Here is a 109907-nt window from a genome sequence, read left to right on the forward strand (position 1 = left end):
AAGGTATTCTTTGTAAGTCTTCTCGTCTTTATAAGTCAGTCATTTATAAACAGGAACTTGTGGCAAAAAAGACACAGAACTCCTTTTGGGTTGTCATCTTTTAGCCACCAGGTTAGAGTGGATGTGTATTCTTTTTTATCTAAGAATTTCAATTCCATTTTTAATTCAATTCAATTTTATTTATATAGTGCCAAATCGCAACAGCTAAAACCAAGGTCTTTTTTTAATATGGTGTTCAACACAACATGATTAAGGTCTGGTCTTCCTGTAATACTACTGTATCGTTGCCACATTATTTATTTGGATACTTATTGGTGACATTAAGACTAACGCGTCTTCGGCGTTGATAGTAGTTGAACACATTAGTTTAGTTGACTGTAGGTCATGATTTTTGACTGACTATTTTGTTGATGTTTAAAATAAATACGGCACCTTTTCTACGAGTTACATTGCGTATTTGTCTTATTTTGTACAAACAGTGTTTATTTGTGAACTGCATCCAGTGGTATCACAAGACGTGACCTGACATGAGTTTGTGGACAATGTCCTGGACGATGTCAGAAAATGTAATACCTTAAAAAGCTAATGTGACCATCTCCAATTCTAACTAATGGCACACCCATAGACAAGACACAAGTTGGTATGTCACTAGTCTACTTTAATTACCTTGTTATTGTGATGTGTTTGTGTCTGAGTCAGTTTCTGGTTCCAATGAAATCCACGGAAGTGCGTGACGCAGCAAAAAGGACAGTTCTGTGTAAAAGATTTATTTTTCTTGAAAAGTTTGGTCGGGCTTTAAGGCGTTCAGGGGTGGAGGTTCCACTCTAAAGCAGCAGCTGATATGAATTTCTATGTACTCGTGCTGTACTGACATATATCTAAGTCACACTTTGCGGTGTTACGTTACCCTTTGAGGGAACCTACACATGCGTGTTCGTACTACTGAATTCTCTGGATTCTGAAAGAACACGATTGAGCAAGGCTTCAAAATACTGTACTTATGCCACGAAACAAAGCATTAACACACAACTACAAGTTATATTTAAAGTGGTTGCTTTTGGTCGTGATGTGTGGATCGATACTGAAATATTGATACTTCAACACACACAATCACTGCACTAAGGAGCTCCATTAGTGACCGGATGATACATCCAAAGTGTGTCAGCCTCCATAACAAAAACTGCTCCAAAAATCCTGTACAATGACCGTGCAATAACTGTGCAATAAACCATGCAATAACATGTACACAGCTTCAAATAGTGCATATAACTTCTTTATTTGTATTACCTTGATTTTGCACTTTCTCTGTGCTTTTGTACTCTGCTCTTGTGTGCTGTTGTACTTTTGCGGCTGCAAACCTGAAATTCCCCCTTGTGGAACTAATAAATGATTTGCAGGCATGTGGGAGCTAACATTGCACGCAATGGGACACACCTACCCTAAAAAAAACCCTCCAAACAACGCTAACAATGTTCTATTTGCATTTACAGTTTGTCACGCTGAAATGTTTCAGATCATCAAACAAATGTAAATATTAGTCAATGACAACACAACTCAACACAAAATGCACTTTTTAAATGAAACTTTTTATTATTACGGGAGAAAAATGATCCGAAGCTACATGGTCCTGTGTGAAAAAGTGTTTCCCCCCTAAAGCTAATAAGTGGTTGGCTCCCCTTAGCAGCAACAACTGCAATCAAGCGTTTGTGATAACTTGCAATGAGTCTCTTCCAGCGCTGGGGAGGAATTTTACACAATTGTTGTCATTCAGCCACATTGGAGGCTTTTCCAGCATGAAGCGCCTTTTTAAGGTCATGCCACAGCATCTCAATAGGATTCAGGTCAGGACTTGGACTAGACCACTCCAAAGTCTTCATTTTGTTTTTCTTCATCCATTCAGAGGTGGACTTGCTGGTGTGTTTTGGATCATTGTCCTGCTGCACAACCCAAGTTGCTTTCAGTTTGAGGCCGGACATTCTCCTTCCGGATTTTTTGGTAGGCAACAGAATTCATGCTTCCATTTATCACAGCGAGTCTTCCAGGTCCTGAAACAGCCCCAGACCATCACACTACCACCACCATATTTTACTGTTGCTATGATGTTCTTTTTACTTTTACGCCAGATGTAATGGTACAAACACCTTCCAAGAAATTCAACTTTTGTCTCGTCAGACCACAGAGTATTTTCCCAAAGGTCTTGGGGATCATCAAGATGTTTTCTGGCAAAATTGAGACGAGCCTTAATGTTGTTTTTGTTCAGCAGTGGTTTTGGTCTTGGAACTCTGCCATGCAGGCCGTTTTTGCCCAGTGTCTTTCTTATGGTGGAGTCATGAACACTGACCTTAACTGAGGCAAGTGAGGCCTGCAGTTCTTTGGATGTTGTTGTGGGGTCTTTTGTGACCTCTTGGATGAGTCGTCGCTGCGCTCTTTGCGTAATTTGGGTTGGGAAGGTTCACCACTGTTTTCGCTCACTGTGGTTCGCTGGAGTCCCAAAGCTTTAGAAATGGCTTTATAACCTTTTCCAGACTGATAGAGTTCAATTACTTTCTTTCTGGGGGCGGCAACTGGTAGGGCCCCTATATACAGCTAGGGCCATGTAGCTTTGGATGTTTTTTCTCCCTTAATAATAAAAAGTTTCATTTAAAATTTGCATTTTGTGTTCAGTTGTGTTGTAATTGACTAATGCAGCCAAACCTGTCTACAGCGGCCACTGAAGGGAAACGGCAAAAGTGGCCGCTATAGACAGGTTGGCGGCCATTTTGAATTTGTGCGCACACATATTAACATGTATTTACAAAAAGACTGGAGCAAAACCAAGAGACATAGTTTGTCTGTTTGTCACGCTATGCAGGACAGGAGCGTGCACTTCCTGTTCTGCGCCATTATTCTGGCAAGCGGTGCTTCTGGTGTGGTGGAAGGGACTGCCGCCCCACGCCTGGTAGCCGCGCTGCAGCTGTCAATATTCTTTAGTGACAGTTAAAAGACCAGCGCCGTCGAATGCGCGACGCTGGTTCATTGTTCATTGTCGTGTTCATTGTTGACAGGTTGATGAACCTCGTTGCCTTACCAGTGCTGTCACCTAGACTTACCTGTTGATATTACTTTTTGTGGCATTTTTGCCACAGAGCCTTCTCTCTGTTAGTTTTTGGTTTTGTGTGCAATAAAGACACGTTTGAATGCACTTCGCCGCCTTCTCTGCATTCTGGGGGTCAGGCCGTCGACAGCTCCAGCCGCCACGTGACTCTGTTGACACATAAACAGGTAGGTAAATCTAGGTAACAGCTCCGGTGAGGAAACTAGTAATATCAATAATAACAACAAACCAGCACCGCACATTCGACGGCGCTGGCCTTTTATCCGCCACAAATGTTATTTGACCGCAGCTGCGCGGCCACCAGGCATGAAGCGGCTGCCTCTTCCTCCCCGGAGAAGGCACAGCCCGCCAAATAAGAGCGCAGGACAGGGGACGCTCGCTCCTGTCCTGCAGAACGTCACAAAAAAATCTTTGATTTTTTTTAAAACACGATTTTAAAAGCAAGACATAAAAATGTTAGTGAACGAGAGTGAGGATATATGTACAGGATACGCGTGAAGCAGTCATGAATGGGTGTGTGCGTGAACAATTGAGTGCGGAGGAGGTACGAAGATCGTCGTAAACTAACAATACCATCGCTCCTTTTGAATGGTCTTCTAATCTCTAATTAGTTGGCAATTAAGTGATATTTTACATGTTTTATTCAGGTGTTTTGGCTATTTTAGAATCTATTCACAGCATTGCAAAGTGGTAAGATTACCGTTTTGGCCGCCACTGAATCTTTTCAGGGCGGCATTGCAAAGTAAGAAGACGGCTTTTTTATGTCGAACTAGGACTCAGTAATTAAAGTCTACACACGACGGCTTCATTGCTTAAAAAACGAAACTTTTTCGTGCATGAAGCTTCTGCTTGAGTCGGCATTTTGGCCGCTATATGCGGTCAGATATTGACCAAGGGATACAAAATGGGTGGCCGCTGGCCGCGTTAGACAGGTGACCGCTATACACAGCGTCTATAACACGTACATTTTCTGCGGGGGATTTTTCAGCGGCCGCTATAGGCAGGTGGCCGTTCTATACAGGTGGCCGCTAAGACAGGTTTGACTGTATTTAAATTTGTTTGATGATGTGAAACATTGACAAACATGCAAAAAAAAAAGAAATCAGGAAGGGGGCAAACACTTTTTCACACCACTGTAAATAGATGAGCAATGTCGTCCTCACCATAGAATGGTCTGTATAAAATGCACAGAAAAGGGAAAGATGTGCGCTTGTGTTCCACATAAGGATTGTGGATGATGAATTTTCCTTTAATGTCTTGCAACAGACCAGACTTTTATGTGTATTGTGCTTACTGAATACTTGAGCACACAGTTGGAGAATTACAGTAGATGAAGCAGTCTGAGGAAATGACAAATCTGCAGATATGAACAAAAAGATGAGTTGAACCGAAACACAAGCGGAACCACCACAACCTCCTGCTCAGTTTCTCCTACTCAGAGAGAATAGACCTGTTCACTTCCCTTCACGCTTCACATTCCCAGCACAGCAGTCAGAGGTCAGGGCGGGTCTAGAAAGCCCAAAATGACAATAATGGCATTGATCTGACTACATCATTCTCATAATTCTGAAAAAACGTGATTGAGCAAGATTTCTAAACACGAAACAAAAGAACACACAAGTACTTACAGTTTTTTTTTTGGACAAGGTTGGGTGCGTAGAGGATAACACACAAAGACACATTTTGATGCAGACAGGTTCATTTATTTAGTGGAGAGATGATCGACGTACAGTGTAAAAGAATAAGAACAGAAGTCTTGATAATAAACCCAGAGATACAAAGACATCACTAAGGTTTGATGTTGTCTCAGGCTCATCGTGATTGGTGAAGATATTGTTGAAGAAGATATGACGGTGAGAGGGATGATTAGTGTCTGTAACAGAAGGCATCTGCGACGCAAACGTATGGCTCCTCACTGTCGCACGACTCACCAACCCATTCACCTGGAAAAGAAACCAAAAGTTCTCAGAACAACATTATGTAGAATCTCAAGTGAATTGGAGTTGTTGATGATACTTGTACCTCCGTCGGCTTCAATCACCACACACATATCGCCACCAGGCTCTCCATTTGCAAAGTTCTCAAATTCAAATTTTGTGCCATCAAGCCACATAAAGTCTTCTTCCTGGAAGACAAAGTCACATTCACTTGAGTCACCCCTAAAAATAATTCCATCTATTGCTCGTTTGTCACAATATTTAACACCTTGATTGTGTTTAAATGATCAGCATCACACGATATCATCATGAAACACTCAACTTGATATCTCCTTCCTTTATGTTCTGGATGACATTCATATTCATTTCTACCAAAACTTTTCCTGATGCTAGACAGCTTTGGTACTGGTAAATGTTTCACCTCAATGTTATCATGGAGTCCAATCCAGGCTTGATTTGCATCTGCCTCCTCAACCAGGTGATAAACGACTGCATTTTCCAGCTCGTCGCTGATTGAAGCCAGATTCCCACCAAGCAAGTTGCAGATTCTCTGATGGGAAAAGCAGAGTGAAAACATAGATTTCATTCATTTAGTTCCATCAGATGGTTGGTAAGATATTGACTTTTGACAGAGTGTTCAATGAACAAACAAATGGATCACTGATTCGAACTGGTTTAGAGCTACACCACAACCACCAACTGACATTTTTCCATACCTCTGCATCGGTAAAAGTCCTGGCTTCATCTTGGAAGATGTAACAGCGATCATTAAACTGATCCCAGCCCTTAGGACAGCAAAGAGCTGCAAAACAATGGTCAAAAATAAATAGAAACTAAATCATTGTTCATTTGGAAAAATGTCATGAAGACACAGCTACCAACCTCTGTTCTTGCTTGGCTTGGCCCACTATGAAGAAGAAAAGACAATTATGAAGACCACAATAATTGAAAGACAATGTCAAATATATGTTTGTTGAGGTCAGCAGATGAGATTTGGACTTACAGCTCCAGTCAGCAGTCCACTGATCCCACAAAGGAGGACGAACACGCGAGGAGAAAATGCCATCTGTGCAACGATAGAAAAATCCTGTTATGTTAAATCTGTCACATGAATCGGAGTTAGAAAAGTAGGATGTACATTTGTGTGTGGTTACCTTTGTAGCGGTGATGCTTGATGCTGAGGACAACAAAGAGCCATCCTTTTATATATACTGGCATTACTCAGCCTTGGAATGTTCAAGTCAATTATGAGACATGTATGCAACGAGGAAATATGGAATTAAAAGATGCCAGTTAACAATAATTGCTCTTGGCTGAACTACAAAATAACATGGGCTCAGTTTCACACCCATACAATTATTGCTTTCATTGTCTAAGCCTCGCTTGGCAGCTTGTGTGCCGCAGTCAATGTGACAGGACAACCCTACATAAAGTAAAGGCAGTAACATCTGTATAAGGTCAGTATTGCCGATACCCATACTGATACTTTTTTCGGGGTCATTGAATGACTTTGTTTGGCTTGCCTTTAATTTGTTGCTTGTGATTACGAACACAATAAAACACCCAACTCTCCGTTGGGCATTTCTGTGGGGAGTTTACATGTTCTCCCCGTGTGTGTGGGGGTTTTCTCCGGATACTCCGGCTTCCTCCCACATTCCAAAAACATGCATGTCAGGTTCATTCACTGCTTCTCAAATAGTGCAGTGAACTGTCAGGGGGGGCGTGAGAGGAGGGAGAACTGTCAATATTAGTGCAAACCTGCCAGCATGTAAGAATTTGCCGTACTCAGCCTTCACGATTCGAGGTGATCACGATTCAGAGGCCTGCGACGCGATGATAAAACGATCATCGATGCATCTCGATGCATCTTTTTTTGTGATCGATAGTTTCAGTTTTTTCACACATAATTTTTTTCTATATATATAATTTCTTTTTGCTCACCGTGTACTTCTAAAACAAAAGCATATTTTGTACCGATCCACAATTAAAATAAACATGAAACGGATGAATTTACTTCCATTATCTTTTAATAATTGGAAGATTACATTGACCAGCATATTTCCCGTTGCACAGAACCAGCAGGAAAAGTAACGTGCACCGGGAGCAGCTTGTATAAAATGAACAAACTTCAGCATATGCTGAGTAACCAACGTAAAAAATCTGCCATTATTCACAAATAAATAATAGACTTCTGAATTCAAACTAAAATCCTGAGCGTAGAATCTCTGACAAAATAATATTTTTGCTGTATAGCAAAGTCAAAAACAGCTTTCATACAAATATACATTTTTGTACCAGTGACTCTCATACAAGAATAATGCTTGCACACGTCAGTATATATATACCTGTATATATTTTGTCTTTTTTTCCAGTATGTTATGAATAACCAAAAAAACTAGGCTGCCCTTATTCACAGTTGCAGTGTCAGTGAAATAACGTTGCGATGGGACGTTGTATCTGGGTGCACGACAAAGCCCGAAAGCCCTGCTTCTCAACAATCTAATACGGCCACAAATTCTTCGCAACAAAAGTTGCGACTGTCTTTGTGATTCGCTTCCCCTTTTCCGAGTTGGGTGGAAAATTTGTTATCACCTGCTCGATGGTGCTCTGGTTGGCAGCAACTTCGGCTGGCTGTTTTTCCTCCTGGTTCGGGTGAAAACGTTCTATGTGGTTTCTCATCGTCGTGTTCCCAAAATATATTAACAGCCAAAATGCTTCCAGATGTTCACTTTAAATCCAGTGTGTGCAGGTCGGCGTTTACGCTCAGTCATTTTGGTAGCGTCTGTTGCTGCGCAATCCATCCTGGAAAGGCAATCGGTTCTAGGCACGCGCGGGACCTACGTCACTTCCTCCTTTCGCAAATTTTTACGACAGCGCTCCTGCGACGTCACATGGTGTTATAATTTTTAAATGTTTTTTTTATTATTTTTTAAATGAATGAACATAAATGGTCAAAAACCATACTTCGTATATGTAATAATGGGGGGTTGTTTTATTAGTGATTATTATTAAAAGAGTTTGTTAGCATGCGGATGTTTCCATCATCTTATGACCTCCACCAAGCCGGAGCTAGGTAAAAAGCAATTCATGTAGCGCAGACGTAAATGTCATATGCGGTTAAGTAAAACAAACGTAAATAAACAGAATAAAACACATAAAATGCAGTTATATTTGATTGTAAACAACCAAAAGCAGAGTGCAATGATGGATTCATGTAGAGGATTCAGCTACAATTTTTTTCTAAATGGAGAAATACCATCCATCCAAACATATCTTCCTAGCAAATGCTTTTGTCTGGATCTTTTCAGTGGCAAAAGAAACGTAATATGGAACCAGGAAAAGAGGTCTTATAAATTATCCGTGTGAGTCTGTTATCTTATGATAATGATCTCTATGATCTTATAATATGTCTTATTTTCTCTGATTATGTATACTATATTTCACGTCCTGAGGGCTTTAATGTTTTTTAAGGTCGCAAATAGGGTTTCTATGCTATAACTACGAAAATATTCCATTTATTCATGTTGAATCCCACTTCGCGGATAAATGATAGATTATACATTTCGATGTCGTTTTAAGCATGTGAACTCAGACTAACAGTAATATGTACTTTAAATTTAAATAAAAACTCAATAATCAGTTTATATGAGATTTTTGCGGGCCCCTGAAAATCTCGGGGCGCCAAGCAATTGCCTGTGTTTGCCTAACGGTAAATCCGCTCCTGATTAAAGGGACAGTATGCAATGGGTTGCCCCGACTGCCTCGAGGGTGCCAACGGATGTTTGAATGTTATGCAAGCATTTTGTCCTGTTCTCTTTCTGCCCCGCGTAACACACGCATGCACATTAGTTATGTTTGTTGTCAGCTAATGATAGCGGTTTGGCAAAATTATTTTATTTTAGCCGAATGAAAATTTATGACAATTTCTATGCAGTTTAACTTGTGATTATGAAAAATATAAACATACCTTTGTTCTTTAAAACCCCTATTGGTAACAAATGCTAGCCAGTAGTGGTGTTTTTATATTTTTTGGTTGAAAAGAAATGTAATCTTGAACCAGTTGCATACAGTTCTTTTACTTTCCCCGTTAGTGATTGTCATATCCATTCCATGGGATCGATATATCGATACTTGTGTTAGTATCGATTGCTCACAGAGTGTCGATACAAATTAATAACTGAAGAAAGTGCATGTTCCACTTCCAAATCTTTGAGGGTAACCTGCTATATACAGACTTTTGTGCTGCAACGTCTGGGACAAAGTGGAGACGTGTGGTCAGGGGAGACAGGTGAGGCAGAGCATGATGAAAATAATAAAAAAAAACCACTTGTGAGGTTGAGGAAAAGAGGTTTCCGCTCTGTTGGAGAGTAAATTCTGTGCACCCTAATAAGGCCACAAGGACCACTTTCATTTACAAATTTTGTTACAAATTTTACCTCCCCTTACGTGTGTGTTCCTCGCCAATTATGAGAAGGAAAGAAGACTCACTCCAAATGATGAGGTACAAAATTGACTGAAAATAATTCAGACAGAATAATTTCACATTCCTGGGATATCCGGGCTAACTGTATCTCCTCATGTCCTCCTGTGGCTTCCTGACCAGAAGGAAAGAGTCGGCCTTGACTGCTCGTCCCCTCTGCCTTTTTATAATTGTTTTCCTCAGACTATGGGTGCCAAAATATCATATCCCTTACATTCTTTGGTGGTATGTGTGTAATGACAACAGCTGAGAATTGTCTTAGCTGACGTGGTCGGACTCTCATCAGCACCTTTTTCTGTACAAAATAGCACATGCCCTCGTAGCATAGTACATCCTACCTGACTGCTGAAGCCAGCAGGTCCCTTTCACCTTCTTAAACTAGTGTTCATCTATTCAGCTAACAGTTTAATAAAGCATTACTTCTATAAACTACTTGTAATAACTTAATAGATTAATAAATAAAACTGTTATTTCTATATTGTACTTATATTAAGGGACTTAGTTAATAAATCAATCAATAAAAGAGTTTCTCTAAAATGTACTTGTATTAAATATTTACTCACTCAGCTAACAAGTTAGTAAAACAATATTACCCTACAATACCCCCTTTGGACTACAGCTAACATACGGTCCACCCCCTTAGGCATTACAAAGTTACAAAGGGATATCTTAAACCACAGATGTTGTTTCCTCCGTGTTTGGCGCCACCGCACATTGCCCAATGTGGATTTGTGGATAGGGGAAGGATGTGTGTGAATTATCACTGCCCAGAGGATTATTGTGCCTCTGTATAAAAGGTGTTGGCCGTCTTCAGTCACTTTCTTCGAGCAGCACAATGTCATCTCGAGGGACTCTTTTGATGAGGCTTTTCCCATGGAGATGAACTGATGACTTGGCACAGTTGGTGATCTGGCATGTCACAGGCAGGAAGTAGATGGTTGTCCAATCTCTTCCCCGCCTGTGGTCACCAAGATGCACTGGAACTGGCTTCTTCCTCGAATGCGGCCCGGCGCTGGCATCATCTCAGCTGGCCTGGTCCCCTCCCATAGCTAACAGTATGCCTGATGCTAAGCCGATTTGCTGCACTATTTAACTATTGAGGTGCAATATGTATTTACAAAATAAGACTCCCAACTCCCACGGTCTTTCCACCACAAAGTCCTGTTCTCTTGGTGCCACTGATCCGTGTGGGTCTATGTTGGTTTGATTTTTTTTTTTAGCACACTCTTCCCCCTTTGGCACGCGGGTACCACCATGTGTCATGACGTGTTCAAATAAACCTTTCCTGATCAATTTACTGTTAGGCAAACAGTAGAAACACCACACTCAACTGTGTACAGTAAAGTTAGCACTGGTGCTAGTGTTAACACTCTGCATATTTTGTTTATTTTCTGTTTAGGAAATTCAACCCAAATCAAAATTTTAAACGTCTTTACTACCATTCAGGGCAGTTGAAAATATTTGTATTCACTCAGCCAAGGTGACAAGATGCAAAAAAAAGGACAAAAAAAAAAAACATTTCTATTGCTGTGCCCTGGTGGGGACATCAAAGATTATTAAGACCCCTTAAAAAAACACTTCAGTGACCTCCATGAATGCAAGCTAATGTTGTCTGTGCATAAGTCAGTCAGTTTTGCACATGGTTTTACGAAAGAGCCCAATCGTTACATTGTTCACAATTTGGAGTTGCTATGGCGACACGAGATTTAGCAATTTGGAATTTTGTACAATTCCTCTTGAGCTGAAGACAGATTTACTCCAAACTGCACCAAATTTGCCAATTCTAGCATGAAATCAGACCCATAAGTCATTATATTTATTCTCATTGACACCTTTATAATATAGGCGGTCGTTTTCAATGTTCGTAATAAATTATGAAACCCAATCCAAACATAGTAAATACAGTATATATTTAGAAATATATTTCCCGGTAGTTGGTGAGGTTGATGTTTGTCTACAGTTTTGAAAATTGTTGCTACTTTAGCCATTTTCATTTTGTTTGGAAATATAGCAGTCTGAAATGATAACTTAGTGATGTATGTCAGTGGTTCAGCGATCCCGGTAAAGACCTTTTTTATTGTGCCCATGTCGATTCCATAACAGTCGGTTGATATTTTTGCCTTACTTTTGTTGATGATATCAAATTTTTCTTTTTTTGTCACACCAGTGAGGGACATGAAGTTGGGATTCCTGTCTGTACTTTCATTCCCTTCCCCCGCTGACAAGTTATTTGGGATTAGGTCCGATGTTTACAAAGTATTTATTGAACATCTCAACTACCTCGCTCACATCCTCATTTTTTGCATTTCCATGTTTAAAATATCGAGGGTAATCTGCTTTCTTCTACCCATTCCTGATCATACTGTAATACTGAGAATGCCCCATGTTGCTCTAATGTTGTTTTTATTCTTGTCTAATACATTACTATAATATTCTCTCTTAAAATATTGTACGACTTCTTTACTTTATGTATAATAAACCTCTTACATAATGTGTTTTTCTTCTTACAAGCATCTTGCAGAGCCTTTGTCATCCATGGTTGAGGTCTCTTACTCTCAATGCACAGTGCTTATCACTGAGCTTCATATCAGTATTTAGAGTGTGTTTGTACGCTTCATCCACATCATTTTCACAAAAGACGCACTCCCAACTTTGTTCTTCCAGCTCTTAGAAGCGTTAATACTTTCTTCTAAAAAAGTATTACATTTCAAATTTATATTTAACATATTTCACACTGAGATTTTGAATTCACATTTAGATTTGCCATGTAGGTTCATATTTACCATTTAGATTCACCATTTAATTTCTGCCTCATATTATGGAAAGAAAATGAGTTCAATGTGCAAAAAGTGAGGTAAATATTCCAAATATAGTGGGATCTGCGGCACCACATTATAGAGAACCAGATGGGGAAATGAAACTTATTTATTAGTACGTATAACAAGATACAGTACAAGAGGTCATTTGTAGTCATGCCAACTGCAGAGCTGGGTTGTGACTTGATGACATTTACTTTGGTGAAGTGGTACCAACATTTCTTATTTGTTCCTGAATAAGTATCATAAAATAATATATAATATATTATCATAATAATTTATGGCAGACTTTGCAAATGCTTTGTCACCTGTCAGATCATGACATGAGGAAAATTCCCTCAAGTACAACATATCAATCAATGAGGTTAATTACACCCTTTGGTAAATGAGTGACACTTTAACTGGAAGGAAGTTTAAAGTCACAATGAATGACACGCCTATCTACACTATTACGCTGTCGGGACAATAAGGTGAACTGTTTCCTACCACAGTGACGACAGTGACCATAATCAACTTTAATTATTGTCTAATCTGCTGTCTTCTTTTACTGTACCTACGTATCTCAGTGTTCTCGAGTAAACAGTGTGTCATTGTGCTCTACCCAATACACAATAAAACCCAATAATGCACCGAAAGTGTGCCCTGGGGGCCATTTGCAGGCCGCTGCAAATACAGTTAAACAGGAAAACTTAAAAAAAAAAAAATGCAAAAATGAAAGAAAAGAGCAATATTTTTACGTGATTAGTCGAAGTATTAGGAGAATAAAGTATTTAGAAAAAAGTGGTGTTCTTTCAAGGAAAAAACTCATCATTTTACAACAACAAAGTCATAATATTATGAGGAAAAAAGAAAAGAAGAAAGTGATGCGGGGAAAGGCTAAGCTACCGGGGGCCTCCCAGAGCTCTACAATTATTAACCACGGTTACTCAATGAATGTTTCTACGTCGTCTATTCTATCTATCTATTCTATCTATTCTCACCAAGGACGAAAGAGAGTTGGAAATGGAACGCTACAAACGTTGTTGAGAAAGAAAATCTATATTTTTGTTTTGCAAAGACGTAAAAGCTAACTGCATATTGCTTTAGGAAACGTGCTCTGTTGGGGCGGATGGAGCATTTTGGTCCAATCGGTGAGCTGGGAAAATACGTCATTGTCATGGCACTAGCGAATGGGCTGCGGCAGCATTGTTGCCTAACGACTTTCATGACAAGATAGAATCTGATAGGAAAGCGTCAGCATTTACGATAATGTTTGTTGCTTTTGACGGGAACATTGGGACGAGTGAACACTTGTTTTGTGAATGTGTGCACAGTAAAGCACGATGGGATGATTTCCATCACTCATTTAGTTGATGTTATTATTGCTTCTTCATGTACAAACTATTTATTTGCTTTGCTTTATTTTTATATAACAAGCTGTTTGGACATTATTCTTTTTTGGAATGTTACTTGAAGTTGATGCCACGATTGTGTGTATATATGTTGTGTCTTTGTGTGTGCTCCAATAAAAAAAAACAAAAAACGTTGTTAGCATCCCATTCAGATGTAAGTTGAAAGTGTACTGGTGTGTTGTGTTTGTTAAAAATCGCTGAGACGTACGGGATGACACATGTCATTGTGTCTGCTATTGAAAAGGTGATCAATATCAACAAAAAAGTCCAACTTGCTCAACACAACAAAACAAAGCGAGACAAACAAGAAAGTTTCGTAAATTACTCGTGAGACACAGCAGTTCTGGATCACAATTGCTCAACTGGCAGCAAAAAACTGGGAAGTCAGCCAATGACAAAGCACACAGTACATTGGTAAAGACTTTGTCACACAGAAATCTTACCCAACCGGACAAGGACGTTTTGGCTAAAGAGTTGAATTTGGCCGTGACACCACAGCAAGTTTGTGCGGAAACAGTGAGGCAACGTTTACACCTTGACCACACCTTCCAAGACAGATCTGCTACCAACCCAGAACAAATATGTCATTTGTTGGAACTTTGCCTCAATACAACATATATTCGATGAACAAAAGACAAAAGCACGCTTGTGTTATGGGTCCACCATAGTATCCCCTGTCGTGGCCAACCTCTACATGGACGACATGGAAAGGAGGGCTCTGAGCTCCTTTAAGGGACCAGCACCAAGTCGTTGGTACAGATATGTGGATGACACATGGGTCAAAATTAGAAGCCAAGAAGTGCCAGTCTTCACCGAGCACATTCAGTCAGAGGACAAAAACATCAAGTTCACACGTGAGGACGCCAAAGACAATAAATTGGCTTTTTTGGACTGTGACGTTCACATTGCAGACGACAGGGGGCTCCATGTTGGGGTTTACAGAAAACCCCAACACACGGACCAATGCCTACTTTTTGAGTCACACCACCCACTGGAACACAAACTGGCCGCTAGCAGAACCCTAACACACAGAGCTGATAACGTTCCCACCAGCCCACAGGCCAGAGAGAGAGCATAAGCACCTGAGGGATACCCGTGGTTACCCCAGCTGGTCCTTTTTAAAAAGTGCCTCTCGTTCCAGAAAGAACAAAAGGTGGATGAGGAAGAAAAGAGCAGCAGAGGCAATACCAATGTCATCCCGTATGTCTCATACATACCAGGACACTTCAAACCTGTCATCTAACACTTTTAGACAGAGATTGGGACACCCCAAAAACAGGACACCCCATACCCAGAAGAACAATGCGGTGTATGCCGTCCGGTGCAGTGAGGAATGCACTGATTTTTACATCAGGGAAACCAAGCAGTCACTGAGCAGGCGCATGGCACAACACAGACGGGCTAATTCTTCAGGTCAGGACTCTGCAGTCTACCTGCACCTCAAAGAGAAAGAGCTCTTTTGAAGACAAACATGTACACATTCTGGACAGAGAAAAGGGATGGTTTGAAACAGGAGAGAGGGAAGCCTTGGGAGGGTCTACGACACCACCTTTCTCCCACATACAGGGTACATTTCACTAGACTAGAGCTGTCCTATCTAGTCTGACTGGTGTGTGTCCCACCTAGTCTTTCAGCATGAACTAGACTAGAGATGTCCTATCTAGTCTGACTGGTGTGTGTCCCACCAAGTCTTTCAGCTTGAACTAGACTAGAGATGTCCTATCTAGTCTGACTGGTGTGTGTCCCACCAAGTCTTTCAGCATGAACTACACTAGTGCTGTCCTATCTAGTCTGACTGGTGTGTGTCCCACCTAGTCTTTCAGCATGGACTAGACTAGAGATGTCCTATCTAGTCTGACTGGTGTGTGTCCCACCTAGTCTTTCAGCATGAACTAGACTAGTGCTGTCCTATCTGGTCTGACTGGTGTGTGTCCCACCTAGTCTTTCAGCATGAACTAGACTAGAGCTGTCCTATCTAGTCTGACTGGTGTGTGTCCCACCTAGTCTTTCAGCATGAACTAGACTAGAGATGTCCTATCTGGTCTGACTGGTGTGTGTCCCACCTAGTCTTTCAGCATGAACTAGACTAGAGCTGTCCTATCTAGTCTGACTGGTGTGTGTCCCACCTAGTCTTTCAGCATGAACTAGACTAGAGATGTCCTATCTAGTCTGACTGGTGTGTGTCCCACCTAGTCTTTCAGCATGAACTAGACTAGAGCTGTCCTATCTAGTCTGACTGGTGTGTGTCCCGCCTAGTCTTTCAGCATGAACTAGACTAGAGCTGTCCTATCTAGTCTGACTGGTGTGTGTCCCACCTAGTCTTTCAGCATGAACTAGACTAGAGCTGTCCTATCTAGTCTGACTGGTGTGTGTCCCACCTAGTCTTTCAGCATGAACTAGACTAGAGATGTCCTATCTAGTCTGACTGGTGTGTGTCCCGCCTAGTCTTTCAGCATGAACTAGACTAGAGCTGTCCTATCTAGTCTGAAATTACAAAAATGGAATCAAAGTATTTTGGTCATAAGACAAAATAAATACAAATAAATTGTTCATTAGTCATTATGTTATGCAAAGAAAAGATTATAGCTGAAATATTTGTCCCAAAGAAATGTAAATGCAAAGAAGTGCAACGTAAGGAGAATACATTCATATTGATAACAATAAACACCACGCTTCAGAAGCAGGATGTTTTTTCTTGAAATATTTTATAACGCATGGGTTGGTTTACAAAATGTACAATATCAAAGTGGCCCCCGCATCCTTGATTTTTCAAAAGTTTGCACCACAGGAATATATTCTACTATTCCAATTGATCTATTCCACTTCATATTTGACAGGATAAGAACATTTGAAGAGAGCGAAAATGAACTTCTCTTGGAGATAAATAAAGTATCTACCTATTTATCTAATTACACTGGTACCTAGTTACACTGGTACCCGTGTGTGTGTGCGTGTGTGCGTGTGTGCGTGTGTGTGTGTCTGTGTGCTGTTTTACTTTTCAGAGTCGTGACACACCTGGAGCCCTTTCCACAAAACGAGGATAAGGGATTAAGACGGGATATCTTGGGGGTATTCTGCGAAGCGAGTTTGGTGGGTTAGCGAGCTGTGTTGAGTGGAAAGCCAGACTTGCTTGCTGCGCAAAGTTAGCTCTCTTTTAAAGCAGCTGTATCACCATGGTAACTTGGGCTGATCTGGAGCAGGCTAACTCCACAGAATAAATCTCCATGGTAATTTATGTCCGAACATATTCCACTTTCCACTGTCCCACTTTGGTGCAACCGGCTCATGGCTGAATTGAGCCAGGATAACCAAGATTTCCCGGCTTAATCTCTTATCCCAGTTTTGTGAAACAGCCCCTGAAAGGTTCATCCCAGGTGGAGCCAGGCATAAAGATGCAGGCAGCAAGCAGCTGGCTCCCTCCTCTAATCATCTCTGCTGCCAACCAGACAAGAGTTTGTGTCTGGTGTGGTTGCTGTGTGCTCAGTGGTGATTGGTAGATGAGGCCCTGTGAAACGTTCAAGGGTGTCGTGTGTTGCTCAATACTGACACCTGCTGGATCTTAAACATCATTGTAGGCAGGGGTGGACTGGCGGGGGTCATAAAGTTCCTGTAGTAGGAGTCAAATTTGACATAAAGACATTGGGCCTCATTCACGAAACGTTCTTACGCACAAATCTGTTCTTAAAGCCTTCTTACGAATATTTTTGGCATTCATGAAACGTGTTCTTAACTCACAGTTCTTAGATCAAAGAACAAATTCCACGAACACTCAGGAGGACTCTTACGCACAAGCAAAGCTTGCACTTTCAATGCGCAATCGCCCTCATGATGGATTTTGCAACCTGATCCCAAAAAATGTAGTGCAAATAAAATATCCCAACAATTATTTATCATCAAAACAACTCAAATATACTCCATGGATAAATATATATTCAAATCCCAATTCATCCAAAAAAAAAAAAAGGCTGGCTGGACGTGCGCTGCGCAGAGAGAGAATGTAAAGGGACCATTAGATTTATTTGCTGAAAGCCACCAATATTTGATGTCCCGCTTCAGGCTTCCCTCTCTGTTCTTGCAGGTGTGCAGGATCATCAGAATAACATCGCAATGAAACGTGGTGTGTCTATTGCGCACGTAGCACCCCCAGATAACGACATGCGCCCCCAGCCACGTCTTGAGCCAGAGCACGGGGCTGCTGTGTTAATTAGGCAGCATCTAATCAAATGTAACCACAGAAAAAATACATTGTCACACACAAACTATGTATTTTGACTTCATTTTTCCATCATGATTGTGTAAATATTTTCTAGTTTCCGAAATGGTTTGGTTTCTGATTGATGGCCCACCTCCCGTTTCCTCCCCTCCGATGCAGTCCAATCTTTTTTTTTAGTCTATTTTAAGTCAAAACACTTCTTTTTAACCTCTGCGGTGGTGCGTTTCTCCGTGGAAACGGCATTTATGTTTCCTGCAATGGTGCTCCATGCCGACTCTTTTTGGATGGCCTGATGACCGGTGGATACACGTGAAAATAAGGTGGTCTTGTGTTCGCTCACTCCTTGTAAAAGCACCTCTATTTCAGTACAATTGAACTTTTTCTTTCGTTTGTTGTCCAGCTGCTCCTCAGTCTTGCCCTTGCGCGTTGCCATCTGCCTCCAGCTGCCTGTTGCGCACGGCACATTTTTGACCTTATATGGGAAATAATAGGCGGTGACCTATGCAAATTAGGGCTCACATGCACGTGCATCGCAGTTGGCCTTCATCAACCTAAGAACACCAGTGCGAACGATTATCCCTACTTAAGAACGTGTCGTGAATGTGGCGCAGTTTCCAACCCGCGCCTTCTTAAGTACACTTCTTAAGAAGACTTTTAAGAAGATGCTCGTGAATGAGGCCCATTGAGAAGATGTTAGCAGTGGTCGTGGTCAGAGGTTCAGGAACAAGTCTACTAGCACGAGGTTGGTTAAAAGCACTTCAAGTGGACTGGCAACCCGTCCATAACATAGAAAAAAGGACACACTACTGTGGTGGAATGAAACAGTGTTTAAAGAAGAGTTAGGGATGTTGCAGGGGTTCACAGCACACATTCATGTAGGTGGTGATGCTACACCCTGCTTCTATAAGCCAACGTCCGTACCTTTTGCCAGGAAAAAAGAAAGTGAGAGTGATGCAGGAATGCATGTCAGATGGAGCAGAGGAACATATCCCTGTCAGCTGCAAAAAAGAACTATTCCCAGCTAGATCTGTCATTTTTAGAGTACAGTATTTTCATAAATACAGTATCTATATGGAAGAAAGTTTGTGATTTACACAGATCATAAGCCATTGATAAGTTTGTACTGCACATTTAACAGAAGGCGCTGTGCAGACTTTTAAAGAGCTGATGAAAAAGAGTAGCGGTGACTCAGTCGAGACAAAGTTAAAGTGGACTTTGTTTCGTTATCGCATCACTCCACAGGCAACCACAGGACCACCAGCAGAGATGTATAAGATACACCTGGATGTGGAAAAAAAAAGGTGGGAGGAAAACAAGCAAGCCAGAAAGATCATCATCATGACACAGGACCAGTTTCTTACACAGTGATGCTCGGAAACAGTAAAGTCATCAGGAGACAGAAGCGGGAACTGCCCTTGATGATGCCAAATTGAACACCTGAGGAGAAGGTAACACCTCCCACTCTGACCAACACAGGCCCACTGGACGACCTCAAAGAAACAGGAGAGCGCCTGCCCATTGGAAAGACTTTGGTATAAATGAGGTGACGTTAGTGTGCCTGAAGTTCAAACAGGTATACGGTAAAAGCATGTGTCAAGTAGTTTCTGTTGAAATGGAAACTGCGATGTGGCGTGATAACATTTAGAAAATGGACATGTGTCTTGTGTACCATGTAAACAATGGGATTGGGGAGGGGTGTTACATAGTCTATTTGTCATGTTGTTAGACTTTGTCATGTGTGTTCCACAACAGAAGAAGATGCGAGCGTCTTCGTCACACACGGAAGAATGGGCAGGCGACAGTGCGCAGGGAGACAAATGTAACGCCGAGCGATTTGTGAGGTCTGATTTTTCTCAAGGAGGCACTTTTATGATGCGAATGTATTACTCTTTTGAACGCGTATTGTTTTGAGAAGCCAAACTCCTTACCTGTGAAACCCCAGAGACTACCTGGAACTACGTTCTTCATCACCGAAATCCGACTCAGGGGACCAATTGGGGGGTAAGTCTCTGTTGACCACAAGGCTGGCAAACAGCTTTTACCCACAGGCCATCAGGCTTCTCAACGAAGCACTCGCACACGCCGCACGCAACACACGCACACACTCATAGCACTTTATTTATTCATTTATGTATTTATTTATTTATTTGTATTAATGTCTCTTCTGTTTTTGTTGCTTAATTTATTGGTATTTATGTATATGTGTTTATGTTTCTTATGTTCTTATTCTTTCTTGTGTTTTCTTTCTTTTCTTGGGAGAATGAACAGAATAAGATTTTCATTGCATAGTAGAACTTCTGTTTTACCATGCACATGACAATAAAACTCTCTTGAATCTTGAATCTTCAATGTATGCAAAATATGTACTGTATATATGCTAAACCAAAGTGCCAGGTTTTGTCATTGGCTCGCCACACATTCCAAAAATATCATTTAACAAGAAAACAAAAAACCCCATCAAAAATACAAAAAAAATCTGCAGTCATTTGACAAGAATAAAGTCAAAATATCAACAGAAAAAAGTTGCAATCGGAGAAAAAAAGAAGGTGTTAGTTTTAAGAGAATAAAGTCACATAGTGGGGAAAAGTGATGTCATTTTAGTAGCATAAAGTTGAAATATTACAGGAAAAATACAGGTTGTAATATGAGAAACAAACAAGCTAAATCCGGTTGTCACGTATGGAAAATTAGGTTGGGGGAAACGTTATAATGTTACGGGAATAAAGTCATAACATTACAAGAAAAAAATGTACAAAAGATTATTTATAAAGAAAGTTTAAATATTTGCAAAATGAAAAAAAACTGCAAAAATGAGAAAACCAGCAGGAATTTTACAAGAGAAAATGTTGCAAACCAATGAGAAATTTTAATTAACTCATTCAACACCAAAGACGTATTTATACTTTTTAAAAAAATTTTTGACAAGAGCCAAAAAGAGGTGATGATGCAACTCAGCACCACTGCAGAGCAGTTTTAAGCCATAAAAACGGATTTCAGAAGACGCATTGAAAGAGGTTGTGATGATATGTAGTATTCTACACCGGTCACCAGGTGTCGCTAATGTTACTCTAATGATGGGCACGACAACAGGCTTTTACTGCAGCTCTAAATGAGCTCCCAAAGCCAAGCTAAAACTCGACTCTGAACCCCTGATATCACTTCCTTGCTCTCCTAGCACCAGAACACATTCACAGCAACACACAAGTCTTATTTGCTCTTATTATGTCTATATTGGATAATAGGAGTGTAAATGTGACTAAAGGGGTGTTGTTTCATGTCTAGAGGGCTCTAATGATGTTAAAAAACGTATTTAGAAGGTGGCAAACAGGTTTATTATGCCTAATGTGTCTTATTTTGTCTTATGTCTTATTATGTCTACTATATCGGATAATAGGAGTGTAAAGGTGACTGTAAGGGTGTTATTTCATACCTAGAGGGCTCTAATGATGTTAAAAAACGTATTTAGAAGGTGGCAAACAGGTTTATTATGCCTAATGTGTCTTATTTTGTCTTATTATGTCTACTATATCGGATAATAGGAGTGTAAAGGTGACTGTAAGGGTGTTATTTCATACCTAGAGGGCTCTAATGATGTTAAAAACAGCATTTGAAGCTGTTGGTTTTTTTCCTCCAAATATTTCCAATGTCTTCTTGGCAGTTTTCTTGTAATGACGACTGTATTCCCATATTATTTTTTACTTTATTCTCGTAACATTATAAGTTTGCCCCCAACCTAACTTTCCAAAAATGGTAATTACATTCAGTTGTGTTTATAAAATTAAAATATTTTTTCTTTAATATTTCAACACTATGCTGCTAAAATGACTTTATTTGTTCTCAGAATATTATGATTTTATTCTCGGAAAATTGAGACTTTTTGCTCATTGGAATACACCTTTTTCTCTTAACATTTTGACTTTATTTGCTTAAAATACAGGCCAGGATTTTTTGGTTTTTTTTTTTTTTTCCATTTCTGCACTTGTTTTATTTATTTATTTATTATTATTTCAATTTTTTTTTTGTAAATTTTCTCCTTGTAATATTTTGGCTTTATTCCCATAATATTATAACCTTTTCCCCAACCTAATTTTCCAAATGTTACATCTTATATATTCGTTATTTGTTTTTCTACAATATTCTGAGTATAAAAAGTAATGTCTTTTTATTTAATATTTCACCTCCATGCTGCTAAGATGTCATTATTCTTCCTCATAAAACGATGACAATATTCTTGTAAAATGATGGCTTTTTATCATTAGATTACAACTTTTTTTCTCATGTAAAATTACTGCTGATTTTCTCCTTTTTTGTTATTTAATAATATATATATTTAATAATATTAATAATACATTTAAAATGTAATAATATTTCATAATATTTTGCTTATTTTAATACTACAGTGTTCCCTCGTGTATCGCGGAGGAGAGGCCGAAGTAGCCAACTTCATTTTTTGACAATGATTCTACAAGTTTTAAGGCTGTAAAAGCCCTCACCATACACTTTTCACACTTTATACACTTTTCTCATCCAGGCATGAACACTTTCTCCCATTTCTCTCTTGTTTAAACACTCTCAAAAAAGTTCACAACTTCGTTTGAATTTTAATGATCAATCTTTGAGGTTGGAGACAAGAAACTGTTAAGTGAATCACTGGTATGTCACTCCTCTGACCGTGCCTCTTCATCCTGGCGCCATTCCGCTGTAATGTAGCGTTTTTGTATCCTCGTTAAAAAATATTCCTCCTGTCGTCGTATTTTCCTCCTCCTGGAACTGAAGATTCATTTGTTCCGTCATGGCGCCCTACAGCCGCACTACCGTCCTTCAGCATGAAGTCCAGCTTTTTGTGAGATGGTTTTGCATTTTGGGTGCGACCGCAGGTGCCTTTGATGATGCAGAACGTTTCGTCAACATTGTGGGTGTTGTCATGGATAAACCTTGCACACATACCGTACAGCGCTTCACAGTCACGCCAAGGAACACCGCATCATATTTGGACTTTATTCCCAGAACATCACGGCTGCTTTTTTTCCATTTCTGCTCTTGTTCTATTTTTGGTTTTCCCAACCATTTCAACTTTCTTCTAGCAGATTTTCTTCTCATAATATTTTTCTCAAATTATTATAACTTTTTCCCCAAATAAATTTTCCAAAAAATACAACTTTATTTGTTGTTTTGTTTGTTTCGTACAATTTTACAACTTTAAAAAAAGAATGTCTTTTTAATTGAATATTCCAACTTTACGCTGGTAAAATGTTATTTTTCGTCACATATTCTTCTTGTATAATTCGGACTTTTCCTCATTAGATGACAGCTTTTTTTCTTTCAATATTTATTTCCACGTTATCCTTTTAGCTTTTACCCACAGGCCATCAGGCTTCTCAACGAAGCACTCACACACGCCGCACGCAACACACACTCATAGCACTTTATTTATTTATTTTTATTAATGTCTCTTTTGTTGTTGCTTAATTTATTGTTATTAATGTTTCTTCTTTTATTGGTATTAATCTTTCTTATGTTCTTATTCATTTTCTTGTGTTTTCTTTCTTTTTTGGGAGAATGAACAGAATAAGAATTTCATTGCATAGTAGAACTGCCTGTTTTACCATGCATATGACAATAAAACTCTTGAATCTTGAATCTTATTCCTGTAAAAATGATGGCTGATTTTTCCTTTTTTGTTGTTTTTCCTTCTTGTTAAGTGATATTTTTAAATGCAAGTGGTCCCCGGGTAGCACTTTGGACCCCCGTGGTGTTCCTGTACAGCAGCGAAGCATATTCAAGGGTGAAAATGCGTGCTGAGTAGTAGGTAAAATAAGAAAATAAACTTGTTATCCGCTCCTGTAAAAGGTTTGAAATACACTAAGTCCCCTACTAACGAACATCCGACGTGCGAACACTCGTAGATACGAACACAAGCCGACTGGTCTATTTTTTCATGTGTTTTGCCTTATAAGCCCATAATTATTTATATTTAAGTCCATATTTCACATGCATGACCAGTAGAGGGCACTGTGACACTGCTAATGGGACCAACAGGCGTAAGACCAGTGGGAGGAGACTGAAGAAAAGCTCAATTTTAGCTGTACATGCAACCAGGCACAGCGTGTGATTAAAGTTTATGTAGAGTTAATAGGCCTGCTTAATTCTACACCACCCACAGAACACTACCTCTTTTAGAAGAGTCTAACCACACGATTTGTCCTTTTTTCAATAACTCCTCCTCCTCCTCCTTCTCCACAACGACGTATGGTCGACCACTCCTCTTCAAAGGTAAATAACATTTATCATTACGTATTATTATATCACTTTTATTATTGTTTTTTTCATGAATTATCCTGGTTTAATATTACTACTGCATCCAAACTCATATTTACATACATACACATATACTGTATATGTATACACGTACATGTAGTACCTATATCATTGCTAATATTACCTTTTCCCCTACTTAAGAACGATTCAACTTAAGAACAGTCGTCTGGAACCAATTGTGTTCGTTAGTTGGGGACTTAGTGTATTACGAGAAAAAAGTCGGACTGCGCCAGAATCCTTCAAGGCTGTGGATGTATGTAGCATGTGCATCCATCACCGCTTCTGTTCGTGATTTTTACACACAGACTTTGCAGACAAGGCCTGGAGTGTCCAATGGCAATGCTCGCTAGCATCAACAGCATCTGGAGGGTTTGCTGACCACTGCTTCTACACGACTGGTGTAGAGTTCTGCCTGGCGAGGCGAGCCGCCGGCAGGCCTTCGTAGATGAAGACCGCCATGGCAGCAACAATTCTGCTTTTTACCACGTTGGTCACCTCCTCTGAGTAGCTCTGGCATGCACTGATGGAAGACGATTGTACAAGTAAAAGGTGCTTGAAGTCGTAAAAGTGCATAATAATGAGGCAAATCTAGAAGCTACTGACTCTCTCTGAAAAAGATACTTAATGCGGTCCCAGCCTGTGTTTTTTGGCGTGGTGCTGGCTGTGAGGGCGTGTGCAGGAGCAGCACAGGTGGAGGAGGGACAAGAGGGCATCTGTGCAGGCTGGGCAGAAGTCATGTCAGCTGCATGGACCCTGGGGAGCAGAGCGCTGAGGCAAAGAGGCCTGGAAGTCCGGATCAGGCCCCGCAGTCCGCCCCGGGGGCCACAATCTGCCAGTTGTCTCCAAAGGGTGAAGCCTGTTGTGGTCTTCTCTGGATGCATCACGCTTCAGCTGGCATCAGGCTGTGGCACAGAGGCACAAACACATGGCTTAACAGCTGGCCGCCGCAGCCTCCGCTTCCCCCTCAAAACAAACAGCCCTGAGGCACGAGGAAGCCTGGCACACAGTAGAGAGCTTGTCCAAATAAATAAGCAGCTGTCAAGTGGTGCAAGTGGTGCCCTTTCTAAACTCTATCCTTACTACAGCGTCATTCAGCTCATACACTACGCCACACTACACCACACTACACTACACTACACCACACTACACCACATCACACCACACCACACCACACCACACCACACCACACTACACTACACCACACTACACCACATCACACCACACCACACCACACCACACCACACCACACCACACTACACCACCCCACACCACACCACACCACACCACACTACACCACACTGCACTACACCACACCACACCACACTACACCACACCACACTACACGCACCTCCATCTTTGCTACTAACTCACTTTTAGGAGCATAAAGTTGAAATATTAGAAAATACACGTCATTTTTTAAAAGGCATACGCTGAGAAACTAACAAAACAAAATAAAGTGGTAATTTTTGGAAAATTAGATCACCATTTTCCGAGAATAAACTGGTAATATGAGGAAAAATAATTTTTGTCATTTTAGTAGCATAGAGTTGAAATATTCAAGAAAAAATACATTACAAAAAACAGTCATAATAGTCTGTGAAACACACAAAACAAGCAAGAAGAAAGTTGAAAAAGTTGGCAAAAAAAAGAGCATAAATGAAAAAAAAACAGCTGTCATTTTATGAGAATAAAGTCAAAATATTCAGGAAAAAAGTCATATTCTAACAAGAGAAAAAAGTTGGAATTTTTCCATAAATAAACTTGTAATATTTAGAGAACAAAAATTTGAATTTTAGGAGCACAGAGTTGAAATATTAAGGAAAAAATATGTTCTTTATATATTATTAGAAACAAACAAAACAAAATACAAGAAAAATTTAAATAGTTGTAAAATAAAAAAAAACATCAAATGGAAACAAACAGATGTAATTTCACGAGAATAAATTCCAAATATTAAGAGAAACAAGTTGCATTCTAACGAGAAAAACAGTTGCAATTTTACAAGAACAAACTGGTCATATTATGAGGACAAATAATGTCATTTTAGTAGCATAGGGTTGAAATATTCAAGAAAAAATGTTTTTTATATTTAAAAAAAAAGTGATAATATTATGAGAGACACACAAAAGTAAATAAAGTTGTCATTTTTGGAACATTAGGATGGGGACAAGGTTACAATATTATGGGAATGCAAAAACAAGTGAAAAAAGAGCAAAGAGTGAAGTAGACATTTAGATATCTTTTCAGCTGTATGACAAAGCTGAGATGCACTTTTTTCTCACAATGTGTCATTGTTACAGAATTATTATTGTTATAGCAACTGACCTTTTTGCAGCGCCTCTTCAGCAGTCTTCAATACCGCCGCAAGATGGCAGCAGTGTGAGGCCATGACTGATAGCTGCTGTAAAACCACCATCGAAGAAGTAAAGGCGGAAGTCAGCAACGCTTCGAGACAAAGCACGACCGCGAAGTGTTATCGAGTTTAAAAAAAATTCCAAGTGCTGAAATAGTTGGCGAAGGAACGGCTTATGGAGGCCCCCGGTGAAATATTGACGATGGCGTCGTACGAAGAGGAACTTTGTCAAACAAAGGAGGAGAAGGCGCGACAACAGCCGGAAGCTGTTAGCAAGACTCAAATTGTGGTACACATTGAAGGTATGGTTGCATGTTTGGTAGTCGATGACTACACCAAAATGAAGCCAACACTAATTCATTCGTCGACGGGTTGTTATTGACATCATCGCGCATGCGTCTAATGCATGTCCACGCTTGCCAACGCCTCAGTCAGAAAAATAGCTATTGGCTGCGCTAGAACTCCCTCCATGGCGTCACTGGCTAATTTGCATCTGAAGTTGTAACAGATGCTGTCGGGAAAAAAAGCCGAACTCCATAGGCGAGACAAAAAAGTGAGTTTGGACCTGCAGTTAAACTTGATTCTTAGTCTATTTCATTTCATTGGCCATCACTTTATCACAATAAAATAACTTTTTTATTTTGAGCTCCTCTCAAAGTCTAGACAGCGTAATAATTACATCCGGACTGCCTCCAGCCTCCACCTTTTGTCTTGTCGTTAGGACTACTTGTTTCATTTATCACACATCGTTCTGCCATCACAAGTTAGGACATCCTGACAGGTAAGTGAGCGAGTCCCAATGAGGCTTGAGTGTAATGAGTAGTCATTTAATGAAGATTAAGAAACATTGATGTTTTAGATTCCGCTCTGTAAAACGGGAGGGGATCCACCCTGGTGGCGTTGCGCGTGACTCATGGATGTGGAGGGCTCCACTGTGCTCTGTGTGCCGCGGGAGCTGACTGCAAATCAGCCACTACTCACCCCATCACATGCTGACATATTTTTTATTTTACCAATCCTCTTCCGTTAAAGGCCAAAGTCTACACTTCAATCACATGCTTATTTATTTATGGATGATTTCAAATCTATTTTGGTGGTGTGTACTGCAAAGGCAGGCACGTGACAACAGCATGCATTTTGTCTTCTTGTGTCCTGCAGATGTCTGTGAGGAAGGTCTTCCCCCTGAGCAGCAGAAACGGGGCTGCAGGGTGGAGCAGGAGGGGCTACAGCCCCCACACGTTAAAGAAGAAGAGGGGGAGCCACAGCTGCCCCACATTAAAGAGGAAGAGTGGGAGCCACAGCCCCCCCATATTAAACTGGAAAAAGGGGAGCCACAGACCCCCAACATTAAAGAAGAGGAGAATCACCGCAACAGTCAGGAGGGAGAGCATCTTGAAGGACTGGAGGAGTTCCCAGTGATTGTTGTCCATGTGAAGAGTGAGGATGAGGAGGTGGAGCCTCCGAGCAGCAGCTCGACTCAACGCGTGACGACAGACGCTGATGAAGCAGACAACCTCTCGGCTCCACTGTCAGACGGCGACGACACGTGGTCACACTCTCCCGACACTGATGATGAAGACTCTAAAGCTGACAACACACACTGGAAATGCTCTCAGTGCGACGAAACCTTTGTCAACAAGTCCACCTTGGAAAGGCACGTGAGAACCCACACAGGAGAGAAACCCTTTGTGTGCTCAGTGTGTGGTAAAGGTTTCACTCAGAAAGGCAGTTTGACAACACACGCAAGAATACACACCGGAGAAAAACCTTTTACCTGTTCAGTGTGCGGTATAAGTTGTCGACGAAATCAAGATTTGAAAATCCACACGAGAACACACACCGGAGAGAAGCCTTTTACCTGTTCAGTCTGCGGTAAAAGCTTCTCTCAAAAGTCCAACTTAACCACGCACACAAGAATACACACTGGAGAAAAACCATATTCCTGTTCAATCTGCAACAGAGGCTCTTATGACCGAACAACACTCGTGAGACACATGAAAACACACACGGGTGAGAAGGCGTTTTCCTGTCCAGTGTGCGGAGTGGCTTTTGTACAAAATGATAGTTTGAAAAAACACATGAGAGTCCACACAGGAGAAAAACCATTCGTGTGCTCAGTTTGCGGTAAACCCTTCTCGGAAAAGTCCAATTTGACAGCGCACACAAGGATACACACCGGAGAGAAACCTTTTCCCTGTTCAGTGTGCGGTGTGGCTTTTGTGCAAAATGATACTTTGAAAATACACATGAGGAAACACACTGGCGAGAAACCTTTCACCTGCTCAGTCTGCGGTAAAGGTTTTAGACGAAATCAGTATTTGAAAACACACATGCGACGACACACCGGCGAGAAAGTGTTGCGTTGCAGTGCGTGCCATGGAGCATTCTCTTCCAAGTACCAGCTGGGCAATCACAAGTGTGCTGCTGAGAAATAACGCATTTGTGAGAGCATGAATTGTAAACACCGCATGACTGCGCCCATGCAGTAAATATTAACGTCTTTCAAAGGGTTAGGATGATGATGAGGCATGCCAGGAAGCTGGAAGCACTTCCAGCAACGGGAGTCATGCCCTGCACCCAGCATGCCTTGCGGCACATTTGCTCAAAGTACGTGTTTCCAGTTAACAAAGTTGTTGATTATCCTAGTAGAATTCCTGATGCGGCCCCCAGCTGAGTTGAGTTTGAGACCCCTGCCTGAAAGGGACAGGATGCAACTCGTTCCAAATGACTTTTTTTTTTTAAGAACGCTACCTTCGGCTAGCGTATGTGGTTAAAACAGGGCTGTCCAAAGTGTGGCCGTGGGGCCATTTATGCCGTCTTTTCTAATTGGCCAGCAGCACATTCTTAAAATATCATTTAACAAGAAAACTAAGAAAAACAACAGTAGCAGCAGCCTAAATGGAAAAATCAGCAATAATTTTACAAAATAAAGTCAAAACATTAAGACAAAAAAAGTTGCAATTTTAAGAGAATAAACTGGTAGTATAAGGAAAAATTTATTTAGTTGCATAGAGTTGAATTATTAAAAAAAAAATATATACTTTTTGGAAAAAAAACAAAACAAAAAGAGTTGTAATTTTTGGAAAATTTGGTTGGGGGGAAAGTTATGACGTTACGAGAATAAAGTCAAAATATGGGAATGAATGAGAAGAAAATTTACAAGAAGAAAGTTGAAATAATTGGGGGAAAAAAATAATAAAATAAAAACACGATAACAAATTTTACTGGTCGATAATTGTGCTGCACATTATTGTCGATAATGGATATTATCGACAACGTTTTTTGAGACCATTTTTTCATTATTGTCATGAGAGGTGTAATTCACATTTGCACCACTAGATGGTATTAAAGTATAGTGCACTTGAGCCGCTTTAGCTAGGCACACAAGTTGCCTGTACGTATGTTGTTTCAAATTGATGCTCTACAACCGTATTGAATGGTTCTTTCGAAATGTAGCGAGCGACACTGTCTGTGAGTGTGCACCATTTTGCACTGTTTTGTTTATCTTTGCCGACCAAAAGCCTCAGTAAGCGTTGACTGCCAGGACGAAGGCGCCGTTGCCCGAGCACCTCCATCCCAGCTGAGAAAACTGTCCGTGTCGGTCGTCGGAGTTCATGCGCTCACCTTGTTCATTCTGTTTAAAACCGAAATAGGTTGGGGAAAAAGTTATAATATGGGAATAAAGTTTTTGTTAATTATGGGAATAAAGTTTAAAAAAGTTAAATAAAATTATTTCTTGAAGCAAATATCATTTTTTAGCATATTTTACAAAATATGTAAGTTGCATCCTTTCATTTTTCACTATGTGGCCCTCGCTGGTAAAACCTTTGATTTAAAGACCAGATTGAAGAAATACATGTGTGTGTATATTGGTCACAATTCCAAGTTGAACTGCACAATAATATTCATTCAGCCTGAATAAAATGATTGGCATTGATGGCCGGGACTCCAAATGAGGCAATACTGCAGTTTGGTGGGCGTGTGAAGTGGGCCAGGAGACAAAGAGGAATCCAATCAGAGTGCTGTGGGAGAAGATGAAGCAGCAGGAGACGCATCCATCAGCACATAACCAAGTCATTACCGAAGAAATAGGAGCGGACAAGCTTTCCATTTGCATGCAAATGTTCATTTCCCTTCCTCAGCCTGATCCTGGACCTGCACGGAGGAGACGGCCAAATGAGGACGGGACGATGAAGCCGACGACAGATGAGGTGTGACAGGCGGACAATCAAGTGATGGGCTTCATTTTCACATTCATTCAAGGTCCAAACATGCTGTTGTGACAACACAGCGACGCACAAAGTGCCACCTTTTCAACTTCACCAAACATTTTAGCTACGAGGAAAAAGAATGTAGTACCACGACGGCAGCGTGGTCCAAAGTCAGGCCCCGGGGCCCACGATATAGTCTACAAACAAGCAAACACGGCCCGCTTTTCAACATTAAACACAAAACTACAGCCCATTTTGGTCAACCCTTTTATGTCAAAAACCCGTCTATGTTGACAACCAGTTTGGGTCGACAACCTGTTTGTGTCGGCAACCCTTTTATGTCAAAAACCCGTCTATATTGACAACCTGTTTATGTCGACAACCCATTTCAGTCAACATCCCTTTTATGTCAAAAACCCGTCTATATTGACAACCTGTTTATGTCGACAACCTGTTTATGTCGACAACCTATTTCAGTCAACATCCCTTTCATGTCAAAAACCCGTCTGTGTTGACAAACAGTTTAGGTCGACAACCTGTTTGTGTCGGCAACCCTTTTATGTCAAAAACCCGTCTATATTGACAACCTGTTTATGTCGACAACCCATTTCAGTCAACATCCCTTTTATGTCAAAAACCCGTCTATATTGACAACCTGTTTATGTCGACAAGCTATTTCAGTCAACATCCCTTTTGTGTCAAAAACCCGTCTATCTTGACAACCTGTTTAGGTCGACAACCTGTTTGTGTCAACAACCCTTTTATGTCAAAAACCCGTCTATGTAGACGTCATGTTTATGTCGACAACCCATTTCAGTCAACATCCCTTTTATGTGAAAAACCCGTCTGTGTTGACAACCAGTTTAGGTCGACAACCTGTTTGTGTCGGCAACCCTTTTATGTCAAAAACCTGTTTTTGTTGACAACCTGACAACCCGTTTGTGACGGCAACCCATTTATGTCAAAAACACGTCAGTTTAGGTCGACAACCCGTTTGTGTCGGCAACCCTTTTATGTCAAAAACCCGTCTATATTGACAACCTGTTTATGTCGACAACCCATTTCAGTCAACATCCCTTTTATGTCAAAAACCCGTCTATATTGACAACCTGTTTATGTCGACAACCTGTTTATGTCGACAACCTATTTCAGTCAACATCCCTTTCATGTCAAAAACCCGTCTGTGTTGACAAACAGTTTAGGTCGACAACCTGTTTGTGTCGGCAACCCTTTTATGTCAAAAACCCGTCTATATTGACAACCTGTTTATGTCGACAACCCATTTCAGTCAACATCCCTTTTATGTCAAAAACCCGTCTATATTGACAACCTGTTTATGTCGACAAGCTATTTCAGTCAACATCCCTTTTGTGTCAAAAACCCGTCTATCTTGACAACCTGTTTAGGTCGACAACCTGTTTGTGTCAACAACCCTTTTATGTCAAAAACCCGTCTATGTAGACGTCATGTTTATGTCGACAACCCATTTCAGTCAACATCCCTTTTATGTGAAAAACCCGTCTGTGTTGACAACCAGTTTAGGTCGACAACCTGTTTGTGTCGGCAACCCTTTTATGTCAAAAACCTGTTTTTGTTGACAACCTGACAACCCGTTTGTGACGGCAACCCATTTATGTCAAAAACACGTCAGTTTAGGTCGACAACCCGTTTGTGTCGGCAACCCTTTTATGTCAAAAACCCGTCTATATTGACAACCTGTTTATGTCGACAACCCATTTCAGTCAACATCCCTTTTATGTCAAAAACCCGTCTATGTTTACAACCTGTTTAGGTCGAAAATCCATTTGTGTCGGCAACCCTTTTATGCCAAAAACCTGTTTTTGTTGACATCCTGTTTAGGTCGACAACCCTTTTATGTCAAAAACCCGTCTATGTTGACATCCTGTTTATGTCGACAACCCTTCTATGTTGACAACCCTCCTATGCGGACCAAAAGTCCCGGTTCACTGTGTTCTTCTTATTAAAGTTCCTGCTTTTGTCGACATGAAATGTGTTCATTTTGACAAAGAATGTTGCGTTTACGTTGACATCATTAGAAGTAGCCAAGCAGCAGGATAATAACTGCTGTCTGCTTAGACCACATTAAAACCTGCGATACTCACTTCCTGTTGAGAGCAAAGTAAGCTTGAAAATGAAAGCAGGGATGGTTGGAGCTACCGGAACAATGAAAACTTTATTGTCATTGCAGCTGAGACATAGAAAAAAAGCGTGTTAGATCAAAGAAAAGATCTACAAAATGTCAACAATGGGTTCTGGGACCCCCAAAAGGGGGGGAATGATATTGTGGAATGACGTCACTAAAGAAGAGGTCACCTCAACCTGAGCTTGTACAAGAGTTGTGTCTTTGATCACGTTTTACTCCGTCCCTTCGGCCAAAAGCCCCACTTCTGTAGATGCATTGGCATCATAGCATAGTAGGTACAGTATGTTCCGTGCTCACCAGGGGGCGGTAGCGCACAACCTCACTTCCATACGCTCATCCTAGCCATCAATGTCTTATTCCGTTTGAATTATTTACGATTCTTTATCTTGTAAAAATGTTTTTCTAGTAAAATATTTTGACTATTTCAAGTTTCTCCTCGTAATATTACGACTTTATTCCCATTATATTGTAACTTTTTCCTCACCTAATGTTCCAAAAATTCCAACACTTTTTGGTTTGTTTCTCATAACATTGTGACTTTTAAAAAATCCTCATATTATTACAAGTTTATTCTCGTAAAATTGTGAGTATTTAACTCTTTAGAATACGACTTTTGACTTTATTATTGTAAAATTAGAGCTGTTTTTTTCCCATTTTTGCTGTTGTTTTTATTTACATTTTCTCAGTATTTGAACTTTCTTCTTGTAATATTATGACTTTATTCCCATATTATTTTGACTTTATTCTCATAACATTGTAACTTATTCCACAACCTTATTCGTTGTTTTGTTTGTTTCTCATAATATTAGGACTATTAGGATCATATTTTAATATTTGAACTTTGTGCTACTAAAGTGACATTATTTTTCCACATAATATTACAAGTTTATTCTCGTAACATTCCAACTTTTTTTCTCTTAATATTTGGACTTCATTGTCATAAAATGACAGGTGTCTTTTCCGTTTCTGCTGGGTTTTTTTTACTTTCCAACTCTTTCAACTTTCTTATTGTAAATTTACTTCTCATATCTGTGACTTTATTCCCATAATATTTTTACTTTATTCACATAACTTTTTCCTCCAACCTCATTTTCCAAAAACGAAAACAAATTTTAGTTTGTTTTGTTTCTTAGAACTTTACGACATTAAAAAATAACCTTTAATATTTCAACTTTATGCTCCTAAAATGACATCATTTTACCTCATGACATTTAGATATCTTTTTTTCTCTTCATATTTTTACTTTATTCCGGTAAAACGACTGATGATTTGTCCATTTTTTCTGTTGTTTTCTTGCTAAATGATGTTTTCATAATGTGCTGCGGACCAATAAAAAAACAGCCGCGGGCGGCAAAAGGCCCCCGGCCGGCACTTTGGACACCCCTGGTGTAGAAGTTATACACAAGTTTCACTTTTGCGTCTCACTGCAACTGTGGTGAACAAAGTTTTGAGGAAAAACCGTGACGAGTGAAGCGCAAAGACACGAAGATGTAAAAATGATGTAACAGTGGTGCGTGTATGCTGAACATTTGCACCTGCTGTATTTATAAATGATGACCACCTTATGATGTATTTTCAGTGTAAAAAATACTAGTCATTTTTGTACTGTCTGTACAGTACGTAGGCCATGTTGTTCCACAATCGTCGTGTCCCTGGCATGGAGGTATGAAACAGTCCACTTGATGGCCGCGTACAAATCCAGTATCAATTCCCAGAAGTTGAAAAAAAGCGTGCAGCTGCATAAAAAGTAAGAAAAAAGGAGCTATACTGAGGTTTCGGACTGCAGGCGCAGGACGAACTTGTGGGACTTGGGGTCGATGTACTCCTCCGACATGTGGATGTAGGGCATCTTCTTGACGCTCACCACCAGGCTGAAGTCTACGCACCTGAGCAGGAAGACGGTCCCGTCCTTCAGGCCGCTGGTGACCGAGGCCTCGCTGAGCAGGGTCCATTGGCGAGCCAGCCAGTGGTCGCGACCGTACTGCAGGGTGGGGCCCGGCGTCAGGTAGCTCTCCAAGAAGGCCTGCGCAAAGAAAGGACAGGAATGACGCCACGCGCGGGAGACGGGTGGGGAGGAGTGTGTGCAGGCGAGACCTTGGGGGACATGTTGTTGGAGATGCAGAAGGCCAGGTGCTGCTGGATGCTCTCCATGCTGTGGCAGTGCTGCTGCTTGGTGCTCCTCAGGTACTTCTGCAGGGCCCGCGCCATGGATGGGAAGATGGCTTGTGCCGCCTCTCGCGGGTCCATCACATCTCCTGGAGCTTTCTTCAGCTCCTCCTCCTCCTGCATGTGCTTGATGTGTGCGAAGGCCTCTTCTACAGCCACCACCAGCCTGGGAGCCAACATGGACACAAAAAGCTGACATGAAGGCCACTAACCCGCACACAAATTCACCCAAAAGATTTGTCTTCTCCGTTTTCCTGTGGAAAACATTTCCTTCACCATAAGTGAAGCATGCGTGTACCACCAATTGCTACATATTTATCTCTTTATGCTTCTTTCATCATGTTTTGTCCTCAAAGATTGAGATGCCGCTTTTTTTTTGGGCGGTACTTGAATGCACCGTAGTTTCTGTGAGACGCAAAAGTGACTTTTTAAAAAATATATTATGTTGAAAGATAAATAAAGCAGTGAAACTTATATAACTTCTACACCAGGGGTGTCCAAACTTTTTCCTAGCAAGTATCACATGGTGAAACATGAAAAGATGCCCTTTTGCCACTTTCGTTGTTGGTGAAATATGCTCAGAAGTGATATTTATTTCAAGAAAGAAGCATCTCAGCTTTGGCATTTAGCTCAAAAACTGTATTATTCAGATCAACTCTCGCTTCTTGTCATATTATGACTTTGTTCCCATAAAATTTGGACTTTATTCCCATAGTATTACAGCATAACTTTCCCCCAACCTAAATATGCCAATAAAAAAACAAGCAGCTCGTAATTTGGACTTTGAAGAAGACAAATGGAATACATGAAGAAGACAAATGGAATATATGTGGAATACATGAAGAAGACAAATGGAATGTATGAGGAATACATGAAGAACGACTGAGAGCCTACACAGACGCAATACATGAAGAAGACAAATGGAATATATGTGGAATACATGAAGAAGACAAATGGAATATATGTGGAATACATGAAGAAGACAAATGGAATATATGTGGAATACATGAAGAAGACAAATGGAATGTATGTGGAATACATGAAGAAGACAAATAGAATATATGTGGAATACATGAAGAAGACAAATGGAATGTATGAGGAATACATGAAGAACGACTGAGAGCCTACACAGACGCAATACATGAAGAAGACAAATGGAATATATGTGGAATACATGAAGAAGACAAATGGAATATATGTGAATATGAAAACGTTGCTGCTGATGGAGAAGTTTGAGGAATAAGAAAGGGCGCCCTCACCTGGCTCTGCGTTTGCGTACTCGCCTCTCGTGCTCCGCCTCCTCATAGTAGAGCTCGTTATGGCTGGCGTCTCGGCGGCGGGCGGCGGCAGCGATCATGGCTCTGGACTGGGAGTGGCCCAGTCCTGCTGTGGCGTTATTCCCCAGCGGGCCTGTTGAAAAACACACGAAAGACGCCTTGTTTGGGGACATTTCTTGGCTGATGATTTATTCATGTGCACACCTTTTCACCTGGAATTCATTCATTCATTCACCTTTTCACCTGGAATTCGTTCATTCATTCAGCTTTTCACCTGAAATTCATTCATTCATTCATCCATTAATTCACCTTTTCACCTGGAATTCATTCATTCATTCATTCACATTTTATCTGGAATTCATCCATTCATTCACCCTTTCACCTGGACTTCATTCATTCATCTTTTCACCTGGAAGTCATTCATTCATTCACCTTTTCACCTGGAATTCGTTCATTCATTCAGCTTTTCACCTGAAAGTCATTCATTCATGCATTCACCTTTTCACCTGAAATTCATTCATTCATTCAGTTTTTCACCTGGAATGAACTCATTCACCTGTAATTCATTCATTCCGATTCTCACCTGTAATTCATTCATTCATCCACCTTTTTACCTGGAATTCATTCATTCATCCATTCATTCACCTTTTTGCCTGGAATTCATTCATTCATTCATTCATTCATTCATTCTTTCTTTCGTTCAACTTTTCGGCTGAAATCCATTCATTCATTCATTCATCTTTTCACCTGAAATTCATTCATTCATTCATCCATTAATTCACCTTTTCATCTGAAATCCACTATTTCACCTTTTCACCTGGAATTCATTCATTCACATTTTATCTGGAATTCATCCATTCATTCACCCTTTCACCTGGACTTCATTCATTCATCTTTTCACCTGGAATTAAATCATTCATTAATTCATTCACCTTTTCAGCTGGAATTCATTCATTCATTCACCTTTTCACCTGGAATTCATTCATTCATTCACCTTTTCGCCTGGAATGACTGCACTAATATTGTCAAATGCTCCCAGCGCTCCAACCCTTCAAAAGCGTCCATGACTCATGCGGTGCACAGAGGCTGCGTGCTAGCAATCATTAGCATAGCAATGAAGAGGGGAATAGCAGGGAGTTGATGCTAAATGCTCTTTCCAAGCAGCTCTTTTTTCCATTTTTCTTCTCATAATTATTCATTATGATATTATATTATAACTTTTTCCCCAACCTAATTCAAAAAAAGAGAACTTTATTTTGTTTTGTTTGTTTCTCATAATATTACAACTTCAAGAAAATTTTATTTTTAAAATCTATCTCAACACTATGCTACTAAAATGACATTATTTTTCCTCATAATATTGCCAGTTTATTCTCGTAAAATTGCGACTTTTTTCTTGATTTTGTGATTTTTTCTTTCTTGCTGTTGTTGTTATGACGGTCTTGTGTGGAACCACCTGAGCATGATGAATGAGGGATTACAGTATTGTAAGAAAGTGAAAAGACTGATTATGAATGTGATATATTCTGAGATAGTAGAGTAAATACGTGGGGGTGTACAAGATAGTTTAGCATATATTTGATTGCTTTTTCTGTGTAGTTTGGAAACTTAAGCATCGAGGAGCGGAGAGGAGAGGAGACTATTTTTTTTAGTCCAAGTCATGACAAGAGAAGAAGACGCACCTTCAGCGGAGGCCGCTGGGAAGTCTCCATCCACGTTGTACACCTTGAGGCCCGCCAGGTGCCTGGCAGCTCGGGACTTGGAGGCGGAGAGCAAAGCCGGGTTATGGATGGGGAAATGGGAATAGTAGCGCTCCAAGACGGCCAACGCTGCCCGCTGGATGCTGCACACACATCAGGAGCACCAGTCAGCAAAAGATCAAACCGTCATCGCTTACTTTTCTCCCTGCGCTTGCTTGTCTCGCACTCTGGAAGGGGCGTTGCAAGGGAAGGAGAGACATGCTTATTGGGAGGAGGACGTCTCAATAATGAGAGCTATCACTGTCCATTTCATAGGACATATCATCAACCATGCCATCTTCATCCTTCATGATGGTCCCCGTGTCCGAACGGTTCGGACCGAGCATGAAACCAATGTTGATTTCTCCACTTTCTCAACATTTTACCACGTCTCATTTCACTTCACTTCCATTTACCTTTTCTTTGATGCACCGCAGGCCTGTGGTAGATTTGATCATAATGCATACAGTAATCATAACAACCATGATAATGACGGGAAAAAAGTTCAGTAAAAAGAACAAAAGCGACATTGTCCTTCCTCAGTGTAGCGACGTGCGTCTACGTTGTTCTGCCTACGTCGGAGGTGTCCAAAGTGTGGCCCGGGGCTGAAGGTACATTCTAAAAACTCAGCAGTACTTTTACTAGAATAAAGTCCGAATACTAAGAGGAAAAAGTTGCAATTTTATGACAGTAAAGTCATAATATTATGAGAAAAAATAGTACGGTAATCATTTTAGTAGCATAAGGTTGAAATATTAAAGAAAAATACTTTTTTTAAGTTGTAATATGAGAACCAAAGCAACAAATAAATAAATTGGAAAATTAAGGTTAGGGAAAAATGTATAAAAAGTCATAATATCACAAGAATAAAAATTACAAGAAGAAGGTTGAAATAATTGGAAAATTAATTTTAAAAATACACAGCAGCAGAAATGAAAAGAAAACAGCTGTAATTTTACGACAATAAAGTCAAAATGTGAAGAGAAAAAAAATTGTATTCAAGAAAAAAAGCTGTAATATTCCCAGAATAAACTGCTCATATGAGGAAATAAATGTCATTCTAGTAGCATAGAGTTGAAATATTAGAGGACTTTACAAAAAAAGACTACAAAAAAGTTATAGCGTGAGAAAAAAAACCCAACAAAGAATAAAGTTGTCATTTTTGGAAAATTAGGTTGGGCAAAACGTCATAATATTACGGGAATGAAATAAAAACATTATGGAAAAAAATAGCAGAAATGGGGAAAAAACAGCTATGAGAATAAAGTCCAAATATTAAAGTCATGATATTATAAGAAACAAACAAAATAAAATGAAGTTGTCATTTTTGGAAAAATTAGGTTGGGCAAAAACTAAAATTGAAATAGTGGGATTTTTTTTTAACTAGCAAATATGTAAACAAAAACAAAGATCAAAGAGTGAAGTAGATATGAATATATAATTATTTTAATAAAAAATGCAAAAATGATTTTTTTTAAAGAAATGTAAAGAATAAAATGAAAAACAAAACCAAATTAAATAAATGAAAATATGAAATATTACATATATGAAAAATAATAACAATGATAAATGTGACAAAAAAGATACTAGAATGAATGTTTTAAAAAGTGAAAGCTGTATGATGACGCTTGGTGAGTCGCTACTGTATACTGTACATCTACTGTATGTCATACTGTACATGTGTTTGTGTAAATATACGCTATAAGGATTGAATCCAATCTAAAGTAGACATTTTTAAGGGCGTATCAGTTACTTTGGCCCGTTTCCACACCGGCTGGTGGTCCCGGAACAGTTGAAATGTTCGTACGTGTCCGATGTTGGGATGCCTGAGTGTGCCATGAGTGTGTGCTGCAGCGTTTCTCACCTGAGCTGCCCCAGGTTGTAGTGCCTGGTCTGGCCGTCGGTGGAGCGCGTGACGCACACGGAGAAATGCGGCCGCAGCTGCCGGAGCTCCAGCAGCACCACGGCCAGGTAGTGAATGAAGAGCAGCGCGTCCACCAGCGACACGGCGTACTGCACGATGCCCTGGTAGTTCTCATCCTGCATGTTGAGCACATGTTTACATGCTGTACACATACCACATACACCATCCAGGTGTGGAAAACACCTGGATTCATATCAACTTCACGCTTTGTTTTTATTTTACAACTATTTCTTCTCATAAATGTTCTTCTCCTAATTATGACTTTATTCTCATAATATTATGACTTTATTCCCGTAATATTATGAAAGAAAAAATTATATTTACAATTTTATTCTTTATTTTCAATAGTTTTTCTTCATCAAATAATGGTGAATAAATGACATTTCCAATAAATGTTTCTTAATTAAATATTTTTCCTTAATTAAATATTTGTTTCTTCATGGCATAATTGTAAATAAATTATATTTTAAATTACTTTTCTTAATTAAATATTTATTCCTTTATTAAATAATTAATGACAATTCCAATTTTATTCTTACTAGAATATATTTTTCTTCATCAGATAATTGTAAATAAATGACATTTACAATTCTTTTTTCCTAAGTAAATATTTTTCCGTCATTAAATAATTGTAAATAAATTATATTTACAATGTTATTCTTAAATATTTTTTTCTTCATGAAATAATTGTAAGTAAATGGCATTTCCAATTTTTTTGTCTTAATTAAATATTTTTTCTTAATTAAATTATTTTTTACTTGATGAAATAATTGTAATTAATGACAATTCAAATTCATTTTTTTAATTAAATATTTGTTTCCTATTTCATTTTTTTCATTAAAAGATTTCAAATAAATAAATGTTTTGATCCTTCATTGAGAAATTGTAAATAACAATTACAATTTATTGATCTTCATCAAATAATTTGAAATAAATGACACTTACTATTTTGTTCGTAATGAAATATTTTTTCTTCCTGAAATAATTGTAAATAAATAAGAATGACAATATTTTTTTTCTTTATGAAATCATGTTTTCTTGATGAAATAATAGAAAATAAATGAGATTTACAATGTGGTATCGTTGAAGACCAGGTTGTCGTCACCTGGGAGTGTAGTATCCTTACGGCGTAGAACAACCAATAGGAGAGCACAAAGAGCAGCACCAGGACGGCGAGCAGCGTCCGCAGCACGAAGAGGCGCGGGAGGCTGGCGGGCGGCGTGCGGAAGAAGAGGGCCCAGACGGCGAGCAGCAGGATGAGCAGCTTGAAGGCCACGGAGATGAAGAGGCCCTCGCAGGCCGTGCCGCAGCTCTGCAGCCTCTCTGGCCACAGCAGGTGGGGCAGCACCAGGAAGGCCGGCGGCGTGAGTAACACCAGGACGCCCAGGACCGCGGCCAGGGTGAGCGCCAAGTAGCGGCGGCAGTCCAGCCCCACGCTGTCCTCCAGGTCCTTGGTGATTCGCACCACGTCCTCCTGAGACAGGCTGCGCTCCGACGTGCCCGTGACGGCCGTGGTGGTCTCCCCCCACGTGTCATCCTGCCAACGTCAGCACACGATGACGCAAAGTCAGTTTGCAGTTCACTCCAGACAAAGCTTTGTGTTGCCTTCTGCTCTACTTTTCACATTTTTGCTTCAATGAGGTAGAGGTAGAGGCTGCAAACGGCCCCCCGGCTGCACTTTGGACACCCCCGCTTTCACACATGTCCGTCAGGGTTAGGGACCCGAGTGACCTCAACTCTTAGCAACCACAACTCTCTCTCTCCTTCTCTCTCTGACTAGTTAGCTTGTTAGCTGCCTTCCGAGACACTCATGACACAAGACACCATGTCTTATTATTATTATTGTTATTGTTATTATTATTATTATTGCACCTCATTATGAGTAATTCTATACAAACCTACAATATAACGTACCACAACGTCTCCACTCACAACACCAGCAAAAACATGAAGAAGACGACGACGAGGAAGAAGACGACAAAGATGGAGAAGACCAAAAAAAAACAAATATTGGGTTTAACCCAATTTTTAGCCCAAATAATACGATAACATACAATATGACTTTATTCCCATAATCTTGTGTCTTTGTTCTCATAATATTCTAAAATTTATTTCCATAATATTCTAACTTTCTTCCCATAATATTATGACATTATTCCCATAATATTATGACATTATTCCCATAATATTATGACATTATTCCCATAATATTTTGACTTAATTCCCATAATATTCTAACTTTATTCCCATAATACTGTGTCTTTATTCTCCTAATATTACAACTTTATTCCCAAATTATAACTTTCTCCCCAACCTAATTTATAATATTGTGACATAAAAATGTCTTTTTTCTTTAATATTTCAACTCTGTGCTACTAAAATGATTATTCATTTTCCTCATAATATGACAAGCTTATTCTTGTAGAACTGCAGCTTTTTTCCCGTTAGAATACGACATTCTTGACTTGACTCTTTTCTGACGGCTGATTTGATTATGTTTTTAGTTGTCTTGCTAAACGATATTTTCCCAACGTGCAAGTGAGCCAACAAAAATGAAACCGGAGCGTTCCGTCCACGCAGCCAGAAGATAAGAAGATAAGCAATGCACGTACAGGTTGTTGTTTCCAAGTAGAACTTGTGATTTGGGTGACGCCAGCCAACAGGAAGGTATTGTGAGCGTCAAAGTGGAACAGAATGAGATTGAAATCCATTTTCGTAGGCACTGCTCATGACGTGCAGCAAGCAGGTGGGTCAATACGCCTCCAAAAATAGACAGCGGTGACCTACATTTTACATTTCCTCACAGGATGAAGATAGAAGACAGGAGAGGTGCCCCGTCTCGTTCGGCTCGGCAAAGGAAAGACAGGAAGAAGGCTGCATCGCTCCGTCGTGGTGAAGAGAGAGCTGAGCCGAAGGCCAAAGCTCTCCATTTGCTGGTCCATCTACAGTACGTTCCTCCCCTCAGCTATGGTCATGAGCTCTGGGTAGTGACCGGAAGGACAAGACGGGGGGGTACATTGAGTTTTCTCCATTGGGGGGCTGCGCTCTCCCTGAGAGACAAGGTGAGAAGCACTGCCATCCGGGAGAAACTTGCAGTAGAAGTGCTGATCCTCTGCCAGATGAGGGGCTTGAGCATCTGGTCAGGATGCCTGCCGGACGTCTCCCAGGGGGGTGTTCAGGGTACGTGCGACCGGGAGGAGGCCTCGGGGAAGACTCAGGACACGTTGGAGAGACTATGTCTCTCAAATGGCCTGGGCTTCCCAGCTTAGGCTGCCGCCCCCGCAACCCGAACTCGGATAAGCGGTAGAAGATGGATGGACGCTTTTTTTTAAGTCAGAATATTATGAGAAAATTATATATGAGGAATAATGACTAAAGGTGTAGCTTTTGGAAAATGAAAATATTATGGGAATAAAGTTAGAATATTATGGGAATAAAGTCAAAATATTATAAGAATAAAGTTATCATATTATGGGAATAAAGTCATAATATTATAAGAATAAAGTTATCATATTATGGGAATAAAGTCATAAGATTATCACAATGAAGTAATAATATTATAACAATAAAGTCCAAATATTATGGGAATAAAGTCATAATATTATGATAATAAAGTAATAATATTATGGAAATAAAGTCAAAATATTATGAGAATAAAGTCATAATATTATGACAATAAAGTAATAATATTACAGGAATAAAGTCAAAATATTATAAGAATAAAGTCCAAATATTATGGGAATAAAATCATAACATTATGAGAATAAAGTAATAATATTATGATAATAAAGTAATAATATTATGGGAATAAAGTCATAATATTATGAGAATAAAGTCATAATATTATGAGAATAAAGTAATAATATTACAGGAATAAAGTCAAAATATTATGAGAATAAAGTCATAATATTATGAGAATAAAGTAATAATATTACAGGAATAAAGTCAAAATATTATGAGAATAAAGTCAGAATATTATGAGAATAAAGTCATAATATTATGGGAATAAAGTCATAATAATATGATAATAAAGTAATAATATTATGACAATAAATTAATATTATGAAAATAAAGTAATAATATTATAACATTCAATTAATAATATTATGGGAATAAAGTCATAATAATATGGGAATAAAATCATAATATTATGAGAATAAAGTAATAACATGATCAAAATAAAGTCAGAATATTATGGGAATAAAGTACAAAAGTAATTACAAGAAGAAAATGTACTAGAAGAAAGTTGGAAAATGTAAAAAAAAAACAAGGGCAGAAATGGGGAAAAGAGTGAAGCTGACATTATAATATGTTTTTTCACCTACATACATATATACCTGTATATATATATATATATATATATATTTCTTAGAATATCTGACACAACATGAAAGTCATATTTTCAGTATGTGGGGGAGAGGTTGGGGGGTGCGGGGTAGAGGAAGCATGTCAACCAACAGGACTATCATCACATCGACAAGGAAGGATGTGACAATGTGCTGATGAGTTTATGCTTTACTTGCTAAATGAATGAAACTGAAGTGAAGAATGCGCGCGGAGCTGCGGACCTCTTGGACGTCCTACCTGGCCTGATTGGTGTCCCGCTCCCGAGGTGACCAACGCAGGCGAGGCGGAGTCTCTTCCCACGGTGGTGATGATGAGCTCGCCTTTCCCCACGACAGCTTCACACATCTCCACAACCTGCAGCGCTTCATGGCCTGCCTCCATCACGCTAACCCTTGGCTGTCCCACTTTAGACTGGTGCTGCGCTGCTCCATCACGGCGCTCTACCTCCTCTACTCTACCTCCTCTATAGCACACTCATGCTGCTTTCATTAGAAGCCATCCTGCCTGAGGAGCTATCACACGCTACTTCCAGTGTGTGTGTGTGAATAGATGGAGGATGGCATGAAAGGATGGATGGAAATACACTAACAGGGAGGGGGGGTGAATGAGGCCACTAAACAAACATCAGAGCGTCTTCATCCCCGGCGGGGGTAAAGCATACACCAAATAACAGCAGCCATGAGAAGAAGCACTTCTCCCATCCTTTCCTTCTTCTTCTCCCTCAGGCAGGACATCACACTCTTTCACATCATCTTTTACTTCTCACACACCAGACATCTACACCATGTCTCTGTATATGTACATACAGTACATGCTAACACCCTATACGCTACATTTATCTGTATGTGTACATACAGTACAGTACATGCTAACACCTCATACGCTACATTTATCTGTATATGTACATAAAGTACAGTATATGCTAACACCTCATACGCTACATTTATCTGTATATGTACATACAGTACAGTATATGCTAACACCTCATACGCTACATTTATCTGTATATGTACATACAGTACAGTACATGCTAACACCTTATACGCTACATTTATCTGTATATGTACATACAGTACAGTACATGCTAACACCTTATACCCTACATTTATCTGTATATGTACATACAGTATATGCTAACACCTTATACGCTACATTTATCTGTATATGTACATACAGTACAGTACATGCTAACACCTCATACGCTACATTTATCTGTATATGTACATACAGTACAGTACATGCTAACACCTTATACGCTACATTTATCTGTATGTGTACATACAGTACAGTACATGCTAACACCTCATACGCTACATTTATCTGTATATGTACATACAGTACAGTATATGCTAACACCCTATGCGCTACATTTATCTGTATATGTACATACAGTACAGTCCATGCTAACACCTCATACGCTACATTTATCTGTATATGTACATACAGTACAGTACATGCTAACACCTTATACACTACATTTATCTGTATTTGTACATACAGTACAGTATATGCTAACACCTTATACGCTACATTTATCTGTATATGTACATACAGTACAGTACATGCTAACACCTTATACGCTACATTTATCTGTATATGTACATACAGTACAGTACATGCTAACACCTTATACGCTACATTTATCTGTATGAGTACATACAGTACAGTACATGCTAACACCTCATACGCTACATTTATCTGTATATGTACATACAGTACAGTATATGCTAACACCCTATGCGCTACATTTATCTGTATATGTACATACAGTACAGTCCATGCTAACACCTCATACGCTACATTTATCTGTATATGTACATACAGTACAGTACATGCTAACAACTTATACACTACATTTATCTGTATTTGTACATACAGTACAGTATATGCTAACACCTTATACGCTACATTTATCTGTATATGTACATACAGTACATTACATGCTAACACCTTATACCTTATGTGAGCTGATTCAAAGCTGGACACATCGAGTCTGGTGCTTGTGTGTCTCAGCCAACATTACAGCAACAATAGTGACGCCTAGTGGCCGGTGTACGATACTACACGTCATCGCATCCCCTTTCAATGCGTTTTCTGAATGCCTTATATTTCTAATTGACTTCAAAATGCTTCATTTCGAAGAAAACAAATGTCAGACTTGTCACCTGGAAGCAGCAGCAGATTTATGAACGGCTCTGCTGTATTTTTGAAAAATGGTGATCGAGTGAAACTGCGTAACTGGAAGATTGCTGCCCTGAATAATCTATCCCAGGAAGAACTACAGTAGTTCATTGTATTGTTTCAATGTGCAGTAAAAGATAAGCCCCCCCGTGCTGTGTGCACACTGTGCAGTACAGGAGTGCATGATTGGCAAAGAGGATGTAAATATGGCAACGCAACATACCTTGCATTTGTCACTGAGCAAACAACCCATCATATGATCCATGACTTCATGTGGCATTGACATGCATGCATGGTATTTGTCGGCGTGGAGTGGGAGTACAACAACTAAGTCGCTTGGCCCGATCCATTTCTAGCGGGGGTGGGTCACAGACGAATCAAGTTAGCGGCCGACTCCTTCTTCCGACGATGGGAAATGTCTCTCCTGATGACGGATGTCAAGCAAAAGTGAGCAGCGACAGAAAAGCGGCGAGGCGGCCTTGCCGCGGTCTGCGTATTTGTGCAAACATGGCCGCCGCCGTCCGTGGACCCCGCCCCCTTCCAGCCAAACAGCAGATGGCCCGTCTTAACCCACATAAACACACGGACCCTGTCACCTGCTTTTAACTTGGGAATATGATGGCTTTATTCCCGTAATATTCTCACTTTTTCCCCACGCTGATTTTCCAAAAATGCTTTGTTTGTTTGTCGTAATATTACAACTTCAAGAAAAAATAAAAACACACATTTTTTTCTTGAATGTTTCAACTCTGTGCTGCTAAAATGACATTATGTTTCCTCGTAACATTACACGTTCATTCTCCTGAAATTGCAACTTTTTTTTCTCGTCGAAATACTATTTTCCTCTTCGTGTTTGGACTTTTTCCTTGTAAAATGACAGCTGTTTTTACCTCATTTTTCAAATATCACAACTCGCTTCTTGTCAATTTGATCCTTGTGGTATTAGGACTTTATTCCCGTAATATACGTAATACTTTCCAAAAATAACAACTTTATTTTGTTTTGTTTTTCATATTATGACTTAAAAAATAAGATATATTCCTCGTTATTATTTCATTATTTTTCCTCGTAATATCAACAGTTCATTCTTGTAAAATTGCAACTGTTTCTCGTTAAAATGCTATTTCTTTTTCCTTTTTTTCGCTTCATTCTTTATTCTTCTCAGCTGTTTCCCCCCCCCCCCATTTTTCACATATTACAACTTTCTTCTTGTAATATTATGACTTTATTCCCATCATATTTTGACTTTATATCCATAATACTACAATATTTCCCCCAACTAATTTGGGGAACTTCATACTTCAACTTCATGCTGTTTTGTTTGTTTCTCATAATATTTCAACTTTAAAAAAAAAAAGATTTTCTTGAATATTTCAATTCTATGCTCCTAAAATGACATTATTTTTTCCTCATAATATTAAAATTTATTCTTGTAAAATTGCAACATTTTTCTTTTTTTCTAAAATACAATTTTTCTCTTAATATTTTGACTTTATCCTTGTAAAAAAAAAAAGTGCAAATATTACAACATTCTTCTTGTAAATTTTCTTCTTGTAATATTATGACTTTATTCCTATCATATTTTGACTTTATATCCATAATGCTATAATATTTCCTCAAACTAAACAAAAATAGCAACTTCAAACTGTTTTTATTCCAACAATATTTTGACTTAATTCCCCCACCAAATTTTCCAAAAATTTAGTTTTGTTTGTTTTGTTGTTTTTGTCTCATATTATGACTTTTTTAATAAAAACATATTTTCTTTAACATGTTGACTTTAAAACAACACTAGTTTTCCTCACAACATTACGACGTTGTTCTCGCAAAACGACTAATTTTTCAAATGTTGCTGCTGTTGCTGTTTTTCTTTGTCGTTTTGTGGCTAAATGGTACGTTTAGAATGTGCTGCGGGTCAATAAAAAAACAGCCGAGGTCTGCAAATGGCCGCCGGGCTGCACTTTGCATCGTCTTATGTCGTCGCTGGTGGTGTCAGCGGGTTGAATGAGGGCAGCCGAGGAGGCTTGCAGGGAGGAGGAGGAGGAGGAAAGGAGGTGTCGTCATGGAGAAATGAGACTGCATGTTCGCCTGAGCTGATGTATGTGGGGGCGGACCTTTTGCGCATCCCTACTTTGTTGATCGAAGGAAGACGATGAGCAGTGATTGTGTGATGTTGGCTTACCTGGACCGGCTCTCCCCCGACACCACCATCACCCAGCAACGGATCTGCGGGCGCCGGCTGGATCGTTACCGATTTTTCTGATCGTCCGTCTTTGCTGTGTGACTTGTGGCGCTCCCGGCTTCTCTCTCTGAGAAAAAAAGTGACAGCCAGAAGGTCAATGTCAATGTCAAAACCATGAACAGAGGTGTCATTTTTGGAAAATTAGGTTGCGAAAAAAGTTGTAACGTTATGAGAATTAAGTCCAAATATTATGGGAATAAAGCCGTGAATATGAGAAAAAAAAAAAAGTGGAACTAGTTGGAACGGAAAAAAGAAATGGAAAAAAACAGCTGCAATTTTACAAGATTAAAGTCAGAATATAAAGAGAATAAAAGTCGCATTATTACGAGAAAAAAGTCACAATTGCACAAGATTAAGCTTGTAATATTATTTTAGTGGAATAGAATTTAAATATTAAAGAAAAAATATGTTGTTTTTTTTTTTAAAAAGCTGTAATAAAATGAGAAACAATTGTTGTCATTTTTTGGAAATTTTGGGGGGGAAAGTTATAAAAAAGGTTACAATATTTTGGAAATAAAGTCCAAATATTATGGGAATAAAGTCAGAATTACAAGAAGAAAAGTTGAAACAGCTGGGAAAAAAACGTAAACAACAGCAGAAATGGAGAAATCCGCTGTCATTTTACAAGAATAAAGTCAAAATTTTGAGAGAAAAAAGGCACATTTTAACGAAAAAAAAATTGTAATTTTACAAGAATAAACTGGTAACATTATGAGGAAAAATAATGGCATTTTTGTAGAAAAAAGACGTTTTTTTTAAAGCTGTGATATTACAAGAAACAAAGATAAGAAATAAAGTTGTAATTTTTGAAAGATTTGGCGGGGAAAGTTATAATAAAAGTATAAAGAATTAAATATTTATTATTATTTATTTATTAATATTATTATTATTTTGGAAATAAAGTCCAAATAGTATTGGAATAAAGTCATAATTACAGGACGAAAATTTACAAAAGAAAGTGGAAACTGATGGGAAAAACATAAACAACAGCAGAAATTGAAAAATGAGCTGTAATTTTACAAGAATAAAGTCAAAATATTAAGAGAAAAAAATCGTATTCTAACAAGAAAAAAAGTAGCAATTTTATGAGAATCAGCTGGTAGTATCTTACTAATAATATACATTAAAATAATGTCATTTTAGCAGCACAGAGTTGCGCAGAATTTTCCAACTCTGCGCTTGTTTTCCAAATTCCTGATGATTAACTAAATGCATGCACTTTGACCCAAATACAAGCCTCCCCCCGTTATCACTCTCCCTACGAGGCCTTGTGGAGCGCCAACATATGAGCTCCATTAGCCAGCGCGACCCTGTGCTCGTACTACGCTAATCCCGTGTCAGCGGGAATCTACATCCTCTACCCGCCGGCACTATCACCACATGGCACCCTGCCCGATGATGATCCATGACCACTGAGAAGCTCGCATGCACGGCCTCACTTAATCCCTCATTGCTCTTCTCATTTTGGCTGCGCCCATCTATACTCACTCACCATGTGTTCCAGGACAAGTCTTATTTGTGTCTTATTTTCTCTTATTATTTCTACTACAGTGGGTAACAGGAGCGTAAAGGTGACTATGGGGTGTTATTTCATGCCTACAGGGCTCTAATGATGTTAAAAACTGTATTTAAAAGGTGGTAAACAGGTCTTCTATGCCTAACATGTGTTATTTTCTCTTATTATGTCTACTATTTTGGGTAATAGGAGTGTAAAAGTGACTATAGGGGTGTTATTTCATGTCTAGAGGGCTCTAATCATGTTAAAACGTCTACCGTACTTAGAAGGTGGTAAACAGGTTTATTATGCCCAATATGTCTTATTTTCTCTTATGTCTGCTATATTGGGTAATAGGAGTGTAAAGGTGACTATGGGGGTGTTATGTCATGTCTATGTCTAGAGGGCTCTAATAATGTTAAAACGTGTATTTAGAAGGTGGTAAACAGGTTTATTATGCCTAATATGTCTTATTTTCTCTTATTATGTCAGCTATATTGGGTAATAGGAGTGTAAAGGTGACAGTGGGGTGTTATTTCATGTCTAGAGGGCTCTAACAATGTTACAAAGTGTACTTAGAAGGTGGTAAACAGGTTTAATATGCCCAATATGTCTTATTTTCTCTTATTATGTCTACTGTATTGGGTAATAGGAGTGTAAAGGTGACTATGGGGGTGTTATGTCATGTCTATGTCTAGAGGGCTCTAATAATGTTAAAAAGTGAATTTAGAAGGTGGTAAACAGGTTTATTATGCCTAATATGTCTTATTTTCTGTTATTATGTCTACTATATTGGGTAATAGGAGTGTAAAGGTGACAGTGGGGTGTTATTTCATGTCTAGAGGGCTCTAACAATGTTACAAAGTGTACTTAGAAGGTGGTAAACAGGTTTAATATGCCCAATATGTCTTATTTTCTCTTATTATGTCTACTGTATTGGGTAATAGGAGTGTAAAGGTGACTATGGGGGTGTTAATTCATGTCTAGAGGGCTCTAATCATGTTAAAAAGTATATTTAGAAGGTTGTAAACAGGCGCCTTTACTGGCTCTTGTCAGAGAGCGTCCTGCCTGCTGCACGGAACGTGTACATTCTCTCTTGCAAGATCATTAAGTCTCCACAGTCCATGAGAATTGTTCAAGTTCCAGGGTCCTGGTGGGGGAAGAATGAGAGGAAAGAACCAGTGAGCGACAGCGCAGTGATTGCTGTGTTTTTATAGCAGGGTGTGCTTTCCGCTCCTCTTCTATTCTTGCACTTCCCTTCCAATGTGGACATTGCCAGAAAATCACACACTAACTCTGGGAACAAAAAGGTCCTTTACAAAAGCTTACAGCGGGGGTGTCCAAAGTGTGGCTCATGGCACATTGGCAAATTAGCATTGAACAAGAAAACTAAAAAAAATATTAAAAATATTATTTTTTTTACAAGGATGAAGTCAAAATATGAAGAAAAAAAAGTTGTAAAGTTGTAAAGTTTATAAAGTTGAAATACTTGAGAAAGAATATACTATTTTTTTAAATGTCTAATAATATGAGAAAAAAAATAAATAAAACTGTCATTTCTGGAATATTTTGTTGGGGAAAAAGTATTATGGAAATAAAGTCATAATGGAAGTGGAAAATAAAAACAAAAGAAGGCAGAAATGGAAAAAACTGCAATAATTTTACCAGAATAAAGTCAAAATATTCGGAAAAAAAGACCTATTTTTATGAGAAAAAAGTCTACATTTTACGAGAATAAACATGTAATATTATGAGGAAAAATAATGTCATTTTAGTAGCATAGAGTTTTAATATTAAAGAAAAAGTATGCTGTTTTTGAAAAATGGTTAATATTATTTAATTATTATATACAGTACATAAAATTATGGAATTATTATATAATGATTTATTATATAATTTGTCATATTAATATATACATAATTATATTATTATAGAATTCCTCATTTTTGGAAAATTAGGTTGGGGGAAGAGATGAAAAATTTATGGGAATAATGTCATAATATCATGAGAATTAAAGTCATAATTACAAGAAGAACATTTACAAGAAGAAAGTTGAAAAAATTTGAAAAAAAAGTGCAAAAATGGGTAGAAAAAAGAGAGCAAAGAGTGAAGTAGATATGAATAATATGGTTTTTCAGCTGAGATGCACTTTTTTCTTGAACTATATATCACTTCTTAGCATATTTGACACAATATCATAAAGGGGCAAAGTTGCGTCCTTAGCATATTAGCATATTTGTCACCATGTGTGTGACTAGAAAGTTGTCTGCTTACAGGATGGTGGGTGAGTAAATCGGGTCCAAAGTAAAATATCCTGATTGCAGTGTTTACTGGTCGTTGTTTTGTGTGTGTGTGTGTGTGTGTGTGTGTGTGTGTGTGTGTGTGTATAATTGCTATTACACAAACGCACACAAGCCAAAACATGACCTTCAGTGTAAGTCATCCAACCAGGAGATGAAGGGATGCTGCAAGGCTTTTAAACCTTACGACTAGATATCATGATGATGTTAAATGATACATTCTCATTTATATGTCTGTTATGGAAGGGATGATCTGCAATCCCTGACTTGAATGATGAATTCCATCAAAGAAAAGGAGGAGCAGGAGAATAAAACAGCTTCAACACGCACAAGGCAGTGTCAATAAGCATTATTATGGCACTGCTGTGATGGAATGGAAGTTTGGAACCTGCTGCTGATTCACTACAGGTAATAGATGACTATTACAGTGAATGTGATGCGACACTAATGGAAAAGGTGCTTTACGGACCACGGGTGGGTGTCCACCACAAACCTTTTCCCAGCAACGAGGGGCCACATAGTGACAAATATGCCAAGGATGCAGCTTTGCCACTTTCATATTGTGTCAGGTATGCTAAGAAGTGACGTAGATTTCACGAAAAAAGTGCATCTCAGCTTTGTCGTATAGCTGAAAAAACATTTTATTCATATCCACTTCACTCTTTGCTTTCTTTTTTTACCATGTGTGCTCTTGGGTTTTTTCCCCAAATATTTCAATGTTCTCCTTAAATAATCTTCATAAATTTTCTTCTAATGTTTGGACTTCATTCCCAAAATAATATAAGTTTTTCCACAACCTAATTTTCTGAACATTACAACTTTATTTGGTTTTGTTTGTTTGTTAATATTACAACCTAAAACTTTTTTGTAATTTTTTTTGTAAATTGCAACTTTTTTTCTAGTTAGAATATGACTTTTTCTCTTCATATTTTGACTTTATTCTAGTAAAATTCATTTTTTTTCAATTTCTGCTAGGTTTTTAAAAATATTTATATATATATTTGGATCTATTTCAACTTTATTCTTGTAAATTTTCTTCCCAAAAATTTGACTTTATTCCCATAACAATCTACATTTTCCCCCAACATATTTGTCCAAAAAAAAAAGTTTATTTTTCTTTGTTTTTCATAATATTATGATTTTTTAAAATATCATTTTATAAATGTATTCTCATAAAAAAATTTTCTCATGTTTTGTTAGTATTTTGACTTTATGCTTGTAAAATGACAGCTGTCTTTTCCATTTTTGCTGTTGTTGTTGTTGTTGTTTTTATCTATTTCAACTATATTCTTGTAAATTTTCTTCTCTAAATTTTGCCTTTATTCCCATAATAATCAACATTTTTCCCACAACTTTAGTTTTGTTTGTTTTTCATAATGTTATGACTTTAAAAAATGTATTTTTTCAAATTATTTTCCCTATTAAAATGATGTTATTTTTCCTCCTAATATTACAAATGTATTCTCATAAAATTGTGGCTTTTTTCTCGTCAGACTACGACATTTTTCTCTTAATATTTTGACTTTCTGCTTGTAAAATGTCAGCTGTCTTTTCCATTTTTGCTGTTTCTGTTTTATACATTTTTTTTTAGCTATTTCAACTTTACTCTTGTAGATTTTCATCTCTGAATGTCGACTTTATTCCCATAATAATCAAACCTTTTCCCCAACATATTATCCAAAAAATTACAACTTTAGTTTTGTTTGTTTTTCATAACACTATGACATAAAAATGACATAAAAAAACACTTTTTGTTTAATATTTCAATTTTATGCTATTAAAATGACTCCTCCCAATATTACTAATTTCTTCTCATAAAATTGCGACTTCTGTTCTCGTTAAATTACGATGTTTTTCTCTTAATATTTTGACTTTCTGCTTGTAAAATGTCAGCTGTCTTTTCCATTTCTACATTTTCTGGGTATTACAACTTTATTCTTGTAAATTTTCTTCTCTAAATTTTTACTTTACTCACAGCCTATTTGTCCTCTATTTTGTTTTCGTATTATTATGACTTAAAAAATAATAATATTTCAGTTTGTGCAACTACAATGACCTTATCTTTCTTCATAATATTACAATGTTATTCTCTTAAAATTCCGACTTTTTCTTGTGAGATGACAACTTTTTTCTTTTAATATTTGGACTTTATTCTCATAAAATGACTGCTGATTTTGTTGTTGTTCTTGAAAGTTTTCTTGAGGGATTCTAGAAAGAGCAGAGAGTGTTTGACAGGAGGGATGCTGCTGTCGGACTCACAACCACCATTCCTCTGCTGGGTCCACTGGGACTGTGCTCCCAGCTCCCTTGACATCACCAAGCACCTCCTCCCATGTCACCCACGTCACCTTCCTCCCAATCCTCCTAACCCCAGCAGGTGAAATTCTACATGGAGCTCCAGAACGAGGGTGGTTGACGGTTATCTTGGATTTCAACCGTTTACCAATGATTGCACCAACAGTTCCAGTCCATTCCAGTCTTGTGTGCACGTCTACAATCTCACAGTCGTACTGGACTTCATGTAGATATTTTTATGCTTGAAAATTTAAAAAAAACAAGCAAGTGATGTGCTTTCCTGATTGGCTGGGATGGGATAGGAGGGCAAGAGTAAGATTCCCACAGCGAGGTGACACATTCCCACTGGGGGTTCAAGTGAAGAAATGCTGACAGATACGTCCCCACATCGTGTACGCAGCCACGTATGCATGCAATTACAGTATACATCACAAGCATGTGTCATATTCGCTGCTATTATTTACATATGATTCAAATTCATCAATTAAAGTCATAATATGATGGGAGTAAAGTCCTAATAGTACACAAAGAAAAGTTACTAGAAGAAAGTTTCAATATTTGGAAAACTAAACAAATCAACAGAAGAATAACGTCAAAATATTAAGGGAAAATATTTGTATTCTAATGAGAAAAAAAGTCTCTTCTACAAGAATAAACTCATCATATTATGTATGTATGTATGTATGTACTTTATTTATCCCACAGCGGGGAAATTTACTTGTTACAGCAGCAAGCAAGCAAGATACGCAAGTAAAGAGTACAGTGTAAAGAATGCATAGTGACTACAACATGGTTCAGGTTATGACAAAAAATAATGCCACATTAGTAGTGTAGAGTTGAAATATTAAAGGAAAAAAAAATATATATATATATATATATATATATATTATAAGATATAATATTATGAAAATCACTCAAAAAAAACAAAGTTGTCATTTTTTGAAAAAATAGGTTGGGGAAAAGTTATAATATTATGGGAATAAAGTCAGAATATTATGGGAATTATGTTCTGATATAATGGGAATAAAGTAATGATATTATGGGAATAAAGTTATAATATTATGGGAATAAAGTCATAATATTATAAGAATAAGGTCAGGATATTATGGGAATAAAGTCATGATATTATGGGAATAAAGTCATAATATTATGGGAATCATAATATTATGGGAATAAAGTCATAATATTATGGGAATAAAATTCTAATATTATGGGAATAAAGTCATAATATTATGGGAATAAAGTCATAATATTATGGGAATAAAGTCATGATATTATGGAAATAAAGTTATAATGTAATGGGAATAAAGTCCTAATATTATGAGAATAAAGTCATGATATTATGGGAATAAAGTAATGATATTATGGGATGATATTATATGATATGATATTATAAAAAGAAAATTGACAAAAAGAAAGCTGAAATATTTGGAAAATTAAACAAAACAACAACAGCAGAAATTGAAAAAAAAACTGTAATTTTACAAGACTAAATTAAAAATATTAAAATATATTTTTTTTATTCTAACGAGAAAAAAAGTTGGATTTTTACAAGAATATTATGAAAGAAAATAATGTCATTTTAGCAGCACAGAGTTGGAAAATTAAAGAAAAAATATGTTTTTTTAAAGTCATAATATGAGAAACAAAGAAAACAAAATAAAGTTGTCATTTTTGGAAAATTTGGTTTGGGCGGTGGGGAAGACTAAATGACTAAACAATATTATGGGAATAATGTGATCATATTACAAGTAGAAAGTTTACGAAGATTATTTAAGAAGAAAATTCACAGAAAAATAAAAAAGAAAGGTAAGAAAAAAGCCAAGTGTGAAGTAGATATGAATAATGTGGTTTTTCAGCTATATGACTAAGCTGAGATGCACTTTTTTCTTCAACTAGATATCACTTCTTAGCATATTTGACACAATAACCAAGTGGCAAAGTTGCATGCTGTCACGTAGGGATGTCCCGATCCAATCTTCAGGATCGGAATCGGCTGCCGATCCGCTGTATTTTGGATATAATATAATATATGTATATATTATATAATATTGGATAATATTCACGAGATCGCGCTGATCCGGTTGCCGTATAACGTTCGTAACTCTGGGCCACACTCCAACACGGTATGTGCGGTAAAGCGCCTTGAAGCTGGTTGCCACTCCACTCCCACCACCCGTAAAAAGAAGAAAAGGCAACACCACCACGCAGACGTGTCCGCGGTGAAGTTAGTTTCACGTTGGACGTTGGATATTCGGCTCTGTGGGTACAGCGGTAGTTCCCGCTCACTGTGCCCGGACTGCTGTGGCATGGTGCGGGGAGCTGGCATGGGAAGAGCTACTCGGCTGGTTGTTTATACGTACGAAGGAGCGTTAATATATTGATGGTGGCTGTGTGAAAGGGAAGAGGGGAAAGCTGAAGCAGGGGTGCCAGGTTCAACACCTCATCACTATCACTCGCCCACCCCCTTGTTGCTGTGTGCGTGCACGCTGGTTTCACGCTGCGTGCCGAGGAACATTCTGTCCCTCCCATTCGCCCGTGTTATGTGCTTGTGCACCAAGAGCAGAGGTCAAACGTCTCACCCGTGCCGATGGGAGTCCCGCGAGCGCCCGGAATGGTAGGAATAGCCCGAGTAGGTCGACTCGGTGTCCATGGAAGCCGCCGGCTCACTCGGGAAGGGAGAAACGCAACCCCGACCAGGGGAATCAGCAACCTGGGTGGGCGGGGAGGACACAATCGAGACTTACTCTTCCAGTTAGTGTCAATCATGAAACGTACTACACTACAGTATATTCTACTCCCCGTACACCTCCAGCAGGGGCCACCACTGAGCGTTTACATCGTTGACATATACTGTATATACATATATACATATTGTATGTTTTTATTAGAATAATACATTTTTAAGGTATTTTATTATGATAATATGTATATATTATCAGAAATAAAGCAAAAATAAAGTAATTTATACATATATGTATAAATTACTTTATTATCTGATAATATTACAACTTACAAAAAAATTCTTTAATATTTCAACTTTATGGTAATAATATGACATGATTTTTTTCCTCCTCATATTACAAGTTTATTCTCGTAAAATGACCACTTTTTTTCCTGAGAGGACAGCTTTTTTTCCTCTCTTCATATTTTGCCGTTGTCCTCGTCAAATGACTTTCCAATTTTTCTGTTTTTGTGTCGTTTTCTTGCAAAATGGTATTTTTAGAATGTGGCGCGGGCCCAATAAAAAACAAACAAAAAAACCACCTGCAAGCAGCCACACATTCCTGCTCTCGGCAATGATTTATGGCTTGTTGGAAGGGCGGAGGGGCCCTCAGGGTGCTGAGAAACTGGCTGGCGTTTTCCCCTACAGCAACTTTTGTTGCCTCCTCTCCGTACAAACTCCTTCCCAACACATCACCCACTCCAAAAACCACAACACCACTGTTTTTCCCTCAAACGATGCCTTTTTTCAGCCTAATAAGGTATCCTTACGCACTAATGCACCACTTAGCATTGATTAGTGGCGAGCAGCTATGTGAAAAGTGTTGAATAAGTGTGTGAGGCATGTGTCGGGATTAAAACTGGATTATGTGCTGAGTGAACAATAGGAGTAACTTGGCTAACTGGCTAAGCAACTCTTCCCGCTGACTCCATCACCGCTACCTGTTGCTGGTGACCCGCGTACCTGTGGCGGGTATGCCGGAGCCTATCCCGGCTGATTTGGGGCGAGGGGCGGCGTCAAGCCTGGTGGCCAGCCAATGGTGGGATACCTGAAGAAAAAAAAAGCTCCTACTTAAGTGTGGCAGGCAAACAGCACAGCTTCACGGCATCACAAGACAAGCAGCAGCACGAGGGGAAGGAGCGTGTCACGTCACATGTTTTCAAATGAGGGTCATTACTTCTGTGGAATTCAGTTCAACCCCCAGTTGGGCTGGACCGGCATGCAGGAAGGAAGCGTGTCCCTGGAAATCAGCTCATTTGACAGGAATAAAGTCAAAACATTGAGAAAAAAAGTTGGAATTTAACCAGGATACGTCTAAACTGGAAAAAAATCATTTTACAAGAAAAACATCACAATGAAATGAGGATAAATAACAACGTCTTAATAGCATAAAGGTTAAAGATTCAAGTGTGTGTTTTTTTTTAGTTTAAAATTTTTGGAAGGTCAGGCTGGTGAAAAAGTTAAAATATTTTGGGAATAAAATCATAATATTATGGGAATAAAGTACAACAACAATGTGGGGAAAATTGGAAAAAAAACCCAGCAGAAATTTAAAAAAAAAACGCTGTAATTTTATGACAATAAAGTCTAAATATTAAGAGAAAAAAGTCATTTTGGGATTTAAATAATAAAATGGGAATAAAGTCATAATATTATGGAAAAAAAAAGTACAACAACAATGTGGGGAAAATTTGAAAGAAAAAACAGCAGAAATGAAAAAAAACTGCTGTAATTTTATGACAATAAAGTCTAAATATTAAGAGAAAAAAGTCATTTTGGGATTTAAATAATAAAATGGGAATAACGTCATAATATTACAAGAAGAAAATGTAAAAGAAGGAAGTTGAAATATTTGGGGAAAAAAAAACAATAACAGCAGAAATGGAAAAACAGCTGTAATTTTACGAGAGTAAAGTCAAAATATGAAGAGGAAAAAGTTGTGTTCCAGAGAGAAAAAAAGTTGCAGTTGTACAAGAATAAAATATAAAAATGTCATTTTAGAAACATAAAGCTGAAATATTAAAGACAAAGTTGTAATACTATGACAAACAAACAAAACAAAATAAAGTTGTCATTTTTGGAAAATTAGGTTGGGGAAAAAGTTCTAATATTATGGGAATAAAGTCATAATATTACCAGATGAAAATTCACAAAAAGAAAGTTGAAATAGGTGGAACATTTTTTTTAAAGAAAGCAACACCAGCAAAAATGAAAGAAAGGACTGTAATTTTACACAAAGTCAAATTATGAAAAGAAAAAAAGCCTAGTATTCTAACGAGGAAAAAAGTTGCAATTTTACCAGAATAACCTCATAATAATTATGAGGAAAAATATCAGCATTTTAATAGCATAAAGTTTCAAGCTTAAAGAAAAAATAAGTCGTGTTTTTATAAAGGCGTAATATGAATAAAGTTGTCATTTTTGGAAAATTAGGTTGGGGAAAAAGTTATAATATTATGGGAATAAAGTCATAATATTACAAGAAAAAAAACAAGAAAGTTGAAATCATTGAAAAATAAAAAAAAATAAAATAAAAAAACAACAGAAATGAATAAACGGCTGTAATTTAACACAAAAAAATGAAAAATATTTAAAAAAAAAAGTCTTATGTAACGGGGGAAAAAAGTTGTAATTTTAATAGAATAAAATATAAATAAAGTCATTTTAGAGGCATATAATTGAAATATTCAAGAAAAAATATGTTGTTTTTTTGACAGTTGTAACATTATGAGAAACAAACAAAACAAAATAAAGTTGTCATTTTTTTTGGAAAATTTGCTTGGGGTAAAAGTTATAATATTACGGAAATAAAGTCAAAATATTATGAGAAGAAAACGCAAGAGCATTTGTATAAAAATCAGCAGAAATGAAGAAAAAAGTCTCAATTTTAAGAGAATAAGAGAGTAAACTTCTTGTTCTTTGTAACATTATGAGAAACAAATAAAACAAAATAAAGTTGTCATTTTGTGGAAAATTTGCTTGGGGTAAAAGTTAGAATATTTTGGGAATAAAGTCAAAATATTATGAGAATAAAATGCAAGAAAATCTGTATAATAATCAGCAGAAATGGCGGGGGAAAATAGCAATTTTAAGAGAATAAACTTGTAATTCACGTCATGAGTAAGAAACAGTATCCTTCCGCTGTCTGGAGTTCACCGCTCGTAAGTGCCGTTGTGTATCCCTCCGCTTCCGCTTTACCAGTTGAGTGGCGGCGGGGCAAACAAACTCGCTTTCACTTTGACGATGAGCCACGAAGCCCCTTTCTCGAGCTGTCAACATGCTTACAACTTGGCCATCACGTGACACGCGGAAAACGAAGCATATCGCGAACGACGTCCTCGGCTTCGGTTAAATAGTGCGTCGGCGTCCTAACGAACGCGTACAGGTAGACGACAATAGGGCGTGACTGTAATAGACTACTGTGACTTTTATATTATTTCCTTGTGCCACTGAGCTCAAGTGATATACACATTAGACAACATGCGTCGGCTACAAGTCTCCCAAGCACGAAGCACAGCCTAACTGAATGAAGTCGAGTAAAACTCACCTGCTGTCGCCATTATTCCTGCAGCTGAGTCGCCATGTCGAGGCGGTGGAAGAGTTGTGTTATTAAAATGGCGAAAGGAGTTGTGTTGGGATTATTATTCAAATGAGTTGTGCTGGAGTGGCAGCAGCCTTGCTAACAACCGGAGTCGCCGCCAGTTTGGAATGTTGACACAGGAGCACTGCTAGCATGCTAGGCAAGGCTGTAGTGCCTGACACGGCCGCAAGGGGGCGGCGTGAAGCCATGTATTAATTTCCTGCAGGGCATGTAATGTAATAACTGATTTTTTCTTTAATACTGCAGCTCTGGGCTACTAAAATGATATCATAATGTTACCAGTTTATTCTCGTCAAATTATGGCCTTTTTTCCCCATTAGAATACCACTTTTTCCCGTAATGTTTGGCTTTATTCTCATAAAATTACAGCTGTTTTTTTCCCATTTCTGCTGTTGTTTTGTAATTAAATTTTCACCTATTTCGACTTTATTCTTGTCAATTTTCTTCTCGTAATTATGACTTTATTTCCATCACATTATATATTTTCCTCAACTTAATATGCCAAAAATGGCAACTTTATTTTGTTTTGTTTGTTTTTCATAACTTATTTTTTCTTTAATTTTTCAACTCTATGCTACTAAAATGACATAATTTTTCCTAATAAAATTACCAGTTTATTCTCATTAAAAACATTTAAAGTTGTAAAATTATGAGAAACAAACAAAACAAAACAAAGTGGTCATTTTTGGAAAATTAGATCACAGAAAAAATTATAACATTATGAGAATAAAGCCAAAATATTATGGGAATAAAGTCATAATATGAGAAGAAAATTAACAAAAATGAACAAAAAACAATTAACAAATTAACACAAATTAACCAAAAAACCCCAGCAAAAACAGAAAAATTAGCAGTGTTTTTACAAAAATAAAGTCAAAATATTAAGAGAAAAAAAAAATCATATTCTAACAAGAAAAAAGGTCTGAATGTATGAATAAACTTGGAATTTTATGACGAAAAATAAAGTCATTTTAGTAGCACAGACTTGAAATAGTAAAGGAATTTGACATTATTTTTTGTTAAAGTTGTAATTTTTGAAAATCTAGGTTGGGGAAAAAGTTAGAATATTACAAAAATAAAGCCAAAATATTATGGGAATAAAGTTATAATATTATGAGATGAAAATTTACAAGAAAAAGTTAAAATAGTTGGGGAAAAAAACAGAAAAAGACAGATGTCATTTTATGAGAATAAAGTCAAAATATTGACATAAAAACATTATAATTTAATGAGACAACAAGTCTCAATTTTATGAGACTAAACTAGTCATATTCTGAGGAAAAATAATTCCATTTTAGTAGCATAGAGTTGAAATATAGAAAAAATATCAGGCTGGCGACCAGTCCAGGGTGTACCTCGCCTGTCGCCCGAAGTCAGCTGGGATAGGCTCCAGCATGCCCCTGCGACCCTAATGAGGATAAGTGGCATAGAAAATGGATGGATGGAGTTTGGGGGAAAAGTGCAGATATTATGGGAATCAAGTTATAATAACACAAGAAGAAAATGTATGAAGATTATTGAAGAAGAAAGTTGAATTATTTGGGGGGAAAAGAAGCGTGAAGTCGATATGAATCATCTGTTTTTTCAGCAACATGCACTTTTTTCTTAGCATATTTGACAAAATATCCAAGTGGCAAATTTGAACATCACAAAACAGCACAAACGCAGCACTAAAGAATGAGACTATTTTGTTTTCATTCTGAGCATGTCGGGCATGAGCAACATCTCAAAAAGAAAAGCAGCACAAACATTCACTTTCACTGCACAAAACAGCACAAACGCAGCACAAACGAATGGGACTATTTTGGTTTCATTTGGAGCAAATGGAATGCTGGGTGAACTTTAGATGACCCATAAAATGAACTGTAAAACCTCAAAAATGAAAGCAGCAGAAACGTTCACTTAAATTGCACAAAACAGCACAAACAAATGGGGCGATGGTTGATCTATAAAATGAACTGTCATAAGTCAAAAATGAAAGCAGTGCAAACGTTCATTTTAACTGCACAAAACAGCACAAATGGAACTGTTTTGGTTTCCTTTGGAGCAAATGGGGGGCTGGGTGAACTTTGGTTGACCTATAAAATAAACCGTAATAGGTAAAAAATGAAAGCAGCACAAAGGTTAATTTTAACTACACAAAACAGCACAAACGAATGGGACTGTTTTGGTTTCATTTGCAGCAAATGGGGGGGCTAGGTGAACTTTAGATGACCTATAAAATGAACCGTAATAACTCAAAAGTGAAATCAGCACAAATGTTCATTTTAACTGCACAAAACAGCACAAACAAATGAGACTATTTTGGTTTCATTTGGAGCAAATGGGGGGCTGGGTGAACTTTGGGTGACCTTTAAAATAAACTGTAATAAGTCAAAATTAAAGCAGCACAAACGTTCATTTTACCTGCACATAACAGCACAAACGATTGGGACTATTTTGGTTTCATTTGGAGCAAATGGGGGCTGGGTGAACTTTGGTTGACCTATAAAATAAACTGTAATAAGTAAAAAATGAAAGCAGCACAAACGTTCACTTAAATTGCACAAAACAACACAAACGAATGGGCCGATGGTTGACCTATAAAATGAACTGTAATAAGTCAAAAATGAAAGCAACACAAACGCTCATTTTAACTTAACAAAACAGCACAAACGAATGGGACTATTTTGGTTTCATCTGGCGCAAACGGGGGGCTGGGTGAACTTTGGTTGACCTATAAAATAAAGCACAGTAACTCAAAAATGAAGTCAGCACGAACATTCATTTTCACTGCAGAAAACAGCACAAACGCAGCACAAACAAATGCGACTATTTGACCACAGTTTTGCATGGGGTGGGGGCGCCACAAGGTACCATCCTTAGCATATTTTACACTATGTGGGCCTCGTTGGAGGGGGTTTAGTGGGCACCCCTGGTTTGGTTTAAAGTATAACTAATACTCTGATGTATTTAGGAATAAAATGCTGTTTCTATTGAGTGCGTAGGCAGATAGATGGATGGTGCATGTGGGTATACAGTATACTGGAGGGTGTACACTAAAGTAGTCAAATGAAGGTAAATGAAATAAAGAGTGCTATTTCTTGCATTGGGTGTTTTGTTTGTTGAGTAAGAATAAATAAAGCAGTTGATTGAGATTCTTAAGAAGAAGGGGAAAAAAGCCAACAGATGCCTCCAGCAACAACGTGGCTGCATGTGTGCAAATCAATATTTCTACTTCATCTCGTCCTCCAGCACACACACACACACACACACACACACACTTAGGAAGGATGTGTGCACGGCATTCACAACACAATGGAGGTCAGGACTGGTGCATGACCTCGCTCCGTCTCCTCGGGGAGCCCAAAGAATAAACATGAATGATTCTTTTTTATCATTCTTATCACAACTAACATGGTCATATTCATATTTCCGGCATTCAGCCATGTTACAAAGCTGACATTAGTCTTCCACCCGGTGGTGCCTTTTTGCTACTACAATGATTGCATAAAAATATGCTAAGCATGCAACTTTCATCCGCTTTCATGTGGTGTCAAATATGCGAAGAAGTGATGTACATTTCAAGAAAGACGTGCATCTCAGTTTTGTCGTATAGCTGAAAAAACATATTATTCACATCTATGTCACTCTTTTTTTGCTGCTGTTTGCCCCCAAATGTCTCAAACTCCTTCATGAATAATCTTGTAAATGTCCTGCTCTTCATATGATAACTTTTATAACAATTGACAACTTTATTTTGTTTTGTTTGTTTCTCATAATATTAGGAATTAAAATAATAACATCTTTTTTCTTGGATATTTGAATTCTATGCTACTGAAATGACATTTTTATTCCTCGTAATATTACAATTTTATTCTCTAAAATTGCGATTTTTTTCTCTTGATATATAACATTTTCCTTTTTTCCTCTCTTCTTGGAAGTTTTCCTAATGATTTTATTTTCAGAATATAACTTTTTCCACAACCAAATTTGACAAAATTACAACTTTACTAAAACTATTAAAACTTTAAAAAAATAACATCTGTTTCCTTGAATATTTGACCTCTATGCTACTAAAATTATATTATTTTCCCTCATAATATTGCAAGTTCATTTTCATAAAATTACAGCTTTTTTTTTCTCTTGATATTTTGACTTTATTCTCAGAAAATGACAGCTGGGGGTTTTTTTCAACTATTTCCACTTTCTTCTTGGAAATTTTCTTCTCATAATATAGTGACTTTATTCTGATGATATTATACATTTTTCCCCAACAAAAACTGACAAAATTACAACTTTCCTTTTTTTTTTACTCATAATATTAAAGCTTATTAAAAAATAACTTATTTTTCTTGAATATTCCAACTCTATGCAATTAAAAAAATTTTAAAATCTTTTCTTAAAATTTTTAAGTTTTTGCTGTTTTTTTTATTTTCAAACTATTTCTGCTTTCTTCTTTCTTCTCATAATTATAACTTTATTCTCATAATATAATAACTTCCCCCCAACTTAATTTTCCAAAAATTCCTACTTTTTTTTGTTTGTTTCTCATAATATTAAAAGTTTTAAAAAGTAATGTCTTTTTTCTTCAATATTTCGACTCTTTGCTACTAAAATGATGTTATTTTTCTTCATGATATCATGAGTTTATCCTTGTAATAATCATACGACTTTTTTCTCTTAATATTTTGACTTTATTCTCATAAAAATTACAGCTGATTTTTAATTTATGCTGTTTTTTTATTTTTCAACTATTTGACGTTCCTCATGGTGAATTTTCATCTTGCAATTCTAACTTTACGACCATAAGAAAGGCACCGGGACCGGACGGCATCAGCCCAAGAATCCTCAAGGACTGTGCTGACCAGCTCTGTGGAGTTCTCAGGCACTTGTTCAATCTCAGCCTGAACCTGGAGAAAGTCCCGGCCCTGTGGAAGACCTCCTGTGTGGTCCCGATACCAAAGACACCGCGTCCCAAGGAGCCTAACCACTTCAGGCCTGTTGCCTTGACCTCTCACCTGATGAAGACCATGGAGAGGATTATCCTGCAGCACCTGCGACCCCTGGTGGGCACTCAGCTGGACCCCCTGCAGTTTGCTTACCAGCCTGGGATCGGAGTGGACGACGCAGTGATCTACCTGCTGCACAGATCACTGCTACACCTGGAGGACAGCGGGAGCGCTGTGAGGGTCATGTTTTTTGACTTCTCCAGTGCCTTTAACACCATCCAGCCATCACTACTCAGAGTGAAGATGGAGAGTGTGGGAGTAGACCAACACCTGACTGCATGGGTTATAGACTACCTCACCAACAGACCATGTGAGGATCCGTCACTGTGTGTCTGACATGGTACTCTGCAGCACAGGTGCCCCTCAGGGTACGGAGCTCTCCCCTTTCCTCTTCACCCTCTACACCTCGGACTTCACACACAACTCCACACAGTGTCACATCCAGAAGTTCTCCGACGACACAGCCATCGTTGGTTGTGTTTCAGAGGGGAAAGATCTGGAATACAGGACGGTCATCAGGGACTTTGTCAGCTGGAGTGAGCTTAACCAGCTGCAACTCAACACCAGCAAGACAAAGGAGATGATCATTAACTTCCAGAGGAAAACATCTCACTTCACACCGGTGAACATCCAGGGAGCGGACATAGAGTTGGTAGACAGCTACAAATTCCTGGGTGTTCACCTTAACAACAAGCTGGACTGGTCCGTCAACACCCACGCCCTCTACAAGAAGGGCCAGAGTCGCCTCCACCTGCTGAGGAGACTGAGGTCCTTTGAGGTGTGCAGGACTCTTTTATGGACCTTTTATGACTCTGTGGTGGCCTCAGCCATCTTCTATGTTGTGGGCTGCTGGAGAGGGGGCAGCACGGACAGGGACAGGAGCAGGATCAATAGACTGATCAGGAGAGCCAGCTCTGTCCTGGACGGTCCTCTGGACTCCGTGGAGGAAGTGGGGGAGAGAAGGATGTTGGCTAAGCTGACATCCATCATGGACAACACCTCTCAACCGCTACATGACACTGTGGGTTCCCTGAGCAGCTCCTTCAGCACCAGACTGTTACACCCACGGTGTAAGAAGGAGAGGTTCCGCAGGTCCTTCATACCGACCGCTGTCAGGCTCTACAACACCTGCACCACCTGAACCATGTTGTAGTCACTATGTATTCTTTACTTGCGTATCTTGTTGCTGCTGTAACAAGTGAATTTTACTTTATTCCTATAACATTTAGATATTATCTCCATAATATTTTGATGTTATTTCCATAACATTTTGACTTTATTCCCATAATATTTGTTTTTATCCCCATAATATTTTGATTGTTTTCCCATAATATTTTGTTTTTATTCCCATAATATCTTGACTTTATTCCCATAATATTTAGATTTTATTCCCATAATATTTAGATTTTATTCCCATAATATCTTGACTTTATTCCCATAATATTTAGATTTTATTCCCATAATATTTTGACTTTATTCCCATAATATCTTTACTTTATTCCCATAATATTTAGAGTTTATTCATATAATATTTGGACTTTATTCCCATAATATTTTGACTTTATCCCCATAATATTTTGACTTTATATTATAACTTTTTCCGCTAGTTAAAATCTCCACCTTTTGTTTCTACTAATATTACAACTTAAAAAAACATATTTTTTCTTCAATATTTCAACTTTATACTACTAAAATGACATACTTTTTGGACTTTTTGCGCTTTAAAGTATGGACATATTATATCATGTCAACATGCAGCATACAAATACAGTTTAACTTCATCAATAATTCAGAAATACATTCAATAATTAATTATGAAAACACATAATTGCAAGAAAATATTTCTCTGTCGATTTAAAAACATAAAAATATTTATTTATGTCATACATTTTTTTTATTTTGTGCATTTTGCCAAATTATTCTTATCATGACTGATCGTATTTTAGTGCGACTTTGTACAGTGAAGAAGACATGAGGTCATGCCGTATGAGGTTATGAACATAAATGTTATTCATTCTGACGCGGTCATGTGATTACACTCGGCGGCACGTGCGTCTCATCATGTTGATGGGAAGCACGTGATGTCACGTGACTTTTCAAAGCGAGAGGCACACGCAGATGGCGCCAATTGAGAAGGCGAGGTACTTCCCCCAAACCCCCGCCCCCCACTCCCCAACAATGGAATTAGTTGCGGTGAAGATGGATGTCTTCCTCCCCAAAGGCACACATTATGAGTTTAGGGCTTTTTGCTAAATTGGGAGGAAAAGTGAAAGTGTGTCAAAACGAAGACAAAGCGTGCAAGTGGCTAATGTGCAATTAGGATTCCTTATTTACAAATGCAATATTTTCATAGAAAACTGTTTACCACCTTCTAAATACACTTTATAACATCATTAGAGCCCTCTAAACGTGAAATAACACCCCTATAGTCACCTTTACACTCCTATTAGCCAATATAGTAGACAGAAGAAGAGAAAATAAGACAAAGTAGGCATAATAAACCGGTTTGCCACCTTCTAAATACACTTTATAACATCATTAGAGCCCTCTAAATGTGAAATAACACCCCTATAGTCACCTTTACACGCCTATTAGCCAATATAGTAGATACAATAGGAGAAAATAAAACATAGTAGGCATAATAAACCTGTTTACCGCCTTCTAAATATACTTTTTAACATGTTTAGAGCCCTCTAGTCATGAAATAACAACCCTATTGTCACCTTTACACTCCTATTACCCAATATAGTAGACAGAATAAGAGAAAATAAGACATATTTGGCATAATAAACCTGTTTGTCACCTTCTAAATACACTTTATAACATCATTAGAACCCTCTAGACGTGAAATAACACCCCTATAGTCACCTTTACACTCCTATTACCCAATATAGTGGACATAATAAGGGAAAATAAGGCTAATAATAAGAATAGGGAAAAAAACAAGCAATAAGACACAATGCAACCAGAAAAATTTGTAGTAATTTGTAATTGCTAGTAATTTAATTTTGTCTTTAAAACATGTTCTTTTATTTATTTATTTATTTATTTATTTATTTATTTATTTATTTTTATTAAATGAAATGAATTAAATTAACTGATTTTTCAATGATCAGAAGTCATCATTTTACGAGAATAATATTATGAGGAAAATAATATCATTTTAGTAGCGTGGAGTTAAAATATTGAAGAAAAATATGCTATTTTTCAAAAGACGTAATATGATGAGGAACAAACAAAACAGTAAATAGCATTTTTTTTTTAAAATGTTGCGGAAAAAGTTATTAATATTATGGGAATAAAGTCATAATATTATGAGAAATAATTTACAAAAAAAAAGCTGAAATAGTTGGAAATTTAAAAAAAACAACAGCAGATACGGAATAAACAGCTGTATTTTTACAAGAATAAAGTCTTGAAATAAGAAATAAAGAAATAAGTTGTGTTCTAACAAACAAGCCAAAAAGTCACATTTTTACGAGTTAAAATAATAAGTTGAAATATTAAAGAAAAAATATGTTATTGTTTAAAAAGTTGTCATATTATGGCAAACAAACAAAACAAAACAAAATTAGGGGAATGTTAAAATATTATGGGAATAAAATCAAAATATTCTGAAAAGAAAATTTACAAGAAGAAAGTTGAAATAGTTGGAAAATTAAAACAACAGCAGAAATAAAGAATAAAGTTGAAATATTAAGAGAAAAAAAGTCATTTTATGAGACTAATGTTGTAATATTATGACGAAAAAATAACATAAAAATAAATATTAAAGGCAAAAAGTCATTCTTTTATGAGAAACCAAACAATCAAAAGTTGTAATTTTTCAGAAATTAGGTTGATGAACAAGTCATAATATGATGGGGGGAAAAAGTCATAATATTATGAGAATAAAGTCATGATATTACGGAAATAAAGTCACAATAATATGAGAATAAAGTCATAATATTTAGAGAATAATGTCATAATATTATGAGAATAAAGGCATTATATTAGCAGAATAAAGTCATAATATTATAAGAATAAAGTCATTATATTACGGGAATAAAATTATAATATTACTGGAATAAAGTCATAATATTACAGGAATAAAGACATAATAATATGAGAATAAAGTCATGATATTACAGGAATAAAGTCATAATATTATGGGAATAAAGTCATAATATTATGAGAATAAAATCATAATATTCTAAGAATAAAGTAATAATATTAGGAGAATAAAGTTATAAAATTATGAGAATAATGTCATAATATTATGAGAATAAAGTCATAATATTATGAGAATAAAGTCATAATATTATAAGAATAAAGTCATTATATTACGGGAATAAAATTATAATATTACTGGAATAAAGTTATAATATTACAGGAATAAAGTCATAATAATATGAGAATAAATTCATGATATTACAGAAATAAAGTCATAATAATATGAGAATAAAGTCATGATATTACAGGAATAAAGTCATAATATTATGAGAATAAAATCATAATATTATGAGAATAAAGTCATAATATTATAAGAATAAAGTCATTATATTACGGGTATAAAGTCATTATAGTAAAAGAAGAAATTTTACAAGAAGAAAGTTGAAATAGTTGGTAAAAATGTGTTAAAAATGTGCAAAGAGAAATGTAGAATCAGTGTGTGTGTGTATACGAGTGACAACAATTGCATATCTTGTTTGGTGTGTGTGAGTGTGTCGTGTGTGTCCAGATTGTGCATTGTAAAAGTGCTGATTGTGCGTGTCCAGATTGTGTGTGTAATGTATGCACACACACCTCATGATAGGCCGTGTACAGATGGTCCGAGCGTGTGTCTGAATGAGGAGGGAAGCGTGACGCATTGTGTGTGTGTTGGGGGGTGGTCTTCAATACCGCCTCTAATGAGAACAGACTGGCCCTTTCTCAACCCCTCCCCACACACACACACAAACACACACACTCTCTGATTCTCCATTTCTTCTCTTTGCCCATTCCCATCTGTTTGGAGACAAAGGACACGAGCCAGCTCGGGCCTCGGGACCCTGCTGGTGAAGTAGGCCCCCATAATACGTCTCATCCCGAGGGCTGCATTTCAACACATGGACAACTTCTTTGTAGCTTCTCTACCTTTCTAGCTGGACATCAGCTGACACACACACACACACACACACACACATCACATGCACGTACAAAGATGACAGCTCTCTCAGCTTGCCAACATATGGATGATTGCTTCTCAGCACAGCCTTGCATTTGGACCTCAAGCACATCTCCTTTGCACACTACTCCACACACTACACTCCATTAGTGCACTAAGTGCACTTCACAAAATGCACCAATGCATACTTAATGCACCTCTATAGTCACCTTTCCACTCCTATAAACCAATATAGTAGACATAATAAGAGAAAATGAGATATATTAGGCATAATAAACCTGTTTACCACCTTCTAAATATGCTTTTTAACATCATTAGAGCCTTCTAGACATGAAATAACACCACTATAGTCACCTTTACACTCCTTTTACCCAATGTTGTAGACATAATAAGCGAAAATAAGACATATCAGGGATAATAAACCTGCTTACTACCTTCTAAATACGCCTTTTAACATCACTGGAGCCCTCTAGAAATGAAATAACACCCCTATAGTCACCTTTACACTCCTGTTACCCAATATAGTAGACATAATAAGAGAAAATAAGATATATTAGGCATAATAAACCTGTTTACCACCTTCTAAATATGCTTTTTAACATCATTAGAGCCTTCTAGACATGAAATAACACCCCTATAGTCACCTTTACACTCCTTTTACCCAATATTGTAGACATAATAAGCGAAAATAAGACATATCAGGGATAATAAACCTGCTTACTACCTTCTAAATACGCCTTTTAACATCATTGGAACCCTCTAGAAATGAAATAACACCCCTATAGTCACTTTTACACTCCTTTTACCCAATATAGTAGACATAATAAGAGAAAATAAGACATACTAGGCATAATAAACCTGTTTAACATCTTCTAAATACGCTTTTTAACATCATTAGATCCCTGTAGACTTTTTTTTTGCATGAAAATGTGTCGTTTAGTGAAACAATATAACATTTGCTTAACATTTGCTTGAATGTGTATATTGTTTGACTAATAATAGTCCAGGGGTGTCCAAAGTGCAGTCTGGGCACCTTCAATAACCTGCGAATGTATTTTTCATTGGCCTGCAGCACGTCCTAAAAGTGTTATTTAACAAGAGAAGTGAAAAAACCCCAACAACAACAGCAAAAATGAAAAAATCTTCAGTCCAAATATTAAGAGAAAAAAAACTGTATTCTAACAAGGAAATATTTATGTCGTAATATTATGAGGAAAAATAATGTCATATTAGTAGCATAAAGTTCAAATATTAGAGAAAAAAATAGTTTTTGTGGATTTTTTTAAAGTTGTAATGTTATGAGGAACAAACAAAAAAAAGTTAGAATTTTGGGAAAATTTGGTTGGGGGAAAAAGTTTTTAATATTAGATGAGTAATATCAGAATATTATGGAAATAAAGTTAAAATATTACAAGAAAAAAGGCGTATTCCAATTGGAGAAAAAGCCATAATATTATGGAGAAAAAATGATGTCATTTTTGTGGCATTGAGTTGAAATATGAAAGAAAAAATAGATCAGTTTTAAAAGTCATAGTATTATGAGAAACAAACAGAACAAAAAATAAAGTTGTCATTTTTGGAAAATTAGGTTGGGGAAAAAAAGTCATAATATTGGGGGAATAAAGTCAAAATATTATGGAAATAAAGTCATTGAAAATAAAACTAAAACTAAATTATTTCAGAAGAAAGTTTAAATATTTGGAAAAAAAACAAACAAACAACAGCAGAAATGGAAAAACGGCTATAACTTTTTTAAATTATAATTAATTAAATTTAAATTTAATTAATTAATTTAATTATAATTATGAAGAAAAAAAAGCATAATTTTAGCAGCATGAGTGGAAATATCATAGGAAATCATTTTTTTTAAAGTCGTAATATTAAGAGAAACAAACAAAACAAAAAATAAAGTTGTCATTTTTTGAAAATTATGTCAGGAAAAAAAATATAATATTGTGGCAATAAAGTCAAAATATTATGGATAAAGTCATTGAAAAAAAAGAAGATTACTTAAGAAACTTGACAATTTAAAAGAAACAACAACAACAACATCAGTAATTTTGCAAGACTCAAGTCAAAATATTAAGAGGGAAAAGTCATATTTTTACGAGGAATTTTCATTTTATTTTATGAAAATAAAATAGAAAAAAATATATAATAGTGTTCAGATATTAAAGAAAAAATGTTGTTGTTTTTTTTTTAAGTCATAATATGAGAAACGATCAAAACAAAAAAATGGGAATAAAGTCAAAATATTATGGAAATAATGTCATTGAAAATAAAACCTCAAAATAAAAAATTATTTAAGAAGAAAGAAGCAGCAAAAATGGAGAAATCAGCAATAATTTTATGAGAATAAAGTCCAAATATTAAGAGAAAAAGTTGCATTAATAATAATGTCATAATATTATGAGGAAAAATCATTTTAGTAGCATTAAGTTGAAATATTATATAATTTATATGAATTCATTGTATATGTGTATATATATGTTTATTATGGGAATAAAATCATAAAAAATGTAAAAAAAAAAACAATGTTTGGAAGAATATTTCAGAAGAACGTTGAAATATTTGGCAAATAAAAGAAACAGCAAAAATGGTGAAAAAAGAGTAAAGAGTGAAGTAGATATGAATAATATGTTTTTTCAGCGATATGCCAAAGCTGACAAGGAGTCGCATCCTGACAGCAGCGCTTTTAGCGTGCTGAGGGTAGAAGAAGGCGGGGCCTGGGTGTGTCCAAGTTTGGTTGTTGTCAATATTTGGATGTTTTTGGTCAAATCGTTTGACCAAAAGGACGTGTCGGCTTTGGCTGAGCCGGCTGATGAATTTCCATGTCTCCCGTCCCTCCGCTCGCCGGCTTTCCCACGGGAGGTGCCAGACGGCCAGTAATTTGGTTGTCTTGGCTCGTCTGGAGTAACACCTGCCCCCTCTCTGGGGAGGGCCAGAGCCTTTCAGCCAGCAGCGGCACACATGGATGAGCCGAACACTGCCTTAAGCTCATGACCACTCACTCGCTCTCTCTCGCGCTCTGTGTGTGTGTGTGTGTGTGTGTGGAGCCACACGCGTGCACGGGCGCGTGCTCGTGCAGCATGCGTCGCTTGACACGCGTCCGCACGCACGAGAGTGACGTCACCCCGCCTTCTACACAAGGTGTCCCTAAAGTACACGAGCTGTGTAGGATGCACTCATTAGTTGTCCAAACACAATGAAGTGAGCATCAATGTACGCATTACGTTTCACTTATTCCAACATATCTTTATATTATAATGTTCATAATACACGTTTTATTTGTAATACATGTATTTATGTACCATTAGATCATGCATGATACATTGTGATATGTAGGCTATTTTAATACAGTATTATATTACAAATAAAACAATGTCATATACATTTTATTTACTGTATTATGAACCTCAAAATGCACTCATCTAATAAAGTAATTGTATTATGATGTAGAGAACAGATTTGATTTTTAATATAACCTATTATATTATAATGTTGATCATAGAGTACATATTGATTGATTATTGTACTGTATTGTAAACAACCTCATAATACAGTAATTAATCAAATCAGATATTTTATTTACTGCATTATGCATTATAATACACTTTTATATAATAAGGTATATAATACAGTTAATAAAAATATGTATTTTATTTACAGTTTGCTCCTATTTACTGTATTATAGACATTATAATAATATCATAATCTATGCAATACAGTAAATAAAAATATTATATTAAATTAATTATTATTAATTATTTTTATTTCTACTTATTGTATTTTGCACATGATCATACAGTATTATATTATAGTGTAGGCTATTTTTTCAATTTTTAATTCATATTTATGCACATTATTATATGATAAAATATATAATACAGTATATGAATATTATGTTATATTTTTTTGAAATATATTTGATTTACTGCACTATATACCTTATAATACTCTGTTATATTTTGCTTATATAATACAGCAAATAAAAAATATCAAATATAAAATCTATTAAAATTAATACATGGATGTAAAAATAAAAGTATTTATATTTATATTATATAGTCTTTGTTTAATTTTAAAAGTTACAAAAAAAAATGTGTCTGTGTGTGCGTCACCTGACACGCGTCCACATGTGACGGGTGTGACGTCATCCCGCTTCCCACCTGCCGTCCCTCGGGCCCGTTTGCTCCCTCTTTCTGAACACCGGGGGTGTCCAAAGCGCGGCCCGGGGGCCCTTTGCGGGGCGAGGCTTCTCGTTTTGTCGGCACGTTCCAACAATGCAACAGCAAAAGGGAAAAAAACCCAAGAAAACGACAGCGGAACGTGAACAGTCCCGCCCGCCCCTTCCGCTACGCAGCCAAGATGGCGACTCTAACGGTCGACTGTATTTTACTGTACTTCTAAAAACTCAATTAAACATGAAAAAAGAGCAAAAAAATGGAAAGTATGAAGGAAAACGTCCAATGTGGTATATCTACCTAGTCAAATGTCCATAATATTGGCTTAAAAATGATTTACCATGAATGATTTATTCATAATAATATCAATAAATCGTCATTTTAAAAATGATCGGCATAAAAAGACAACAGAAAGAATGTTTCCCAATATCTTCATTTTTAATTGAAAATATGAAAAGTGTGTCCTTTAGAAAGCAACAATATCTCTACTAGAAAAGATGTGCACAACCCTGAAGAGACAAACAGATCTTTGGATATTACTAGAAAAAAAACACATCATCAATTTCCAAATAGACCACAAACACACCCAAATATTATTAATATATGATATGGTAAAACGCAACTAATTCCCAGGAGTCCTTCTAAGCAAAAGCAGGCTTCCTGTTGCCGTTGCTTTCCAAATAAAATCACATTTATGAGCGCAAATCAAGGAAATCAACGTTGGAGCGAGGCGCCGCTAGCGCCATCTTCAAGTGCTTATCGTTGCTATCGATCGACAATAGACGTGAAATCATAAGAATCATAAATACACACGTACGGCGTCAAGACGGAAAACAGAAAGTGCCATTGGAAAGAGATGGTGTCGATAGAAACATAAATAAGAACTCTTCATAAATAGCAACACACGAGGAAACACAGCAAAGAACAATAAGGTCACATTTTCATACGTCATAAGTGGCACTTATGCATTTTTTCTTTTGTGTTTTTCATCTAAGCTAGAAGTCTAAAGCAGCTATCGTCACCTTTGCCAGCCCGGCCCGGCCCTCGAGTCTGGACGTCCCGCAAAAACATCGTCATCAGAACACAAAAACAAATAAATAGCTGTCATTCAAATTCAACCGGGAAACAAAGCACGTGCAATATATATCGTAACGGCACGTCAGAAGCAGAAAATATATGATGCAGTCGTTTAATAAGAAGTGTCCAGACTTTAGGGGCAGCCGTGTATTGTTTGGGAGGCTTTTTTGTGGGGGGGGGTCGGTCCAAACGTGGAAAAAAATACAATAAAAATACAGAAAGGTTTTTTTTATTGGCATATTTTCTTTTTTATGTAGTTTTTTTTGAGCGGCGGGCTCCACGTGGCCCCCGGGCCGCACTTTGGACCCCACCCCCCCATGTCGTACCTTTGTCCCGCGCCGGGTGGTGTGTCCAAAGTCAAGTATTGGAGTATTGTGTAGAAATACTGCTGATGAGCACGTGAAGGCCTCACGGAGGGGGGCGGGGGTGGGGGTCTAGACGTCCAGCACGTGGTTCAGGTAGGAGATGTAGCAGATAGCCAGTCTGAGGATCTCGATCTTGGACAGCTTTTTGTCGGGGGGCAAAGTGGGCAGCAGTTTGCGGAGCTCCGCGAAGGCCACATTGAACGCCTCCACCCGGATCCGCTCCCGGGTGGCGTGGGCCGAGCGGTACTTGGCCGTGGCCCGCCGCCGCCGCCGCTTCTCCTCGCGGCTGAGCGGCTGCTCGGCCCGGTGCTTGTTGGCCCGCTCCTCGCCCTCCTCCGCCGGATCCTCCGATGAACAGCCGGCCGACTTCAGGCCGCTCAGCAGCGTCTCCGGGTCGGACTGAGTCCACGAGAGGTCCGCCTCGGCCTGGTCCGGACTGAGCATCATCTTGGAAATTCTCTGTTTGGACTCAGGTTCCTGCGGGAGCGGAAACAAACACCATTTAAAACTCTGCTTCTTCTTTTTTTTAATATTGCAATTCCACATTTTTATATGATATGAATGCAAAAATAAAGATCATCAACATGTAACGTTGATATGAACTATATATAGTATAAAACATCATAATATAGATATTAATTCAATTATAAATCATATATTTATATATCAAATATACATGTTTTCTGTTTCAACAACTATATAAACGATTAACAAGATAAAATACCTTTTAAATTTTGACATTTTTCGAAGACACGTTGTTTTATTTCAGTTTCTATCACATTTTGATGTGATTAATCATGTTTTTAATTAGGATTAACGACGTTTTTCTGCGAAATAAATAAAAAAAGAGCACCTGTGGGCGTGTAATGCATGCACGAACTTGTATTCATTGCAGTCGTACATGCATGAAGTAGTATTTATTGCTGTCATACATGCATGAAGTAGTATTTATTACAGTCATACATGCATGAAGTAGTATTTATTACAGTCATACATAGTTTTTATTGCAGTCATACATGCATGAAGTAGTATTCATTGCTGTCATACATGCATGAAGTAGTATTTATTGCTGTCATACATGCATGTAGTGGTATGAAGTGGTATTTACTGTAGTCATGCGTGCATGAAGCGGTATGTATTGCAGTGGCACATGCATAAAGTAGTATTTGATGCAGTGATACTTGCATGAGGTGGTGTTTATTGTAGTCATACGTGCGTGAAGTGGTATTTCTTGCAGTGATACACGTATGAAGTGGTATTTCTTGCAGTGATTTGAGACTCACCTGGTTTGATTCGTGGAGTAAAAGTCTTTATGCCCCACTGGACGTCATTGTCCTGCCGGATGTTGCAGCTTCAGCACCAACTTTCTTGGCCAACTCGCCCGGCATGGAGATGACGAAGAACACGCCGGATTGTCTGATGAGGAGGAAGAGGAGGAGGAGATCCTCGATGGAGAGACAATGGAGGAGGACCGCAGCTACTCTTCCATCCAAGAAGAAGAAGAAGAAGAGGGAGATGGTGGAGATAAAGGACGGGAGGATAATCCGCTTCCTTTCCGCCTCGCTCTCACTTGGGAGATAAGATCCAAACGGTACCGTCAGATGAAGAATGACTTCACGAACGAAGGGGATGGAATTTATTTGGCCAAAGCTATTGTGTCTCTCTCTCTCTCTCTCTCTCTCTCTCTCTCTCTCTCTCTCTCTCTCTCCCTCTCCCTCTCCCCTCCCCTGGGAGAGCAAAGATAGAATATGAAAAAACCCCGCGTATTCACGTCTTAAACGACTTATCTTAAGACTTACAAATGATTAGCAACGATCAGTTCACAGCAATGCGTGACTTTTACGCCGCTGAAGGGACGTTGGGACCAGCCAGCACATCACACGCACCGAAAATGACACGAATCACGCAAAAGAACAGAAATCAATCAATCATCCCACATCTCCAACCGGACACCAACACCGTGTAACCTGCAGGAACGTGCACACACGAGGTCACGCCTCAACTGGAATCACAGCGAGAATTCATAATTCATGCAAACAAAAATAATCATTTCAAAGTTAAATCAAATAATTCACGAGTACATAACATGATTATAGCAATGCAAATAAAACACACTAAAATAATACAAACATAGGACTTATTTACATGATATATTAAAATATATTCCAAAATGATTAGAAATAAAGAATACGCAATAATTCATTGTTTAAAAATAATCCAATCAAATCTTTCATCATACAAGTGTATGACATATAATCATGCAGATGAGCTCTATTAAAGACTATATTTACTAAATATACTATATAATCTATAATAAATGCTTTCAATTAAACAGAATACTCACGTACCTTACTTATTCTTATTGCACATATTAAGCCAACGTTTTTTAAATCACTAAAAATAACAAAACAATAAATTACACAAAATAACTCGTAAATATATCAAACATGGCATGATATTCATATTGCAAAACCAACATATGCCATACATGCAACTAAACAGAAGGAAATACTCCCTTGTGCTACTTACTCGTGCGACGTACGTTCAATAAGCTGTTTTAAAAAATGATGACTGCAAGAACCACTCCAAAAATAATACAATAAAATGATTAGATAAAACTATATGAAAGATATTAATGCAGATGAGTGATTATTAAAGTTATGCTTTCAGTTAAACAGGAGAAAATATCCACGTGCATGACTTATTTATACTGCGTGTATTAAATAAACCTCTAAATAAGTATAAATGACACATGTATTACTAAATAATAATTACATAAAGTAATGCAGAAATATATAATTATAGATAAAATTATATAATGCATAATAATATAGATAAAAAATTTAAATAATGCATTCACTCAAACAGAAGAATTATTTATATTATATATTATATATGTATATATATATATACATTATTTCAAAATAATTATTAATAATAAATACAATCATTAAATATTTACAAATAGCAACTGAAACTATTATTACTAACTAAATAAGTAAATATAACTACAACTACATTATAAATTGTTTAATACAAATACATTAAACACAATATATAGATTTATTTCCTTGATGTTACTTCTATTAAATCATGTTTTTAATCATTATTTCATATCTGCATTTTGGCTAATAAGTGTCCACACTTCAGGCACGCAACAACATTGGACAATTTCTCCACAGAAGATGACGTGCACGTTTTTACAAGATGCAAACTCCACACTGAGATGTTCCACCTTCGTTACCTTTACCTGATCACACATCGTTCATCTGGTGGACACATACTGCTTTGGAAGCCCTGGCCCGCTTTGTGTCCCCCCCCAGTATGTCCACCGTCACACCTGCCCTTCATTCCTCTTCCTGTCAGGAGGAGAAGACGCTGCCAGTGAGTGTGGACCATCAGCGTGCCTAACGAGGTGATTACAATTAGGGCGTAGCGGTGGTGGTGGTGGTGGTGGCCTGCAGGGTGACAGACACGCGCTGCACTGCCCCGTCCGTGCACGTCCAGCGTGTATGAGACAAGTGAGTGTGTATGACGTGACGGACGGACAGGTTGCCCTGGGCTGTGTGTGTGTGTTGGTGAGACACGGCCTCACAGCAGGGTGTATCAGAGACACGTCAGGACCAGGAGACAGAGGCCTCCTGACAGCTGGAGCCCATGGACACACACACACACACACACAAACACACACACACACACACACACACACACTAATTGCTTGAAGAAGCAGAGATGGTCCGTGCTTGGTCATGTGTGATGTCGTGATGCCCAGACCTCGCCTCAGTGTGTGAAGCCCCTGGCCAAAGCTTGACAAAGCTGCTTAGACTGAATGTGGGCAAAGCTACACCATGTAAATCCTCTAGAATACACTCCACTGTACATATAAATGCAGGCGTAGACATGGGAGCATCTGCTATTTAACATCAGGAGAAAGGCTAAAATCCGAACAGTTAGCATGCTAGCACCTAGCGAGATTGCACTAATTACCAAAAGGCTAAGGCAGTTCAGTAGTTATGTGACATCATGCCATGTAGCTATATGCTATGTAACACGCGTAAAATGGTAAAAGTGCCAAAATGCTAACAGCATGAAAGCACCTTGCCATATAGCACTAATTACCAAGAGTGCTAGGGCGATTACATAGTTATTTTACATCATGTTATGTAGATACAGTATATGCTATGTAACATGTAACCGTTAGCATGACAGCACCTAGCAAGGTAGCACTAAGTACTGAAAATGCTCAGGTAGTTCTATAAGAATTTTACATGATGTCATGTAGGTACATGCTATGTAACATGTGTAAAATGGTAAAAGTGGCAACATGCTAACAGTTAGCATGAAAACACCTAGCAATATTGCACTAATTACTAAAAGTGCTAAGGTAGTTCCATAGTTATTTTACATCATGCCATGTAGCTATATGCTATGTAACATGTGTAAAATGGTAAAAATGCCAACATGCTAACAGTTAGCATGAAAACATCTAGCGAGACTGCACAAATTACCAAAAGGCTAAGGCAGTTCAGTAGTTAATGTAATATCATGCCATGTAGCTGTATGCTAAAGTGAGTAAAATGGTAACCTACCAAGATAACCTAGCAAGGTAGCACTAACTACTGAAAATGCTCAGGTAGTTCTATAATCATTTTACATCATGTCATGTAGGCACGTGCTATGTAACGTGTAAAATAGTAAAAGTGCCAACATGCTAACAGTTAGTATGAAAGCACCAGGTGAGATAGCACTAATTATGAAATGTGCTAAGGCGGTTCCATAGTTATGTTACATCATGTCATGTAGCTATTTGTTGTGTAATGTGTGTAAAATGATAAAAATGCCAACATGCTAACAGTTAGCATGAAAGCACCAGGTGAGATAGCACTAATTATCAAATGTGCTAAGTCAGTTCCATAATTATGTTACATCATGTCATGTAGCGATATGCTAGCACCTAGCACAATAACATTAAGTACTAAAAGTGCTCACGCAGTTCTATAGTCATCTTACACTATGACATGCAGCTATAATGCTATTTCAAAGTAGCACAAAGGCTAAAATGCTAACAGTTAGCATGCTCACGCCTCGCTAAATGCCGAACGTGCTTACAGGCACATCTGTAGTCATTTGAAACGATAGCAGTCAGATACCGTGTGTACCATTTCACATGAGGAGAGCGGCTAGACTGCTAACATGCCAACAGTTAGCATGTTGAGGTCAGACACGGTGCCTAGCGTCACGCGGCCACCGGGCGCCGAAATGAGGAGGATTAGTCACTTTGTCACCTTGTCAGCCTCCTCTCACCTGGATGGAGAGCCACGGGGGCGGCGGGAGACAAGAAAGATGACATCACAGGAAGAAAATCAAACAAAGGCACAACAGGAGACATGGACGGACATGATGGAAGAAAAAAACAGGTCTGTTTTTATTTTTAAAAACTGTCCAGAACGTAAAAAGAAAAACCTTTCTTTATATAAAATAAAAAAGATATTATTATTAAATATATTACACATGTGATAAATGTATGATATAAATAAAAAAATACAAAATAAAATATAAAAATAAAATATTGGACAAAAAATATAATTTAACAAGAAAAACAAAAACAAAAAAAAACTGCAAAAATTGAAAAAATCTTCAGCAATTTTATAAGAATTAAGTCAAAATATCAACAAAAAACTTTAAATCAAATTTTACGATAATAATATAATATTGTAAGGAAAATATAACATTATTTTAGTAGCATAAAACTGAAATATTAGAGAAAAATGTTCTTTTTTTAAAAAAAAAAGTCATAATATTACGAGAAACAAACAAAAAAAAGTTGCGCTTTATGGAAAATTAGTGTTGTGGAGAAAGTTTTATGGGAGTAAGAAAATTTACAAGAAGAAAGAGGAAAATTATAAAACAACAACAGCAGAAATGGAAGAAAAACAGCTGTAACTTTATGAGAATAAAGCCAAAATATTAAGTTTAACAAAAGTTGAAATCGAACAAGAAAATGAGTCGCAATTTTATGAGAATAAACTTGTAATATTATGACAAAAAATATGATTTAATAGTAATTCATAATATAATATTATAATATATTATAATGCAATGAAAGATGAAATATTTGGAAAATTAAAAGAAAAAACAACAACAGCAGAAATGGAAAAAAACCAGCTGTAATTTTATGAGAATTAAGTAAAAATATTCAGGAAAAAAGTCACAATTTACCAGAATAAACTGGTAATATTACGAGGGAAATTATCATCATTTTAGTCGCATAAAGTTGAAATTTTGGTTTTTAATAGTCGTGATGTTACGAGAAACAAAAAAGAAGTCGCAATTTTTAGAAAAGTTATAATTTTACAACAAGAAAACTCACAGGAAGACAGTTGAAAATAAAAAAAACGTCAGAAATGGGGGGGAGGGAACAGCTGTAATTTTATGAGAAAAAGTCCAAAAATTAAGTCAAAAATAAATAAATAAAATTAAGTCCAAAATAAAAATAAATGTAATTTATAATAATAAATCGTTTTAGCAGCACAGATGTGAACTCATGGAGAATTCTTTTTTTTGTCATTTTTGGAAAATGGGGTTTGGGGGGGAAAAGTCATGATATTATTTATTCTGGGAATTTAATAATATTTCAATAATAATAATAATATTTATATAATAATAATAATAATAATAATAATAATAATAATATTTATATAATAATAATAATAATAATAATAATAATAATAATAATAATATTTCAACTTTATTCTGGGAATAAAGTTGAAATATTACAAGGATAACGTTGCTGCGGGTGTCCGGGTGTCCCCCCCCCCCCCCCCCCCCCGTAAATAACTCATGCTAACAAACGACACGCTGCTTATGATCACAAGCGGCATTGATGCTGTTGGCCTTTCTACTTGAAGAAATGTAAAAATACTACATGGTGTGTGTGTGTGTGTGTGTGTGTGTGTAGGTGTGTGTGTGTGTGTGTGTGTGTGTGTGTGTGTGTGTGTGTGTGTGTGTGAGAACAGGAGGTGTGGGATGCAGAAAGCTGGAGGTCCCATGTGAAAATGTGGCCATCGTCTGCACCATCTGTGCCCCCCTCCACCACCACAGAGACTCTGTCATATGGACACACAAAGGTGCTCACTTTCTCTTTCCCTACCATCAAAACACACACACACACACGCACACACACACACACACACACACACACACACAGGGCAAGTTGTGCGCATGAGGACGATGATCACGCTGACAAAGAGTGTGACGACATCACTGAGGAATGTGCGGACGATGAGTCAGCGATCTGACTTTCCAAACACGTCTTTGAGACTTTTATTTCATGAAGCACACCCGACAGCCGCCACAGAAACGCAATACTTCAAATTGCAACTTTTTCTCTTCATATTTTCAATTTATTCTTGTAAAATTACTGCTGATTTTCCCATTTTTGCCGTTGTTGTTGTTTTTTTTCTTAAGGTTTCTTGTTAAATTATGCTTATTTTTACTGTTGAGTGATATTGTCCTTGCTTGTTTTCTGTGAATTCATTGACGAAATACAGCAAGAATTATTATTATTAAATTAGCTTTTGTGGCAAAAAAATAAGCTTTTGGAAATGAGCTAGCTTACCCGACACGCCGCCATTTTGGGGACACACCATGGCTTCTTGTGAGTAACGGCTAAAAGCTAACTAGCTTCTGTAGCTAGTTTTCTATGATATCATTACAGAAATATAGTAAGAGGAGTTCAATTGTAATATTTGACATCCTATTAAAGCTTTGGAATTGTCAAATAGATCTAAAATGAGCTTTTGTGGCAAAAAATAAGCTTTTGTAAATTACCTGACGCACTGCCATTTTGGGGACACACGTGTCACCATGGCTTCTTGTTGCTTAAGGTTAAAAGCTAGCTTGTTTTCTATGAAATCATTCGAGAAATATAGTAAGAAAAGTTTAATTGCAATATTTGACACCCTATTGAAGCTTTGCAGTTGTTACATTGATTTAAAATTAGCTTTCATGGTAAAAAAAAAAAAAAAATCAGCTTTTGGAAATGATCTAGTTTGGCTGACACGCTGCCATTTTGGGGACACGCCATGGCTTCTTATGAGTAAAGGATAAAAGCCAGTTCGTTTCTGCAGCGTGTTTTCTATGAATTCATTGACGAAATACAGCAAGAAGAGTTGAATTGTAATATTTTACATCCTACTAAAGCATTACAGGTGTTAAATGGATCTAAAATTTGTTTTTGTGGCAAAAAATAAGCTTTTGGAAATGAGCTAGCTTGCCTGACACGCTGCCATTTCGGGGACACGTGTCACCATGGCTTCTTATGGCTTAAGGCTAAAAGCTAGTTAGCTTGTGTAGCTTGTTTTCTACGAAATCACTTGAGAAATACTGTAGGGTAAGAAGAGTTGAATTGTAATATTTGACATCCTATTAAAGCATTACAGTTGTTCCATGGATCTAAAATGAGCTTTTGTGGCAAAAAATAAGCTTTTGGAAATGAGCTAGCTTAACTGACACACTGCCAATTTGGGGACACACATGTCACCATGGCTTTTTATGAGTAAAGGCTAAAGGCTAGCTAGTTTCTGCAGCTTGTTCTTTCCTTTCCGAAGTGTGTAGTCATCTAATCCTAACCCATAAAAACACTTTAAATGTGTGTAAAAGGGACGTATAGGAAACGTGTAGGAGTGGTTGCCATGTGACAGTCATGTGACTGTCCCAGGATATGCTTCCCCAAAATGGCAGTGTCAGCTAAGCTAGCTCATTTCCAAAGACTTACTTTTGTGTCATGAAATCTCATTTTAAATCCATGCAACAGTTGTAATGCTTTAATGGGGTGTCCAGTATTGCAATTCATCTCTTCTACAACATTTCTTCAATAAATTAATAGAAAACAAGTTACAGAAACTAGCTAGCTTTTATAGCCTTAACCCATAAGAAGCTACGGTGTGTCCCAAAATGCCATGTGTACGGTAAGCTAGCGCATTTCTACAGCTTATTTTTGTACCATGAAAGCTCATTTAAGATCCATGTAACAATTGTGATGCTTTAATAGGGAGTCAAATATTACAATCCAACTCTTCTTACTATATTCCTGTAATGAATTCACAGAAAGCTTTTATCCTCAACCCACAGAATCTGTGGTGTGTCCCCAAAATGGCAGCGTGTCCAGTAAGCTAGCTCATTTCAGAAAGCGTATTTTTGTACCATGAAAGCTCATTTAAGATCCATGTAACAATTGTGATGCTTCAATAGGGTGCCAAATATTACAATTCAACTCTTCTTACTATATTTCTGTAATGAATTCATAGAAAACAAGCTACAGAAGCTAGCTAGCTTTAACCTTAACCCATAGAAGCCATGGTGAATGCCAGTGTCTCAGCAGGTAAGCTAGCTCATTTCCAAACACTTATTTTATGCAATGAAATCTCATTTTAAATCCATGTAAGGATTGTGATGCTTTAATAGGGTGTCAAACATTACAATTCAACTCTTGCTATATTTTTTCAATGAACTCCTACAGTACAAGCTAGGAAAATAATGCTAACAAGTGTCAAAATACAGTAAATGCTAATAACGCTAACGCTAATAAGACACTCAGTAGTCACTGTTTCAATGACTTTCCATCAACATATGTTCTTTACTCCAGTCGAAAGTAGATTTGTACTTCATCAAAAGCGTCAAGGTAAGAATACACATGTACATCGCACATCTTTCACGTCGGTGTGGCAGTTTTGCGAAAAACATGACAAATGTGTTGATGTGTCATTTCGCTTGAAGCACGGAAAGATTCTGGTAGGATGTATTTTCTTCTTCTTGTCTGTCCTGCGCTGCTCGTCTTCACGGGTCAAACCGGGTCGGGGTCTCAGTGGATGGGCTCAGGTGGAGCCTCAGCTGGAGCAAAAGGGGGGAGGGGCGGGGCTTCGACTCGGTCCTCCAAGAGCCAGTGTGACAGAAAAATGAAAAAAGAAAACAAACGTGCAAGTAAAAAAAAAAACAAAAAAAAAAACACAGCTTTGTCCCTTACGCCTCTTTCCACACCTCCCCCATCATCTGTCCCTCTCTGTCTCCTGGGACGAGCCGGGCCGGGCTTGGACACCATCTGCTGCATAATGTAACGGGATGGAAGTCCAAATCCTTCATTACCACTCACTGCCTGTCACGCACGCGCGTCCGCTTGCACGCGCGTCCGCTTGCACGCGCTCCAAAGCACGTTTCTTCTTCTTTACGCCTTTGGAAAAAAAACATGTGAAGATTTACGTGGGGGTGTCGGGGAGTCTAAACTTGCAATATCGGTGACAAAGCATGTTGTTAGTATCGACGTCACACTCTGCTCCTCTGTTCTCATAATATTTGACTTTATTCCCATAATGTTATAACTTTTTTGCTCATCTAATTTTCCGAAAGTGACAACTTTATTTAGTTTTGTGTGTCTCGCACAACATTCCGACTTTAAAGGGGAAAAAAGCCTCTTGTGATGTTTTTCCTCCTCATGTGACGTGTTTATTCTTGTCAAATTGCCACTTTTTTCTCCTAAGTATACCAATTTTTTTCTCTTAATATTTTGATTTTTATTCTTGTCAAATTACAGCCGATTTTCAAATTTTTGCTGTTGTGGTTTTTGTTTTTTTCCATATATTTTAACTTTCCTCTTGTAGATTTTGCTCCCATAATATTTTGACTTTATGCCCATAATATAATAACGTTTCTGCTAACCTCATTTTCCAAAAATGACAACTTTATTTTGTTTTGTGTGTTTTTCTTCTTTTTTTTTTTTTTAATATTTCAACTCTATGCTATTAAAGTGATATTATTTTTCCTCATAATATTACAAGTTTATTTATTATAAAATTGCGAGCTTTTTTCATTCCAATCATATTTCTCTTAATGTTTTGGTTTTGTTCTTGTAAAATTACAGCTGATTTTCACATTTTTGCTGTTTATTTTGCAAATCTTTGAACTTTCCTATTGTAAATATTGTGCCCATAATATTATGATTTTATAATATTAATATTATATTAATATATATTAATATTATAACTTGTTTTGCTAACCTATTTTTGAAAAACAATCCAATTTTGTTTGGCTTTGTGTATTTTTCATAATATTATGACTTTTAAAAAAACTATCTTTTTTAAATATTTCAACTCTGTGCTATTAAAAAGATATTATTTTTCCTCATAGTTTATTGTTGTAAAAATGGCAACTTTTTTCTCTTCATATTTTGAAAATTACAGCTGATTTTCCCGTTTTTGCTGTTGTTGTTTTTTAGCGTTATTTCCACTTTGCTCTTGTGAACGTTGACGTTGTAAAGTTATGACTTCATTCCCATATTTTCACTTTATTCTTGGAACATTACAACTTTCTCCCAAGCTCATCTTCTAAAAATGACAACTTTATGTTGTTTTGTGTTTCTTAAAATATCACAACTTTGAAAAAGTAGCATTTTTTCTTCATTATTTGTCCTCGTAATATTATGATTATTTTAAAAGATGACAACCTTTCTCGCTAGAGTACAACTTTTTCATGTTAATATTTTGACTTTATTTTATTTTATTTTGCTGTTTTTTTCACCTTTTTCAACTTTCTTCTGGTAAATGATCGTCTCGAAATATTCTGACTGTATTCTCATAATATTATAACTTTTTCCCCAACCAAATTTTCCAAAAATTCCACCCCTTTTTTTGTTTGTTTGTCAGAATGTCACCGCTTTTAAAAACCAATATATTGTTTCTTCCGTATTTCAACTTGATGCCACTAAAATGATGTTATTTTTCCTCACAGTGGTCCCCTTCTCTTCATATTTTGACTTTATTTTCATAAAGCGTGTTCTTGTCACATGATATTTTGAGCATGTGGCCGTGGGCCAATAAAAAAACAGCCCTGGGCTCCAAATGCAAATGCAACAAAAGTGTTGAATGTGATGTGCGTGTGTTGAGATAAAGACTTAAACACGAATATACATGGTACACAATACTGTACCATTTTACAGTCATGCGGGACCCGCAAGGCATGCTGGGTAACTTCCTGATGGGGGAAGAGTGCGCGTGGGCTTCCATCCATCTTCTACCGCTTATCCGAGATCGGGTCGCGGGGGAAGCAGCCTAAGCAGGGAGGCCCGGATTTTCCTCTCCCACTTCGTCCAGCTCCTCCCGGCGGATCCCGAGGCGTTCCCAGGCCAGTTGGGAGACATAGTCTCTCCAACGCGTCCTGACCAGATGCCAGAGCCACCTCATCTGGCTCCTCTCAGTGCGGAGGAGCAGCGCTTCTACTCCGAGTCTCACCCGGATGCCAGTGCTTCTCACCTTATCTCTAAGGGAGAGCCCAGCCCCCCTACGGAGAAAACTCATTTCGGCCGCTTGTACCTGCGTTCTTCTCCTTTCGGTCACTACCCAAAGCTCATGACCGTAGGTGAGGGTAGGAACGTAGATGGACTGGTAAATTGAGAGCTTAGCTCTCTCTTCACCACAACAGGCCGATGTAGAGTCCGCATCACTGCAGACGCCGCACCAATTTGCTTGTCGATCTCGCGTTCCATCCTTCCCTCACTCGTGAAGACCCCAAGGTACCTAAACTCCTCCACTTGGGGCAGGATCTCATCCATTCCACCCTTTTCCGGGCGAGAACTGTGGACTCGGACTTGGAGTTGCTGATTCTCATGCCGGCCGCTTCACGCTCGGCTGCGAACCGATCCAGTGAAAGTGGAAGTTCACGGCTTGATGAAGCCAGCAGGACCACATCATCTGCAAAAAGCAGAGACCCAATCCTGCAGCCACCAAACCGGAACCCCTCAACGTCTTGGCTGCGACTAGAAATTCTGTCCATAAAAGTAATGAACAGAATTGGTGACAAAGGGCGGCCCTGGCGGAGGCAGGTTAGCTAGTTAGGGAGAAGGTGGTCCAATGTTTTTTGTCATCATAGGCGTCTTTGAGCTACTCTTTGTCTGGTCCCTCACCACCTGGTTGTCGTGGGTGACCCTACAGGGGCATAAAACCCCTGCCAACTTAGCTCCTAGGATCGTCGGGACACGCAAACTCCTCCACCACGATAAGGTGGTAGTTCAGGGAGGAGGTTTGAAATGGTATTACTTCTTTTTTGTAAGACCCGCATGTGCGATACATGGCTGCACTTGTTGGCGAGCGTCAAATGAGAGAGATGTGCGACACGTGAGCTCTGTGTTGACAAGTTAACACAACAGCGGCGCAATAGTGCACCCCTCCTCCCCTCCTCCCCGTTCCTGCTGGGCGGCGCTGCTAACCTGGAGGTGCAAAGATCTCCCCTCCCAGTGGATGGATATAAATAGCGGGGGGGCATCTGTGTTCAGCTAATAAGCTTTCTCTCCACTCGCCCTTTCTCCCTCCTTCTTCCCCTCTTCCTTCTTTGCTTTGTCCTCTTCTCACACACACGCACGCACACGCACACGCACACACACCCACACACACACGCACACACACGCACACACACACACACGCACACACAACTGCAGCTTGTGGATCCAAAAACATGCTGCGTGACTTTAGAGGAGAGTAAGACAGAGTGAAATATCAAGGTGTTGAACTTTGGCCCCCCCCGAGCAAGCATCCGCGCTCGATGACATAAAGTCAAGGTGACACGTCCCCCCTCACAACTACTCGCCTCCTTTTCATCCTAAAACACAGACACAGGCTGTCCCACATGCTACCAAGGTGGATATATTTCATATTTATGTTAGCATCTACTCTTCAGCTCTTTCTCCCACATCAGGGCGAAAACAGCAGGACACTCCCGTCATATAGAGGATCTTTGACCGCCGGTGGTTTGGCAGCTGTGCTTCTCCCAGCGAGGGCCACGCAGTGAAAAATGAAAGGAGGTTCAGGATCGGGATCGGCTGTATTTTGAGGATATCGGTCGCCGTATCACGTAACTCTGGGCCACAGGCCAACACGGGAGGTGCGGTACTGCGCCTCAAAGCTGGTTGCCACAAGAAGAAGAAAATATGACAACTTTGTGTTTGTTTCTCATAATATTATGACTTTAAAAAAAAAACCCAAACATATTTTTTCTTGAATATTTCAAGCCTATGCCACTAAAATGACATCATTTTTCCTCATAATATTACAACACTATTGTTGGAAAAGTGGACTTTTCCCCGTTAGAATACGCCTTATTTTCTCTGAATATTTTCACTTCTTTTTGTAATATTAGGACTTTATTCCCATAATATTGTGACTTTATTCTTGTAAGATTATAACTCTTTACCTAATTTTCCAAAAATGACAACTTTCTGTTTGTGTTTCATAATATTACGACTTAAAAAATTTTTTCTTAATTGTTTCAAGTCTATGCTGCTAAAATGACATAATTTTTCTTTTTATTATATTATATTATATAATATTATATTATATTATATTATATTATATTATATTATATTATATTATATTATATTATATTATATTATATTATATTGTATTGTATTGTATTGTATTGTATTGTATTGTATTGTATTGTATTATATTATATTGACATTAAAATGACATTATTTTTCTTTTTATTATATTATATTATATTATATTATATTATATTATATTATATTATATTATATTATATTATATTATATTATATTATATTATATTTGGTTTGCGTACATAACATGTGACATGATTTTTTTTTTAAATGACAGCTCTTTTTTCATTTTTTCTGTTTGTTTTTTTTAACTTTCTTGTAAGTTTTCTTCTGGTATATTTATGTATGTATATTTATTATGCCCATAATATTATAACTTTATTGCCAAAATATTTTGACTTTATTCTCGTAACATTATAACTTTTTCACCAAAGTTGGTTTTGTATGTATGTATGTATGTATGTACTTTATTTATCCCACAGCGGGGAAATTTACTTGTTACAGCAGCAAGACAAGTAAAGAGAACAGTGTAAAGAAAGTTTTCCAAAAATGATAACTTTATTTGTTGTTTTGTTTGCTGCTCATAATAATACAACTTAAAAATAACATCTTTTTTCTTTAATATTTCAACTCTGTGCTGCTAAAATTCCAGTTTTCTCTTGTTAGATTACAACTTTTTTTCTTAATATTTTGACTTTATTCCCGAATTTTTACAACTTTTTCCCCAAGCTAATTTTCCAAAAATTACAACTTTTTATTTGTTTCTCATAATATTGCAACTTTCTTTAATATTTCAGTTTTACGCAACTAAAATGACATTATTTTTCCTCTTAATCTTACCAATTTATTCTCTTAAAATTGCAACTTTTTCTTGTTATAATAATAATAATAATTTTCTCTTCATGTTTTTACTTTGTTTCTTGTAACATTAGAACTTTTTCTGCAACCTAATTTTCCAAAAATGAAAACTTTATTTGCCCTTTTGTTTGTTTTCATAATATTACGACTTACAAAAGAAAGTCTTTTTGCTTTAATATTTCAACTTTATGCTACTAAAATGATGTTGATTTTCTTCATAAAACTACAATATTAGTGTTGCGAAATTCGAACATTTTCTCGTTAGATTACAGCTTTTTTTTCTTCATATTTTGACTTCATTCCCGGAACTTTTTCCTCAAACAAATTTTCCAGAAATTGCCACTCTTTGTTTGTTTCTCCTAGTATTATGACTTCATAAAAGTAACATATTTTTTCTTGAAAATGTCAACCCTGTGCTACCAAAATGACATTATTTTTCCTCATAATATTACAGTGTTGTTCTTGTTACTTTGAACTTTTTTTCCCGTTATAATACGACTTTTTTCTCTCAATATTTTGACTTTATTCTTCTGCTTATCTTCTTGTAATATTATGACTTTAATCCCATCATATTTTGACATTATTCTTGTAACATTGCAGCTTTTTCCCCAACCTAATATTTCAACTCTATTATTTTTCTTCATAATATTTTAGTTATTCTCCTAAAATAACATATTTTCTTGTTGGATTCCATCTTTTTTCTCTTAATATTTGGACTTTATTCCCATAATATCTTGATATATTGTAACTTAACTATAGTATATATTAACTAACTACATATTATAACTTTTTCCCCAACCGAATTTTCCAAAAATGACAACTTTTAGTTTGTTTTTTTCATAATATTACTTCAAAACTACTTAAAAGCTACTAAAATGGCATTATTTTCCCTCATAATATTACATTTAGTTTCAGTTTTTCCTCGTAAAATTACATTTCTTTCTGTTATAATATGACGTTTTTCTATTCATATTTGGACTTTATTCTCCTTCTTTTCTGATCGTAGTATTATGACTTTATTCACGTAATATTTACACTTTATTCCTGTAATATTTACACTTTATTCACGTAATATTTACACTTTATTCCCGTAATATTTACACTTTTTCCTCAACCTAATTTTCCAAAAATGACAACTTTTTGTTTGTTTTTCATAATATTAAGACTTTAAAAAAACAAAATATTTTTTCTTTCATTTTTCAACGCTTTGCTACTAACATGATATCATTTTTCCTCATCATATTATCGCGTTCTTCTTATCAAATTACGACTTTCTCTTGTTAAATTACCACATTTTTCTCTTGATATTTTGACTTTATTCTCCTTCTTTTCTGATTGTAGTATTATGACTTCAATCCTGTCATAATATGACTTTATTCCCGTGATATTATAACATTTTCCGCAAACTAATTGTTCAAAAATGACAACTTTTTTGTTTTGTTTGATTCTCATATGCTCCGAAAATGATGCTATTTTTCCTCATCATGTTATGATGTTATTCTCATAAAAGGACAACTTTTTTTTAGATTTTCTCTTAATATTTTCTCTTTATTCTTGTCAAATTACTGCTGATTTGACCTTTTTTTGCTGGATATTGTTGTGATATTAATGAGCTGATGAAAAAATAGCCGCGGGACCCCAAGTGGCCCCCGGGCCACCCTTTGGACACCCCTGCTTTACATGTAGGAATATTTTTGCGTGGGAGTAAAACATTGATCTTTGGCCCTGGATTGATCAGAATGGTTACCATGGTTACACAATGATGATGAAAGTGGGTTTAGACACACACACACACACACACACACACACACGCACACACACACGCACACACACACGCACACACGCAGGCCGGCCTTGAGCGGAACAGAGAGCTGCCCTGCTCAAACTGTGCAGAGGTGTTGAGTACGAAAGTGCTTGTCTGCTCGCGCACACGGAGGCCACACACACACACACACACACACACACACACACACGCGCGCGTGCGCACACATTGTGGCTGTGCATGACAGCGTCCATGCATCTTGTGATATTGTTGATTATGTTGCAGGATGTGATTTGTGTGCGTCTCGGGCGCAGCTGAGTGTTATTTGATGATTAGGCGGCGTGTTCCGTCTGCATCTCATTCTGCTACAATCCAGCAGCGATCAATATCGCAGCCTTGCAAAATAAGAGCCCACCGCTGCTGCCTGCGACCAATAGCACCGCTCTCTCTCTCTCTCTCTCTCTCTCTCTCTCTCTCTCTGGCGCGCTTGCTTCACACACACACACACACACACACACACACACACACACACACACACACACACACACTATAGTGCATACACGTTAGCTCCTTTTTTAGCACTGAGCGTGTATTAACATCGGGGGGTGTCCAAAGTGCGACCCCATTTGCAGCACACCACTGTTTTTTTCTTATTGCCACATTCTAAAAATAGGATTTAATAAGAACCCTTCCACTCCCCCCAAAAAAGAATAAATATGCAATCATTTTATAAAAATAAAGTCAAAATATTAAGAGGAAAAAGTTGTATTCTAACAAGACAAAAACGTCTTAACTTTATGACGACAAATTCCAAAATTATGAGGGAAAGCAATGTCATTTTAGTAGCACAGAGTTGAAATATTCAAGAATTATTGTTTTTAAGTCATATTATGAGAAACAAAGGAAATAAAGTTGCATTTTGGGGAAAATTTGGTTGGAATAAATGTTATAATCTTATGGAAATAAAGTCATATTAGTTATAATATAATAATATATATAAATATATATATTTATAAATAATAATATAATATTAAAATTATGGAAATAAAGTTTTAATATTATGGGAATAAAGTTATAATATTATGGTAATAAAGTTTTAATATTATGGGAATAAAGTCATAATTTTATGGGAATAAAGTTTTAATATTATGGAAATAAAGTTTTAATATTATGGAAATAAAGTCATAATTTTATGGAAATAAAGTTATAATATTATGGAAATAAAGTTTTAATATTATGGGAATAAAGTTTTAATATTATGGAAATAAAGTTAAAATATTATGGGAATAAAGTCATAATTTTGTGGAAATAAAGTTTTAATATTATGGGAGTAAAGTTTTCATATTATGGGAATAAAGTCATAATTTTATGGGAATAAAGTTTTAATATTATGGAAATAAAGTTTTAATATTATGGGAATAAAGTTTTAATATTATGGAAATAAAGTTAAAATATTATGGGAATAAAGTCATAATTTTGTGGAAATAAAGTTTTAATATTATGGGAGTAAAGTGAAGAATAATGTTATCAACACAAACTTCAAACATTGCAGCACACACCCAACATACCAGAGCTGGACATATCTTCCATTTCCCATAGCAACCCTCCCAAGTTCACGCTTTCTTAAATGTAAAGCACATAACTCGGTGTTTTTTTCGCCACTTCGTGCGCGTACATAACTAGGACACGAACAGCGACCTACGAGAGGTCAAAACAACGTCTGTCTAAACGAGTTACACTGCTCGATAAACACAAAATTTGTAACTCATCTGACGAAAAAAATCATTTCAAAGGGCATAAAGATCTTCTCCAATATATATAAAATGAAAAAATCTTACCTTAGACTTGACTCATCAAATTGAATGATACTGCTTCTCCGAAATTGTGACTGAACGTACATAACGCTGACACGACGACACATTCCCCTGCTGAACGCGTATTTGGCGAATAACCGGCGGAAGGACACAAGTTTTGTTTGGCCCAAGAAGGCACTTTTTATTTTCTAAATCAATATTTACTAGCAATACGCAATTTACGCTGTGAGCTCCAAGTGCACGTACATTACTGGCCTGACACGAAATTTAGGTGTGTTAGACTTTTGTTCAAATAATCTCATTTTACTCTTTTATACACAAAAAATCAATTCATTATTCCATGAACATATACCATTGTAATCATCATGGGGTTTGTTTTCCATGGAATTATGTTCTTCAAAATTTTCATCGGCAGGCGGACACGAAGGTTATGTACTTTTCACTCATGGTTACACGACAGTAATTTTTTTTTTTACACTGAGAATATTTGAATAAAACCCATTAGAAACCAGTTTCAGACATCATTCTTTCATTCTAAGTAGAAATCATGACAAAATGATCAGAGAAAATATTGTTAATTTCACAATAAAAGTAGACATGCTTTACATGGAACATTTCAATGTCCAAATATAGACACTTTTTTACAACATAGCCGTGCTAGCGCAAAATAAAAACATGAACAGGCTTCATTTATGGTTTGGTAAGCTTCCTCCCTCTATAAACGTCAGAGTGATAGGGATAGTACACATTGTTACAACAACTACTTCAAATACTACTCAAGTCAAGTTGAAGACAGTAATATGTATATGTGTATATATATATATATATATATATATATATATATATATATATATATATATATATATATATATATATATATATATATATACAGTTCAGTATACAGTATGTATATTTTATGTATATATAGCTGATGTGGGGATGGATACAGGCACAGGGGGGCTTAGATTTATGTCCATGTGGGTGGGGGTAGGAGGGTGGGGTGGGTTCATGCACGGGCATACCCTGGAGGAAGGAAGGCCCCCACTGCCAGCTGCCAGCTGTAATCAAGCAACCCCACTGCGCCGTCACTAAATCAAATGTGGCATCTTCCATCCTCTCATACTAACCACATATCTGATACTTCCCCTACATATATGCAGTATGCAGTACACAGTACAGTACAGTATACAGTACATGCTGAAAACCTTTATTGTTCATATCTACACTATTTCACTCTTTGCTCTTTTTTCACCCTACTTTGCTGTTGTTTTTGTTACATTTTCCAAAGAGCAGTTTGCTAGCACAACCCACTCATCGAGTTAACTTCCAAAGGCCCTAAAAACTGCTGTCATGAAGCGTCTTCTGAAGGAGAGCAGTCTTGATGCCGCAGCGCTGAACAGCTATCGGCTCGTGTCAAACCTGCCATTCTTGGGAAAAGTCTTAGAAAAGGTCGTCCGCCAACAGCTTGCTGACCTTGTCCTCTCTAACAACGTGTTTGGTACTCCCCAATCAGGCTTCAGGCCCCGCCTCAGCACTGACACAGCTGTGGTCAAGGTGACAAAGGACATCCGTCTGAACACAGATGCAGGAAAAGTCTCACTTTTAGTTCTGCTGGACCTGAGCGCTGCCTTTGACACAGCTGATCATGTGATCTTATGACAGAGGTTAGAAAGCAGGGTGGGACTCTCTGGTACCGTTCTAAACTGGATCAGGTCCCATCTGGACGACAGGAAGTACTTTTGGTAACCGTGTCTCAGACCAAATGCTTATGACCTGTGGGGTTCCCCAGGGGTCAATCCTGGGACCCCTATTGTTCAATCTGTACCGGCTTCTTTTACATGCTAACACGCAGTCCTGCCACAAGGACGCAGACCACACCTGTCACTGACGGGCGGTGAACGCGGTCCTGCAGATTTACTTGCACTGCATCAAACAGATCAGACTGTGGATGCAAAACAACTTTCTCCAGCTAAACTCAGACAAAACTGAAATCACAGTCTTTGGCCCCCAGAAAGAAAGAGAAAGTGTTATTAGCCACCTTGGGACACTTCCTCTAAAACCTAATCATCAGGTTAGAAATGTAGGGGTAATAATGGACTCAGAGCTGAACATTTATTTATTTTTGTTAAATGATATTTTTAGAATGTGCCACAGGCCAATAAAAAAAAAACAAATAAATAATAAAATAAACTAGAAATGTGCAATTGCATGTGAATACTGGCAATGCTGGCGGCGAACTGCAATGCTGCACTTGTTGAGTTTGGACTGAAATGCTGTAGCTAGCAAGCTAACTGTTAGCAATGATAACATGATGCTATGGTGCTAATTGTCCATGTAAGATAATACCTGAGAAAATGGCTAATATGCATGTTTTATACATATACATATATATATATATATATATGTCGTTGCTGAAAAATGTGACAAGTCATTAAAAAGGCAACCGAGACAATTTCCTGTCAGATATATATATATAGATATGTATGTTAATGTTAGCATACTATCAATGCTAACTGCTAGCATGTTAACACCCAACATGAAACCGCTGTCTATGTAAGTTAATACCTTTGAAAAAAAATATTTAACAAAAATATTCAACACGTTAGCATGTTAACATGTAGCATGATAGTGATCATTTTTAACGTAAGATAATATCTGAAAAAATGGCTAATATGCTAACTTGCTAACATTAGCATATTAGCAGTGCTAACATGCATTAGCATGTTAACAGCTAACATGAAACCAGTGGCTATGGAAGTTAATAGCTTTGAAAAATAGCAAAAATATATAACATGCTAATTTTAGCATGATAGCAATGCTAATATGCTTGCTGTTGGCATGCTAATACCGAACATGACAACACTGCTTATATAAATTAATACCTTTGAAAATAGCGAAAATATTGAAGATGTTAATTTTAGCATGCTAGCTGTGCTAACGTGCTTGCTGTTAACATGCTAATACCGAACATGAAAACACTGCCTATGTAAGTTAATACCTTTGAAAAATAGCAAAAATATTTAACATGCTAGTTTTAGTATGCTAGCAATGCTAAATTGCTTGCTGTTAGCATGCTAATACTGAACATGAAAACACTGTCTATGTAAGTTAATACCTTTGAAAAATGGCAAAAATATTTAACATGTTAATTTTAGCATGCGAGCAATGCTAACGTGCTTGGGGCTAGCATGCTAATACCCAACATGAAAACAATATTTAAGTTAATACCTTTGAAAAAGAGTACAAACTTTTAACATGCTAATTTTAGCATGCCAGCAATGAAACGTGCTTGCTGTTAGCCTGATAATACCGAACATGAAAACACTGTCTCTGGAAGTTACTCATTTTGAAAAATAGCAAAAATGTTTATTTTAGCATGCTAACGATGCTAACATGCTTGCTTTTAGCTGACTCACACCAATGAACGCACAGTATAACAATTAAGTATACTGCACATGCTGTCATTGAATATATTGCTGCAATGTAGCAATATGAGTGTAGCGTGGTGATCTTTGTATCAATCAGGGAATGGATGAAAGATTTATAGGTGACATTATCCAAGCTGCTGTGCCGTGAGGAAGACGCTCAGCAGGCCCGATGAGCTAAAGCGATCCTGTTTGTACGAATATGAATATTTGATCACATACTCTACTCATTCCATGCATGCCTTCCTTCCTTCCAGCGCCACCGAGCGTCTGGACAGGAAGTCCGTCCCGGCTCTATTTCTGCCTCGCCTGCCTGGGGGCCGAAGATGAGGGTGGAGGAGAGCTGGTGTTTGTCCTGAGGACGCGTACATGGACACACATGCCACCCCGACACCCCCACCCTCGCTGGCTGGCTGGCTGGCTGGCTGGCTGGCTGGCCATCCTCACCTTTAGGGTGTCCCTGCTAGCCCGCCTCCCTAATGAAGAGTGACAGGCGTCCGGAGGATGTGCTGTGAGAAGCTGCTGTTGACTGCTCAGGCCCATGCTGGGCACCCATCATGCATTGCAGGCAGCGTGAATCATCATTCTCTTTCATCGTCATTCATTTTAGCAGCAAAATCACATCCTCCAATTCATCCCCTAAATATCTTCGTGTGTGTGTGTGTGTGTGTGTGTGTGTTGGGCATGCACGTGCAAGTGCACGGGGTGAAATATCAAAGTGACAACTCCTCAGGCTGCAGTCTCCTGACGTATCGCTTCAAATTCATCCGCTCCTTTCTGACACCTTTTTTTTCTTCCTCTTCTTCTTCTTGGCCTTTGTGCTAACAGCACACGCCGTCATGGCCGCCGTCTTCCGCTGCTCTCGCTGCAGCTTTCGTTTCACGAATATTTGACTTTAGAAAATGGAAACTTCATTTGTTACGTTACAACTTGAAAATAAATAACATCTTTTTTAATATTTCAACCGGATGCGACCAAAATGATGTTATTTTTTGTCATGACATCACTACTTTTTCTCATAAAAGACAGCCTTCTTTCTGTTTTTTGTTGTTGAAGAAATAACGTTTTTATGTTAATATTTCAAGCCTATGTTACTAAAAATAGTGAAGTTATATTTTCGGTTCTATTAACAGTTCATCCAAGTGAAAGTGCAACTTTTGTTGTAGCTCGAGCTATTTTTGCTAAATATTTTGACTTTATTCTTGTCAAATTACTGCTGATTTTTCAACTTTTGCTGCTGTAATATTATGATTTTATTCTCATAATATTCAGACTTTATTCTCATCACATTAGAGCTGTCTCCTCAGCCGAAATTGCAACTTTGTTTGTTTTTTTTGGTTTGTTTTTTAAAATATTAAGAATGTTTTTTTTAATGTTTCAACTGTATGCTTCTAAAATGGCATTATTTTCCTTATAATATCACAACATTTTATCATAAAAATGACAACCATTTTTCATTAAATTACAACTTTTTTGTATTTTTTCTTGAATATTTCATCCCTATGCTACTAAAATGACGTTATTTTTCCTCATAATAATAAGAGTTTAGCCTTGCAAAACTGCTAAAACTGCTGATTTTTCCATTTTTTGCTGCTGTTTTTCCCAAATATTTCAACTCTCTTCTTGTAAATTTTCTTCTCCTAATATTCTGACTTTATTCTCATAATATTTGTACTTTTTTCTCGTAACATTACAACTGCTTCCCTAACCTTGTTTTTCAAAAACTGCAACTTTATTCGTTTTTTTGTTTGTTTTTTTAAATAATATTTTATAATATATATTTTAACTGTATGCTTCTAAAATGGAATTATTTTTCCTGATAACATCACAATTTTTGGACTTTATTCTTATTTAAACTTACTGCTGATTTTTTCAAATGTTTAACTTTCTTCTTGTAAATTTTCTTCTTTTAATATTATGATTTTATTCCCGTAATATTGTAACTTTTTCCCCAACCTAATTTTCCAAAAATGACCATTTCTTTTGCTTGTTTGTCATAATATTACGCCATTGTGCTGCCAAAATGATGTTATTTTTCCTCATAATAATAAAAAAAGGTTATTCTCCTAAAATGACAAATCTTTCTTGTTAGACTTTTTTTCTGTTAATATTGTGACTTTATTCTTGTAATATTATAACTTTTTCCATAACCTTATTTTCACAAAATGACAACTTTATTATTTTTTCTATGCTACAAAAATATATTTCCTCCTAATATTAATAGTTTATTGTCATAAAATTAAAACTTTTTCTCATTAAAACACAACATTTTTCCTCATAATATTTTGACTTTATTCTGGTAAAATGACAGCTGTTTTTTCCTTTTCTGCGGTTGTTTTTTTAAAAAAAAATGATTACTTTATTGTATTTCAATATTCTTCTCTGTCGATTTTCTTTTTCCAACATTATGACTTTATTGCCATAATAGCATAAGTTTTTCCCAAGCAAATTTTCCAAAAATGACCACTTTATTTTGTTTTGTTTGTTTCTCATAATATTACAACTTTAAAAAGAACATTTTTCCTTTACTATTTCAAATTTCTGCCACTAAAATGACATTATTTTTTATCATAATATTACTAGTTTATTCTTGTAAAATTGCATTTTTTTGCTCATTGGAATACAACTTTTTGTTAGAATATGACTTTATTGTCTTAATATTTTTACTTTATTCTCATAAAACTGCTCATGATTTTCTGATTTTTGCTGTTTTTTTCTTTTAATATTTGGACTTTATTCTCACAAAATAACAGCTGTTTTTTTCCATTTTTTCAGTTTTTCTCTTAATATTTTTGAATTTTTGTCATAAAATTGCATGTGTTTTTTTCCCATTTTTGCTGTTTTTTGTTTTAATGTTGTAAATTTATTCTCATAAAATTACAGTTGTTTTTTTTTTCAATTTTTGCTGTTTATTCTTTTAGTAATTTGACTTTATTCTCATAAAACTGCATGTGTTTTTTGCCCATTTTTGCTCTTTTTTTCTCTTAATATTTTGAATTTATTGTCATAAATTCCAAGTGATTTTTCTTATTTTTTTTGTTTTTTGCTCTTAAAATTTTGAATTTATTCTCATAAAATTGTATGTGTTTTTCCCCACTTTTGCTGTTTTTTTCTCTTAATATTTTGACTTTATTGTCATAAAACCGCATGTGTTTTTTCCCATTTTTGATGTTCTTTCCCTAAATTTTGGGACTTTATTCCCATAAAATTGCAAGTGTTTTTTTCCCATTTTTGCTGTTTTTTTCTCTTAATATTTTGACCTTATTGTCATAAAATTGCATGTGTTTTTTTTCCCATTTTTGCTGTTTTTTTGTTTTAATGTTGTGAATTTATTCTCAATAAATTGCATGTGTTTTTCCCCCACTTTTGCTGTTTTTTCCAGTTAATATTTTGACTTTATTCTCACAAAATTAGCTGTTTTTTTTCCAAATTTTTGCTGTTTACTCTCTTAGTATTTTGACTTTATTCTGATAAAACTGCATGTGTTTTGTTTCCCATTTTTGCTCTTTTTTTCTCTTAATAGTTTGAATTTATTCTCATAAATTTGCAAGTTTTTTTCTCCCATTTTGGATTTTTTTTCTTGTAAAATTCCAGCTATTCCAACCGTGTTGTAAATGTTCTTCTTGTATATTATATTCTTACTCGACTCCCTTAATGTGTCATTGTTGCGTTAGCGTAACTAACTCACGTGAACCACGTGTGTGTGTTTGTGTTAAAGCAGGCCGTCATGTGGGACGTGTGCGTGCACGTGTGTGCGCGTGTGTGTGTGATGTGATGAGCACATACCTGATGCCATTAAATGCAATTTCCCTGGTGTGTCAGGCGAGCCATTTGTCAGCTGCTAACACCGCACGCTTTATTAAAAAGCTCATCCGCTTCAATTAACTGCACTCGCAAAGCACTTTAACTCCGCTCTAATCCTGTCAAGACGCTTAAACGGGACCCGTGTCCGCTAAGTGTATCATTTCTATTTCATTACGTACGCCACCCTTGATGCTCGCCCATCACTTTTGGTCTTGCAACAGCTCCTAAAATCTTCTTCCTCTTTCAACATGTGCCGCTAGCGTTACTGCAGGCGTTCATCTGCTTGTTTGTTTGTTTGTGTTCAACATAACTTGAACAGTTATGGATGGATTTGGATGGAATTTTCAGGAATTGTCGGAAATGGGATACGGAAGAACTGATTCCATTCCGTCTGGATCCAGGAATTTTTTTAAAGAATTCTTTAACATTGCGAGATAGGATCATTTTCGGCATTTGTGCATATAGCTCCACAAAACAATGGTCGGAGCACTTGGAAAAAAAATACAAGTTTCAAACAGGCTCTAGAAAATATGATCTGAAAGACTGATCCAAAAGACGTAGGATTATTATTTTAGCGTGAATGACAATATGGGGGGAAACAATAAAGTTGTCATTTTTGCAAAATTAGTTTGGGGAAAACTTTATAATTTAGGGGGAATAAAGTGAAAATATGATGGCAATAAAGTGAAAATGTAATTGGAAAAATGTCATAATATGATGGGAATAAAGTCATAATAGTATGAGAATAAAGTCATAATATTATGAGAATAAAGTCTGAATATTACGGGAATAAAGTCCTAATATTATGAGAATAAAGTCACAATATTATGAGAATAAAGTCCTAATATTACAGGAATAAAGTTCTAATATTATGGGAATAAAGTCCTAATATTATGAGAATAAAGTCATAATATTATGGGAATAAAGTCATAATATTATGCTAATAAAGTCATAATATTACGGGAATAAAGTCATAATATTATGGTAATAAAGTCATAATATTACGGGAATAAAGTCATGATATTATAGGAATAAAGTCATAATATTACGGGAATAAAGTCATGATATTATAGGAATAAAGTCATAACATTACGGGACTAAAGTCATGATATTATAGGAATAAAGTCACAATATTATAGGAATAAAGTCATGATATTATGGGAATAAAGTCATAATATTCTGGGAATAAAGTCATAATATTATGGGAATAAAGTCATGATATTATGGGAATAAAGTCCTAATATTATGGGAATAAAGTCATGATATTATGGGAATAAAGTCCTAATATTATGGGAATAAAGTCATGATATTATGGGAATAAAGTCATGATATTATGGGAATAAAGTCATGATATTATGGGAATAAAGTCCTAATATTATGGGAATAAAGTCATGATATTATGGGAATAAAGTCATAATATTATGGGAATAAAGTCCTCATATTATGGGAATAAAGTCCTAATATTATGGGAATAAAGTCATGATATTATGGGAATAAAGTCATGATATTATGGGAATAAAGTCATAATATTATGGGAATAAAGTCATGATATTATGGGAATAAAGTCATAATATTATGGGAATAAAGTCATGATATTATGGGAATAAAGTCATAATATTATGGGAATAAAGTCATGATATTATGGGAATAATATAATGGGAATAAAGTGATAATATTATGGGAATAAAGTCATAATATGATGAAAAGTTGCATCCTTTGGTATTTTGACGATGGGTCCCTCGCTGGAAAAGGTTGGGACTCCCCCCATGTCAACAACAGCTTTTATTTTTTAAGATGTCACGTTAGCATGTTAGCCGTGTTAGCATATTAGCGTCCATTTTCCTTTCCGTCATCCCCACACACACACTCACGTGCATAGCAGCGGTATGATAGGTGAAAAGGTGTGCACTGTTACAATTAAAGGAGAGTATGTGATTGTCCTTCACGGACGCTAAGAAACTCACTTCTGACCATGCTGATGATGATGATGATGATGATGATGATGCTACGGAAGGAGGGAAAGTGGTGCGGAGGGTGAGCAGGTGTGATGCTAACAGAAACCAATTGCAATTAGATCAGGGGGGTGTGGGGGGGTGGGAATGTATTTTTAATCCTAGCTTTTAGCGTCTGTCATGTCACATGACACTATGCTAATATTGTTTATAAACGGTACACTCATTCAACGCTCAGCTTTCACTCACTCACAGGCACTCAATTAGGACTCATGTTTCACTGACTCACGGGTGCTCGAGGAATACTCGAGTTTCACTGACTCACCGGTGCTACACGAAAACTCGAGTTTCACTGACTCACGTGTGCCCAATTAGGACTCAAGTTTCACTGACTCACTGATGCTTTTACTGACTCAAGGGTGCTTGACGAAGACTCCAATTTCTCTGACTCACTGGTGTTTTCACTGACTCACGGGCGCTCCACAAAGATTCATGTTTCTCTGACTCACTAGTGCTTTCACTGCCTCACAGGTGTTCATTGAAGAATCGAATGTCACTGACAGACGAGTGCTCAATGAACGGTCAACTTTCACTGCCTCACGGGTGTTCAATGAAGACTCGAGTTTCACTGACTCAGGTGTGCTCGATAAAGACGCAAGTTTCACTGACTCACAGGTTCTCGATGTAAACTTGAGTTTCACTGCCTCACAGGTGCTCAATGAAAACTCGAGTTTCACTGACTCGTGTGTGCTCGATGAAGACTCAACTTTCACTGACGGACAGGTACTTTCACTGATTCACAGGTGCTCGATGAAGACTCAACTTTCACTGACTGACGGGCGCTCGTCGACCTGGTGGTCTCATGCTCATCATTAGGAATCATGTGAATAAGGAGAAGAAGAAGAAGACACGCAGTGGCCTTCAAGGTCTTATGAAAAGTCAAACATTGGCATATTTTTCACCTCAGTAAAGTATTGTCATGAAGGTTATTGCAATGTGTGTGTGTGTGTGTGTGTGTGTGTGTGTGTGTGGTCAGTGTAGCGTTCGCTAACAGAGCACAGCTGCATCGCTCCCTGGAGGCTTTGTCACACGGGCGGGAGAGGAAGAGGATGTGTTCTGCTTTACAAGCTTTTTAGAGCAGTCACTTACGCTTTTCATCCATCCGTCTTCTCAAAACTCATCCTTGGCTGCGGCAAATGTCATCTATATTACACACACACACACACCCACGCACACACACACACACACACACACACACGAGATCACTGACCAGTGTTATCATCACACACATTTCAACTCTATGCTACTAAAATGATGTTATTTTTCCTCATAATATCACCAATTTATGCTTGTCGTTAATATCGTCTTAATATTTTGACTTTATTCTCTTAATAAAATTACAGGTGTTTTATTCCCATTTCTGCTGCTGTTTGTTTTACATTTATTTTCCAACTATTTCAACTTTCTTTTTGTACATTTTTCCCCAACCTAATTTTCCAAAAATGACAACTTTATTGTTGTTTTGTTGTTTTGAATGTATTTTTTCTTGAATATTTCAACACTATGTGACTAAAATGATTCCTTATGATATTGTAAGTTTATTCTCATAAAATTATTACTTTCTCTGAATATTTTTACTTTATTCTCTTAAAATTGCAGTTGTTTTTTTCCCATTTCTGCTGCTGTTTTTTTCTTTGTTCTTGTAATTTTTTTTTTCTGGTAATATTTTTTGGGGACTTTTTCCCCAACCTAATCTTCCAAAAATGACAACTTTATTGTTGTTTTGTTGTTTTGAATGTATTTTTTCTTGAATATTTCAACTCTATGCGACTAAAATGACATGATTTATTTCATTTATTCTCATAAAATGATGACTTTCTTTCTCTTAATATTTTGACTTTATTGTCTTAAAATTATTATATTATATTATTAAAATTATTGTTTTTTTTCCCCATTTCTGCTGCTGTTTTTTTTTTTTAATTTTCTGACTATTTCAACTTTCTTCTTGTAAATTTTTTTTCTGGTAATATTTTTTGGGACTTTTTCCCCAACCTAATCTTCCAAAAATGACAACTTTATTGTTGTTTTGTTTGTTTCTCACTGAAAAAAAGAATGTATTTTTTCTTGAATATTTCAACTCTATGCGACTAAAATGACATGATTTTTCCTCATAATATTACAAGTTTATTCTCATAAAATGATTACTTTCTTTCTCTCAATATTTGTACTTTATTCTCTTGAAAATTATTATATGATATTATTAAAATTATTGGTTTTTTTCCCATTTCTGCTGCTGTTTTTTTTGTTTTTGTTTTTTTAATTTTCTGACTTTTTCCCCAACCTAATCGTCCAAAAATGACAACTTTATTGTTGTTTTGTTTGTTTCTCACTGCAAAAAAGAATGCATTTTTCTTGAATATCTCAACTCTATGCGACTAAAATGACATTTATTTCATTTATTCTCATAAAATGATGACTTTCTTCCTCTTAATATTTTGACTTTACTCCTGCTGTTTTCTTGCTAGATGATATTTTTAGAATGTGGGGCGGGCTAACGAATAAACAGCCGTGGCCCCCCGGGTGCCACTTTGGACCCCTGTGTGTAAAGTGTTCCAAGGCGTGTTTTGTGACCGTAGAAGAAGCAAAGACGTTTTGGAGGTGTGCTGTGCGCCAACAAGCACTCAGAGATTCCTCAAATATGGCTGTCAATCAAACGCCGTTTCCTCTGAGTGGCTTTTCCATCCGTCAAGGGTCACGGAGAGCAGGAATGAGAGGCGTTGTCACCCCACCCGCCCCCCATCCCCCTCCTGCTCGTGCTCCTTAGAGGTGTATCTCCACCTTGTGCGTCGTGTCTGGGCATGACCTGTTGCTAGGTAACCCTGGGTCACAGCTGCTCGCTACCACAAATGCTTTTTTTTTATTTATCAGCCAGTTATGCGGGAGACGGGGGGGGCTGTAATTTATTAGCGGGATATTGGACGGCCAGCACAAGTTTCAGATGGTAAAAAGAAGGATCACATCATTACAAATTCATTTTTTTTTTCAAGCATCTCCGACAACAAAGCCAAGGGTAATGCACTTTCCATGCTGGTAATTGAACAGATGCGCTCGGAAGGCTTGAAGGGCCCGGAAAAAAAAAAGAAGAATCCTGACTGATTCTTGCCCAAGGATGAAGTTCCTGCCGCTTTGGGTCATCAAGGTCAAAGTCCACGCTGACGTTTCAATATCTCAAGATATGTTTTGTCAAGGTGGCGCCAAGCCAAGGACCTTCCAGCCCGGCAGCAACCATCCAGCAAATCACATTTCCTTATTCACGTCTCATTCACCCTAATCACCGACAAACACGTCATACAGTATGACACTAAAACGTACACCGGGGGGGGGGGTGTTCCCACTATAGGGGGATTACACCCTCAGCGTCCCTGGGAAAGTCTATTCCAGGGTGCTGGAGAGAAGGGTACCACCGTTAGTCCAACCTCGGCTGCAGGAGGTGCAATGTGGTTTTTGTCCCGGACCAGCCCTACACCCTTGCAAGGGTACTGGAGGGTACTTGGGAGTTTGCCCAACCGGTCTACGTGTGCTTTGTGGACTTGGAAAAGGCATTCGACCGTACCCCTGTGGGGGGTGCTCCGGGAGTATGGGATTGGTGGCGCGCTACTACGTGCCATTGAGTCCTTGTAGAACCGGAGCAGGAGCCTGGTTGGCTTTGCCAGCAGCAAGTCAAGTGTGCTTCCGGTGAACGTTGGCCTCTAGGTGCAGCCAAGGCGATGAGGGAGTCCAGTTATTCGCAGACGATGTGGTCCTGATGGCCTCATCGGGCCATCGTTTACTGGGGAGGTTCGCAGCTGAGTGTGAAGCTTCTGAGATGAGACTCAGCAGCTCCAAATCTCCATGGTTCTCAGCCGGAAAAGGGTGGATTGCTCCCTCCGGGGTGGGAATGAGGTCCTGCCCCAGGTGGAGGAGTTCAAGTATCTCACGTTCTTGTTCACGAGTGAGGGAAGGTTGGAGCGTGAGGTCGATGGGCGGATCGACGCAGCGTCTGCAGTAATGCGGTCGCTGTTCCAGACCTTCGTGGTGAAGAGAGAGCTGAGCCGGAAGGCAAAGCTCTCAATTTACCCCCCCATCTACGTTCCCACCCTCACCTTTGGTCATGAGCTTTGGGTCGTGCCCGAAAGAACGACATCGCGGATACAAGCGGCTGAAATGAGTTTCCTCCGTAGGGAGGCTGGACTCCCCCTAAGAGATAGGGTAAGGAGCTCGCTCATCCGGGAGGGGCTCAGAGTAGAGCCGCTGCTCCTTCACAGGAGGTGGCTGGAGACCAGGAAGTCTGGACTTCCCTACTGAGATTGCTGCCCCCGCAACCCAAACCCGGATAAGCGGAAGAAAATGGATGGATGGATGTAAAGATTGCAATTTTTTGCTCTCAATATTTCGACTTTATTCTTGTAAAATGACAGCTTTTTTTTTTCATTTCTGCTGTTTTTTTCCAACTATTTCAACTTTATTCCTGTAAATTTTCTTTGCCAAATATTTATTCCTATAATATTTTAACTTTGTCCCGAATGTTATTTTTCAAAATTATTTTTTTAGTTTGTTTTTCATAATTTTAGGACTTAAAAAGATCTATATTTTTCTTTAATAGTTCAATTTTATGCTACTAAAATGTAGTTATTTTTCATAACTTTTTATTGTTAGATTACAACTTTTTTTCTCTTAATATTTGGACTTTATTCCATTTATTCTTTATTCTATTTCTATTTTATTTATTAAATTACAGCTGTTGTTTTCATTTCTGCTGTTGTTTTTTTTCCAGCAGAGCTCATTTTCCAGCAGACTCCCCCAGTTCCGTTCCCATAGTGAACGCCACAGGACTTCATTCAT

At 37.4% G+C, this 109907-nt stretch overlaps 4 protein-coding genes across 8 annotated transcripts; 1 reads left to right on the plus strand and 3 right to left on the minus strand.

The window, feature by feature from the left end:
* Window positions 1-4789: 4789 nt before the first annotated feature.
* Window positions 4790-6101, minus strand: LOC129189032 (ladderlectin-like). The gene is made up of 6 exons (XM_054790277.1): window positions 6035-6101; window positions 5914-5938; window positions 5748-5833; window positions 5453-5581; window positions 5117-5219; window positions 4790-5037 (listed from the first exon to the last, which is right to left on the minus strand). The coding sequence occupies exons 1-6, from the start codon at window positions 6095-6097 to the stop codon at window positions 4961-4963; spliced, it is 483 nt and encodes a 160-aa protein (XP_054646252.1). The 5' UTR covers window positions 6098-6101; the 3' UTR covers window positions 4790-4960.
* Window positions 6102-26356: 20255 nt separating this feature from the next.
* LOC129176562 (vang-like protein 1) lies at window positions 26357-61410 on the minus strand. Of its 5 annotated transcripts, none has more exons than XM_054766713.1 (10): window positions 61216-61410; window positions 58632-58716; window positions 57526-57656; window positions 48794-48920; window positions 41189-41620; window positions 40024-40199; window positions 38103-38263; window positions 36403-36553; window positions 35072-35309; window positions 26358-35000 (listed from the first exon to the last, which is right to left on the minus strand). In XM_054766713.1, the coding sequence occupies exons 3-10, from the start codon at window positions 57594-57596 to the stop codon at window positions 34740-34742; spliced, it is 1617 nt and encodes a 538-aa protein (XP_054622688.1). In that variant the 5' UTR covers window positions 57597-57656; window positions 58632-58716; window positions 61216-61410; the 3' UTR covers window positions 26358-34739. The 5 variants fall into 5 exon arrangements, with proteins under 5 accessions (XP_054622727.1, XP_054622718.1, XP_054622688.1 ...); XM_054766734.1 differs by having other exon boundaries at window positions 58610-58716; XM_054766724.1 differs by lacking the exon at window positions 58632-58716.
* On the plus strand, window positions 26658-33476 carry LOC129176667 (zinc finger protein OZF-like). Its single transcript, XM_054766942.1, has 2 exons — window positions 26658-26904; window positions 27761-33476. Exons 1-2 carry the CDS (start codon window positions 26778-26780, stop codon window positions 29035-29037), a joined length of 1404 nt encoding a protein of 467 aa, XP_054622917.1. The 5' UTR covers window positions 26658-26777; the 3' UTR covers window positions 29038-33476.
* A 14599-nt stretch (window positions 61411-76009) lies between the features above and the next one.
* nhlh2 (nescient helix loop helix 2) lies at window positions 76010-78633 on the minus strand. Its single transcript, XM_054767569.1, has 2 exons — window positions 78316-78633; window positions 76010-77509 (listed from the first exon to the last, which is right to left on the minus strand). Exon 2 carries the CDS (start codon window positions 77477-77479, stop codon window positions 77102-77104), a length of 378 nt encoding a protein of 125 aa, XP_054623544.1. The 5' UTR covers window positions 77480-77509; window positions 78316-78633; the 3' UTR covers window positions 76010-77101.
* Window positions 78634-109907: the final 31274 nt, after the last annotated feature.

Source organism: Dunckerocampus dactyliophorus, chromosome 1, assembly GCF_027744805.1.
Source record: "Dunckerocampus dactyliophorus isolate RoL2022-P2 chromosome 1, RoL_Ddac_1.1, whole genome shotgun sequence".
Taxonomy (NCBI): Eukaryota; Metazoa; Chordata; class Actinopteri; order Syngnathiformes; family Syngnathidae; genus Dunckerocampus; species Dunckerocampus dactyliophorus.

Coding starts and splice junctions, on each gene's coding strand:
- LOC129176562 (XM_054766724.1), bottom strand. CDS start 57,596: ATGGACACCGAGTCGACCTACTCGGGCTATTCCTACCATTCCGGGCGC. Junction 40,200..41,188: donor TAAGGATACTACACTCCCAG/GTGACGACAACC, acceptor CTCAACATGCAG/GATGAGAACTACCAGGGCAT. Junction 35,001..35,071: donor CCAACAACATGTCCCCCAAG/GTCTCGCCTGCA, acceptor TTCTTTGCGCAG/GCCTTCTTGGAGAGCTACCT.
- LOC129176667 (XM_054766942.1), top strand. CDS start 26,778: ATGGAGGCCCCCGGTGAAATATTGACGATGGCGTCGTACGAAGAGGAA. Junction 26,905..27,760: donor AATTGTGGTACACATTGAAG/GTATGGTTGCAT, acceptor TGTGTCCTGCAG/ATGTCTGTGAGGAAGGTCTT.
- nhlh2 (XM_054767569.1), bottom strand. CDS start 77,479: ATGATGCTCAGTCCGGACCAGGCCGAGGCGGACCTCTCGTGGACTCAG.
- LOC129189032 (XM_054790277.1), bottom strand. CDS start 6,097: ATGGCATTTTCTCCTCGCGTGTTCGTCCTCCTTTGTGGGATCAGTGGA. Junction 5,582..5,747: donor GGACTTTTACCGATGCAGAG/GTATGGAAAAAT, acceptor TTTTCCCATCAG/AGAATCTGCAACTTGCTTGG. Junction 5,038..5,116: donor GGTGATTGAAGCCGACGGAG/GTACAAGTATCA, acceptor TTTCTTTTCCAG/GTGAATGGGTTGGTGAGTCG.